Here is a 144,179-nt window from a genome sequence, read left to right as displayed (position 1 = left end):
CTTTATTCTTTATGTATCTTCTTAATAATTAAAGGTAACATCAGATCAGTCACATCAATCAAGAACTCTATTATATAAAATCTTAAAATCGCCTGATCGTCGTCGCCTAATTCCTCCATACTCAATAGTGGTTTAATTTATGGGAATGTATCATCTATACATCTGTGTACACAATAATACTGTATGTGATGAAAATCCTCTCAGTAGCATGTGTAATGTGCTTTAATATATACTTCAAATACAAACTTTACATGTGTATACATCACATTTGGTAGTCCTCATATTATGTGATTTTTTATTTTTCTTGTTTTATTTTCCAGAAAACATAATTTACACTAGTTAAAAAACAAGACTGAACAGTCAAACCTGAAATGAACGCATTCATTGTCATGGGCACCTTGAAGTATAGCAGCTCATGCTACATACATTATATTAGACTTCCCATGATGCACCTCTTTCCTCTCTCCTTCTGCAGAGACTGGATCTGTGGTTGTGGGCCACCTGCTGCCCCCGTGTTCCTGCTCGACAACTGGTACTACAGTTGTTGTTATTGGCTCTGTTACTGATGCTGACATTATTTTTCCTATAGCTGTCATTCCTATTATTACTAATTTATTAATATTACCACTACAATTACTATTCTACTATAAAAAAAATTAAATATAATAATTCTACGTGGTCTTTGCATTGTGCCTCCCTCTCCCCCCAGACCTGCTCAATAGGAAAAGTGCAATGAGATAACTTCTGTTATGAATTTGCGCTATATAAATAAAATTGAATTGAATTGAATTGAATATCCTGATACCTTATGCTGTAGCAATTCATATAGGATCCTATCCAAGATCAGTGTAGTGTTCATTTTATATCCGGGACACTTGCACACTTTAGGGAAAGATTGATTATAATGGTTGATGCCTCCTCTGTGAGAACATCATATGAGATTATGTCCTTTTTTTAAATTATTATTTCACTATGTTCTTATATACGTATAGGAAGGAAAAACATTTTTTTTCCCTACAGAACAAAATGGAACTAAATAATAACAAAATAACAAAATCTAAGCTAGTAGTTAGTAAAAGGCCAATGCTAGGTATATAGCCAATATAATATCAATAATATATGAATCACACAACAAGAATGTTAAAACTAAAATTAGCTCATTTCCCATCATCCTCGACATGTGATTTATGTATTTGTCAATTTTTCGATTCATGACTCAACATTCCCCTTGTGTACTGTATGACTTGCAGCATTTATTTATTTACTTGTCTTTTCTGTATTTGCAGCACATTTCTCTATGCTGCATATGTGTTGTCAAATTGTTAAATGTGTTTCTTAAATTGTTTGTGTTTTATTATGTTGCAGCGTGTTGAGCTCTCTCAGCCACCGTACTTTTGTCATGATAGGATGAGTACAAATCAACACCCTCCCCTCTCCCTCTCTTTTCAGGTTTTGTCAATGCCATTTCCATTTTTTTTTCTCTTCTTAGGTTTTTATTATTTTCTATTTACTATAATATGTGGTGCTTGTTCTGTGTATTTGACGTATGTATGCATTTGGATTGATTCTTGAATGTCTCAGCTTGTTTCTTTGATTTGACCTCTTTTGTGATGAGTTGTGACAACCTGTAACAATAGTACAAAGATGCTCTTGTACTGTTTGTTTATAGGGGAATCCACCGATTGTACACATCATAGAAAGAAGTGAGCTTACAAGACCTCTGTAGCCCGCTTGGGTGAGAGGCTCGGTACACCCTGGTCAAGTCGGCAGTTAATCACATAGAGAAAGACAACTATTCACGTTCACATTCACACCTATGGGCAATTTAGAGTCACCAATTAACCTAACCTGCATATCTTTGGACTGTGGGGGGAAACCGGAGCACCCAGAGAAAACTATTGAGAACATGCAGGCACATTGAGAACATACAAACTCCACACAGAAAGGCCCCAGCCGACATAGCTTATTTATTAAATTTTGTGCTCATAGTTTGAGTCTACCACTTTTTAATTAGTTATTATGATTTCAAAAATTACCTGCATGATGTTCTCATATAGTATCTTGTCTAATTTTCACCAGCCCCTGCTGTCCCTGAACGCCTCTTCTTTTAATGAGTCCTCCAAACACAATGTTGGCACAATAACAGTGTCATGCATAACAGACTGTACTAATGAGTTTGTCTGAGCATTGTTCATTACTGTATACTCTAATCCCAATCTCTCACTGTAATAAGAGACAGAAGCCCACTCTTCATCCAAAAAAAGAGAAATCCATCCAATCAACAAAATGGCCGTACACAGTATTAACTCAACTGAAGGGAGAGTGCAAAACAATTGCAGCACACCAGGAGTGACCCAGTATTTCTCAATTAAGGCATGGTCATGTCCCCCAAACCATCCCTGACATTCAACTGAGCTAAAACTGGAAGCATTAGGCTAAATCCTATTAGCTTCTGTTCAATGTTAATCCATGAAACCAATAAAAAGCTATTAAAAGTTCAAAATTCATTGGCCTGAAAAAAACGCAGCAATAACAGGATTACTGATTATAAAACATGTCCTGTCTGACATGCTCACAGACAGCCTGCAGTATAAAATATTTTTAGTCAAAATATTCATGGTCAAATGTCAGACCATACTTAAAAAAGCTGTATTGTACAGTATGAGAAAATGGAAAGAAGTATCTATTCTGGTGTTTAAGAAGGTATCGTCTTAATCTGAATCGTAGACAGTACCAAATAATTAGAACATTTATAATCATTGCATTTCATCTTTTTTGCAGGTTTTCAAAGTACTTCAGAATGCTATAAGTTCAAGTTAGAATAAGCATCTATTTAATTTCCATACGAGACAAAATGACCAAAAGGGCATTAGCACCCACAACTGCTGAAATGTCTGTCTTTTACTATTTACTTATGTAGCTTTTCTCCATTGACAAATATTTTATGTGCATTGCAGGCAACTGTATCTCAAAGAGATGTTAAAGATAGGGCCAGCAGTAGCGCTCCTGACTTTAGTCCAACTATGTTGACTAGAGCTGAAAATGCAACTTTTTCTCTCAGTTTTGGCCTTGTTTAACTTGGCATCTTTCACTCCTGAAAATAAGTTTTTCTAAAATGCTCTCCAGACTGGATGAATCTGAAAATGCTGGCCATGTGTTTTAGCATGGATGAAGAAAACTTGTTTTTGGAAAATTATCATGTTAGCCTGGTTGGGGGCTGTGTGCCAGTAAAGTTAAGAAGACAATGCCTCTAACCATCTCTGTGATTACTCATTTTAAGGGAGGGCTCTATTTTGGTCTTGGCTAGGGCACACTGAGGTTTTTTCAGTCTGCACCAGTTTGGTATTTTGGTGTTTCATTGGGGGGGGAGAAGCACAGTAGTGGGTGTGGGGATTCCAATCCAGCGGCATACTGCAATCTTGGTGCCAATACAAGTGCAGCATCCACTGCCTTAGCTGCTCAAAGCTGGTGTGTTCCATAATATTTTGGGCACTTTATTTGGTGAAATCACACAAACCCCTTTATTCCCCAGTTGACATGTAGATAACACAAAAAAGTTTTATTCCAATTGTGGCATCAATGCCAGCCAGACAGAATACAAATTAATGAGTGATTCTTACCAGCTTGGTCATCTAAGACAGTTAGTAGCTTATACTGAAGGCCTTTCCTTTACTCTGGTGACTCTCTTTACAGTCATCTGAAGGCAGCAGGTTTCTGTTCCATCTGCAGTCTCTAAGTGGAGTGATGTTGCACACTGTCAAGCCACAATTACGCACTGCAGATCCGCTGGTTAAATTATTTTGCAACCAGCATCAAAATGCTGTAAAATAACCAATGAAACCTAAAGTTGTCTGTTATCGTTGTCGATTATTTATTCTACACAGTTTCTACTGCAAATCAACAAGCGTTTTGGATACTGACACAGTTCCATGATAAATTGTGGGTCACTTAAAACTTGTGTTTCTGCTAGTAACTCCCTCAGGACCTTCCATTCCTGCCTGGTGTGTCCATCCAAAACAAATATCTATATAGCCGCTTAAATGAGTCTGGCCAAAGTGTCACCTAGAACATAGCTAGACACAAGGCTGTGATGAGCAACATGTGACAGAGATTGTTTGGGTAAAATTTTGTAGTGGTGTTCCCAGAATTTTATATTTATTATTTTGTCAGCAAAAAAAATCTAACTGAATTGAACTTAAAAAATAACATGCAAAAATCTAGACCACATTCGTGATATTTAACTGCATTTGGTTATTGTATGGATCATTTTGTTGACAAATAAAATTGTGTTACGCACGGAAAAACATGATGACCATAGGATCTCACGGAGCCCCCTAAAGGTCACGGTGAGAATTTTTTTGAGGACTACCTTTGCATTCCCTCGCAATATGTTTTGCGTGGAAAAGTTTAGAAACAAAAAAACAGTACTTGTACTCTTAGTTTGGATGTGACAAAGAGAGCAAGGCTAGCCATGCCGTGACATCAAACAGATAATCAGAAGATCAAGAGGTGTGCGTTCAGGATCTGCTGTATGCTTGTGTGATTTAAATTGCTTTGCAAACCAATTCAGGTCTTTATTGATTTCAATAAAGGTCTTTAAAAAACTGACTTTGCCTCCAAACTTTTGATTTCAACCAAAAATCACATCTACTTTACACAGTGACAGGTCAGGTGTGTGGAGGTGTGAAAGTAAGCAGGGTTCAAACTTCTCTCAAGCCGTTTTTTATTTATTAATCACATGACTACTTTTCAGCTGTAGAACCGAGTGCAACACCATGAATGCTTTCAAGGAGAGGCTGTCTGAGTGTGCTATTATCCCTATTTGTACAATTCATTGTGTTGAGACTACAAAGATATGCAAAACACACAAAAGAGTGTTTGGAGAGTGATTGGGGAGGCAATGGGATGCAGCCAGGAGACTATTACAGCAGACTTTTTGTCCCACCTTTGTGAGTGTGGACATTGGCCTTCAGATGGTACGACCTAGATATTTTGAAGCATACTGAAACATTAAGGGTGATGAAGGTGCCTCTGTAAAGTTACTGTTTACATGAGACAAAAGAACTACTGTTTAGTGATGACACCAATGCTGGAGTTTAGAGGGCTTTCAATGCCATTACGGTGCCATATAATTAGAAATTTGTTCGTTCAGAGGTCCCTCTGAGACACATGTACTTGCACCCATTTCCCAGAGGAGTCAGAGCGACCTTCTACTTACAGGACGGTCAGCATTTCCAACAGGGCGCCCTGCTACCTGCTACCCTACATACTGGAAATGTATGATAAGTCTGCACTATTTAATGTCTTTTGTGATACATCAGAGGTGAAGTGACTGTGATGTTTATCTCTAGAGGCGGCTGAATCCCTGTGTCAGAGAGAAAAGTGATAATTCACTTCTGAAGCCATTTTAGCACATACTACATTGCTAGGCTGAAAAGATTGCTATGTCCGTCTTTGGGTCCAACGCACCTAGACAATTACAAAAGTAAGCCATGCATATCAGTCATGCGCTGGCTTGAAATAAAGCCCAGCCATCACTTCTCACATAATGCACCCACATAACCTTGTTTGGGAAATTGGACACTGGCAGTTATTTATTACTCATCACCTCTAACTCATTATAGAGTGGTGTCACCTTACATTTATAAAAATCTCCATATTCTATTTCACTTAATAACACAATGATGAGTATGGGTATGGTGGTCTGTGATGGCATTCATATTCCAACCAAACAAAACAATTTTATCTCTACTTATTTTGCTTTTTTCTCACACTCGGCATGTTAACAGTAATAAAGCAAGAATACCCAGCAGAAACAAACATGTACCAACCAGCTAGCTGATGTTATTAGACATTTTTAACTCTCACAGGAGATTGTTCCTACCTGCTTCAAGAAAGCCACTATCGTACCTGTACCTAAAAAGTCTGCAGTATCTAATCTAAATGACTACCGCCCTGTGGCACTCACTCCCATTCTGATTAAGTGCTTTGAGAAACTTTCCAGCACATAAAGAACAACATTCAAAGCAGGCTGGACCCTCACCAGTTTGCTTTCAGAACCAACAGATCCACAGAGGATGCTCTCTCCACTGCCCTGCATTCAGTCTTCACACACCTTGAGAAAAACAACACCTACATCAGAATGCTGTTTATTGACTTCAGCTCCTTCAGAGACAGCTTCTTCGCTGATCCCTGTCCTACTTTCGTCCTACTTTTGGACAGCCAATATGCTGCCAACAATCCGCCCCCAAAGGCCTGATCTGTACATGATTGGCTTGTCTTACTTTTTTATAGCCAAACAGAAGGCTCCAAGTAATAGCAACATTTGATTTGCTGTTTTACTTTATTCTCGCTTTCTGATTGGCTGCCTGGCAAGCCCCCATCCCCAGCAGTGCAAGCGAGGTCATTCTGCATCTGGACACCACAGCGTTGCGAAGTACATTACGAGATACTGTGAGAGAGAAGTGAGTAACTACTAATATACCGTGTCACGTAATACTAATAGCATTAGCAACAGTTGGATTTATTAATTAGTAATAACACTTATTGGTATTGGTCATTTGTAGAGAGAATACAGGTATATAATGTTGCGAAATGTGCTATGTTTTTTGCTAACGTGAAAGTTAACGGCATGCTAGTTCCGACACCAGTAAAAGTTGATGTGAAAAGCATAACGGTGTTGTAAAAATGTTAGTAACAGTTCAAACACACCAAGTGCGATTAATTGTCAGCATATCCTGAACATTTTTTCGTGTTTTACCCTAAATTCCAAGGTTAAATTCGTATTGCCCACAGTGCCATTGATATCGGCGGGATTTTAAAGTAATTCCCGCCTGCAACACACTTTGAAAGGCTGTTCAAAAGTCAGGTTAACTGTGCTGGAGTGTTTCGACGGTCGCTACAGGCCAGTTGTCGATTTTCAGACAAAGGCCGAGATTTTTACGGTTAAATTTGTGTTCGCACTGTATGGCCCACCGTGCCGTTAATGTCGGTGGTATTTCAGTTTTTATTATGTTTTTCTTCTAAAAATGCAGCTCAGATGAATGTGTAGATCTATTTGGGTTTATCAAAGTGTTTTAAAGCATAACTTGGTTGGTTAGAACCGTAATAGGCTCAACTCATGTTTATTACAATCAGTTGGTAAACTATGCTCTTTCTGTGCAGTGAAATGTACATTTGGATTATGCAGTGGCCCTATTTTAAGCTGTGTCACATTAACACAGAAAGAAGTATGAATGAAATTATGACATTTAAATTTCTTTGTGTTTATATTCTGAGATTTACATTCATTATATTCGTCATATTCTGAAGATGTGTTTAACAATTCTTTTGGTCTCACCCAATAAGATAAAGACAACATTATGCTAGAAATAAATGTGCGTCTTGTCTGACTCTTTGCAGAATGGATTACCGGCCGAGTTTCCGCCGGGAGCCTTCGTCGTCCAAGCTCACCCTCCAGCCGTCACCTGATGCGTCGAGGCTGGCCCAAGCCTACCGCAGGCAAGGGTCAGCTGTGGTGTGTCAGGTGAAGATGTGCAGCCACCAGCTGTACGGCCTCTTCATGGCGCGGTTGTCATTCGCCATTTTTGAGTGGGACAGCGGCAACGTGGACCGCCTGACAGCCGACACCAACGGCGTCCCGCTCATCGACCGTGCCATGATGGAGAAGATTTGGAGCACGCAGCGTCGTCACCTCCACTGCACACTGCATATAGGATCCTCCAGGAGTGGAGCTGTACGCCAAGACGGGGGAGGTGACCGGGGGGGGGGGTCAGGCTCCCCGTCTTCTGCTGTGCCAGAGGCTCCACTTCCCTGGAATCATTTCACCTCCACCTGTGCCGATTCATTCCAGGTGAGCATGAAAGGCATACGTCTAATACACAAGTGTGTTCAGCTTGCGATGAGTGAGTGAGTGAGTCTCATTTTCTCCCCCTTTTTCCTGTCACAGGCACATCTGCCAATGCTCTCCACTTCCAGGTGTACCTGTTGGAGGGCCTGGTGAGGTGGAATGAAAACCGGGCCAGGGCATCAGTGGAGGGTGCCCAGAGGACGACGCTGCGTTGCTACAGTGCCCAGCTGCAGCACAGCTTCAACCAGCTCACCCAAGAGTTTATGGGTCTGACGCTGGTTGAAAATTACACCCAGCCCGGGGAGTACACAGGTAACCTGTCAGGGAAGAGCTCATATGTGTGCAGGTTGTCACAGGGCAAATGCAGTAATCACATCTGTTTTTCTACGCTTTGTTCAGGGGAGCTGATTGGGGTGGAGTACCTGTACTCCCAGACGGGCGCTGTTCTGCAGGAGGATGTCGGCTGGGATCCAGACGCTCCTGATGGGACAGATGGGGCAGAAGACGTGTGGAAGGACGAGTACGATGAGGACGAGGGGTTCCAGGAGGAGCTCGCTGACATGAGGTTCGCCGACAACCTCAGCAGTCTCCTCCGACCATCACAGCCTCAACCTCAGCCTCTGGCCCCTCCCTCGTCATCCCAGTCAGGCCCGGCCGCACCAGAGCCCATGGAGATCGAGGAGGAGGAGGAGGAGGAGGAAGACGTAAGCACGTTCAAGTCTGTTGCCATTTTTTCAGCAGCCGCCGAAGACAGCACTTGAGCCCTCCGCCGCATCTACCTCCACAAGCAGAAAACCCACCCAGATTACCATGTACAGGAGGAAGCAGAAGGAGGAGAAGGACAGGGAGGTCCTGTCCAAGTCAAAGGCAGAGGGGAGCACACACTGGGAGTGCACCACCTGCGGTGGCCTGAGACGGCTGGAAACCGGCCACGTCTATTACAAAGGGGAGTTATTCTGCTCGATGACAGCGGGGCCCAGTGGAAAGACAGCACAGCAGTGGCTGGAGGAGCGCAAGGCCAGCACGATACCACGGACAACCCTGTGGAGGATGATGAAGGAGGACAGTGAGCCACCTGAGGGCAAAAAAAAAGAGGAAAACTCACAAACTGAGAATCTGCCAGAAATGCGGCCAGCCAGCCCTAAAAGACTTTGGCCACAGCCAGCACCACAGCAAAGGCAAGAAAGACCACTTCTGTGCTCTCTACCAGGGCAAAACGGTTGAACTGTGGTTGGCAGAAAGGAGAGCCAGGGAGCAGAAGAACGAGGAGGAGGAGGAGAAGAAGAAGGAGTGAAGAGCTTTAAGATTGTACATTTAGCGTAGTTTTCAAATATTTTTTAGGTAGTTTGTATTGCATATAGATTGTTTGTAGATTTAGTTTGCGCTTGTTTTTGAAAATGTAAATAAAAAGGTCTTTTTTGACCTTTGCTCCTCTCCAGATTGCTTGTTTCTTTCTCTTTGAGAAATTATTTTCTTATGCCGTTGTTAATTACTTTGTCCCCTGCGAGTCATTACATTTCACCAAAAAACGTTTCTTTCTTTCTTTCTTTAAAAAACATAGTATATAATCTTGCTCCCCACTGGACTCGAACCGCCGATTACAGAGCGAGAGAGAGCGCGCTTGGGTCTGTGTTTACATCCGCTTACAGGCCGCATGGCTAATTAGCATAAAGGGGCCGGCGACGAACCCACATCTCGGACAGATACCGGAAGAGTTGGAACTAGGCCCTCTGTTGCGTTTCAATTTCGGGGAAGGAAAATCGGGAAAAATAGAAGGGTCACGTGAGGGGAACCGGGCGCCGGGAGGTCCGACCCGACAGGTATCGACAACCCGGGGCGGTCGCAGTATTCAACACAATCTCCTCTGTGAAAATGAAATGAAAACTTAGCACTCTGGGCTTGAGCACCAACTGGATATTGGACTAAAATTAGTCACGAACTTTGACAAATTTGACTCACCCCCACTTATTTTACTTGCTTAGTTTTGCGCAATTCTTGGATCATGATCATGTTATATGATACCACAGACACTCAACAACTTCATAACTTCTGAATACACCAACTACATAAAAATGTCTGTCCTAAGGCATGTATTAGTTTCTGACTCTAGATAGTGGAAAAAACAGTAAAATTCCCCAAAACTAACGAACTGTATCTCTGAACTATCTCTTTATCCAAAGACGGTGTAGTCCCTCATTCATCCAGGAATGTTCCATCGTAGAAAAGGTTTCAGTCGTAGTCATCTGGACACTGTTTTCAGAATCAAGACGTTTCGGCTCCCATCCGGAAGTCATTCTCAATTGTGAAAATGGTCTGAGAACTCAGAAATTTAAACTACTTGTAGTTTGTAGTTTATTCAATTCAATGCAGTGAGGAAAACTGCAAAGAATGGTACATAGGTGAGACTAAACAGCGACTTCACAAAAGACTTTATCAGCACAGACGACCTGCCGACTCGGGATTGCAGAGCGCCGTGCATTTGCATCTAAAAGCTACTAACATTTGAAGACAGTGAGGTGAAGATTCTAAGTAGAGAAAGAGTTGGTTTGAAAGAGGAGACAAAGAAGCCATTTTTGTCAAAAAAGAAAACCCCTCTTTAAACAGAAATGGTGGTCTGAGATTCAACTTGCCAACTGTTTACCACAGTGTATTAACACTATGGTCAAGCCAATCATATGCTAATCAGGTACTTAACGGTGATGAGGGAGGTGCAGCCAGAAAAAACAATAGGCCTGATTACTGGGCCATCGTGAAAACGTGGAAAAGAAGGTCAGTTTCAGGTGAAACTAGGCAGGGTAAACAGCAGACACTCAGGAAGACTCCTTCCTGAGGGCAGGGCTTAAGCAACACAGAGTAGCTTAAATTTCTGAGTTCTCAGACCATTTTCACAATTGAGAATGACTTCCGGATGGGAGCCGAAACATCTTGATTCTGAAAACAGTGTCCAGATGACTACGACTGAAACCTTCTCTTTATCCAAATCACACACATTTAGGCTTTTCTATGTGATCTCCTTTTGATAACTAATGTAATAACTAATGTAATATTTTTTCACTTCCATTCACACTTTGAAAACATGCTTTGGTCATTGACTATTTTATCATACTGTTCTGTACAGATGAGACTTTGTCTTTCATAGAATTTATTTATTTTTGTGATTTTATACTGAATGTGAAATTGCTGGAAATCTCTATATAGTTTTGAAACGGAAGAGAGAGTATCCCCACCCCTACATCTCATTCTTGTCCATGCCTTGGAAGACAGACAAAGACCTGGACACTGCTCCCCCTGTCTCCAGGTTTCAACCAGCTCAGACACGAGGACCACAGCTCAGCTCCACCTCCACATATACATCCCTCGACCTGTTCAAACTTTTCTTTCCTGTACAAACACTGTGTCAAAACACAAACAAGCAGGCTACTAAACAAATAGCACAGGAAAAAATATTCAAATGGACAGACTTGAACACGGGGGAGTACATTGGGCTGCTTCTGTACATGGCAATGGTGAAACTCGACAGCATCGCAGATTACTGGAGGCAGACTCACCTTTTTTATTTGCCACTTCCATCACAGATTATGCCATGGGACAGATACAGAGCAATATCTTGGAACCTTCATCTTAGCGACCCTGATAAGGATGTCCATAACGACAGAAAAAAAGGCACAGCCGACCATGACAAACTCTTCCGACTAAAACCCCTGATGGACACCATCAAGAATGAAAGACATTTTATCAACCCCACAGAGACGTGGCTGTGGATGAAAGAATAGTCGCCTCAAAGGCTGTTCAAACTGTTTGTCTTTGTGACTCAAGGAATGGCTACACAGTGGAACTTTCCATTTACACTGGGAAAAGCGACATTCCCTCTGGACATGGCCTGTCCTACGATGTTGTGATGTCCCTGGTACAACCATGTTACCTGGGCACAGGCTACAGACAATTTTTATTCCAGTCCCAACCTCTTCAGGGCCCTCCATGAGCAAAGATTTGCTGTGTGTGGGACCTCCAGGGAGAACTGCAAGGACTGCCCTAGGACAGAACTGAATGCCCTCACAAGGAAGTCAGAAAGAGGCTCCATAAGATGGATCTGGGATGGCCCCTCATCTATGTGAAATGGATAGACACGAGGGAAGTATCCGTCTGCTCCACACTTCACACAGCACACTGCGGTAAAACTGTGGGTTCACTGAGGGTAAAACAATGAGATGGCTCCTGGACAAAGGTATCAATCCCCTTTCCCACATCAGTTACAAAGTACAATCTACACATGGGTGGAGTTGATCAATCAGACCAGCTCATTCAGTATTACTCTGCACAACACAAAACCATGCGTTGGTACAGAAACCTGTTCTACCATTTTCTGGACATTGCCACCACCAACAGCTTCATTCTCCACAAGGAACTCTCTCTTGCCAAGAAAACAAAACCCATGACACACAAAGCTTTCATGGAGGAGCTGACTGTTGAGCTCTGTGGCAAGCCTCTCTGCAAAGCTCCTGCATGGGCACCAGCAGTTTATCTCCCTGTACCTATTGCTGATGTCCATGCAGCAGGTCCCTGCGCGAAAGCCACCATGGGTCACAGGAGAGGTAATTGTCACAGCTGAAACTGATTGACTAATTATCCTCTCCCCAAATACTCAGTAGCATGCTGGACCTGGGAGAAGAAACGCACACACCGACCAGCGCCACCTCAGCCGACAGAGCGATTGGTCTCTCTGTGCAAAGAAGCACGGACAAGGAAGCTGCTGAACCAGCACCAGAGCCAGGCAGCGAAAGAGGCGCAGTCAGGAGAAGCAGCTCGGATTATGTAAAAACATTGTTTGTGTTAAACGATAAAAATAATAATAATATAATAAGCCAGACATCTGAGTGTATTTTCAGAGCCAAGGGACTCACGGTAGCTCCAACTCACTACATGCACACTATGTAAATGTTGTTAATAGTCTGTGTGTGTCTGTGTGTGTGTGTGTGTGTGCGCGTGAAAACAACTTGTTAAAAAAGTGAAACATGAAAACATGCACATTATATAAATAGTATATTATTTCTGTGTGGATTTTTATATACATAGTAAATGTTTGTTTTGAGAAAAACTGTTGTAATGCTAATTTTTCATTTGCACACATCCCATGAAGCTTGATATGTTTTAAGAAGTCATTATTCAGTCCCATTTTATCTCAGTCCCTCTAAAATTTGGTGAAAGTAGAGTCACAGACAACACTTGTGCTGTGAAAAAACAATATTACAAAATGTCATTTTAGACGTTTATTATGCATTTATCTACTATTTTATTCATATATTCAGCTACGTTTGTGAACCTAAGACTTTGGTAAACCCATTTCAAGCACCAAAACTATTTGTCCACATGAGAAGAATTTCAACAATTTGACTTAAACCTTTCATCTTTAGGGCCAAATTGTCTCTTTACACAATGCTCCAGGACAAATGGTGCCTCATTATACAGAGAGCTGAGGTTTGTCTGCACATTTTCATATAAAACACATGGGTATCATGTTATGGAAGTGCCTTTAAAAGCTGAATTTCAGAAGATATGTAAAATCGAGAAAATTCCCTCAGACCCGAGAGGGTTAAAACTGCTCAGAAGATCATTGGTACCAACCTACCGAGCATCAGTGATATCAGTGAGGTGAAGTGCCTGCGCAGAGCCCAAAGGATACTAAAAGATAGTACCCACCCCAGCCACATCCTTCCATCTGGCAAGAGATACAGAAGTATCCGCTGCCGTACCACCAGACTACAGAGCAGCTTTTCCCCTCCGACTGAGAGACTTCTTAATTCATCCTCTGCACTCCACTATGTAAAATAGTTTTATCTCTATGTCTTATTATTATTCATTACCTACTGTGTATAATTTTTGTATTTGACATCTGTTTCTGTAGGTATGAGTAGCATAAAGGGAACTGCAACTTAAATCTCGTTTCACAACCATGTGTTTTAAAATGATAAATAAATTTTCCTTGAATAAAGAAGAAAGCTGCTGCTGATTATCACAATGTTCCTTTAAAGAAATGTACTGTATTAAAATACATGACCTTCTGCATTTGCATGGTGGTTGTTGGAAGCTGTTTTAATCACGCAAGTGCAACAACAAGTGCAAAGTGGTAGGTCTTGGTGCACGGACTGTGTGCAAGTTCAGCAGCTATTTTGGTTCATGTATGTGCAGCAGCGTAAAATGCAAAAGGGCTGGGTGAAGTGGAATATATCAGAGGGTGTGGTGATTAATAAATACACTCTGAGACAGTCACATCACTGGTCTCATTGCTCTGAAAACCACTGAGTCAATCACAGGGAAGCATGACAATGACAGCTCAACAAATTAAGAAACTCCAGGAAATCATATTGTTGTCTGGATGGTGCAGAGCGACACAACATGAACATAGTACCACAAATCTGCAGCCAGAGGCAGATAGGGTGATTTGTACAATGATGATAGAAATAAATAATTAAATTTTTTTATTGTTGAAGCCATTTATATGACCGCATTAATTGGAAGCTATTTCGGTTTTAATTCTACTGTATCTCTCATGTCATAAATGGTCACTTCATATAGTCTAAATGTGACCAGCGAACAGCGTTTGAACCGGCATTCCTGCTTCAACTACAGTTTCTCTATGCCCTATCTTTTCATGAAATTACTCCAAATTTATATTTTTCAGGGGATTTTGTGTTACAGTTAGATTAAAATATTTGTATCAAGGCAGGGTAGGGTTTTGGCCATGGTTCATATTCTTTAGGCAAGGCAAGTTTAGTTGTTTAGTACCTTTCAACAACAAAGCATTCAAAGACATAAAGGGCATTAAGAAAAGAAACAACAGGTAATTTAAAAAGATAATATAAAAAGTCCAGATTTCTTATACATTCCAGATGAAAAACATGACATTTTTTCATGCAAATAGCGACACATTTCCTGTGATGTCAGGCTGACGTGATATCAGTGTGCATGTACCATACATGATGTCAAAATTTTGCAACATATGGTATTTATAATAGAATAGTTAGACTAAATCCCCATTTGAACAGAAAAGAGCACAGTACAACAGATCACACATCTTAAATGGAACCAGCATGTCTGGTCTCATCTTGTGGGTGACGGCTCTCTCTGGACACAACTGGGCTACTCTTCACAACTCTGGAAACAGAAGGCATCCCCAAGGTACAAAGACCTCAGAACAGTCAATGAGAGCCTCAGTACAGCCTAATGAGGATTAATACCTTACACAGAGGAACCACATGGCAAAAATATCAGGCCTCGTAGGATATGGACTAAATATGACAGGCACAAAGATCACACAGAGGGATCTCAAAGGTTTGCCAATTGAGGAAGTGTGCTGGGGGAGATACATGTGAAAATATAGGAAATAACATATCACTGTTATCTAAACCAACCCATTCCCATCAGGAAAATAAATACTGTACAGTGATAAAAGAAATATGAATGATTAAATAAATGTATTGTGACTGAGTAACCAATCAATATTATGAGATATTGTTTCATAATTAAGGCACTGTTTATCATTAATACAACTACAAATATTACAAAGTCACCAAATATATTGGCTTTTTATTTAGAATTTGGCATGGTAACTTCTAACTTCTTAATGATAACTTAGCATGTCATAATTATGAGATAATATATAAAATAATCTATAAAATATTAGCTCACACCTAGATTTTCAAATATTTTCAAATTTTCAAATATTCAACATACTCAATGAACTTATATTATAGTGCATATCTCTGAAAAATATGGAAACAAAACATGCAGTTCGACTGTCTAAGTAGCTTAACCCTTTTTATAACGCCTGTACTAAGCTTGATTATGTTTTACTTTGTCTCATTCTTTTCTTGTCTTTTTCATTTTTTCTTGGTAACTTATGTATAAATTTGTTTTTTTCTGATCATATTGTGGCTTATTTGACTAAAAAACTTTTTACTTCAACAAACTCTTACAGAAAACTAAGGCATACATTTCAGATTCTGAAGATGATTCCCAAAAATACTCATTGGAAATGTTATATTCATAAATTTAAATGTTTCATCCATTTATATTTATTTATATCATTATTAATAATAATAATAATAATAATAATAACCCTTTTTTTATAAAACAACCAAGTTACAAAATGCTGCACAGAAGATACCCCAAACAAAAACATGCCAGAACAATAACATAGAACAATAAGAAAATAATTTGGAAAGTACAAAGCGGTTTGAACCATAAAAACGCAAGAAATTATTCAAAAGAATTAAAAATAGACAGGGCACAGGAATGCCACTTAAAGCAGAAATGCTTGTTTATAAAAATTTGCTTTTAGAAGTGAATTAATCAGAATCAGAAATTCTTTATTGATCCCTGAGGGGAAACTCTTTGTTACAGCTGCTCACTATGACGTCACACAGGAGAAGAAGTACTAATAGAATAGAAATAGACATAATAATAAATAAGTCTGCAACCAAATCGAAATATGATACACTATAATACACCTAATCAAAATAAGTACAAGTGGGTATGAAGTATAAAGCTAAGTAAGTGTACAGTACAATGTAATAATATAAGTAACAGTAGTGCAATTATGTGTACTGTCAAGTTGAGTTTAGCAGATTTAACCAGCTTATTAGGTGGTGGATATTGCTATAAAGGAAGTAACTAATTTCTAATTTCATAAGGGAGACGGTTCCAGGGTTTGGAACCCTAACATCAAACAAACAATAGCTAGAGTGGGGTATTAGTTTCGTTGCAGGATGTAAGGTTGTGTGTGTGTGTGGGAATGTATGGGCACAAAAGCTCACAAATGTATGCTGGAGCCTAGACCATGGAATCCATTACTAATGTCAACTGACTTCCAAGTTTCCCTCATGAGTTGCTTCTGGTCTTGCTAAAGCCTGCAGAGGTCAGGAGTCCGAGCAGCTTTTTGCTGGGTCCCCTGTCCAGCTGGCTGAGGCCAAACAGATGGCTCCAGAGGAGGCTGTTTGCAACACAACATCACACAATCGCATGGCAAAATAAACTGGCCGTGACAAAGCCTGAAAATAAATACACTGACCTCAACTGGTGGAAGGACATTACCTTTGTGTGTGATTTGGCCTGGCTGTTGGCAGTCTTGCTCTGGCGCTGATTTACACAGCTGGATGACTCTAGAGGACACCAGGACCGGTGCGTTGGTCAGCCAAAGCTTCGACCCGTGGCCCTGCCTGTGTTCCCCACAGACTCAGCTGCACTGCGCTCCCTGTGCACTGCCACTCTCTATACTTGCAGTCTAGGCAGTGATCCAAGAGATGTCGGTGTTGCAGCGGAGCGGAGCCTCTCAAACATATTGTAAATGTAGGTGTAAACAATGACAAGGCCAGATACAGCAGTACATCTCTACTGTGATTTTTTTACTTGTATTTACACAAGCTAGGTCTGCTGAGCACGAAGTTCTGCTTTTGTTCCCTCACACTCACTTTGTAGTACACAATTACACCAGGGAGCCTCTGTTTCATAGTTTCCCTACTCTGCAGTTTTCACCGCTGCAGTTTGAGGCTTATTGTCTTGTTAGAAGGGAGAACTCTTTCACTTCCCAGACTGATCCTGGGGAACCAAACCAGCAATCGTTTGATCAGATACCACCTAATCTCCAAGCTTCTGCTTTAGGAAATTAAAAATTGATGCATTATACAACACTTCTCCTGTAAGCTCTTTCTTGCTGACAAATATTACTGTAGTGCATGCAAATTGGGGTACACAGTTGGTGTGAGTGAAGAGGATGCAGAGGACAGGGTTAGATGGAGGCACATGATTCGCTGTGGCGACCCCTGAAAGGGAACAGCCGAAAGGAAAAGAAGAGTCTACCATTGGAGAATGTTCTGAGGGACAGTTTTCCAATCAGGGGCAGACAGGTGAAACAATGAGCCCTGCCAACTGATGGAAACGTGGCACTGTGACGTTAGCGCAGCTGTCATAAACACTGTTGTCTATTAATTGTGTTTCTGTCACACACAAGTTAATTACAACCATCCTGGATGAGGCTGTGGGGTCCTCTCCCCTTTCCTCTCATTGTGTCACATTTCATTTCATTTCACCAAACATTTAAATAGGTGCTGCGCTTGTTGTCTTTGCAGCTTCGGATCACTGTCACTCTGCCAAACGAGCACAACAAATGCACTCTCCTCCCAGTCCCGTCCAGCCCAAGCTGTGTTTCATATCGACACAAACTCAATTATTGTCAGTAATTACAAGTAGCTTGGGGTGTTTGAGCGGAGGCTGAATTACAAAAGCTGCAAAACGGATTAAATTGTTTCGGCTCTTGACGGGAGGAGAGGGGGCCATTAAACTGTCTCTCAGATTAAATTGGCCTAATCTCTCTAAAGCTAGAGATGTGGCCAGCAAGCAGTTTGTGGTTTATTGGGAGTGTCTTTGTGGTCAGTTTGAACAAATATCTCTTAACCTTTTCACCCACGAGGCACAACAAGAGCCAGTGTGGGTGAGTTCAGCTGCCTGCTTCATGGACATTCACATATAGGAATCCAAATGTCCACCCTTCGGTCTTACAGACTGAGCCCTCACAAACTTCAGTCATACCTTAAGTGCTCACCATCATGTAAAATCTGCAAGGGCGCCAGGCCACTATGGGAAAGCTCGTGTTCATACCAGGCTCCCATTTAATGAGCAATGATGTCTTAGAGCCCTATTTTCATTGCAGCACAACGACCAGTGCTCTGAGAATTTGGTATTTTCCTGACCTTGAAATTTGCTTTGCCCATCTGTGTGATATTTTGATGCCCAGTGCAGAACGCACGGTGCACAGGTGGGAGGAGAGGTGCAAACAAGTGGGAGGTTCATTAAAATGAGGCAGCGCAAAGTGAGGTATTTTATTGGAAAATGGTTCTTAGACTCTGAGAATAGACATCTCAGAACCACGTCTGTTTCTGGAGCAAAGTCACTCCGGTGCACTGATTTTTTTTACAAGAGCAAACAAAATACTTGGAGCATATGTGCAGCAATACCTAAATAATGCTTAAAATGTAAATAAACTATTTTGATTAAAAACTCTCCAACCAGTAGATCAAATCAGAAAACAAAAATTAACGTTTACAGTGGTTAAAGCGGGAATGCCGGTAAATCAGTCTGCATTTATCTATAAATGAATATGAGTGATTCTTACAGTATCTGTTGTCCACAGATCAGAATCAAAATCAGAATCAGAAATACTTTATTGATCCCCGAGGGGAAACTCTTTCGTTACAGCTGCTCACTATCACGTCAGTGCACACAGGAATAGAAGTTCTAATAGAATAGAAATAATAATAAAATCAGTCCGCAACAAGACAATTATTTCTAGTAAGAAATAAGAGATGTGCAAATCAAAATATAATACACTATACAGCTAAGATAAATTAAGTACAAAAGTGGATATAAAGTATAAAAGCTAAAATAAGTGTAAAGTACAAAAGTGGATTTACAGGTTGATAAGTATAGTACGGTATAATACAATGTAATAATATAAGTAATAGTAATAGTGCAATAATGAGTAGATTAACCAGATTATTAGACGGTGGATATTGCACAGCAGTAATATATGTATTAATAAATATCAATACACAGAAAACTGAACACAGAGTATATTGCACAATATTTTAAGTATTGCAGTGATGTTAATGATCCAATGTCCAGTTTAGTGACTTAGAGTCATATAGACTGACACTTGGAGGGTTTGACTGACAAGGGAGAGTTTGATGGCCACAGGCAGTAATGACTTCCTGTGGCACTCTGTGGTGCATTTTGTGGGGATGAGTCTTTCGCTGAAGGTACTCCTTTGTTTGACCATCATGTCATGGAGTGGGTGGGAAACATTGTCCAAGATGGCATGTAAGTCCAGCTCCACCCCCACAATGTCACTGGCCTTACGGATCAGTTTGTTGAGCCTGTTAGTGTCCGCTACCCTCAACCTGTTGCCCCAGCATGCAACAGCATACAGAATAGCTCTGGACACCACAGACTCATAAAACATCCTCAGCATTGTCTGGCAGATGTTGAAGGACCTCAGCCTCCTCAGAAAATAGAGGCGGCTGGCCCTTCCTGTAAAGAGCTTGAGTGTTTTTAGCCCAGTCCAGTTCATTGCCCATGTGTACTCCTAGGTACTTGTAATCCTCTACAATGTCCACACTGACCCCCTGGATGGAAACCGGGGTCACGTTGGCCCTTCGTAGATCAAGAACCAGCTCCTTTGACTTTGTCGCACTGAGCGGCAGATGGCTCTGGTCACACCATGAGACAAAGTTACCCACCACAGCCCTGTACTCAGTCTCATCACCACCGCTGATACATCTCACCACAGCAGAGTCATCAGAAAACTTCTGAAGGTGGTAGGACTCTGTGTGGTAGCTGAAGTCTGTGGTGTAAATGGTGAAGAGGAAGGGAGAGAAGACCACGCTGTCTGACAGACAGCGCTGCAGTCGCACATGCTGTGGTCTGCCAGTCAGGTAGTCAACAATCCAGGACAAGAGGGGGGCATCCACCCGCATTGCTGCCAGCTTCTCACCCAGCAGGGCTGGCCGGATGGTGTTGTAAGTACTGGAGAAGTCAAAAACATGATCCTCACCATGCTTGCTGGCTTGTCCAGGTGGGTATAGATGCGATTCAGCGGATGCTTTATACTGTATGAAAACAGTGTTCCCGCGAACCCTTAAAAAGTCTTAAAAAGGCATTGAATTCATTCATCTAAAAATAAGGCCTTAATTCGTATTAAAATTAAATCTTAAATCAATCTTTCAAAAGTCTTAAAAATGCTGAGACATGGGAAGTAGTATTTTATGAATCTTTTTTTCTGACGTTGCATTGCGTATGTCATGCAAGAGAGGCAAGAAAAAGAAATGGAATGAAAATTGTCATATTGACATTTAAGGTGTGTTGATAGATTCACATGTTATTCGCATGTTAACTCATGCATTGAGTAACATGCAAAAAAACATTCCACCTTAAAAGTTGCCAGTAGACGTCGGTAGACACCGGTAGCCTTTGAGCGGTAGTCCATAGCTAGCTAACGTTAACTAGTAGAAATGAAAAAGCAGCAAATCATCCTTTGATTCATGATGCACTCTTCTGACGGTTTCATTATTTGTGATGCATTTGCAAAGAAACATTACAAAGCAGCTTGTTAAACTTGGCCAGCTCGCACTGCATCCACCATGCCTGCAGGAAATGAAAACTAGCTTAGCTCTGTTTTCATAGTCTAGCCTATTAGATGAGCTTGACCCCTGCATGCACTGCAACTTTTCCTCAGAATGGATGTTTTGAATGCAGCTTCATTTGCTCAACACCAATAAATAAATGAAATAATTCAAAACACAAATTACTTGCGTTCATTCACCTAACGTTACATTAATTAATGCTACGCTAATTACAACCTACTACATTGATACATACTACATACTACTTAGCTAGATGTTCGGCTGACAGTTATAGTTGACTGGTGTATGTAAACTTGCCATTGTAGGAACAGTCGTTACAAAACCTTCAAAACGAGTCACAATCATAGGGCCACAATTTAGCGCCATAGGTGCGCTATGGTACTTAATCAAATTGCACTACACCTCTGGGAGTAGGATACCAAAATGTCAAATGAACAAGCTTTTTTCAAGGTAAACCAAATAGATACTTTTATGATAATATAATATGTTCATTGTTTTCCATATGTTCCACTCTAGAATGTGTTACATTTTTTTCACCATTGTGAAGCAGATCATCTAACTTTTTCACTGGACCAAAAAAGTCATGTTTTATGTTACAATAAACATTTGAACAAAATTGTCCCTAACCCTAAGTAATTGATGTTGGTTCATGTTTCTTCTCTTCAATTTTGGTTATTGTAAAATTGGCCTTAAATTTAATTCCGAGTGGCATTAAAAAAGTTTTAAATCTAACTTGCCTTAAGCTGTAGGAACCCTGGAAAAACATCTCCTTCAGTTCACTAAATCCTTGCAGCCACCTGAAGGCAGCAGGACCCATATGTTGATAAATCTGCAGCCTCTGATTTGAGAAGTGAGTGCAGTGGCATTAAGCATGACCATCCACTGTGTTTATCTTCATTAAATCTCATGCAAATGACACCAGGCTGCTGATCGATTATAACTCTGTAGTCTGCCTGTTTATGCGGGAGACGGTGGACAACCTGAGCTCATTAATCCTGTGTGTCACTGCCTCCTCCCCAACTTTCTTTTTAGCAAAAGTGGTTTCATTCGTTTTATTCTAGAAATGTATTATGGAGCAGGCATTGCTGTTTGTCTATCTGCATATTCTTTCTTTCTTTGAATGAACAGGACAAGACTGATTATTATTGATTTCATCACATTGTATGGCAGCAATGCAATTATACAATGTCAGCTCATAGATGCTCAACAAGGTAAAACCCTTGCTCACGGGGCACAACATCTTATCTTAGAGAAAAGGTCAGAACATGGTAAATGGACTGTACCCAATTAGTGCTTTTCTAGACTTCTGACCACTCAAGCGCTTCACACTACATTCCTGATTTCTTATTTTTTGCATGTTTGTCAAACTTAAATGTTTCAGATCATCAAACAAATTTAAATATTAGTCAAAGATAACACACGCTTGTTATTATTAAGGGAAAACAAAATCCAAACCTACTAAACCTAATAACTGGTTGGGCCACCCTTAGCAGCAACAACTGCAATCAAGCGTTTGCGATAACTTGCAATGAGTCTTTTACAGCGCTGTGGAGGAATTTTGGCCCACTCATCTTTGCAGAATTGTTGTAATTCAGCCACATTGGAGGGTTTTTGAGCATGAACTGCCTTTTTAAGGTCATGCCACAGCATCTCAATAGGATTCAGGTCAGGACTTTGACAAGGCCACTCCAAAGTCTTCATTTTGTTCTTCTTCCTCTGTCAGCCTCACTGGATTGCTGTATCAAATTCACATCTGAATTCATATAAGGTTAAAATAACGTCAGGATCGAGCCACCGACCTTCCGATTAGTGGACGACCCGCTCTGCCTACAAGCCAAAGCCGCCCATCCAACCAGTCTTCAAGTCACGGGGAGTTAGCACTTACCATAAACCATTTAACACCTTAAGATCTCTGCTGGAACACTCTAAAGACAGGACTTCCCCTAAGAGGAAGACTGGAAAGGTATATGACATCATCATGAAATCACATGTCACAGCTGTAGGAAACACTACATCAGGGAAACTCCAAGGACAAAAGACTGAATGAACACCAGAAACAGACATCAGCTGTCTGTGAACACCAAACCAAAATCAGTCACAGCATCCACTGAGAAGAGGTTCTAAGATCATCAACCAGGAGTCAGTGGACAGCCGCAGAAAGATCAAGGAAGACATTCATGTTTGACACCAGAGACCATCTATGGTTGTGTTGTCATATATTAGATTAATGTATTTCCAGATGGGCATATTGTTACTGTTGATAAACTAGGTATGTTTAGCCCACTAATTGTAACAGGGTTGAAAATGCTCTGTTGTTTGTATGTAAAGCCACACATTAATTTGTTATTATTTTTGCTCTTATAAACCACACACATACACACGTTTCATGTCTACCTTCATGTAATAAAGTCTATTGACCTGAGCATTCACTCTGACTGGAGTCACATCCATGCTTGCTGACCCAAATCACACACTTTTCTGAAGTACCCTAGGCTTTTTTATATTTTTTTATTAGACCACATTAAATTGCCTTTGTTATAAAACATATCACATGACACTGTTAACTGACTAACTAATAAAATGATTAATGATGATGTATGCAACTGCTAAAGCAACATGTGTATCCTCTCCTCTGAAAGGCTGGACTTCACCTGGGGATTTAAAATCTTCAAACAGATTGAAAAAGTATGATAATGAATATATATAGTGCAATATATATATATGCCTCTGGTAGAGGACCCGAGCTCGAAGGATGAGACCACCACCCGAGGAGGGTGAAGGTAAAATATATATACCAAGACTTTAAAGTGTAATACTTTCATTATATATTGAAATTTCGGTTTCTTCAGAAATATTTGCTTATCTGAATATATCAGCTTAACAGCTTTTTAGTGCTACAACTTCAAAAGTTGATAGAGGGAATGTTCAAAAAGCTCTGTGTGGAAAACAGGTTACAATTAGGTCAGTGTGCTGGAATTACAGAGATGTGAAATAAAAAACCCTGAGGGTGTGTTTTCTTTTGAGACTGCTGCACCGCACCACTTCTAAAACAGAACCTGCTCTGTTAGGAAATTGGAATAGTTAATATAATTATATATTATAATAATGGTTTAGAATCTAATTCAAAGGGGAGGTTTAGCTCTTCTAATAGATGGTTTGTAAACAAAGTTAAATTCATTAAAAATAACTGTCACAAAAAATTTACTATAATGCACTTTCAGTCAAATATGCAATCAAGCAGAACAAATAAGTGCTGCAATAAGTGTGCCCTTGAGTGTATTATATTCACATTACAAACCATTCATTCTGAGGTGGTCAGCATGTGCGTACCACATACTGTCAACCACCTCTGACTCATAAGTCTTATCATCACATCTGCCTCTCAAACCAAAACATGCATGAGTCACTTCCTCAGAAGCGGGTAAAAACACCTCAGAGCTAACATACCTCTGCCTCTTTTACAAGCTCCTGCTTCACTACTTCACAGCAGCTCCCCTCCTGCAGCAGGAAGCAGCTTCTAGAAGAAGAGGTTTTTAATGTGAGAGACACATGCAGGCTGTCCCGAGAGAGCACAGTAATCTGATTTAAATTCAGCCAGCGGGGTTATTATCACATGTTAAGCAGCCCGGGACTCCAGAGGAACTCCATGCACACAGGATGTAGATATATGACAGCACACACATACATGGTACCTCTCGTTCTCAAATTCAGACTCAAATTTACTTTACTGGTAGGACCTAATTAAGTTCAGTATCGCCAAAGCAGCTTGTACACGGTTTATAATGTAGTTTTATGACTCAAAATTTTTAAAGAAAAGAGACAACAAATAGTATGCACACTATATAGTGTACTATAATAAAAGATTTTTGAAAACAAATTATTGAAAATCCTACCTTCTTGACAGGTAGAGGAAAGATGGATTACCAACCAGGCAAAGAAGGGCAACTTCCCTGGCACCCCAGACCCTCAGGGGGTCCCAAAGGTCCCTGGCTTACTGTGTGGCAATTAGTTCAAACCTCAGTGCCTTTTTGGTAGTGATCAAATGCCTGTATCAAAAACTGCAAAGTACAGAAATCTGGCATTGAATATCTGTTTACTTATGATTGACCAGATCAGGTCATTAATCAGGTAACAAACCTACCCCCTTAAAAGCTTACTAGTTTCACATTATATCTAATTTATTCAATCTGTATTTTTTTTTTCTTTTTTCCACGGCCAGGTTAGCTTTTTCTCCCCATTTCCCGTCTTTGTGCTAAGCTAAACTAACCAACTTGTAGCTTCATATTTACCACACAGACATGAGAGTGGTATCAATCTTCATATTGCAAGAAAGCAAATAAGCATATTTGCCAAAAATATCAAACTGTTCCTTCAAAGGCAAGAGGACATATACACTATGGGGAGAGGGGACCAGAGCTCCTAGCAGGTTAATCCAGCATGGGACTCAACTTCATGGTAATTTTGGAGGATGTAGTTTGCGGTGCTGAGTTGTATTGTAATACTGAGAGGTGCTTCTAATATTTACTCTCATTGATATAAATGGGGATGGTCATTTGCAAGTGACAACTGTGCCCTACTAACCAATTAGTAGCAAGTGACATATCCATCCATCATAATTTTATTCATTCAACATGGAAGCTAGTTAGCGATTGCTAGAAGCACTTAATGTTTTTCATGACAATTGAAGAAATATGCTGATGTAAGAGTTTTTTTCTGTAGATTGATTTACAGCAACCTGATTGATTTACAGCAACCTGTACAGATTCGTCCATCTCATCCACGATTGTCGATGTTTCTGAGGCCATTTTTAGTAGCTATGACGAAAAGATGACATCCACATTCTCATTTCAACCTACAAAGCCCTGATTTGTCAACTATTTCTCTAAATGGCAGAAATAGCAGTTAATAATAGATAGTTTTATTCAATCCACTTTAATGCTATTTTCTCAGGTTTCAGAAAGTATTCTCAAACTTTTATTCGATAGTCTCTAGATTTTATTCAATATTTTTAGCTCATGATTTTTTTTCCCAAAAAGCATACTATAAATATATATATAGAAACAGCTCTGAGCCTGCTGCTGTGTCTGTCTGCAGTATCTCACAACTATCTTGCTGCAGAAGCACATCCTGCTCTACACAGATTCCAGAGGCAACAGCAGTGCTGTAGACAAACCGCAGCAGCCTCAGGAGCTACACAGAGGCCTGACCCACTTTAAGAGCTGACTAGGAGTGGAATGTTTGCTCCTCAGCTGGGTGGGAAGGAGGGGTGCTGGACGAAGGAACAAACATCTTGTGCAGCTCACCAACATCACCTCAGGTCAGAACCACACACACACATATACACATATCTCAGCGCGGCATGGAAAACGTCAGTGTATCAGGTAGTTTGACGGACGCACCACAGGGCAAGGCAGTGCGCTCTTTCGGCTATCATTGTCATAGCCCTTCTCACTATTACTGAGATAATCACTTAGCTTATCCACTGTCGCCAGTGTTGTTCATCTCATTTGCATTTTTTTCTTCTCTTCATCTTTTTCTTCCCCTTTCTTTTCTTTGCTCTTCTTTTCGCCAGGGTGTTAAGAGCTTTGTCCACAAAATAAGAATTGTGATAATTAATGGCACAACATGTTTCTCATTTAAAATCTAATCTAAAGGAGGTGGACACAAATTATCCAGCCTAATTGAAAAACTAAAAGCAATAAAACAGCTTTCCGCAAGCTTAATGTGATTCTTGAATGGGTGGGGAAAGAAGCAAGGGGCTTGGAGTTGGGTAATGTCAATGGTGGTAATGTGGCTTCAGTAACCTTCCTCTTAGTGCTGCTTGCCTACACAGTGCTCCTGAATCACCATTTGTGGACACATTGTCAGAGAGCAAAATTACGAGTGAGCATTGTGCTGTTGTTAGAATAATTATCAGTGTTGTAAAACTAGAAAATGCTATATTTTCTGAAGAACGCAGTTGAAATACAAATAGTGAAAAAAGCTGAAATAGCAGTTAAAGTGGAAGTGCTGAAAGAAGTTGAAGTTTGTGATTAATTGTTTCACTGAATGAAGTTGAAGTGTTAATTTAACTGTAAACGTAGAGTGAAGTTGAAGTATCAGTTGAAGTTCAAGCCAGGGCTGGACTGAGACAGAAAATCGGCCCTGGCCCCCACAATCGGTCGAACGGTGGTTCCCTGAAATACGCGTACTCTACTATTCCCCCAAATCACTGCAAAGCTGAGTAGTAAGTAACGTGGACAAGTCGCTCTTGGCTGACTCCCTGGTGATCAGAGGTGGCTGTGGAGTACACAATATCCATACTCAAGTCTACAGCTTCTTGTTCCTCCCTGTCTCTCTCCTCCACTGCTACCTCAACAACCTAGCTCCACTAGACAATGACATAAAGAGAGAGGGAGAGATGATTACAATTAATTGGATGGTTGGTATTAACATGATTACAAATCAGATCGAGAATTGTTAATAACCCCTGACAAAGATGTGCAAAATGCTGTACAATTTAAATAATACCATACTTGTAATGAACAAATATTTGTTTATTCAATTAATGCATGGAGCTGTTCCATCTCATTTCATTGGATACTAACTATTCAGTTTATACATATTTCCAAGTATCCATATATTGATGATGACTATTGCATAAGATGTTTACACAGTTAATAGCCTTTTTAGTTTTATATTAATGTTCAGAGAGGAGTAATAGACCTGTTTATTTGATAGGTCAATTAAATCAAGGGTGTGCTTGTTTATTTGGGGAGTTTTAACTGCAGTTGACCTCTCACATTCGCACTGGTGCTCACACACCTACCACGTGAACGAGTTGCACCAAACAGTTTGAACATACTGTAGGTGGAGAAAGGTCTGGAGTAGTCTACATGTAGGTCTACGTTACCCCACAGATAACAGTAATCCATACAACATACTGTATATCATACCTGAAAATAAACATAGGAAAACTTTGTTGCCTGTTGTTGGAAATGAAAACAATTTTTTCACTGTACTAGGCTAATACATAAGCCTGCTTATGTCAATTTTAGCACAGTAGAGTTACAGATGTAACCTATTATACAGCCTTTTCACACACCTTTATAATTTGAATAATAATATTATGATTAGTGGTGGAATGTAACTAAGTACATTTACTTAAGTACTGTTACTTAAGAACAAAATCAAGGTACTTGTACCTTACTTGAGTATTTAGATTTAATTCAACTTTCTACTCCATTATATCTCAGAGGCAAATATTGTACTTTTTACTCCACTACATTTGTCTGACAGCTTTAGTTACTTTTCATATTACAATTTTTCATACCCTTCCTGTCCACTTAAAACAATGTATCTCCAATTTTTTGATTTTGAATGTTTGTGATTAACTCAAGGATTAAGTGCCTTTATGCATTTAGAAATTCTCCTACTTAAGCTAAATAAACGATTTTAAACCCCTTGGATTAGCAGGAAAATGCATCGTCACAAAGCTGAAAACAGGGCTGTTTTTCTGAGCTCATGAAAAGTTGACTTTTTAGAGATACGTGCTTCACACAGGACAGCGACGCTTCACACACATGCTGATCTTATAGACCATGATGCATTGCTGTAGATTAAGCTACCCAACAGCATACAAAGTAGTTCAAATTAGCTCAACCTTAAACATCTACAGCAGTAAACAACATACACATTAATGCAGCAGTAATATTAATCCAAAAACATCATATATAATAGTAAAACACTAACAGGGACCATTTTTCTGAAAATTGAGATGAAAGCAGTTGTATAGTTTGTTCAAGAGTGAGAGTTGAAAGCAGTTGAAATGTCAGTTGAAGAGTAAGAGGTGGAAGCAGTTTAAATGTCAATGTACATGTAACCACTGAAAGCAGCTGAATTGTCAGTTGAAGAGTAAGAGATGAAAACAGTTGAAGTGTCAGTTGATGTGTAAGTTTTAAAAGTAATTAAAATTTAAGACAAAGGTCAAGGTTAAAAGCTCAGGTAAAAGACAGTATGTGGACCTTGAGTTGGGATAACTTTGGCAAACTACTATTTCCAATGTCAAGAATCAACTTTCATGCTTAATAGATCCATCTCTGTGGCACAGAGCAAACTTCATCCACTGACGGGGATTTTCAGTATGGTTGAAAGTGTTGATGATGATTGTTTTGCAGATATCTTTCTGTTCCTCTGGGCTGTTGAGAGGAAGATGAGAAGAAAAACTTTTTAGTGATCAATGCCTTTGATTCTGGACTGCCTTATTTCACCCAAAAGTAAACTAACATGAAAAAGTTGTACTTGTTGGCTCCCTTCAAATCAGCCTTTCTAAAACAATTGATGAAACAAAATGTTAACAGCAACAACATAACTGAGCATGGATGGTGGTTAAAGTGAATTTTGATAGAATGTGGTCTTGCTTGAACAGAGCTGCAGAGCTTGTAATCATTGCCAAGTCTCCAGGCAGACACACAAGATTCTCATGAAAAAATAGAAGAAGGGGCCACATTTTGATCTCTTGGAGAGGCCTGGAGGCTGGGACACAAGAAGCTGACCCTCACCATTCTGCCCCTCCATAATACTATTGAGACCCAGCAAATGTGTCTCCCACAGCCGACCTGTTCTCAGACGTGTTCAGACAGTAAATAGAAAGAGAAATGTGTAGTTTAATTATCCCTGACCTGGGTGGATTTGGAGGACTGCCAGACATCTTCTGATTGGTCCTCTCACCGGTTGTCAAGACCGGAGAAAAGTGAGGGAGGTGGACAAACCCCTGCAGTGAGCCAGTCAGACCTCCACCCCACCTGACAAGAGCACCAATAGGCCTCTTTATCAGGGTACAGATGGAAATGCCTGCAGAGAGGGCAGAGTGTGGTATGTGGCTACCTATTATGCTTGTCTTTTGTTGAAAGATGGCACTGGTTTGGAGAGTGAAGGGGGATTTGATATTTTTCTAAGGCAGCCTTGCATGCCTCAGACTAGAGTGTGATCTAACTCTTGCTCCAGCTGAGTGTTTGATACCATAGGCCTTCAGCAGTCCAAAATACTACCTGTGACTTATCTAGGATGGGCCTCATCCAGTTTTGGGTCTGAATGGACCCAATAGCAACTGCAGCTGAGCCTGAATAGACACAAAGGAGAAGGGATTAAGTTTTGAAAAGGTTCATGGTGCATTTCACTCCTCCAACTTGAATTTATTTTTTTAAAAGAGGGGAATCTAATGCTCTCCACACAAAAATGTTGATGAAGACTTGTTTTGAAGTAGAAACATGTTGAGATCTAATAAAAGCCTTTATTATTTTGTGGCCTCAAATGCTTCACTCTATATGGTTAAAGGTACTCCAAAACGGGCATGGAAGCAGACAGTAGATGTACACACAGATGTCTGAATTGGTGGATATGTTGACATATATGCAGCTGGCACCTACAGTCCATGTGGTCTCAAACTTTTGGCTTCACATGAAAATTATGTTAAAATGCTTCTATAATGAATTACTCAGATACTGTGATAGCGCATATTAATTGAATTTGCTTCTCTGGAACACAGTACATAGATCATATATTGTGATGTTTTAATTTTGTCTAATATTGTTTTCTTGCACTAGCTGTATCTATGTTTTGATGTCTTGTATCGACTTGCCTCCTGTAGCTGCCTCTTGACCAGGTCGTCACTGTAAATGAGCATTGGTTCTTAATTGACTTATCTGGTTAAATGAAGGTAAAATAAATGAAAAATATAAATAACAATGGACATTACAGTCACTATATGCAAGTCACTATGAGTAATTACTAACACAATATCAAGAGATGATTCCCTTCAATACAAATGAATAATGTACTTTGACAATGCAAATGAATCATGTGGTCAGTGTTACAAAGAAAATGTAATAAATCTATGGGTTCTACAGTATAAGCTTGCAAAAAAGGTACAGCCAAAGAAAAGCATCCAACCTTATGGAGATGCCACATGGCTTAGCTAAATATGCGGCCTAGCTTGCTAGCTATCTTAATTAGTGTAGTCAGAATTAACATAATGTCTACAAATGTAATACACAAATTATCTGCGATAATATTACACAATCTGAACCTGAAGTGCAATAAATGAGCTACACACCATTAATTGTGTAAGAAGTTAACAAGTAAGAACAATTGAATTCTCTCATGCACGCATACCAAGACTCAACTCAGAATTAGGCTGCTACAGTGTGCCTGCAGCACAGCTAAAGACTCAGGTAGGACCCAACAGCACTATAGGCTGCCCTAACTATGCCAGGTAATCAGAAGATGCGCACAGCTGGCATGGGAGACATGTGTGCGCCCTTCCAGGAAACTCGTGGATTGGAATCCACGCCTCAGAAGATGCCACCCTCATGCTCAAAGGCACCGAAACCCTCTCACCAGCAGGGTGGGCAACCGAGCCAGGGGGGTTAGAATGGGACCTACTCCCATCACCAGATTAAACTCCACAGCCGTTTCTATGGGGCAGCTTCAACGCCCGAAAGGGGGGAAGCAACCCCACTTCAACAGAAAGTAGGCGCATTGTAGTAGTGCCACAGGATTAGATATATACCCCAGCTCACACCATCAGCATGCACTAACTCCTAACACCACTCTCCTCAATAACACCTTGCATGCCTTAGAGAATCTGTCAGGAATCACCAAAGAAGATATCACACATATGCCACTAGCAAGAGATTTAATGCAGGACCTTACCAGAGAAGTAAGCCCCTCGGTCAACACCTTATTGAGCAGATCATTAAATCTGCTACCACCACTGTTGTACAACCTTCACAGGTACATTTGGCGTATATTATTGGCAATGAAACCCCAATTTTCATAGATCAGATCAACCTAGAGATAAGATTCATTCTTAATGTACCCATCATAGAGAGGTAACACACGTAATGTAAAAGGACATACGGAAGTTACAGGCCAAACCGGACTCACTCCTATTGTTCAGCCACTGTCCCCCATTCCAATCAGCAACCATTCCACAGAACAGCCCCAATTCTGCCCAGGAGCAAGGCTAATTAACCACTATCCACCTTTCCTTCCGCTCTCTCTCATTTCAAGTTAGTAACATCCATTAATGGGATATAAATGCACCACTATAAGCACCATGAGTGGTCCTGTTATTCGACGGTTTATTGATCGTAGGCTTCACGGTTTGCTCTCAAAGTTGGTCAGTCTGTGTTATAGATATCGTTTGACGAGGATTGGAGGTTGTCTGTTTGTATAAAAGTTAAATAGTCACCTCATGGAGCTTGCATAAAGCTTTATTTTACAGCACCAAATCATAACAGACGTCTTGTAATCTCAGGGCACTTGTCATATAGAGCAGGTCTAGACCTTACTCTTTATAATATTATTTACAGAGTAGTGATGGGAATTATGGCTCTTTGAAGGCAGCCTGATCTTATGGCTCTGTTCCTTTCTGAGAGCCAACTCTTTCGGCTCCCAAACAGCTCTTCATTTAGTATCACTTCAGCTGGTCACTGCCTAAATTACAGTATGTTCTTTTTTGTTGCAACAAATAAATATGCAAAAGTCTTCATCTGAAATACATTGAAATATTATGTCATATTGATGGTTAAAAAGTGGGATATGTCAAGAATAACTACCCTAGTTGTATAATAAAAATAACACCCTACTAATGAAATAGTATGGTTAATGAATAATCACACAACTCTACACAGATACATATAGTTTGTTGCTCCATCGTTCCCTTAAAGGAGCCGAGCAGACTTGTTCGTAACTGACACATCACTATTACAGAGACCCAACAATTCTTGGCGACAGTGGCAAGGAAAAACTCCCTTTACTTTAACAGGCAGAAACCTTGAGCAGATCCTCGGCTCTCGGTGGGCAGCCATCTGAATCGACCGGTTGGGTTGAAAGCGAAAGAGAGAGAGAGGAGAGAGAGAGAGAACAGGAGAAAAGAGAACATACAGTAGCACAATGCAAGTTCCACATAGAGATGTAAAGTAATAGTAATGGTAGTGGTAATAATAAGTGGACTAATAATAATTGTAATAGCGGGTGAACAGGCTGGTATTTTTTATTGTCTTTTAGTATCCGGATGTAGTATATTTTACAGATCAGAACACCTGATCAATTACACATTTTAGACAGTTGTTTTTGTGTTAACCAATATATCTTTCTGATATCATTTTTCATTTATAGTGAATACTAAGGTGTGTGTACATGTACATACATAAATAAACCATTATTTGCATTATTTATTTCTCTTCCATATTGTGTTTTATTTTAATTCATTCTGTCTGTAGCCTACCATGCATTTACAAAAATGTTTTTATTTTATTGATAGGGACAGCTGAAGAGAGACAGGATGACATGAAACAAAGGGCCGGGGGTTGGATTTGAACGCAGGCCATTTCAGTAGGGACTCAGCCTTGTACATGGAGCGCGCACATGGCTGTACCATTTACAGGGGTTGGGCAGAACAGATCATGCTACTATCTCCTTGTTGTAAGCTAATAAACAATCACATACTGTATGTGCATATTGTGTGGTTCAATATGTGGTACAAATGAGAGAGAGCGAGGAGCGAGTGAGAGAGAGAGCAAGCGGCAGAAAAGTGATGGTGAATAGAGCAGAGCAGAGGAAAAGGTTAGCAGTAATTTGGTAGTCTGGCAGTAAATGTACAGTGTAGGTTACAGTGTGTCAGTTAATAAATGCTGCATCTTCTCAAGACCAAGAAAAGCCTTGTCTGTTTCCCAACTGCTGGAAAAAAATTTGAATTTTTCTTTATTTATGACGCAATGTCAATTTTTAATTCAATTATTAAGGATTAATTCATTTACATAACCTTTTAGCTTAGGTTGTACAGATTTTAGGAATATGAAGCATTTGAAGAAATAACAGCACAATAAGCAAAAATACTGGTGGATCATTTTTAGTGCAGAGTTCAAAAGATTAACACAACGACAGAATTGACTGTCCATTAGTAAAGGTTTATTCTGTATAAAAGTTATTTCTTTCTGTAAAAGTGAGCTTCACTTACAAATAGTATGGATCAGAGGTTTTCAAAGTCTGAGATGCTGGGCCTCCCCTCAGAAAAAGAAAAAGGTGTCCCCTCACACCGACTTATTTTACTTGCTTAGTTTTGCGCAATTCTTGGATCATGATTATGTTATATGATACCACAGACACTCAACAACTTCATAACTTCAGAATACACCAACTACATAAAAAATGTCTGTCCTAAGGCATGTATTAGTTTCTGACTCTGGATAGTGGGAAAAACAGTAAAATTCCCCAAAACTAACGAACTGTATCTCTGAACTATCTCTTTATCCAAATCACACACATTTAGGCTATTCTATGTGATTTCCTTTTGATAACTAATGTAATGACAAATGTAATATTTTTTCACTTCCATTCACACTTTGAAAACACGCTTTGGCCATTGACTATTTTATCATACTGTTCTGTACAGATGAGACTTTGTCTTTCATAGAATTTTATTTATTTATGTTTGTGATTTGTGAATGTGAAATTGCTGTTTTGAAAAACCTTCAGGGCTCTCCATGAGCAAAGATTTGCTGCCTGTGGGACCTAGGGGGAGAACTACAAGGACCGCCCTAGGACCGAACTGAATGCCCTCAAAATGAAGTCAGAAAGAGGCTCCATAAGATGGATCCAGGATGGCCCTCTCATCTATGTGAAATGGATGGACACAAGGGAAGTGTCAGTCTGCTCCACACTTCACACAGCACACTGCGGTAAAACTGGGTGAAACAACGAGATGGCTCCTGGACAAAGTTATGAATCCCCTGTCCCACACCAGTTACAGAGTACAATCAACACATGGGTGGAGTTGATCGATCAGACCAGCTCATTCAATATTACTCTGCACAACACAAAACCATGCGTTGGTACAGAAACCTGTTCTACCATTTTCTGGACATTGCCACCACCAACAGCTGACAGTTGAAACATGCACATTATGTAAATATTGTGTCATTTCTGTGTGGATCTTTATATACATAGTAAATGTTTGGTTTGAGAAAAAAAACTGTAATGCTAATTTTTCATTTGCACACATTCCATGAAGCTTGATATATTGTATGAAGTCATTATTCAGTCCCATTTTATCTCAGTCCCTCTATCATTTGGTGAAAGTAGAGTCACAGACAACACTTGTACTCGAAGAACGATGTTACAAAATGGCATTTTAGACATGTATTATGCATTTATCTACTATTTTCAGAATCAGAAATACTTTATTGATCCCCGAGGGGAAACTCTTTATGATGAAACGGAGCAGCGGCAACAGGCAGCATGCATGTTGGCGCATGCACAAATATTTATATATTCCACTACTTTTGTGAACCTAATACTTTGGTAAACCCATTTCAAGCATCAAAACAATTTGTCCACATGAGTAATGGTATGTTTACACAAAAGATATAAATAATTTCAAAAATTGGACTTCTACTTTTCATCTTTAGTGCCAAATTATCTCTTTACACCATGCTCTAAGACAAGTGGTGCCTCATTATACAGAAAGCTGAGGTTTGTCTGCACATTTTGATATAAAACACATTGGTATCATGTTATGGAGGTGCCATTAAAAGCTGAATTTAAGAAGATATGTAAAATCGAGAAAATGCCCTCAGACCCCAGAGAGTTTTAATACATTTCTCAGCTACTATGCAGTTACAGATATATGCCGTTGTCTGAACCCCAACACTCATGCATATTAATTTTTATTTTCATTGCACATGTTCCTGTATAGATTACTTTCATGTTGACAATAAATTACTACCATCCATTCAAAGTTGCAGCTATCATGTGAGAGTCATTTCTGATAACTCGCCCTTCTTAATGGACATGAAGTTTACAAACAAGTCAACCTCCTGCCCACCTTGGAGATTGAATGCACATTTACTATCTAATGTCAATATTGTTAAATAACAAACAAATGTAATTTGTCACTGAAACCAGCACAACTTCTGAATTAAATCATAGCACACTATGGGAAACATTTAAAATATAAATGAGAGGTCAGTTAACATCCTATGTATTATATGAAACACAATAACTAGTCTCACCAATCATATTCCACGATTAAAGAATGAATATACATCGTATTGGTCTTCGACAACCTCTCTACCGCTAATGCAGAAGAAATGCTTATCAAGTCTTACATACCTACTTGGAATATGGTGACAAACCAAGTAGACTTTTGGCACGCCAACTCAGACCTTCTTCTGCATCTCAGCTAATCTTAAAAATTAACACATGCAGCGGTCTTACTTGTGACCTCTAGGACATTAATAAGGCTTTTCAAAATGTCTTTACTTTTCTCTATACCTTGGAACAAAAGCCTAGTACTGATGATCTGCACATGTTTTTTGAAAATCTTCCCATACCTAAAGCGGTTACAGATATAGCTGAAATTCTTGACAGCCAAATAACACTAGAAGAGGTGACTGAGGCAATTACAGCCATACAAAGTGGTATAATAATATTTTAAAGATTCTCAGGGAAGCTTGCACCATCACTTGAATCAGGAGTTCTTCCAAAACATTACGTGAGGCCCAAAGTTCCTTTCTCCTTAAAAAAAATAAGGACCCTCACTGTTGTGGTTCTTACCGCACAGTTTCACTAATAATGTGGATGGAAAAATTATTGCGAAGGTTCTTGCCTGCCGCCTAGAAAAAGTCTTACCAGATATTACATCCGCCGACCAGACAGGCTTTATCAAAAATAGGTTCTCATTCTTCAATGTAAGACGATTGTTTAATATCATATCACCCATCAGATTCCTCTGTTCCCGAAGTAGTCTCCATAGATGCCGAAAAGGCTTTCGAGAGGGTTGAATTTAGCTACTTGTTTTATTCCCCACTTTTGGCTTTGGTGAGAAGTTTGAATCACTATCTCGCCCTCTCTCACCCTTACACCCTTTATCACTTGCACTGACATAAAACACAAATAGAATGTATCATTAGTGAAATTTTCTAAGCTTTTCTCAGCTAACTTTCTCCCTCTTATTGATCAGACAGAGTCTTAAATGCTGAATGCCTTTACCACTCTCTGCTACAGGTTGTATAAATTCAATACGAATGAATATTCTTCCTAAATTCACTTAGCTATGCCAATGCATCCCTATATTTATCCCTAAATATTTTTTTCGCAGACTAGATACCATTCTTTCTTCTTTTATTTGGAGTTTTAAAGCTCCTCGAATAGCAAGAAACATTCTATGACATCTAAAATGTCTTGGAGGCATGGCAGCATTGGTTATATGAAGATGCAGGTGCAGATGCACCATCATGGTATATGCCTACACTCCTTTTTGTCAGCCTTAGTGTACTTCTGTCTACTTCCTCAGCAGGTTTCACCAAAAAATAAAGTTGTGAAGTCAACAATTAAGATCTGGACACAGTTACAACGCCATATTGGACGGTTGTCCTTCTCTTTAATATCCCATATTCACTCAAACCACATTTTCAAACCATCCTTATGAGATAAGACATTCATAGATTGGCAGAAAACAGGCATTCAGTATTTCATTGATCTGCACTCAAATGGTGTGTTTTCCTCATTTGAACAATCTGAAGTAAATTTAATCTCTCTAGAAGCAATTTCTTTTGTTATCAGCAAGTCCGAGACTTTGTACACAAAACATTGCCCCTACCTTCATGCAACGCATGAGCAGCCTCTATCATTCAGAGGTATAATTTCCACATAGTATTGTGACTATTTCTGCTACACGTTGTTCAAACACACTTTGCGTAGACATTCCGCATCTCAGCACTTCAGGCATTTACAGAATGTTTTATTGTGTTTGCAATCCGCCTTCACCATACAGGTAATTTTCTCCTGCACTCTTCTGCACCTGTGAAGGGCACTTCCACACGCGGTGGCTCTTTTGATGCAATCCACTCTGCGCTGTTGTAGTTATATTCTAAACACAGTCTAAATTTAAATGTAGTATATGATTTCGAAAAAAAAATTAACTATTGCAGTGTTTTTATAGGTCTTGATGATAATAATAATAATAATAATAATAATTATAATAATATAGAATAAGAATCTAAGGTGTAAATTTTACCCATTGGCGGTTCTAGTGTTAATACAGTTCTTTCTGCCCTGCAATTTCTTTTCTTTTTTTCTTTTTACAAATACATATCCGATAGACCTACTATTTTCTTATGTTGAGGAGTCCTGCTTGTTTGTTTTGGACTGGCGTGCATCCAAACAATTACGCATACAAAAATATTTATTGAAAAGTAACAATTCTAATCAATTCCAAAACTCAAAGTAGATTTTTAACCAACGAAAAAATGTGTAATGATCACTTTTGCTGAACAATAGGCCTACTCTCCACAGTTCAAAAAACACATACTGAGGGAGCCACACACCACCTGAAGGGACTGCAAAACACACTTGTGTCAGAGGGAAGGACTACTTAGACCTAGTCCATTTCATAAATGTTTATAGGCTAAATTTGATAATATTAGTTTAATATTTTTGCCTCACTTTTCACGTAGGTTCTGGACCGCTGTCAGATGATGAATCGTCAATCAACCCAGGACAAGTCGCTCAGTCCTGAAACCTCTCCTTCACTCAATGCAAAGAGCAAGTCTAATGCCTGTTTTACATTCAACTCTCTTTCTCTTATCCAAATTGAAGGTTAGCCTATGACTTGACACAGATGTATCACGTACGGTAGTAGACAAAAGGCGGCAATAGAATGTTTATCTAAATGTGCAAAAATAATAGGGCAAAAATTTTAAATCTGGCTTTATATTGACAATTTTTAACAATAGGTGGTGTTACATAACACCCTTTTTTAAGTCAAAGACTGAAGGACTTGAATATTGTATTTAAACAAAGTTACATACAATCATACAATCGAAAAACAGCCATAGCTACCTTTTTCCCCTTTGGCGGTTCTAGTGTTTATACAGTTTTCTCTGCCCTGCAATTTTTAATACATATCTGACAGACCTACTATTTTCTTATGTTGTCATTTTATTCATTTATTTTGGATTATTGGGGGTTTTTCTTTGTATGTTGTTTTATTATTATGACTATGTCCCATTTTGCTTTCTCGTCTTTTTTGTGTAAATTATATGTCACTGAATATATCATACAATATTGTACCATTTGTCAAAAAATCACAATAAACAAAGTTATTAAAAAAAGGAAGAAGTGAGCTTACCCAACCTCTGTAACCTGCTCCTCATCTCTACTTGAGGCTACATTAGCCGCTGCTAGCATTACACACTATAATCTCCGACCAACAGTCGGCGGTCAAGTTCCATTGTGGGCATTGCAGGTGCCAGGTTTTGAAAAGGAAGAAGAATGCATGGAATAAAAAAGACGATATCTCTGGTTCTGCTTCATCTTTTTTGATCTTTTTAAAAAACTGCCTATCATGAGTCCGACAATGATATAGGAGTGCAATGCAAAATCAGTGGAGTACTCTTTTAAACTCAACAAGAAACAAAAGATGAAAACTATATGTTAAGCAGTTAAAGGGTTGTGAAAAGGAAAAGTTTGATCTGATAGTGACATATGTAAAAGGTCATGGGGTCAGAAAAATCCTCAACTGCCACTACAGTATTATTGTCATTATTATTCCTATTATTAATATTACCACTACCATTACATTAATACTAGCGTTTCCCTCTCCCCCACCCCCCTTCTCTCTCTCTGCCTCTCTTTCTCTCTCGCTCTCTCTCGCTCTCTTAACCCAATACGGCAGCGGCGGATGGCCGCCCACAAATGAGTCTGTTTCTGCCTCTTAAGGGAAGTTTTTCCTTGCCACTGTCACCAAGTGCTTGCTCATGGTGGGATTTGTTGTGTCTCTGTAAATAGTATTATAAAGAGTACGGTCTAGACCTGCTCTATAGGAAAAGTGCAATGAGATAACTTCTGTTATGAATTGGCGCTATATAAATATAATTGAATTGAATTGAACTATGAATATGTATATCAAATTCCTCTGCAATCCGTCCAGTGGCTTTCATGCTCTGGACTAAAGTGTTGTATGAATGGACTGACCATCATGGTGTGCAAACTGCAAGTGAAAGAAAAATTGGAGGCAATGTGAATGCTAACAAGTCAAGGTAAAGATGCAAACAGATTTATTTGTCACAGTTATCCCAGGCCTCACAGCTTGTAATCACCCACACCTGCTCCCAATCACACTCCTGCTCCCCATCAATCCCAATCACAGCCAGTATACAACCACTCCACTCTTCTCACTCAGTGTCTGACCTCGTGTAGGACTCCATGCACCAGACAACACAAGCGTCAGTTGTGTTAGTTTCCAGTGCTTTCCCCTGTTTCCAGTGCTTTCCCCTGTTTCCAGTGCTTTCCCCTGTTTCCAGTGCTTTCCCCTGTTTCCAGTGCTTTCCCTGTTTCCAGTGTCCTCTGTGGCTTCACCAGTCCTCCGTGGCTTCACCAGTGGTTCCCCAGTCTCGGTTCACTTCAGCAACCTCCTATCATCCACGACCCATTTCCTAACACTCTCCTGGCTGTCATTAAATAAAGAGCATTCCAATCATCCTCGGTGTCTCCCCCCTGTCTGTCAACCGTAACATTATTCTTGGAGGTGTGAACTGAGACAAAGTTGCATCTGCTGAAAAACAACACCACAGTACAGGCTTCATAGCTTTTGACTCTTTAAAACAAGCATTTGAAAGTTTTGAATTCTTATCATAGCACACAGGATGGGAGGGAAGTGCCACAAGGCATCGTTTTAAATTTCGCATCGTTTTAAATTCACATCAACATGACAATACATTTGTCTGGTGTGACATTGATTAAAGTAGTCTCTAACAGAAATTCCTGACTTTGCAGGATGATAAACTGCACTCTCAGCAGAGTATGTCTTTCTTGAATGTGGAAAAACTGATTGAGACGTATCTGTCCGTTATGTACTGTAAACATATGTTTACAGCATCTACCTCTTACATCAAAATGAAATCCCTGCTGAAGCATACATGGAAAGGGATTAAAAATCATAAGAGCATATTAAACATTTCCCCCAAACTTAAATGAAAAAATAGATAATTACCAAAACTATCCAAACAATTTTTAATCTAACACCCCTATCAGCAGGATGACATTGTTTGTGAGTGACTTCCAAAACCTGTACAAATAAGCATTACAAAAATGAGTCATATTTATTTGCCTAAACTTTACCAAACCAAATATGGTTAAGTTTAGGCAACTAAAACTACTTGGTTTTACAGGATAATGGTGAATACTAAAACACAGAATAACAGTAAAAAATAAACGAGTAAGAATAATAAAGTAAAGTCAGTAAATCAGTAATAAAGTCAGTGAACTGACTCAGTAATGTCAGTTACACAACTATATCAGTCATCATATCATGCTGGCCTTACATTAGACACTATGAAGCTGTGCAGACACTGTGCATTTTTATTGATATTGTATATTGTGTTAACTCTCACTACACTTTTTGATCGGCCCATCTGCATGGCCAGCGACTTTTACACTCACACTATAGGGATCAACTGACCGGCCACAACGTGGTGCTCACATGGAATCCCTGGCCAGGTTTTGTCCAGTGAAAATTCAAATCAAGTTTATTCAAATAAAATGGGTGCGGGAAAGGCAGCATATATATATATATATATATATATATATATATATATATATATATATATATATATATATATATATATATATATATATATATATATATATATATATATAAACTTTGTCCTTCACCCTCCGCTGGTGGTCTCATCCTTCGAGCTCGGGTCTTCTACCAGAGGCCTGGGAGCTTGAGGGTTCTGCGCAGGATTTTGCTGTTCCCAGTACTGCGCTCTTCTGGACCGAGATGTCTGGCGTTCTTCCAGGGATCTGCTGTAGCCACTCCTCCAGTTTGGGGTCACTGCCCCGAGTGCTCCAATGACCACGGGCACCACTGTTGCCTTCACCTTCCAGGCCTTGTCCAGCTCTTCTCTTAGCCCTTGGTACTTCTCTAGTTTCTCATGTTCCTTTTTGCTGATGTTGCCATCGCTTGGTATCGCCACATCAACCACAACGGCTTTCCTCTGTTGTTTGTCAACCACCACGATGTCAGGCTGGTTCGCCATTACCATTCTGTCAGTCTGGATCTGGAAGTCCCACAGGATCTTGGCTCGGTCATTCTCTACCACCTTTGGAGGTGTTTCCCACTTTGACCTCGGGGTTTCCAGTCCATACTCAGTGCAGATGTTCCTGTACACTATGCCAGCTACTTGGTTATGGCGCTCCATGTATGCTTTTCCTGCCAGCATCTTACACCCTGCAGTTATGTGCTGGATTGTCTCAGGGGCCTCTTTGCACAGCCTACACCTTGGGTCTTGTCTGGTGCGGTAGATCTGGGCCTCTATTGCTCTGGTGCTCAGGGCCTGCTCCTGTCCAGCCATGATGAGTGCCTCTGTGCTGTCCTTCAATCCAGCCCGCTCTAGCCATTGGTAGGACTTCTTGATATCAGCCACTTCAGTTATGTTCGGTGGTACATCCCATGTAGGGGTTTGTCCTCCCATGATGGTCCTTCCTCCAGCACGTCTTCCTCTGTTCTCCATTGCCTGAGACATTCCCTGAGCACGTCATCTGTTGGGGCCTTATCTTGGATGTACTTGTGGATCTTGGATGTTTCATCCTGGATAGTGGCTCTCACACTCACTAGTCCACGGCCGCCTTCCTTACGGCTAGCGTACAGTCTCAGGGTGCTGGATTTGGGATGGAACCCTCCATGCATGGTGAGGAGCTTTCGCGTCTTAACATCTGTGGTCTGTATCTCCTCCTTTGGCCATCTTATTATTCCCGCAGGGTATCTGATCACTGGCAGGGCGTAGCTGTTTATTGCCTGGGCTTTGTTCTTGCCATTGAGCTGACTTCTTAGGACTTGCCTTACTCGTTAGAGGTATTTGGCCGTTGCCGTCTTCCTTGTTGCCTCTTCGAGATTGCCATTTGCCTGTGGTATTCCAAGGTACTTGAAACCATCCTCAATGTCTGCTATTGTTCCTTCTGGGAGTGAGACCCCTTCTGTGTGGACTACCTTCCCTCTCTTTGTCACCATTCGACTGCACTTCTCAAGCCCGAATGACATCCCAATGTCAGAGCTGTAGATCCTGGTGGTGTGGATCAGTGAGTCGATGTCCCGCTCGCTCTTAGCGTATAGCTTGATGTCATCCATGTAGAGGAGGTGACTGATGGTGGCCCCGTTCCTGAGTCGGTATCCATAGCCAGTCTTGTTGATTATTTGGCTGAGGGGGTTCAGCCCTATGCAGAACAGCAGTGGGGACAGAGCATCTCCTTGGTATATGCCACATTTGATGGATACTTGTGCAAGTGGCTTGCCATTGGCCTCAAGGGTGGTTTTCCACAGCCTCATGCAATGAAGTCTCTTAGAGTCCTGTTGATGTACATCTCTAAGCATTCAGTGATCCATGTGTGCGGCATTGAGTCATATGCTTTCTTGTAATCAATCCAGGCAGTGCACAGGTTGGTGTGTCGGGCTCTGCAGTCTTGGGTGACTGTTCTGTCAACCAGGAGTTGGTGTTTGGCTCCTCTGGTTCCTCTGCCAATGCCCTTCTGTGCTTTGCTCATGTATTGATCCATGTGTCCACTTATCTTAGCCGCGATGATGCCTGACATGAGCTTCCATGTTGTGGAGAGACAGGTTATTGGCCGATAGTTGGATGGGACTGTACCCTTTGCGGGATCCTTCAAAAAAAAAAAAAAAAAAAAAAAAAAATGTATATATATATATATATATATATATATATATATATATATATATATATATAAAATATAGCAGAGCGCTGTGCATTTGCATCTAAAAGCTACAAACCACACATTTGAAGACTGATATAGACTGATATCTAACCTTCCCTTTCTTTCTAAGATCCTTGAGAAAGCAGTCACCAATCCATTGTGTGACTTTCTAAATAACAGTAGTTTATTTGAGGATTTTCAGTCAGGATTTAGAGTACATCATAGCACAGAGTCATCACTGGTTAAAATTACAAACAACAAATCAGACAATGAACTTGTCTCTGTACTTGTTAGATCTTAGTGCTGCGTTCGACACCACTGACCATGACATCCTATTACAGAGACTGGAACATGTAATTAGCATTATAGGAGCCGCTCTAAGCTGGTTAAATCCTATCTATCAGATCGATCTCAGTTTGTACATGTTAACAGAGAGTCCTCCATTCAGGCCAAAGTTAGTCATTTTTATATATATATAAAAATTAGTTCCTTTAGGCAATATTATTAGGAAACACTCCATATGCAGATGATACCCAATTATATCTATCGATCAAGCCAGATGAAACTAACCAGTTAACTAAACTTCAAGCATGCCTTAAGGACATAAAGACCTGGATGACCTGCAACTTTCTGATATTAAACTCTGCCAAAACTGAAGTTATTGTACTTGGCCCCAAACACCTCTGAGACACATTATCTAAAGATATAGTTACTCTAGATGGCATTGTCCTGGCCTCTAGCAGCACCGTAAGGAACCTTGAAGTTATCTTTGATCAGGATTTTCCTTTAACTCCTTTTTTCACCTTGCAAAAATCAGGCACATCCTGTCTCAAAATGATGCCGAAACATTAGTGCATGCATTTGTTACTTCTAGGCTGGACTACTGCAATTCCTTATTATCCGGCTGCCTGAATAAGTCCCATAAGACTTTCCAGTTGATCCAGAATGCTGCGGCACATTTACTGACAAGAACTAAGAAAAAAAGATCATATTTCTCCAATATTAGCTTCTCTGCACTGGCTCCCTGTAAAATCCAGAATAGAATTTAAAATCCTTCTCCTCACCTACAAAGCTCATAATGGTCTGGCACCATCGTATCTTAAAGATCTCATAATACCTTATCCGACTACAACACTGCACTCCCAGAATGCTGGGTTACTTGTAGTTCCTAGATTCTCCAAAAGTAGAATGGGAGCCAGAGCCTTCAGTTATCATATTCGAGGAGGTAGACACCATCTCCACATTTAAGAGTAGACTGCCGGAAGACTTCCCATGATGCACCTCTTTCCTCTCTCCTTCTCTCCCTCTCCATCTGTATGCATTTTTTTTATCCCATTACTGCATGTTACTAAGAACATCTTCTCTCTCCTGTAGTTTTGTGCTTTCTCGTTTCTCTCCTCTCTCCTTCTGTCACTTTCAGCAGGTATTTCTACCTGCGGCGTTCCAGACACTGGATCTTTGGTTGTGGGCCACCTGCTGCCCCCATGTTCCTGCTCGATAACTGCTACTACAGTTGTTGTTGTTATTGGCTTTGTTACTAATACTGACATTATTTTTCCTATAGCTGTCAATCCTATTATTACTAATTTATTAATATTAACACCACAATTACTATTCTACTATTTAAAAAAAAATATATATATATTCTAGGTGGTATTTCCATTGTGTCTCCCTCTCCCCCACCCCCCTCCCGCAAAACCCCTCTCTCTTTCTCAAAACCTAACACGGCAGCGGCAGATGGCCGCCCACCATTGAGTCTGGTTCTGTCCAAGGTTTCTGCCTCTTTAAGGAAGTTTTTCCTTGCCACTGTTGCCAAATGCTTGCTCATGGTTGCATTTGTTAGGTCTCTGTAATTAATATTATAGAGTATGGTCTAGACCTGTTCTATAGGAAAAGTGCAATGAGATAACTTCTGTTATGAATTGGCGCTATATAAATAAAATTGAATTGAAACATTTTAAAATGAAAAATGCAATGCAATGTATAATAACAGGCTATACAGAAAGAATTTTAAAATGGAAAATTGCAACATATATTTTTTGTTTTAATTTTTTGTTTTTTTTAGGAATGTTTTAAAATATTCCTATAAGCGTAATGTTGAACAGGGTTGAAGCAATGTATAAACATGTAAACACAGCCACTGACGATCATTTCTTAAAACAAGTCAGTGGAATACGGTTTTTGACTAACTGAATTATGGTGAAAAAATATGAAGATGATGGTAATATTTTTGCAGTGTATCTGTCAGACACACCAGGCTCCCCTTCACTTCGCACTCCAGGCTCCCCTTCACATCGCACTCCCTCTCCTGAATACTAATGCCAATCACCTGTCACCTATCACACACCTGCACTTAATCAGTCACTCTACTCCCCTATATAACCCAGCTCCTCACCACAGTCTGTGTCCGGTCTCGTTAATGACTAAGGAGAGAACGCTAGTTCCCCTGAATCATTAAACGCCTAGGACTCCCTTTTCCTGAGCAAACTACCTCCAGTACCTAGTACCTCTTCTCCAGCTCCTTTGTGCTCCTGTTCTCCGTGTGTGTCACTCCAGCTCCAGTCCCCGTGTGTCTACAGTCCTCCGTGAGTTATCCACTCCAGCTCCTGGTCCTGTGTCTCTCGTCTTCCATGTGTACCGCTCCAGTCTCCTGGCCCGTGTGGACCGGCTCCTCTGTGCTCAGCCACTCGACTCCAGAACTCTGCCACCTCCATTCAAAGGTCAGTATACTTCCTTCCATGCCCTATCCACGTACTTGTGCTTCAATAAACTATATCATACCCTTCCTTGTGTCTCCGGCCAGTTCTGTCCGTAACAGTATCAGTCTATTTGCTTGTAATTTCAAGGATTTAGCACTTAAAATCTGGATAACGCTATACAGCCTGAGAACAAGCAGCAGCCTCCTCCCCTAAAGCTTGACCCTCTTGCCTATACATTAGTAATAATCCACCATTCTCCAAAGTATGTGGCACTACATTTAAGTGTGCCATTTCAAAAGCACAACTGGACTTTGACAGGGGCTGGCAAGGAAACTAAAACTCCACTGGAGTTTACAGACTGCTGCTTTGCAACACTGGGATATATTTCATATTTTTATTCCAATTTAATGCCATTTTTTGTTAATTCTTGAGAACTATGCAGTTAAGTCAACTAATCCAAAGTTATGTCTTAGTTTGGATGTGAGTGTTTTGTGATGTGGGATCTCCCAAGTTTAAGCCTTTGATGTTTTTGAGCCACTACATTAATCCATGTTCCATAAGGCATTTTGTATGGTCTGAGTGTTTCTTGAGCAGGAGAGTGAATAGGGCAGACAGGGGAGAAGACACTGAGAAAGAAGAATTCATGAATAATAATAGTGGGGCCCTGAACACTGGCTATGACACTTTTAATGGTGTGGGATACATCGATACCGTAAGCCACACCTGCTGGGAGACATGCTTCCCAAAGCCAGTGTCATCCCAAATAATTTATAGATGCAAAACAGAGGAAAACATTAATCAGAAATGTGCCACTGTCTGCACGCCATGCAAATGCTTTGTTTGTGAAATAAAGATGTTTTCACTCTGAAATTGATATGAAGGGCACCTGAGCATATCAGATGACAATGAGTTTCATATGCCTGTCAAGGGCCGGTGCATGTTCACATTTTTTTTTTTTTTTTTTGATATTGAAGCAAAACAGTGTTTTGAGTCATGACACCCAATGAATGTACCCAAAAAGCATATTTTCCATGCTCAAGTCAAAGAGAATCTTTGAGGATAGACCTTATTATAATGGATTTATTCCTGACTGACAGTTGAATGCCTGTGAAGCACTAGAGGCATTTGGAGTCTGACAAATGTCAGGATTTGGTGTCAGTCTTGGTGTCAAAGTTAAAAACAATCACAAGTGAAAACAATCCAAAATAATGTCATTCTGGGTTTCTTTTTTTTTTCAGATAACGGATTTAGTGTTACTTAACAGGTGGAAAGAATTATCCTACTTCTGAACAAGGCTGTTTTTCTTAGCTCATGAAAAGTTTGTTTTGGAGATACATGGTATCCACAGGACAGCAATATTGAGATATTGTGTTTTCATTGTCCATGTTTGGCTAGTTATTTGTGGAAATAAGAAAAACACACAACAAAACAATGAAATTGACCCAGTAATTAAAGGTGCATCGTTGCATTATTCGAATAGTTAAAATGACCTATGATGACACACTTGTGGTTGTGTGAGTAATATTTGTGCTCTCTTAGAGGCAAAGACGGAAGTAAAGTGATGTGGTTATAGTGCAGAAAAACCTCTTAGGGAGGAGGTCAAGGTGGAAGGTTGAGCGTGCTAACTGTGCACTGCACCAAAGTGTGCGATTTGCATTGTCCCAATTTCTTTAGAAACATGACCACAATCTTTTCCTAACTTTAACCAAGCAATTTGTGTCCCATAAACCACCAAACATTATTGGTAAGATTAGTGTAACTAGATAAACAGTGATGGTGGTTGAAAGTTGGCATTCAGATGAAGCTACCATTGAAGTCAGTGGGGCCAGCCACAAAGCATACACAATGTAGATGTAAGGCCAGGTCAAACCGGCAAGTATCTGGGGTCTCATTTATAAAACAGTGTGTATGAGCCATACTAAAAGTGTACGTGCGCACAAAAGCCAAAAATGGCGTTCTTTGCAGTGCCAGCACATCCATCATGCAGCATTACACACAAGTGTCACCGCAGTATTGTTTACAGCAATTATACTTACTTCACATACTGTCAAAATGGTCACATCAATCAGTGGTATCCATCACCCTGGGATATCATTTCATGATGGAATTTTCACAGGTGATTACATATTTTTATGTCGGTTTTGTTATGCTTGGCCTGCATTGTGATTAGGACTGATAATGAGGATATGGAGTGTAGCGATTGTGCGAGAGCTGTCACTGGCTTTATTTCCAGACTTTGCTAATTTACACAATCCATATGTACAGGTGCACAAAAACACACAAAAACTATATATTGATTTTACACACAAATATAACTAAAATCGTACTTGGTGATATATGCACAGTATTAGAAGATATTATTAAAAACTACTGATTCTATTTTGTGCAATTCATTAATGCTATCATTTTATTTTTACAACTGATGATTCATCAGTCCGGCCCTCTCTCCTGCCCTCCAGGGGTGGGGTATCTGATGGTGAGAAAGACTGATGACATATTGAGCCAACCTTAAGATTTGAGTTGGCTTATGTCTTTTACAGTTGAAAGGTGCTTATGGAATGGTAATGGCTCACACCTGCCAACACAACAGGTTTCTCCCATATTTCTCCTGTACTTCAAGGCCATCTCCCGGCACCCTCCCATTTTGTTGTTTCTCTCAGGCAACTCCCATAATTTGGATGGCCCTCAAACTTTATTATAAATAATCATCACACAGAGATCCAAGTTTTGGATGTTTGTCTGGCGTCACCCAAGTTGCCAGATCGTCTATGAAACAGAATCCACACACTACATACAATTTCAACCCATCTGTCACCGCAACCTGGCAACCCAGGCTGGCTTCATTTTACCATTTGTTTGTACGCACCTGTATGTAAACTCTGACCCATGCATACATTCTCCTGTCAAGTTTTTTTTTTTATAGATCACAACTTTTGCGTGGGAAGTGGTGTATGCCTCTACCAGGCCCTGTTTTGTGAATGCGCAACGTATATAAATGAGAGGTTAGAATTCAAGGAAGGTTTAAAGGTGCACTGGGTGAGTGAATTGTGTAGAAAAGTTTACTGATAAAACTAGTGGCTATTGATAAGACTGCTACACACACACACAACTGCCCATCAAGCCAGTAGGTTGAGCCTTTAAATTTTTTTGTTATTATAGTGTGTATAAATCATGTATGCACAGCTGTATTGTTTTTTTAATTTGTGGGTGCTTATTTAAAGACGAGGGTCAGTCAGTCAATCCGAAAAAAGTATTCACTAATGAGTAATGTGAAACATAGTTTGTTTTTGCCAGTGAGATGAGTGGCTGGAGAGGCAGATGGAAAGCAAAAGAATGGAAATACATGGATGCAATGTCTTACTATGTATTCATGATATGTTGCTTACTGTAGTTTATTCTGAATAGCACACAGCAGTCTAGATGGACACGGTGAGGAAGTCAAGTTTATTTATATAAATCATGCATGACAAAAACATACAAGATAACATAAGATAAGGAGGTACTACATATATGGAAACATAAGATAAGATGAAAAAAGATAATATGGAATAAGTAGGTGTTATCATTATTATTAAAAAAGGAATAATAATGACAAAAATACTGTTTCTATGATAAAAATGTACCCGTTAACCACACACTTTAAACCTAACTAAAAGCTTGTGAAAAAACATGGGTTTTTAGTCTGCTTTTAAAAGAAGATAGCTATAGCAGCTGTAGCAGACCTTAGTTCATGTGGTAGATAATTCCAGATAGGAGGACCATAATGACTGAAGGCACCATAAGCTGATTTAGAACTGATTATAGGTATGGTGAGGAGACCTTTACTTGATGATCTGAGACATCTGACCGGTTTGTCAAATGTTTCCTTTTGTATCCTTAGCCTGCACACTGAGCCCCCAACAGGGTTTTTAAATCGATAACTTCAGCTTGATCTGGGACCATGCTCCTTTATTCAAAAGAGACGGGATTCACCCTAAAAGGTGGGGTTGCACATGAATCTACTAACCTGGGTATCGGCTCCCCCTACTGTCCTTCCCTGCCCCCCAACACCTTCACCAGTTCATCTCCCTATTAAGACTGTTGTAAGGAACAGGGTTACTCTCCCACTTTGCACCGCTAAGCAGGTTAATAAAAACAACCTTCAGTACATAAACTGTACCACTGTCCCTCCTACAGCTAGCACTCCAGCCAAATTTGCTTTATTTAATGGTAGGTCTCTGTCAAGCTGAATGATTTGATCACAATGCATGATCTGGATTTTCTAATTTTAACTGAGATCTGGCTAAAGACTTGGGACTGCTGCCTTTTAGTCATACTCTGCCCTCCCGACTACAGTTACTTGAACTCCCTGAGGTGCACGGGCCATGGTGGAGGCCTTGCTGTAACCATTTTAACTGTAAATGTCATAGTTTAGGGTTTTGTCCTGCTTCCTGTTTTATTCTGTAGTGTTCTCCTCTCCTCATGTGTCTTGTGGATTTACTTCCTGTCTTTGTTTGTTTTCCCTCCAGTTTAGATTGTTGGCCCCACTGTCTCACCTACCTCAATGTATTTAGTCCGGGTCGTTTCCTTTGTTCATTTTGGGTCATTGTCCTTATCCTATGCATTCTTGGTTGTACTTTGTCCCCGTGTCAAGCATTCTGGGAATTCTTGCCTGTGAGTTATGTGGAATTGATTCTTTGTTCCCTTGGACCTTGCCTGGATTACAGATTTTTGAATTTTGCCTGCTCCCTGTCGGATTTGTTTGCCTTGTTGGACTTAATCCCTGGTTTTGACCACGGCCTGCCTGAAACCCGTAGTTATTCCCTGCCGGTGATTGCAGCCTCCGTGTACTCTCTGATATCTGCAAAGCTGCCTTCTTGTTCTGCCTGCCACGCTACACAAGCCAGCTGCCTTGCCAAAACAGAACCTACACCCACCGTCTCCGTCCTCTGAGCCAAGTCAGTTCTCCACGGACTGTGACTACGTCGAATGTCGAACTACTACAAAGGTCACTACTGGCTACAGCGGACTTGCCCACTCTGGAGCGGATAGTGCGTCATTAGCACTTATCAATCTGTCATTGCTTGCCATATTATAATAAAGACTGTCACTACTATCCGGTTCTCCACTTTCCTGGGTTCTGCATTTGGGTCCTTAGCTTGTGCCCCATACAGTAAACCCATTGCTGTAAATAGTTTTTTGAAATGCTTATGTTTAAAATCAACTGTTAAAACCCTGTCTACTGTATTTCAATTGAAACTCATTCAACCTAGTGCAGCATGTCTCTGGTTTGACTCATAACCAAGGCATCACCCTCAATCTTGTATTTACTTTAGGCCTGACTATAAACTCCCTCTTACTGATAGACCTTGTTTCTGATCATAAATATATTCTGTATGCCATTGCACCTATTGCGACCAGATCAGCTGCAGCAATCAAATCATCCTCGTGGATAAATTATGCTATTTGTCCCTGTAACCCTGTCCCTCACCTCAGAGTTGTGTCCTCAATCAATTAAAGTCAGCCTGCGTCCAGCCTCTTTTTAAAAAAAAAAAAAAACCTGGACTTGATCCATCCGTTCTTAACAATTTTAGACCTATATCAAAATGACCTTTAATTTCTAAAGTACTGTTAAAAACTTGTCTCTGAGCAGCTCCTTCAATTTGTTGAAGGGAATAACATTTTTAAAATTCCAAGCTGGCTATTGCCATCAACTACTGAAACTGCACTATTAAGAGTCACAAATGACATCCTTATGCAGGTTGACAGGGAGGAACAATCCATTTTAGTTTTACTCGATGTAAGCACTGCCTTTAATACCGTTGATCATTCCATCCTTATCAATAGACTAATGATCCACACCTGCTCACAATCACACTCCTGCTCCACATTAGCTCCCAATCACAGTCAGTATAAAAGCCCTGCACTCACCTCAGTATGTGTCTGACCTTGTTCAAATTTAGGACTCTCCATGCCACTCGGCATAACACTTCTATCGCCCTTCTCCAAGCGATCTCCTGTCTCCAGCATTTCTCCTGTCTCCAGTGATCTCCCTCCTACAGACTTCCGGCTGTTATTCAATAAAGAACTTCCTTTGTCCATCTCGGTGTTCCTTGCCTGTCTGTTCCGTAACACTTATCTGTCAAACAGATGCTTTTTAGTCTATGGGCAGCTATGTGTCTTCATTCGCTCCTCTGTTTCTCTGGCCCTATTCTTTTCTCTTTGTATATGCTTCCCTTCGGTCATATAATCAGTTGCATTGGTTGCATAGCCTATCATTGTTACGTGGATGACACTCAAATTTATGTTTCAGCAAATGCATTTCAGTATGTTTCAAAAAAATGATTTTAGCAACCTAGACTCTCTCCACAACTGTTGCTGCTATTAAGGTCTGGATGTCACAAAGCGTCCTTCATCTTAATTCTAACAAAACTGAGCTTCTCATCATTACAAGAAAATTACATGTCAAGTTGCCCTGGCATGTCTTTAGCTGGTACAAAATGCAGCAGCTAAGCTTTTAACTAGGACTGATCGCAAATCGCACATCACTCCTATTTTAACCTTGCTGCATTGGCTGCCAGTGAGGTTCATGGTTGATTTTAAGATTCTTTTAATCACTTATAAGGCACTATATGGCTTAGCTCCTGCCTACATTTCTGAGCTACTCGGCCCACACAGAGCGGACATTTGGATCTTCCAACCAAAACCTATACCGCGGGCCAAACATAAAACCAAAGGTGATTGTTCTTTTGCTGTCCTGGCACCCAGACTAAGAAACAATCTCCCCCCTCCCATTAATCAGCCGAGCCTATTGACTGTTTCAAAAAAATATCTAAAAACCCACTTCTTTAGGTTAGTTTTTCTATAATTTCAATGGTGTGCTCTTTCAATCCTGGATAAAGTTGCTCCTACTAAGACTAGATTGACTCCTGTGATGAATTTCTTAGTTTGATGAGATAAATGACATACCATCAAAGATCATTCCCTCATCCCAATCAATAACTCTTTGACATCTGGTCATGTTCCAGCTTATTTCAAACAAGCTGTTGTTCAATCACTTCTCAAACTCTTGACTCTTCTTTGCCCCAGAACTACAGGCCTATTTCCAAGTTACCTTTTTATAGCTTAAGTCTATAAAGTTATTTGCTTAAGTTCCTAAGCAAATAACGGCTGTCTTAGATAAGCGCAACATTCTTGACAAGTTTCAGTCTGGTTTTTGTTGGTGGCACTCAACAGAAACAGAGTCTTAGAGTCTCATCTCTCGTAATGCATTTTGATATGTGGCCCACCGTGTCTTGGTTGAGAGACTCAGGCAGTTGGTGGGTATCCCTGGATCAGCGTTGGAGTGGTTCTCCTCTTACCTTTGAGACACTTTCTCAGTTATTGTTCATAACTATGCCTCATCAACTGAATCTCTGTCTTGTGGTGTTCCTCAAGGTTCTGTCCTGGGTCCAATGCTGTTTGCATTGTACACGCTTCCTCTCAGACAGATAATAAGTAATTTTAAAAGGTATCTTCTTTATTATGCAGACGATATTCAATTATACATTTTGTTTAAACCTCAAAATGTCAAAACTGTTCTACAAAATTGCCTCAACTCTATAAAAATTGGATGGCAGATAATTTTCTACAGCTAAATGCTGACAAAACAGAAGTTTTTATTCCTGCCCCTGCTGGCTTTGTCCCCTCTTTCCTCTTATGTTAAATCTACCATCTGTAATTTAGGTGTTTCTATGGACCAACCTTTGTGTTCCTAGCTGAGATGGAGATGATTATTCACATGTTGATTTCCTCCCATCTTGACTACTGTAATTCCCTTTTCACTTGCCTTAGCAAGACATCCTTGAACCGCTTACAAGTAGTCCAAAATGCTGCTGCCAAATTTTTTAACCAAGTCCTCCAAGAGGTCTCATGTAACACCAGTTTAGATTTCTTGACACTGGCTTCCAATCAATTTCTAGTTCAAGATTCTTTTGATCACATTTAGATGCTTGCATGGTCAGGCACCTACCTACATTAAAGAGCTACTGCAGCCCTATATCACCTGTAGGAATCTGAGTACCTCTGAATAGGGTTTGTTGGTTGTTCCTCGTTCTAGGTTCAAGACAAAAGGAGACTTTTGAGGTTGTGGCTCCCATACTTTGGAGCGATCCAAAACTCTCTCCCATTGGATTTAAGATCTGTGGACATTGTAGTATTGCTTCTGTTTATTTTTTTGTGTATTATTCAATCTTTATTCTTTTTATGATTTTAGCTTGATGTTGTTACGGACAGAACAGACCGGAGACACAGTGAAGATACAGATATGATTTATTGACACACGTGGAGTATGAATAGGAGAAGGGGAAAGTGATACCGTCCTTTATTCTGAAGGTAGAGTAGTTCTGGGGTAACTGAGTTGCACACTGGAGAGTCTAGGCACACGAGACCTGGAGCTGGAGTAACTCACTCGGGAGATTGGAGACACATGGAACTGGGAGCTGGAGCGACACACTCCGGAGACACGAGCTGGGAACGAGGTTTGGGATAATCTCAGGTAAGGCGTTGGTTCGTCGAGGAGTCTGATGCGTAGTGAATGCAGGAGAACGAGTTCTGTCCTTGCTTCGAACGAGACCGGACACAGACTGTGGTGAGGAGCTGGGATTTATAGAGGAGTAGAGTGACTGATTGGATGCAGGTGTGTACTAGGTAACAGGTGAAGGGAATCAGTTCTCAGGTGAGGGAGTACGGGGTGCAGTGGAGCCTGGTGTGAACATGACAGGCTGTGACAGATGTATGCATTTCATGTCTGTTGCTGTCTTTTATTTGCTCTTTTGTCTTTTTATTGTGAAGTACTTTGTGATGTCTGCTCTTGAAAGGTGCTATATAAATAAATGTACTTACTTTTTTGTAGAGTTTTTTTTTTTTTTAGAACCTATACTCACAATTGCATCACGATTGATGTGAATATATGTGGTGCGTCAAATTCATCTTTGAAAAAGTTGTTCAGAGGAACTGACATCCATTCACTCAATATTAACCTGACTATATGAAATGTAGGCACTATATGACGCTGTGAGCATCAGTCCCATTGGAGAACCGAGGACCTGCCGCCCGGAAGTATTTTCCTCACTGTTAATTCCCATGTTAAGGTTTTCTTTCAATGATATCGTCAAAATTTTTCAAAACTAAAACATTAAAGTGTCCTTGATAATTCAACAATAAGATATGTTAATGTTACTGTGGGAGATATACCTTCAGCTGGGCTAGATAGCTTTAGGTCCTCTCACACACTGTTTAATTCTTCTTCAATAAAACCCCTGAGTCGAATAGAGTCCAATGCAATACAGATTTTACTGTAATATCAAAACAAATTACATGTAAACATAAGTGAATTCAGTATGAGTACACCACTGAGCAGTTGTGTACTCATACTGAATTCACTTATATTTTCAAAACATGCTCCTCCTGGCTGGATATTCCTTATTGGTCTATAATCAAAACACAGAAATCATTGACAGTCTCTGATTGGTTATAAATTATTGTGCCATTACACTTTTACCCGCGTGAGGGTGCCATTACACAAGGAAACTTCTGATTAAAGACATGAAAACATAATTACCTTGACTGTCCTTGAATACATTGGGTAAAGATAAGGATAAGGTTGTTTGTGAGAAACTAAAACAGGAGGATCCAAGCAGAGAGATATGACTCCTGAGAAGAGCGTCTTTTTTTTTGTCTTTATCAGACAGAAAGTTTATTACAAAACTTCCCAGGCTCTGTTTAATGGAATCATCGATTAAAATGAAGCATATCATAACTCTGCAACAAACAAGCATCCTCCAACCTTCTGCAAAACACATCAAAGCCCACAGTGTTACGGACAGATAGGCAGGAGACACCGGTACGGAAACAGATGGTGGTTTATTGGATTACAGCAGGGAGTAGACAGGTATGCACATAAGAGATGAGGTTAGGGATATGTAATAGGATGAATACTGGCTATTGCTACTGTCCTTTATTTTACTGTTCCATAGACTGTAGATGGGTAGATGATGCACAGAGATGGGGAGAACACGCTGGAGTGGCATGGGGTCTTGCGAAATTCACATGTAGCGTCCTTACAATTCAACGAGACCAGACAACTAGCTGAGGTGAGTGGTGTGCTTTTATCCTAGTAGTGATGAGGTGCTGATGGGGAGCAGGTGTGTGTGATTAGTTCTCTGGTGAGGGAGTGCACTGTGACTGGCTGATGGTGGAGCCTGGCATGTCTGTGACACACAGCTGTTGGTATTATGTGTATACAGAGAGCATGCACATTTTATTCTCACAACTCTCATGAATGTCCATCAAATGTAGACACTTTTTATAATCTACAGTATATTCTAAACTATGTAAAAATAAAGACTTTGTTACAACACTATATGTATTAATTATATATAAAACATATTACTTTTCACTTAGCAACACAACCTGAATCATTATTTAATTTGATTGTCTATATATGTCTGTCAAGGAAAATATTTTCCACATTACAGTTATCAGTTAAGATTATTTCTCCCTCGATTCTGAGAAATAGTTTTTTTTGTCAGTTTTGGATAGTGGAAGACCAGGCTACATTACCCATGATCCTTAGCCACCACTGCAAGAGGAATCCAACTCAAACCTGAAGTCATTCATGAATTCATGTTACTCTCCAGGTTGCGACCTTTCCAACAATGTATCTGGTTTAGCTCTACGCCAAAAGTTTTAATTTTCTCATTTCATGGACACAAGCCATCGCAGGCGTAGCTTTAGAAAGTACCTTGAAGGCCCAGTATATAAAATAAAGCTTTTTGTTTGTTTGTTTTTTCGTTTTTAGTGGAATTTGTGACCAAAATGAGTCACCTTCAGGGATTATTGTACTGTATTGTATTAGTACTACAGGCTTGGAGAAAGGCCTGAAGTGCTTGGGTTATGGCTGAAACCCCATTCATAGGTCATCAAATACCGAGGCATGCATAGACTACTATTTACACACCCCTGGAGATTTTATGTCAGCATGACATAGCCCATTCAATATAAAATCCAGTTTGATGATATATATGAATGTGACAAGTGCAGGGATTAAATGAGGGATGTGAAAGGTAAAGTCCAGTTTGATAACTCTTTCTTAAAGAGCAACTAAACCCCAAAAAATGAAGTGCCGCTACCCTGGAAATTCAGAAAATGCCTCTAGAACATGAAAATAGTATCAACAAGGGCAGGACTGGGAGAGGGGGCAATTGGATAGACCTACAACCAGTCAGAGCAATGAAATTTGTGACGTTACGTAGCGCTGAGCAACGGGGCAGTGCTTGGTCCGTTTTCAAGCAGGAAAAAAATGGTGGCCTGGTCACAAACTTTCTCAAATTACAGCTAAACAGTACACTAAAAAATGTCTCTGAAAACATTTGAGGCGGGATATAGGCAATGCAGTAACAGATATTTGATCAGCACTGCCTAGTTTGACAGTTTGATCTGAGTTTTGTGAGCTTGGTGCGTCGCGCTGGACTGACCTGCAGACTGAAAGCAGGCCCAGACTTACAACCAATCAGAACAGTGAAACAGTGAAAAAGTGGCCTCCAGCCAATAGCAAAATTCTATTGCAATAGCTGGGTTTCAACCTGTAGAGGGCAGTCGCTATGCATATTTATAACACAATATGGAGAATTTAAATACTAAATGTCAAGATTTTGAGTTATTCTTTAAGAAAGATGATTTCATAATTAAATATTCTCAGCCACATATTCTTGGAAGTGTCCATAGCAACCACTGTAGCAACAATCTGAAACCCGAGAGAATCTTCGTAAAAGGATCAAATACATTCACTGAACAAAGATTATATGAATATAACACACATTAAACTGCATTTTTCAATGAGAATAAAAGAAATGATCTCCATTTTGGTTTTCACAAAAGAAACTTGGCAGTCACGTGGCATGGATGCAGGCCAATAGAAAAGAATAGGACAAAAAAACTTTGTCTCAGAATTAAAGGAGAAATCATTAAAACTGATGACCATACCATTAACTTATCGTAGCCCTATTGTTGAATTATCAAGGTCACTTTCATGTTTTTGTGTTGAGAAATGTTGAGGATATCACTGAAAGAAAACCTTAACTTGGGAATTAATAGTGAGGAAAATACTTTTGCCGGGTCCTCGGTTCTTCAATGGGACTGATGCTCACAGCGTCTTATAGCACCGCTTTCAATATTGGAGTGAATGGACAGCCAGAGCAGTTCTTCTAAGCGTCTAATATTGCTGCAGATGGTTATACATTGAAGTTCATTTAAAGCCTGGTGCGTCTCCTACAGACAATAAAGGTTACCTTGTGTGTGTGTGTATGGGACACCAAGGGGTGTGACAAAACGTTGGTGTTTGACAACCTGGCAAAGAGAGGTTGGGGCACCAGAGAGGCTGTCCTCCCAAGAAGAAGGACAGAATCAGTCTTTTCAGCAAGTGCTGCCAAACAACATCTGTTTACGTTCAAGAGACAAAGCTCCCTAATGGCTGTTGGAAATATGACGGGAGCAAAGGAGGAAGTAAGGTGACATTATTATAGATGAGAGCAGGCATATGCCACTTTCCTGTCTTCAGAACAAACATGGCCCCTTTTGGGTGAAAACAAGCACTGTAAAAGTGCTAGCGGCAAATTGAAAAAAACAGTGGCACCATGCCTAAAAGCTGCTGCGTCGCATTTTGCACGTCAAACAAAATAAATAAAAACATTTACAATTTATTTTTTCCCCCAAAGAGCAAAGAACAGTAAAAGAATAGATCTGTGGCTTCAGACCATCCAGAGAGAAGATGAAAATGGTAAACTGTGGGATCCGGCCATTCAATATGTGTACCTCTGTGGCAAACACGATTGGTTCTGTAGATTGAAGCGAATCAGAAAAGAGTCTTGCTAAAGTTTTTACTCTGTTGAACCAAACTTCATTTTAAAACAATGTGTTTTATGGTCGGGCCATATTTTTTTCAGTCTGTCCACTCAAAAGACCGGTGAGCAGAGGGTATGTTAATGTTAATAATTAACATAAATTGAGCTGACCTAATTTCTATAATGAACCTTGTAGGAAGTGGGGCTAAAACCGACCTGTTTTCTACTTCTCGGCTCGTAGTAAAAGGTCACGTAATAAGCACAAACGGCAGTACCGTGATGCGCTGCTCTTATCTATAGAACAACAAAGTCTGCGTAGGGAGGAGTCAGACTTTAACATGGGAGACTGCTGTTTGTTTCCCGTTTCCAAATGACAGTCTTCTGTTGGGATTTGCAATGGTTAAAAGGGACACCAAATTGTGTAGGTGCAATTAGTTAAATTTGGCTGTCAAAATTAAAATTATCACATTTAATCATAAAAAAAAAAAAAAAATAATAATAATAATAATAATAATAGTCCTCGGGGCACCACCCTTAAACAAGTGAAAAGGATAGCTAATTAATTTATTCAGTCTCATAAAATACACTAAACTATCATTTTGGAAGTCAGATAAATAATTAAATTAACGAAATTACCATTAATAGCTAGACGGTTGAAGGATTTGGAGTTCAACATAGAAGAGGTTGGCAAATTATTCACTCTTGTGCAACATTAAAGTAATCAGCATAATTATATGCAAACATTTATCAAAAGATAATAAAAGCTACTTCAACTTCAGTTTATTTTATTTATTATATATTTATTTATAAATCACACAATATTTACATTACTAGTTTAACATTTCTCAGTAGTGTGGTGTTGCTGTTTTCTGAATCAAATAGCAGTAGCATCTACACAAGCTAACATTACATCTCCCCAAGCATTTCGAGTAAACTTGAGCATTTCTGAAGCTCAAGCAGCTGAGCTTTCTGCTGCGGTCTGGAAAAAAACAGCTAAGGATCAGTGACGCCACTGTCATACACGGACGTGCATGTGTAGCTGACAGAAGTACTTCTGTATGACGGTGACATCACGTACCAATCCTTGGGCTAATGTCTATGACGTCTCTGCTGCAGGGGAACACAGACATGCAAACTTGAGTTTACACATTCAGGTGATTCCTGAATAACTTAACACACCCATGACCAACCTACCTGACCATCACAATTCAGTGCAGTCTGCAAACACCAGCCAGCAACTTGTCAACAGCTAGCCACTAGCAAGCTACAATTTTTTTCGCTTTCTGCCTCAACATGTCTCGTGTGCACGAGCATGAACGCACGTCTTCAGAACAAAACAAACATCTGTAGCGGGGAGCTTTAAATGTTCTCTCAGCGTGTCTGTGTTTTGGGTTTTTTTTGCCTTTATTTGATAGGAACAGCTGAAGAGAGACAGGACATGTGGGAGAGAGAGCGGGGTGGATGACACGCAGCAAGGTGCTGTGGGTTGGATTCAAACCGGGCTGCTGCAGTAAGGGCTCAGCCTTGTACATGGGGCATGCGTTCTACCAGGTGAGCTACCGGGGTGCCCCCTGGTTGTGTTTTTAAGGCCAAATCGGAGTATGTGTGTGTGATCGGTGTAGGATAACATTGCCCAGTTAAAAGATAGTTAGTTAGCATGCAGAGACTCTGTCTGTGTGAAGCATAATGTTAACTAACGTCAACTTAGCATGTGGCTACCAAATCCTAACAGTGGGAAGCACATCATAACAATAAACCTCAGAAAAAAAGATCAATACATGTAACGTTACATTAGTTAAACAGTCCTGTGCTTAGCCATGTACACTGTTAGTCTATGCTATGCCTAGTTATTACGTTACCAGTCCATGAAGGAAGAAGGGCTTTGGGGTGCAACTGTTAGCTGGCCATGTGGATCAGCCAGGCAGGGAAGAATTTTGGTTCAGATTGAAGGAAAGTCCTTGCTGTGCAGTCTGTTTGTGCAGATGGAGGAACTGGTCGGCCTGTCTGTTGTTCACCTTACAGTTTCTTCTTAAAGTTAGCTGGCCGTTGGCGCTAACTAAGTATTGTTGCAGAAATCTTATGCAGGCCCTCGCGGCTCTGCGGTAAGAGAGAGAGAGTTCGGTTCGATGTGTCAGCTCGGAGCAGATTACACAGCGGTAACAGCTGTTGCTGAGCAGCAGTGCTGGAGACGAAGTCAGAAAGAAAGAGAGCATGCTTACTCTCGGTTAGCGGTGAGCTAACCAGAATTCTTTAAACAAGCGCAGGTGCTTTTGTTGTGGGCTAATCCTTTGTCCTTTGGATCTGCGCTGAACAGAACATGCTAAGGTCCAGGCATAGAGCGAGGTGAAAAGAGAGAGAACAATGGCTGCTGACCCCTCTATTGACCTGGTGACATCACAAGTCACAGTTCAGACTGACCAATGGTAGCTGGAGCATGGGTGAGTTCACAGGTGTGAATTCTGGAGGACTGTTGGAATTTGAGTTCTAAGGCTTTTTATTTTTGTCATAATAAAAAGTTCGGTTGAAGTCTTACAAATGAATGAATTTATCTGTGACGTGCCAGTGGTCCCAATACAACGTTGTTTTTTTAAAACCATGACCATGATCGTTCCCTAACCTTAACCAAGTGGTTATTATACCATAGTTTTGTCACATCATAAATCCAATTTATTTTTCATCAGTGATTTCTAACAGTTTTGGAAGACACAGACAAATTATGTCATCCTGCCGATAGTAGTGTCGTATATATGCAGGGCAAGGACAAACAATGTATTTTGTTGTTTAATTTGGAGGACTTGGTTTTGAACGGCAATAATAAATTACCTATTTTTGTGTTAAGGTATAGGGCATTTTTATTTATTTTTTCTTTAAGGAACAAAAGACTGTCTCATTGACTGCTCCAACCCAGACAGACTTACTTGCCATTTGAACTGATCACCGTCCTTCCTATAAAAACATCTGACACTGTCACTTCTATACTTGAAAATTTCTTGTACTCTGCAGATATCTGATTTGATATTTCCTACAAGAAAACATGCTTTGGCTGTTGTTTACATTCCCAGTGATACCTGCATGGTATTTCTGTCTTCACTGGAGGCGGTGCAGGCAGCATGTGCAGCGTGTGGGCCTTTACTCGAACAGAGCCTGATGGATGCTGGGGGTGATTATGATCTTCCCCACATAGTGTGTCACCAGGGCACAGCTGGGAGACTAAAAAGAGTGACGAGGCTGTTCTGGGGTCTGTCCAAGCACAAGTGACAGCTCCCACCTGCAGACCCAACACACATCTCAGTTAGCCACTAATTTCAGGCATATATCAGTACAAGCAGTGTCATTTTCAAGAGGCCTCTTTTCAAATACCTTACCATAAAACACAATTGGACATTGAAATTTGTCCCACCATATGGAATAACAGCAACAAATATGAAAACAGAGCTGGTCAGTTTTCAAAAATATTTTCTGGCATTTATTGCTGATATCCAGAACCTAAGTTGAACAAAACTCAAGACCCCTCTACCAGGAAGTTCATCCAGAGTCATCGTGTGAGGTAAAAGGGGAGGAATTCTAATATGACATCTTGTACAGGCCTGCCTTCAAAAAGCCAGTGTGTGACTCTCTTGACCTCCACAAGATCACCCACTGGCCTCTGTCAGCCAGCCACAGTGATTTATGCAGCATCAAAATAAGGTGAAGTGTGATGCCTCTGAGGGCCAGGGCTGGGCGGCGCTGCGGATGGGTGTAACACATACCCCCTTGGAAGTTTCTCCAGATCTCAGAGGGGCCATTAGTGTTTTCAACTCTTAGCCCAAACATGTTAAATTATACAGGCTTTCAGAGAGATGGGCAGTTACAGTGAAGGTAGTGACAAAACATCCTTTCCCGTGGATGGCCTGGCCTGCGTGTCTGTGCTAGCATAATCTTGACAGATGGTGAAAGGAAAAATAGTTATTATTGAACTGGTACACCAGTTGCATGAGGCTGTTGTTGGTTTGTGGATATGTCAAATTCCCCAAAGCTTGTTGTGTTACACCGCTACTTTGTGGAAAAAATAGCTTACTACTTGAAATGTTACAAATACTTATGCTACCCAAACACTACTGGCAACTGTAGCTAAACTGGTAGCGTTGCTTCACAACACACCACTGTTGATATCCTTCAAAGCTGCATTAATTATTTTTGTCTACTTAGAGGCAAAAAAACTGCTCAACATCCTTGAAAACACAGACAACATATTATCGCTCTATAAAGGTATTAAGGCTAACATGTTTGTAAACAATTGCCTCACACATCCAAGAGACGAGCAACATTAGCAGTCATTTGTAGACATGTTTGTGTCCACCTGACAAATGTAAGTCCAGTATTCACTTTCCTTTTAGCTCCAGTTTTGTCTTAAACTCTTGAGGGAAATATGAGGCTTTATGGTTACTTAGCTTTACAAGTATGGGAATGTGCAGTGACACAGTATTATTGATGTTACTGGTGGTGAAAATGGCTTAAATACATTGCAGTGAGGTATTATGGCCCTTTCCACTCAATGATAATACATTCCCTTGTCTTCATGGCAGAATGGAAAACCAACCTGAGAGATCACAGGCCCAGGTAGGCTATTGGCTCACTTCTTCAAATTCATATATATATTTGGTCATGGTTTTGTCATTGTCTATGCAACCATCTCATGGCCATGCTGTTTCAGAGGGGTCATTACAGCAGGATGCAAGTGAAGGCGGTACCACCAACTATGGCCTGTACAAGCACTGTGCAAACATGGCATCGGCCATGGACACGGGTACATTTGTGGAACATTGTGTAAAACCCTTTGACAATAACTGATATATTAAAGCAAGCCATTACTACAATCATGGCTGCTTGTTCGTATCATTCTCAGGGGATCTGTGCAGAGCCTATTCAGGACTTGGTGGTGAAGAAACCAAAGCCATCTGCCAGGAGTGTTTATAAATCAACGCTATATCAAGCATACACAGGCCATTATTATTGTAGTCATACTGTTGGCTGTGTATTGCTGATCATATTGTTATGTTACCAATTTGAACTTGCAAGATAAGTGTGGAAGGTCAATAAATTTAATACCTGTACATTTGGTTTTCTTATACTTAATTTGTTTCAGGATCCTTCCCTGACCCATCAGTGCTGTCTCTTGGGAAAGGATTTAAATGCCTCAGACCCCAACTGCTAATATCCTCGGTGCTGCATGGCTTGTCTGAGCTTTCACTGGTTGACTCAAAATTTGGACCTGTGCCGCAAGGTTCACCCTGTTGTGGCCACAACACCAAGATGCCCCAGCATTCCCCAAACTCACTGTGGATGGTGCCAAATTTTCCACTGCCATACACTTTGTCCCAAACTTCCACCGGGTCTTAAAAGAGTATGACAATCTAGTGCAATGAAAAGGGTCCTTGAGCGTGAACCTCAGGTGCTGGAACAATACTCAAAACTGTTCAATGTAAATGTCTCACCCTGTGGTTTTGTCATACATCCTGATGCTCCTCCTGCCCAGACATCTATAACATTTCTGAGGTGGGGCATGGCAAATGTGTGAATGGCCAGGCAAAACTGAAAAGAAATCATACATTATACAGGTTCAAGGTCAATTGGCAGTAAATGAACTGAGCTGGTGTGATTTCACACTGACACAACAGTTGAAAGAGTCAGGAGGGATGATGAAATTATAACAGAGATGAAAGAAAAGGTGGACCTTTACTTTTGTGGTACATATATGGATGTGTATCTCCAACAGCTGTGTATCTAGAAGCCTATAAGTTTAAATATTTCTAAATGTAATAAATTCCAGGAGACATCTTTGGGGTTTAAAGTATTTTAGTAAATGGATAATTGTCATTGGAACTGGTATTGTTAAACAATGTTAAAACAAATATTAAAACTATTTTTACCTCACGAGTGACTGTTCTTGGCAAGTTCTATACATGCACAATTATATAGTTACTGTATTTGTATTACTACAGAACTACATTAAACAAATGGGTACAATGCACTAACTAAATGCTCTTGGCCTAATGATCATTAAGCTCACTGTAGGTACATTAACTTATCATATCAATCAATTAATGATTAATTCATATTTTGTGTATCTAAAGGCAGTGGTGGAAGAAGTAAATCCTTTACTTAAGTAAAAATATAAATACCATAGCCTAAGAATACTCCATTACAAGTAAAAGTCCTGAATTCAAAATGTTACTTAAGTAAAAGTACAGAAGCATTATCAGCAAAATGTACTTTAAAGTATCAAAAGTAAACATACTCAATATGCAGAATGGCACCTTTTTAAAAGTGTTCTGTTATCATAGATTATAGTATTCTGTTTTTATCACTAAAGACTATGTAAGACTATTTTAACGTTGTAGTTTGTGAATATGGAGTCAATTTTAGATATGTTGTACACCACTGAGTAGATTAGTAGCACAGTACAGCATCATATCATATAAGCATATCATGTTTTGTTTTTTTATGAGAAAAGTAACTGTCAAATAAATGTAGTACTGATGTAAAAAATACAATATGTGCCTCTGAAATGTTGTGAGTAGAAGTATAAAGTAGCATTAAATGGAAATACACAAGTAGTACAAGTATGCAAAAATTGTACTTAAGTGCAGTACTTGAGTAAATGTACTTTGATAAAGGATAATTCATTAGTGGCCACGACATTTAACAATAACATTCACATTCTATGCAACAGGTATGTGGCCTTTCAAATCAAGTGGTCCCAGAAAGTTGGTCATCAAGCAGCTGTGTGGTATTCCACACTGTTCAGTGAGCTCTCGATCAGTCATCCTGAAAATGACATGTCACAGCCCGGCTCTTAGACTGCAACAAAAAACGGGAGATACACGGGTAAACTTAATACAACAAACAAAGAAAGTCTTTTATTTACAACAAAATAATCAAAACAGACAAAAATAAATAGATGGGAGGAATCTATAAAGTTAGTAGTGTAGGGAGTGGATGAATGAAAATGAGCTGCATGGATGTTGTGCTGTAAAAACAAAGAAAAGGGAACCATAAAACCACAACACAAAAGATATGTGGTAAGGAGATCTGCCCAGAGATCTGACTGGCTGCTGCTCTGGCTTATATGCATGAGACACACAGGGGCCAGGGGTGTCCCATGCCACTGATTACCTCCTAATAGATCTGCAGCCCTGGAGACAGAAAGCACAGCAGAGTGAACCAAGCAGAGGGGCTGTTACAATACAAACAAGCAGCCATGATTCTAGTAATGTCTTGCTTTAATATATCATCAGTTATTGTCATAGGGTTTTACACAATGTTGCACAAAGTGACCTGTGTCTGTGGCAGTTTGCAGAGTTGGTGGTACTGCCTTCACCTGCATCATACTGTGATGGGCACTCTGAAACAACATGGCCATGAGATGGATGCATAGAACTTTGCCTTCTGCACAGGTGCATGTAATTTAACTGAATAGGCTCTGTGCCTGCTTGGAAAAGAATACACAGTAAAGACAAAAATTGATTTGACTACAAGAAATTTAATCTACCATTTTTAAAATCATAATGTGCTTCTATTAAGCTGCATAACATTGCAATGTGATCACACAGAGCAAAACAAATGTTATTAACAATTGATTCCGGTAATGCACAAGCTGTACAATACTGCAGGACAAAACTGGAAAAGAAGTATATATGAATTTGAAGTGAGCCAATAGTCTACCTGGGCCTGTGATCTGCTAGATTGGTTTTCCATTCTGCCATGAAGACAAGGATTATCCTTGAGTGGAAAAGGCCATAATACCTCACATACTGAAGCCATTTTCACCACCAGTAACATCAATAATACCATGTCACTACACCTTCCCTTATAAACCTAAGTAACAATAAAGCCATACTCCCAAAGGTAATTTCGGTTGGTGGTCCAAAAATCAGCAAAAGAAAATGTGAATGAATGCTTGTTACCATCCGCTACAGTAATGCAATTATTAGGAGTTGGTTCATCGAGATAAGCAATAGGTGACACCAATTCTCCAGTTTTGTGCCATTATACCATTGCAGAATAAGAAACGATGGAAATATGACATTTGTTTGTTTCATGTAATAATGTGAGGAAGGTTACAGTCTCCTCATCGCTCCACACATTTGATGTTTTCATCTGCTGCTATTAAAATTGAAAACAGTTGGCTGGAAACCCAGACAGCTTAGCTAGCGTGTCACCTAATATGAGAAAGTGACAAATTTTCTCATGACTAATTAACTAAGCTGGCTACAGGCTGAAAAAAAACCAAAAAAAACCCCACAGCATATCACAAATATAACACAAACTAACGTTAGATCGTAGAACATAAATTGTCCTGTTAACCAATAGCTACATGGCAGCCTGGGCACGTAATGTACCTATGACAAGAAAGTGACTAGCTAATTGAGCTAAGCTAGCAGCTACAGGCTGACAAAATATTGTGTTTTTTTACCTCCTTACTGTTACGAACAGACTGGCGGGGGACACCGAGATGGATACATAATGTTCTTTATTTGAAAGACAGCCCAATAGTACAGAGGTAGGTGTGTGTGTGTGTGTGTGTGTGTGTGTGTGTGTGTGTGTGTGTGTGTGTGTGTGTGTGTGTGTGTGTGTGTGTGTGTGTGTGTGTGTGTGTGTGTGTGTGTGTGTGTGTGTGTGTGTGTGTGTGTGTGTGTGTGTGTGTGTGTGTGTGTGTGTGTGTGTGTGTGTGTGTGTGTGTGTCGAGTAGTATGGAGAGTCCTAGTCACATACGAGGTCGTACCCAGACTGAGGTGAGTGCAGGGCTTTTATGCAGGCTGAGATTGGGAGCTAATGGGGAGCAGGAGTGTGAATGGGAGCAGGTGTGGATGATTAGTGGGTTGTTGAGCCTGGCGTATCTGTGACACTTATAATATCACAGATCTTTAAACAAAAGCAATCTACATGTACCAGTTCAAACATAACATTCTTGTTATTACTAAGACGGAAGTTATATGTAAACATACCTGTGCATTGATTTTCTGTCTTCTCCGCTCCTGCTCTTCTCCATGGACTTCAAAACTCCCTCTCCGGTTTACTAACAGTGGACGTTGCCAAGCTGTCACTCCGATCGAGACTGGCCAATAGAGACGCGTCTTACATCTTTCAGCATAGGTCCCACCCATGAGATTCAGCTCGACAGCAAGCAAATCTTTTGGATTCAAAAGCAAAACTTTTGGACTGGCAAACAAAACTTTTGGATTTGCATTAATAACAAATTTATTTTACTTGCAATAAAATGTTTTGATTTCAGTGTTGATAGTTTTGCTCTCAGATCTATTTGTGCTATCAAACCTATTCTGTTTGACTGCAAAATAAAGACACAAAAGTAAACCCCATATATAGACAGCTGCTGGAAATGAGGTTGACAAAAGCAGAATTTGGAGGTCATGATACAAAAGAATAATTAACTAAAAAGCTACATAGAGCTCCAAAGAGTTGGGTGATAATTTCATGTGGATTTGTCACATGACCACACCTTTCACATTCCATGTAGTAATTTAATCCATTGTCCATATTATTAGTGGAGCTTTAAGTTCATTGTGTCAAAATATCTGATGACAAGACTAAAGTGCTTTTTTACAAAGGACAATAACTGCTGTGGATCACATGCTTTCGAGGACCTTTCCAAACCATGCAAAATTAATGAATAGCCCAGCAGAGATAACAGCGGTACATTTTTAATGCACCTTGTCACCAGTGGGGCTACCGCAGCATTCTCCAGAGACATTGATTAGCAGGAGATGGAGTGACAGATGACACCCCCAGGGAGCGCAGGAAAGAAGAGAGTGCTGTTGCGGCTGTTGTCCACTGAACACATCAATATGTCATTAAACAATGACAGCGCCTCAGGCTGTTTAATGAAGTGTTTGCAATGTGATTTGGTTCTTAATAGCAGAGGCATTAAGGAGTATCAGGTCCTCACTATAGCTTCTGTATACTAAACAGCAACCCGTGCCAAAGCCTTATAATACACAATTACCAATACTGTCAGCCTGGATAGGAAAGATGAAGCTGGTGAAAGCACTGAGTAGGCAAAGCTGAGTGCTACGCAGAGAGAAAAAGAAGACACTCTGCATAACTGCTTCACCTTCAACTGCTATGATATTAATTATAGCCAGGCAGCAGGTATTAGATTCTTACCTGTTAGAAATAGAGTAAATAAGCAAAGCAGTCCTCTGGTATTATGCTGGTCACACACAGCAGGACTTGACTTTGGGCCAAAATTTCAAGGTCTACAAAAGGGCACCATGAACAATGATATGTGTTCTGTAGGAAGGGGGATGTATCAAGATAATGTTTGTGTTCGAGGAGCTACAAGATTAGTTCCTCATGCAAAAGCCAAACACTGCTCCGTGCACCAGGTGAGAGAAGTGTTAAAGCAAAACAAAACAATGGAATAAGGTGTTTCTTTGGAGATAAGGAACTGTTTAGCTGAAATTACATATGTGGATTTCTGTGCTAATGAGTTATGTGCGGTTTTCATGCCGCTTCGTTAGTCTTTCTGTTTGAGGCAAAGCAGTTGCATGGTCCAGGAGCATCACATTAATTTAATATTATATTAATTTTATATTGGACTGGTGTATGGGTGAATATTAGATATCAGCCAGTTGTGTCTTCGTCTTCCTCTCAGATCACAGCTACATAAAATGTTTGTAAAACTAATTTAATGCATCTCAAATTTTTTATGTGCTGAGGGAAAGGCCTTCCTCATGCCAATGTTAACAGGTCTAAATACTACAGCACCCATGAGCCTCTGTCGGTGTTGCCATGGAGAAGAAGCCAGAGACATGAATCAGAGCACTGCAAATTCAAAATGCTTCGTTATTGAATTAGTGAACAAGCCATAGATTCTGAATTCATACAAAATTGACAAAGAATTGTCCAAAAGTAAATTGATTTTAGCTGCAGGTTGTATTGTCATTTTTCTCAACACCATTATTTTTAACTTTGTCCTGCCTTTATTGGCACATGTAACAAAATTTAAATTTCCGTGATTGGATGTTTCTTACCAAACTGTACCTTGGGAGTTGCAGTTAACTTCTCTCTCACAATTTTAAGTTTCATGCCAATCCAAATAAGTGCTTCAACTGTGAGTCATGTAACATTGTCTATGGGAAAAATTTATGTGAATGTGAATTTTACTTTCGGAATAAGGAGTACCTGAAATTGCTCCTCCCACTTTGCAACTCTATTAGCTGGATGAGAATCACTGTACAGCAAAACTGTGAGTGTGCACAGCTGCGGTAAGTTAAACCAGGAAGTTGTTTGCAAGATGTTTACAACAGACAGTTTGGGTAATATTCATGGATGTTCCTAATCCCTAATTAATTAGGGATGTCCTTAATTAAGTTTTTTTGGCCCCGATCCTGATCACAGTCCTTTAATAATAGCCTATAAGAGTCCGATCCAACACTTATATTTACCTAAATGTTTATTAAATATGTATTTGACACATTCAAATAACAGCTGTAGCATTCAAAATTCGGCCCACCTTTTTTTCACAAGCTACTTGATCCAAATACTGACGATCTGCTGCAAAACTATTAAGTTGATCAGCCTAAATTATTGATATGATATAAATGAAATTTTAACTAGAAGAATGTGATTACTCAAATTGACGTGGCATTCATTCATTCCCTCTGTTTGAATAAATACCGACTTACCTCATCTACTCATTGTGTTCTGCATTTGTGGGTTCTGGTTCGTACATTAAGACACAAATATGTGTATTTTCCCAACCTAGGTGACAGAACAGAGTCAATCACCAGTGCGACCAAATAATTTTTCACATTCACATAATCTACTTTTGAATCACAACCTCATATTTAAAACAAACATATAAAAACAAACAACTACAAGCCAGATTTTAATACAATTTCCAATGGATATTCATCCTAACCAAAGGATGAATCCAACAATTTGATTGACCCTCTGACCTTTCTTCTAGCGCCGCCATCAATCTGCCCTTTTACACAGGAAATGTCTAATAAATTACAATGAATTTTTCTAAGGACATTCATACTTCCAAGAGATAAACCCGTTTGGCCTTTTCCTCTAGCAACACCAACTCAATTTTTATTCCCATCGGTGGTAAAGCTGTATGAATAACAAAAATGTACATTAATGATGGCTGCTTGATAGAGAGGTATCAGTGCTTGTTTTACAGTTGTGAAGTATACTGTTTTGGTTAATGTGGTTCATGATACCACATTACTGAACCCCAGTAAAATGTTAAACTTTGGTTTAGGTGTTGGGCAATACAACAAAATGGGAAGTTAAACAAAAGTATTTCTTTGATGCACAAGAAGGAGATATTGGCTGGTCATATTTAAGCCAGTTATCCCTTAATAAGGCAAAAGGAAACATATCCAGCTGATGGAAACATTTTATCTTCTATCAATATTAAATGACTCCAAATTGACCTTTTCACAAGTGTCTTTATTATATGGTTTGGTATACATTATGCCTTATTAATTGTAAATTAGCAATAATAACAACTTGTCACAATAGGGATGATTAACTCTTGTTTTACCACAATCATTATTATCATCATCATTAATAGACCAGAGAAGATGCCACCTGAGACCAGGCACAATGGAGCATATACTGTTCTGTAAATGCTCTAAATAAAAACCTTTAAAACAATCAAATGAAATGTAATACAATCTTTTGTACTGTTGTATAAACACGTTCCCAGACCCCCATCATGAGACAATGTTCTCTTTACACACTGCCTTGCTGAACAATCATTTCCTGATAAAATACACATTCCCCACTCAGATAAAAAACTTGTCATATAATTGTATGGAAACAGAAATGCATAAGCCAAGACTGGTTATATAGCCTGCACAGCTTTGTATTAAAACAAATAAGATTGAACTGATTATGACATTTATTCCCTAATTAAACAGTTACTGCTATATATTGAAACACATTTTATATAACCAACATATATTGCAACACTTTAACAAGACCATATGAATATCAGAACATTGAATGAACAGCTGTGTTTTATCATGTATATATTAACAAGGTGATGTACTGTAGCAGAGCTTCATTTGCAGTGTCGATTTTAAGTAGTTGCTATCATTTCTCCAAACCACCAGGCTTTCTTAAGGCTTTGTCCACTCATAGTTTGTTTCATCAACCCCAAACACTTACGTATTGTTGGGGGTTATGAACATCACAGTCTCTAGTGGCCACTATAGGGGCTTAAGATGTTTTTGGTATTAATGAATGATCAAATTTTAAGACACTGAAGATTAACCTTTGTGCTATGACTGCTGTCCAGGGTGCTGATTCTAGAGCTGTCCTGGGTGACATTTGTGCCAATTCAATCAAATTCAATTAAATTTTATTTTCCTATAGAGCAGGTCTAGTCTATAATCTTTTTATAATATTATTTACAGAGACCCAACAAATCCCACCATGAGCAAGCACTTGGCAACAGTGGCAAGAAAAAGGAGGGAAGTGTACTGGAATCCTGCTGGCCAGGATTGATTGCCAATAGTTATCTTTGACTGATCAGCCTCATCATTTGCCTCCCACATTAAACTTTTATTATTATTTATTTTATTATATACACAGTAGATCCTGGTTGCCAAGCTACCTTTAGTAGAGTTTAGAGTTATTTTGTTAATTATCCCTGGACAAACAATGGGAATCGGTTGTTAGGTTTGCACATTCACAGTTCACTCACATTTCTGTCTGGCTGATGATTGGTCTACTGAACGGGAGTATTTATGTTTCCTCATGTGTTTTCTTTCAATAATCTATTGCTAAGTCCTCATTAAGATGTCTCCATGCTTGTAAAGTTCTCTGAGTAGCTGCTCAAGGAGTGTTTGCTGTCCCGAGTGTCCCCAAATTTTAAAGGAAATGAAAATATATATACTTCTTACTATGAGCAATAGTGTCCCATGAACACAAAGTTTTTTTGCCAAAGTTAGAACAGTTTTGGGTATTTAAACAGATATATCTGTATTTCGTTTTTTCTCTCTGCTCTTCTCACTGCTTGACATCTGCTGGAAAAAGCTGATGTCATATACATCTGTGCACCAATCAGGATTTAGCAACATTTGAATCAGAATCTGATGACAGCCAATTGGTTGTTTGTCACTGTAAATAAAATTGGATCAAACCACACCTACACAGTGTTTTTGAGTGTTAAACTACATACAATTTTGATTGTTGCTTATTTAGTCATGAATGTTTCAGAGAAATACTTACGATTTAAAGCCAAGTTTAAGGATGATTAAGGTTTTTGGTAAGACAGCATCCAATGTAGCACAATCACAGTTAGTATAACCACTATATTAGCTTTTATCAGAAGGAAATGTGAGTCTGTAGGCAAACAGATTGTGAACACGTCACTTGGTCAATGATTAACTGGGGCTTTATTTCTCAGCACTACAACAAGACACCATCCATTTTCTGTAGGAGAAGCTGATAGCATAATTAACCACTTCCTTTAGCTCCACAAATAGCCAATCATTACTCATGTTTGCATCTGGATGTACGTGGTGGCCAAAAATAGCATTTATTTGAAAATAACATTTTAAGAAGTTGTACAGCAATTAAACTGGACTGTTCACATGATATCAGAACTGCCAAATCCATTTTTCCATGTGGTGCCTTTGTGGAAAACCAGCCTGCTTGCTTTCACTCCAGCCACACAATTGTGCAACCATCTCAAATTCTGCCAAGTTACACAAAAGCAAAGAGTAAGCAGATTGAGTGTGGGAAGCCTGCATTCAATTTGTTCTGCGATAACTGGACATGTTATCATTTGCAGTACAAGCTTACATTTGTTTATAAATCGCTTGTCTCTATTAGCAAACACTGACAGGCTGCTCGATTCCACCTCTACAACTGAATCCTGTGGTTTTTCCTCATTTTCATAAATTACAATTAATACGCAGGTGTGAAGAATGGAGCACCTGCTGGGGATTTTTAACATGCATAGTATACACACATTTGCAGTGACCATATACTGTAAATGTGCCAGCAGCAAACTCTGTACAGATGATAGAGACATTAAATTACAAGCTGTCAGTCTATTGCTTGCATGACATTGTTCAGTTACTTCACCACGTGTACAGCAGTAATGTGATTGTGCAGTACATACTTAGTGCAATTCTGAATGTATGGTTTTATCTCACAAACTCACATTTCCAGAGCAATAGGACACTGTTTCTGTTTTTATTGCACCTTGTTGCATTTTGTTTTTATCAATACATCAACCTCAGCCAAGTGTAAACACTTTCCTGCCATGTTTAGAGCTTTTTGTTTTTTGTCGGTGTTTCCACTCAGGTTTTTTTATGCGCAGATTGAAAATGTGCATATAAACAGGTGGATGAAATGCACCTACTGTCTGGGGAAACAAAAATAGGTAATTTTCCTATAAAAAGATGTTTGGAAGATGCTAAAATTTGGAATCACGTAACGGCGGGATCTCTTCATGTCCAGTGTGGACAGGAGGAACAATTACAGAGACCAATAACTCCTTCAATGTACAAATGGGCATGAAAGTATTGTTTAAAGACACACTTGAAAAATATTCTTTAACAGATGTCTCCATTCATTCATCACAAAATTGGTTAAAAAAAAAGCAAATAAGGAATGAATTGGCTTTTGGGGTTAAATTAATTTAAAAGAATATTGATTTTTGTACAGAAATGTATTTGTCCCCACAATACAAAAGTATCAGGTGTAACTAACAACATACTGACGATTAACTGTAGCTATTCTTAGCTTAACCTGTAGTGGTGGCTAAGGTGACTGAGGGTGACACTAGAGGAAGGTGTTGAAATCATTAAAATCAACAAGGTTCATCCTGTGTCCGGAGATCTGGTCGCCGAAGCCCCTGCCTTCGACTGCCGCCCAGATCTCTCTGCACCGGCCCCTTACGGATCCTCCTGCGGGTGGTGGGTCCACGGAGGACGGCCCCACGCCGCTCCTTCGGGCTGTGCCCGGCCGGGCCCCGTGGGGAAAGGCCCAGCCACCAGGCGCCGCCGCCGGGCACCCACCCCAGGCCTGGCTCCAGGGTGGGGCCCGGTAGCGCCAATCCGGGCGACGTAACTGGCCTTGATTTTAAGTAATCCATAAGGGGCTTCTGAACCGCTCTTGGTCTGACCCGTCACCCTGGACCTGTTTGCCATGGGTGACCCTACCAGGGGCATACAGCCCCAGGCAACATAGCTCCCAGGGTCATTCGGGTACTCAAACCTAGTTTACCCCAGTGAACGAGAGGGTCGCGTCCCTCCGCCTCCGGGTGGGGGACAGGTCTCTCACTGTTGTGGCGGCCACGGGCCGAACAGCAGTGCAGAGTACCAGGCCTTCTTGGAGTCCCTGGGAGGGGTACTCAGACAGTGCACCACCCGGGACTCCGTTGTTCTACTGGGGACTTCAACGCCCACGTGGGCAACGACAGTGACACCTGGAGAGGGGTAATCGGAAGGAACGGCCCCTGATCTGAACCCGAGCGGTGTTCAGTTGTTGGACTTCTGTGCTAGTTACAGTTTGTCCATAACTAACACCATGTTCAAGCACAAGGGTGTCCATCAGTGCACGTGGCACCAGGACACCTTAGGCGGAGGTCGATGATCGACTTTGTTGTCGTATCATCTGACCTCCGCCGCCGCGTGTCTTGGACACTCGGGTGAAGAGAGGGGCGGAGCTGTCAACCGATCACCACCTGGTGGTGAGTTGGATCCTCTGGCGGGGAGGAAGCCGGACAGACTTGGCAGGCCCAAGCGTATCGTGAGGGTCTGCTGGGAACGTCTGGCGGAGCCCTCTGTCAGCAGGGTCTACAACTCACACCTCCGGGAGAGCTTCTCCCAGATCCCGGGAGGTTGGGGACATTGAGTCCGAGTGGACCATGTTTTCCACCTCCATTGTCGATGCGGCGGCTCGTAGCTGTGGTCGCAAGGTTTCTGGTGCCTGTCGCGCGGCAATCCCCGAACACGGTGGTGGACGCCGAAGTAAGGGATGCCGTCAGGCTGAAGAAGGAGTCCTATCGGGCCTTGTTGGCTCGTGGGACTCCCGAGGCAGCTGACAGGTACCGGCAGGCTAAGCGTGCTGCAGCCCGCGGCGGTCACAGAGGCAAAACTCAGGACTGGGAGAGGTTCGGAGAGGCCATGGAGGAGGACTATCGGTCGGCCTCAAAGAAATTCTGGCAAACCGTCCGACGGCTCAGGAGGGGGAAGCAGTGCTTCACCAACACCTTGTACGGTGCGGGTGGAGAGCTGTTGACCTCGACTGGGGATGTTGTCGGACGGTGGAAGGAATACTTTGAGGATCTCCTCAATCCCGCTGTCACGTCTTCCGAAGAGGAAGCGGAGGCTGGGGACCGGAGGCGGACTCATCCATCACCCTGGCCGAAGTCACTGAGGTTGTTGGCAAGCTCCTTGGTGGCAAGGCTTCGGGGGTGGATGAGATCCGCCCTGAGTATCTTAAGTCTCTGGATGTTGTGGGACTGTCTTGGCTGACACGTCTCTGCAACATCGCGTGGCGGTTCGGGGGACAGTGCCTCTGGACTGGCAGACCGGGGTGGTGGTCCCTCTGTATAAGAAGGGGACCGGAGGGTGTGTTCCAATCACAGAGGGATCACACTTCTCAGCCTCCCGGTAAGGTCTATTCCAGGGTACTGGAGAGGAGAATCCGTCCGATAGTCGAACCTCGGATTCAGGAGGAGCAGAGTGGTTTTCGTCCCGGTCGTGGAACACTGGACCAGCTCTATACTCTCCATCGGGTGCTCGAGGGTTCATGGGAGTTTGCCCAACCAGTCCACATGTGCTTTGTGGATCTGGAGAAGGCATTCGACCGTGTGCCCCGGGCGCTTTGTGGGGAGTGCTCTGGGAGTATGGGGTCCGGGGCCCTTTGCTAAGGGCTGTCCGGTCCCTGTATAACCGGAGCAGGAGCTGTGTTCGCATTGCCGGCAGTAAGTCAGACCTGTTCCCGGTACATGTTGGACTCGCCAGGGCTGCCCTTTGTCACCGGTTCTGTTCATAATTTATATGGACAGAATTTCTAGGCGCAGTCAGGGGCCGGAGGGTGTCCGGTTTGGGAACCACAGGATCTCATCTCTGCTGTTTGCAGATGATGTCGTTCTGATGGCTTCTTCAAACCGGGACCTGCAGCATGCACTGGGACGGTTTGCAGCCGAGTGTGAAGCAGCTGGGATGAGAATCAGCTCTTCCAAATCTGAGGCCATGGTTCTTGACCGGAAAAAGGTGGTTTGCTCTCTTCGCGTGGGTGGGGAGTCCTTGCCCCAAGTGGAGGAGTTTAAGTATCTTGGGGTCTTGTTCACGAGTGAGGGACGGATGGAGCGTGAGATTGACAGGCGGATCGGTGCAGCGCCTGCAGTGATGCGGGCGCTGTATCGGACCGTTGTGGTAAAGAAGGAGCTGAGTCGAAAGACAAAGCTCTCGATTTATCGGTCAATCTACGCTCCTGCCCTCACCTATGGTCATGAGCTTTGGGTAGTGACCGAAAGGACAAGATCGCGGATACAAGCGGCCGAAATGGGCTTCCTCCGCCGAGTGGCTGGGCGCCCTTAGAGATAGGGTGAGGAGCTCAGTCACACGGGGAGCTCGAGTAGAGCCGCTGCTCCTCCACGCCGAGAGGAGCCAGCTGAGGTGGCTAGGGCATCTGATCCGGATGCCTCCTGGACGCCTCCCTCGGGAGGTGTTCTGGGCATGTCCCACCGGGAGGCGGCCCCGGGAAGACCCAGGACACGCTGGAGGGACTATGTCTCTCGGCTGGCCTGGGAACGCTCGGGATCCCCGGAGGAGCTGGAGGAAGTGTCTGGGGCGAAGGAAGTCTGGGAGTCCCTGCTTAGACTGCTGCCCCGCGACCCGGCCCCGGATAAGCGGAAGAAGATGGATGGATGGATGGATGGATGGAGGGTTCATCCTCTGGGGAGCATCAATGTGCTCAGCCCATTAGATTTAGATATAATTTATTAACAATTGGAAATTTTGGCCTGGTGGTGGTGCTAGAGGAGAGGTCAGGTCACCAAATCATTAGGACTCTATGTAGCCCCAAAGTGTTCAGTACTGAATAAATAATGAGTACATTGTAAAACAAATAATCATATGAATAAATGGAGACAAAATAAACAATATAACCATAAAATTGTGATTTTATCCATCATTATTTTGAAATGTTATTGCAAGAAATAGTGTGCAAACAGGTTGCAATATTTACAACAGCATATGAAGGCAGCATTGCTAGCAACACACCTTTAGCATAACTGTCACTTGTACTCTGATGTTAGCTCCAGTATTAATAAGCTTCCCATTCTCCCACAGACATGGCAAGTCACAGTTCCACAGTCATCTGTCCTGCCAGGAAAACAGACAGTAGTCCAGATGTCAACTCTTCTGATTGTCTTCTCCCCTTTGTATTTCTAACTGATGACTGCTTGTAAATAATTTCAGTTCAATTTAATATTATTTATATACTGCCAATTTATAACAGAAGTTATCTCATTGCACTTTTCCTATAAAGCAGGTCTAGACTGTATTCTTTATAATATTATTTACAGATACCCAACAAATCTCACCATGAGCAAGCACTTGGCGACAGTAGCAAGGAAAAACTTCCTTTTACCAGGCAGAAATCTTGGACAGAACCAGACTCAATATAAGGAATCTAAGTATCGAATCATTTTGAATGGTTACACTTCAGTTGCTCTGAATGAAAGTGTCATTTAAAGGATAACAAGTCCAGTGTTGTGCAAGTTCACACTTCACAAGAGCTAGCTCAAATTTCAGTTCACACAGTTTAAAATGACCTAGTTCACGTTCATATCTTCCATTTTTTTTCCTTTACAAAATACTGTAAGTTTGATTTGGGTGGAGGAACTTTGTGGCTGTTGGCTCATGGTCTCACCCTTTAATGATTTCTTGTGATCATCATTCACTCGCAGATATTTCCCAAGACTGGTCAGATGCTTCACCTCGATGTGTCGTTTCAGAAATCTGTGACCTATCAGATTCTGTGACCCAAAACACCGGCATACCGGGTGCCGTAAACATAGTGTGTTCACGTTCATTAGTTGCAAACAGATACGTTCAGTTCACCGCTCACCAAAAATATGAGCATGTTCAATGAACGGTGCTCTTTGAGGACCACTGGCACTCCACCATTTGAATTTGTTCAATTGTGGGGCTTTTACTGAACTTTTCATTATGAGACCAAGTGCTTTTTTGTGCTATAAACAAAGGAAAGCCATAGAACTCAGTTTCCCACAATCCTCTAGACTTCACACCTATCATAGGTGTAAACTCCCCTATGGACCCAGCTTCGAGCTACCATTGGTCAGTCTGACCTGTGATGTCACCAGGTCAATAAAAGAATCAGCAGCCATTGTTCTATCACTTTTCCTCCTAGCTTCATCTACAGCACTGCTGCTCACCTGTGTGGTCTGCTTGGAGCAGACACACAGCAGAACTGATCTCTCTCTCTTACAGCAGCAACGCAAGGGCCTGCGTAAGATTTCAGCAACAATAGTTATCGCCAATGGCTTCTACACAATGTCTGCCAGCTTCCTCGATCTGCACAAACGGACTGCACAACACGGACTTTGCTCCAATCAGAACCAAAATCCTTCCCCACCTGGCTCTTCCACATGGCCAGCTAACAAAGAGAACTTCAAAGCAACCTTCTTTCCTTCACGGACTGGTAACATAAACTGGGCATAACATAGCATAGCAAAGTACACAGCTAAGCACAGGACTGTTACTTTTATGAATGTATATGTATTGATTTGGTTCATTGAGTTTTACTGTTGTGATGTGTTTTCACTGGTTATTTTGGTAGCCACATGCTAAGCTGATGTAAGTGATGTTTTACACAGACACAGGGTCTTGCATGCAACTATCATTTTTTTCTAACCTGGCACCGTTTATCCTACACAGTACACACATACATTCCAGTTTGACTTTTAACATAGCCACACTCTTATCAAACATGGCTCAGCTGCCATTTTAAATTACCTTTCTTTGTCTAACTATTTGGCTGCTGCTCAGCCGCCATTTTGAATTAGACTTCTTTTGTTAAACGCCATTTTGGATTCAAGTAGCTATTTTGGATCACCCACACTCACCTTTTGTTCTGTTGTTTTAGTGCATCTAGAGTTAGACTTCATATTGTATTGTTTTTGGCTTTGTTCATCTTTTAATAAATGCCTGTGTAATTATGCTGGTTTCTTTAATATTGCAGTGAATAATTTGCCAGCCTCTTCTATGCTGAGCTACAAATCCTTTAACCTACAATCTAGTAATGGTAATTTTGGTTATAGTTATTAATTAAATTATTAATCTGAGTTACAAATTGATAGTCTTGTGTATTTTATGAGACAGAATCAATTAATTAGCTATAATTTCACCTTGTTTAAGGGTGGTGCCCCCTGAGGACTTTTTATCTTCTGATAGCCAAATTTAACTGATTGCACCTACACAATTTGGTGCCCCTTTAACCATTGTAAATCCCAACACATATGTACATCGAGAGAATCATTGGATTCTGTAATCAATCCTACTCTCTATACTGGCTGTGACATATGCACAGTAAAAGTTCAGACAAAGACAAAATTCAAAGTCATCATTCTGTGCAAAAATGCATTCTAATGTTCAGCCAAAGTTTGAGGCTTCAGCGCTCAATTTGGAGGTTGAAATTAGTATTTTGTTTAAGCTCACAGTATGTAACAATACACATTCCAGGTGGAATTTTCCTCTGCTCAAGTGCAGGATTTAGTACTTTACTTGCTTCACTATTGATATACTTTTATTTGAGCCAACAATAAGATTCACAGCAAGTATTTCTTGGCTGTGAGCAGTAACTTCCTGGACTCTCTGCTGATTCCCTGGCAACAGCTCCTAGTCAAGAAATAATTCAGCAGTGATTTGTAAACAGTGATTTGTCATTTATACACTTTGGTTTTTATATGGATCAAACAAGTGATTCAACATGTAAATTACTGAGCTTTTAGATGTGTTGGTATAGGTGTATTTTATTATCATTGGATAGACCCAGGCTAGCTGTTTACCCCTGTTTACAGTCTTTATGCTAAACTAAGCTGACCGGCTGTAGCCTTAAAATTAACGGACAGATTAATTAGAGTGGTATCAATCTTCTCATCTAACACTTGGAAAATGAATAAGTGTATTTCCCAAAATGTTGAACTATTCCTTTTAAATTTGCATTAGTACATGTAAAGTATTTTGATGCCAATTTGCAAGCCATGAATTTTGCATATTCATGCTATTTATTCATGATGCACTCTATGAACAAAGACCTTTAGTCATATAAAGTGGATATCTTCATGCTGGCTACCGCATGTTGGTTCACAAGTGTTTAGTCCCAGCAACAAAACCTATATGCAACTACAAGGAAGTATCCCTCCACCACAGCTCAGCAAGGAAACACTCCAGGGAAACCCAAAGAGTTAATTTTTTCATTTGTACTAAAAGATTAAAATGATTCCCACCCCATGTTCTCTATGTCAGACTCATATTAGCTTTGGCTGAACTTCAGAATGTATTTTTGCTTGGAACAATGACTATGGATTTTGTTCATGTTGGACAGAAAAATTCCATTTCATCCTTTAAATGCTTCAATATGTCAGTACAGTATGTGCAGTTTCTAAGACAGCCTTCATTTCATTCAGTATAGTTCATCTGTTGCTGTTTTCTGGTGCTTTCAACTACCACAAATTCCTCTTAAAAACCACATTTCTGGTTGAGCTGAGAGGCTGCTCTTTTCATCTGTGGCTATCAGTATGACATTTTGTAGTGAACTGTTTATTTTGGGTAAATTAAGATGCTTATGCTGATACTTGGAGGAGTTACACAACTTAAATCGCCTTCTTTTGAGCATTCAGAGCGTTTTTCAGCATTCCTTTGACTTAAATGTGACCAAATGCTCTTCAACCACAACATTCCTACCCTTCAGGTTCCTTGACAAATAGCACTGATCACATTGTGAAAGGTCTCATTTGGCAATTTGGAGTATCTGGATGATTGATTATAATGATAACTAAATTGCAAAGCAAAAGTTGCTCCCCTTAATTGCAATCTTCCATATGCAATGAGTGAATTGCAATGTAACCTTTGCGCTAAATATAACTTCCTTAGAGGTTACCCACAAGAAAATAAAACGCTCTTCCATGTGTTTCCAACTTGTGAGCCTTTCAAATAAAGAGACTGGAAACAGTATGGAGTATGGCAACAGCATTTGGTGAATGCATTCTATTAACAACTCCTAAGAAAAGAGCAGAAGTTTTGGGGATTCAGTCCAGGTCACTGACTTTGCGTGCATTGTCTTCAATATAACACTCTCTGACAACTTCTGGGTTGTTTTCTCAGCCTGACCACTAACGCTTGCCTTCATTTTTTATAAGACTAATGGACACTGCCTCTTCCCTTGTCAATATTACCTTTTGTGCTTCCTGCCTTATTTATAGGCATGTGTTGCCTCCGGTAATGTCCTTTGTCTTTTCTGGAGAAGCACGCAAACAGCATAACGTGAACATCAGCTGCAGGCCAATTACCCCCCCTCTCTTCTCCAAGCACTGATTCAGCTGCATGGTTCTTGGCTCTTCCTGACAAAACACCCACAAGTGACCAAAAATCTCACGGGCTTGGCTTTCCATCAGTGGGGCTTTTAGAAGACATGAAAGCTAGATTGGGTGCAGTATTATTATCCATATATCACTACTGCTCTTAGTTCAGTGGTTTCACAGTTGTTTTTAGCACAGTTTTACAAACAACTTGTATTCCGTCCTTCAATCCAATTAATCTTTAGCACAAAATGTGCTTTGCTTTATTTATTCATACTTTGATTATTTTCCTTGTGTTCATTTTGTTTTGTTGAATTCAGAGGTATGTCTAAACACCAGCCAGGTAGCCTCACTTTCTCTTTTAAGTACTGTGAGAAAGGCCTTGCCTATTTTCAAACAAACCCAGCAGAAATGTTAAAGCAGCTCCTGTTTCATTTCTCCTCCCTTACATTCTGTCAGCCTCCTACTTCCTTTCTCCCTTTTAAACCATCCTCGAAGATTTCCTTGGACATTATCTGTCTTTTTTTGTGGCCATCTTTCTCATGGACTGTTTTGATATGTGTTTCTCTCTTCTCCTCCCAGAACCTGCAAGGGCAGAGACTGTCTGCTGCCCTCTCGGGCCTTTTCCTTTATCCTCGCTCCATACCCTGTTTCTCCTCCTCATCAAGCATGCTGTCTGCATCTTCTTCTGCCCTTGCCCTCCCTCGTTCCTTTAACCCTTCTAGCTCAGGTTCAGCAGCTATAAAAGAGGCACGCATCACCTGGGCCCGCTATCGATCCGTATCACAGAGGACACGCCACTCTCTTTGCTCAGCAGCAAAGGCTTTTAAAACAGTTTGTATTTGGCAGCAGGGTCGTCAAAGCAGAATTGTTAAGGAGGGAGCCTTGATACCTTGACTGGTGTATGTAATTGTTATATGCAACTGTGTAAAGCCTGTATGTGTGTACATTGTCTAAGTGTCTGCATATGTACACATCTTAGTATGTTTGCATGATATTGACAAAAAAATGGAGCCATGACCAGTGATGGTACACACCTTGTCTCAAAAATCGAATGACAGAAATATCCACAGCTCTGAGAACCAAAGTGTCAACATCCGTGGTTGATTATTGGAGCCAATTCTAAGGGCCTTAATCTTGAAATACCTGAGTACACAAATGAAAACTTCTGGCTTAAATATTGCAAACACATGGTACGTTGTTACATTCTTGTTGATGTAAAACACCTGAGTCTTCAAGTAGGCGATACAGCAAGAGATAACTGGAGGCACAAATCAAAGAATACAGTTTTGTCCTGTTGTTGCCTGCTTTAATGTCATTTGCTGCTATGTTTATAATTGCTGTTCATACCTACTGTGTGAGCAAAAATAACATGTAAGAGTGAGAACAAGAACGAGCGTGGACATTTCAATTGACACAATCACAGACCAGGAGAAAGTGCTGAATCATTTATTACTGCTGTCCATAGCCTGGCAGAGCATTGTGCATTCAGAGTTCTTAAAAAAGAACTGATCAGAGGCATGATTGTTGTTGGCTTGAGAGATGCAAAACCCTTATTCTCCTTGCTTTCGTGCTACCCCCCAGGCCACACGACTAACAAGAATGAGCAGCTAGTGCAGCGTCATGGACATGATCCCTCACCAGCTTCCCACTGCAAAACACTGCTGTTGTGGTTTTGGGATTTAGTTGTGTTATTTCCTGTTTTATTTTGTAAGTGTTCTGCCACATGTGTCCTGTGTAGTTTTACTTCCTGTCTTTGTTTGCAATTCCCGCCGGTTCAGATTGTTTGCCCTGCCCTGATTAGTTTCACCTGTGTCTCATTTTCTCCCTTCACCTGAGTGTATTTTAGTCAGTGTTCTTCCTTTGTTCTTTGCCAGTTCGTCTTCGTCCATGTGTTGAACATTTGTGCCCTTTCCTTGTATTTTCTTGTGTTTTGGGGTTTTCTACACCGGTATTTGGACTATGATTTTTCTGCCTGGATGAGTTTGCCTGATTTGGACTACCTTTTGGTTTTGATCTCTACCTGCCTCACCACAAAGTAAACCTTTTGATCTCTAACAAATCATTGAACTACCAGCTCTGCCTCTGTGCCTGCATTTGGGTCTGACCCCTTGTGTCCCCAGTGTTCCCTGCTTGACAACCCATGACAACTGCCAGTTGGAACCAGTGTCCCTGCACCATGCATGTGGTTCATATTTTGCTGCATTTCAAACTGTCATTTGAAAAGCCCATTTCACTTTATATGATTTTTTTCTGGTAATAATTTAAGGGCAAGATATTGACTTTATCTTCATCCCCTAGAGAGTACATCAATGGGTTTACTTGGTATTCTTGTGTCTGTTTATCCAGCATTGATGCCATTTATTTGACTGGTGGGCCCAGCTACCCACTGCTAAATTGAGTGGATGCTGCTGTTTCTGCTGATTGGCTCATCTTATGTGTATGTTCATTTATTTTACCGTTAGCTTGTTAATTTGTTTGAGACTTATCTGCAGTCTCTAAGTGTTTTGTGCATGTGATATTTTATTCAGGAGGACTCACTCTGACTTTTATAACCAATGGCAATTAGTGACAATATCTGAATTTTACTCTAACACCATGTTATATTACAAGATTAGGCAAAAAATGCAGTTACCAGTATCACACTTCACAATGATCAATGTGCAGTCACATATAAACATTAGTATATACGTAACGTGTTTGCTGATTGGCGAAGACATCTCACAATAATTAACACTTTATACAACATGGGCAGCTGTGGCTTCGTGGTAGACCGGGTCGTCCACTAATCGGAAGGTCAGCAGTTCAATCCTGGTTTCCCCCAGCCCACATGTCGACGTGTCCTTGGGCAAGACATTGAACCCCCAAATTGCTCCCGAGGGCTGTACCTTCAGTGTGTGTGTGATTAGTTTCCTTGAACTGATGAGCATCTGCCATCAATGGGTGAATGTGATGTGTAGTGTGTAAAGCGCTTTCAGTGGTCGGAAGACTTGAAAGGCGCTATACAAGTGCAGTCCATTTACCATTTAGTGGCGCGGATGGGGCACCATTGTGGAATGTGGTATCCACTTACACTTAAAGGACCAGTGTGTAACATTTAGGATTCTATTGGCAGAAATGGAATGTAATATTCATAAGTATGTTTCATTAGTGTATAATCACCTGAAAATAAGAATTGTTCTGTTTTCATTACCTTTTAGAATAAACCATTTTATCTACATAGGGAGCGGGTCCCCTTCCACGGAGGCCGCCATGTTGAATCACCATGTTTCTACAGTAGCCAAGAACAGACAAACCAGACACTGGCTCTAGATAGGGCCTTTCGTGTTTTTCGCAGCCACCAGAGTTTCTCCTACACACTTGGAAGGGGAGGATGCGGTGAGCAGTGTTCAAATGAGACAGTGTAGTCCCTCATTCGTCCAGGACAATGTTTTCAGAATCAAGACGTTTCGGCTCCCATCCGGAAGTCATTCTCAATTGTGAAAAAAATGGGACGGGAACTAGAAATTTAAGCTACTGTGTTACATAAGCCCCAGACTAGAACTAGGCAGGAAGGAATCTGCCTGAACTCAGGCAGATTCCTTCCTGAGGGCAGGGCCTAGTTCTAGTCATTCCTTCCAGATGACTAGGACTGAAACCTTTTCTACGACAGTGTTCAAATGGTTGCAAACTGCAATTTCACCACTAGATGCCCCTAAAACCTACACACTGCTCCTTTTTAATACTTCAACAGATAGAAGCTTCAAAACGCCCCCACAGAAACCTATGGGCCTATGTCAACAATATGAAACTCTTTTCTACAAACATCTACTGTGTTTTAGTCTATGCTCAGAATATGCGCAAAACATATAGTCTGTTTTACTGCCACCGTCTTATTATGCCATGTCTGTTTCATTTAATTCCGATGTCATGCTAACAACTCTTCTGCTTTTAGTTGTTTTACCAAACAATGATTCTGATTACCACCTTAAATTTCTATGAACTCTAGTTCACCTTAAAGTGTTTAGTGCTATACAAAGACATGGTGATTGAGGTCATTGACAATTACCATTTATAACAGCTGTTGCAAAAGATACAGTTTGTATGCGAGGCAAGGAATCACTTAAAGACAACTATAAAACACAATGGTAATTTCCAAACTCATGTTAACAAAACATATTTATTTTTTGTGCAGAATTGTCCTCACCGTCACACCACACTTTAAGAGCCAAGAAAAATAGCCATACACCTATAAACCCCACACATCCCAGTGCCTCTAGCTTTTGAGGACATACCAATGTTGCACTTCCTGTAACATGTGCTAAATCTTCTAAATCTTCTTCTCTTGAGTCTGGGTAAGGTAATGACAGGGTTCCACCCAAGGTGAAGGACATACTAATTCACTCTGGCACAGCATTGTTTTGATGTAGAGATAGCGGCAGGCAGAGGTGAGTGATGGAGCTGTCCGACAGGAATGAGAGGAGGCAGGGCTGGGCCCTGTCTGTCACAGCTGGACAGACAGATGGGGCATCATGGGAAACATGCCTGAGATCATAAAAGACTCAACAGGCCATAATGAGAGACTTTGTGGGAGGGAAAAAAACTCTTAGGAAGGCATCATTTAACGATTGTTAAAAAATAACTCCTGGTGAGTGATTTTCACTTCACTTGTGATCTCTCTATCTGTTCTGCTCCATTTCTGGGTTCAGATTTGCACTCACAGAGACCCTCAAACGACCAGTAAGTAAAACAAAGTCCTTTTTGTCTTTGATTTGGGTAAGTGACATCTTTACGAGGTTGCATCACAGATGGATGGTCCACCATGGCACATCCATCAGTGCCAGAGCAAAGGGGGATTGAGTTTCCAGACTCTCCCAGCGTGTCTTGCTCTCTATCTGTAACACCCTGTCTGAGTCACCTTGTCAGAGTCTCTGAAGCCTTATTTTACTGTATGCACATGTCTTTGTTTTCCATACTCACTGGAGGGGAAGATGTTCAAGGTCTAAGGTGGAAAAAAAAGAACACCTTTGAAAGAAAAGCGTCTTTGGCATTATAAGTCAGCGGAAAAGAGGGAAAAAGAAGCAAAACAACACCATAAAGTATGAACCTGAGGCCTAGAATGTGGCTTACACTTTTGACATTTTCATATTGACATCCAGCATTTATCAAGATTAACTCCAGCTCTGTGCAGAGTCCTGCGGAGAAGCTTAACTTCTCCCAATTCTGATTTCCATCTAGCTGGCCTGCTCTAAATGATAGACCCTCGCAAAGCTCAGCTGAAGAATTCAGTGGCACACTGGATTTCAGCGATGGGGACTTGTTGTAACATACTGATGTGATCATTATCAAATTAAGCACATCTCCCGTGATATATTAAAAAAGCCATTGGAGATTCATAGCACCCTAACAGGAGCAGCAGCCACAGGGTTCTGCTCACCCACTCCTAAACCCCTATCACTCTCTTCCATCTGCCTTTCACATTACTGCCACTCATGCTGAAGACTGGAAAGGTCATCCATGAAATGTTCGGTGTGGGATTATTCAGCTCGCTGATTAGACAGCTTCCCTGTCATCCGAAATTGGAATTTACATTACACACTCACTGGTCTTCATTGCATCAGTACTCAATATGGTGCTATGTTGCACGCCAAACAAACTCAGCATTTTTTTTTCAATCCAGCAACAGACATTCAAGCACAAAAACCTTGTGCAGCTTAAATAAATGAAGTTAGTGTCAGAGTTGTCAAGAGGCCACCTCACCTTACACCTTCTCTACATCGGCAGCGTAACGAAAGCAGCATGTCAGTAACAGTAGCAGATTCTTTCCTCTAGTTAGCATCTACAATAGCATTCATCTGAAGTACTTATGTGAACTCAGCTGTGCCACAGCCCAATACATAAGATGTAGTTACGTGTGTTAGTCTAAAGGAAATAGACTTTAAGCCTTAAGAGATGCTTCGGGTCACAGTTATGCACATTAAGTGTGAATGAAGCACAAGCCATTAAACTCTCAGCATGCTCCGTGTGGAGATCTGCACGCCATCACCTCTGCAGGTTTGTACACGAAGTCCACAACAATAATTGTGAATACGCTCACACAAGTCACACTCTCATCCTCAGTAGTTGCCATTGCTCTCCAACACTGTAGTGGGCACTGTGGACACATCTACAACAAGCACATGGGAAGGTCACTGTGGAAGAAGAAACCTGGAAAAGCCAAACGTGATGGTTCTTTGATAAAACTTTTCCAGTGGCTATATGTCGCCATTGTACAACACATGAGTTGTGTTTTGTCGTTTTGGTCTTGATAAATATCTTGGTTGTTTGATTTTTGTTGTGATTTTGAATAAGTCAAAAAAGCAAGTAATTGGGTTGGGGATACCACAGACCAACGAGCCAATCATTGTCAAGGAAACAAGTTTAGTCGGCGTGGCCGCAAACTGCAATGTTTCAAATTTTGAGAGCCGCATGTAGCCCGCTGCAAGAAGCAGACAGAAGACAGCATAAATGATTTTAAGCTGAAGCACATCAGGCATCCTGGTTGCCTATGGGTTTCATTTAATCAGAACGTCCCTGACTCAAGTTCAGTAGGGGACCTTCGTTGCATGTCATCCATTCCCTACCCCTCATTTCCTATCTACTCTCTACTGTCAGCGATCAAATAAAAGAAAAGCATGCCTCAAAAAATACAAACTGAAGTGCAACTGTTCCATCGAACACTAAAAACGCAGCTAATGCGTCGGGTGTAGACAAGTTGATAAATTGGAAGAAAATACACTTGAAGCCTAAAAAGACGTGTAATGCGTGTAAAATGCAAGTGAAGTGGAAGCCATTACTCACGTAGACAGCACATTGATTAAAACTGAAATTGATTACATGAACACTGTTCATGTAAAGTTGGATTTATAGTCGACACACTGTGTTCACATTGTTTAATTTACTTTGTGATACAGAGCGACTGTGGGCTACACACATACTTATTATTTCGCCATGTTTCATTACAGAATAGGAGACTACTGACATGTAATCGCTGTGTTTACGTTCTTTCATGGCATAACCTTGAATCCTATGCACATAGCAGCCATCAGTACAGCGTAGTCCCTTAATGCAGTATAAATCCAGCTTAAGACCATATAAGGGAATCTGCTGCATCAAACTAAACATTGACAACTAAAAAATGCGGCTGATATGTATGGCATATGTATGGTGTTACAGAACTTGAACCCAGACAGCATAAAGGAAAGTGTACTACCACAAGGCCCTGTCACATTTTCATGTTAACAAATTAAATGTTAACTGAATTATTCTTGCTTTACTCGCAGGAATTTGACCACTAGACTGTGCGGTCTGTGTTTATTCATGACAAACTGTCAATGTACTATACCTAGTCTGTGTGTGTGCAGAGTGAATCTCAGACTCTGACTGACCTTACCAGGAACCTTGTTCTTTTTGTTGCTTTTACTTTTTCTTAAAGCCTCAGCTAAATTACAAATTTTTAAGTTGAAACATTTTCAAATTCGCCTTGATTCACGTTGCTTAGAGCAAATTCACATTATTTCCACTGACTTTATAGTTCCACCTCTTTAATTTACAGGAAGTTCAGTCAGAACACAACCTAAGAGTAAATCTTATTTCTTGATCACAGGCATTTCAATGGAATATAAATGACGCAAACACCCTATGGGTCAGTAATAGAAATGCATCATCCCTCTAAGCTTCATTAAAATCATTTCTGTGATGTGACAGTTAATGTGTTTGCAAGTTGGACATTTAATTAACCTTTAATTGTAGTACCCTCATCAGGCAAATCATTGTCATTTTAATGGCTAGAATGTGTGTGTAGCACTTTTCACAGGACATACATATAGAAGTTTCAGAGTTTAAAATGTACACCTTTGTTCTGCAATTTTCCTCATGTAGCTTGCCATACTTTAATCGGCAGCTCTCATGGCAGCATATAATTAATTATATGATATTGCAGCCAATACACATAATTCCTAAAATACTCAAAACAGCTTCACTACTCATACATAAGATGGCAGTGTAGACTATAAACATGGGATGTACCCTAACTCACTGCAGGGTTGCCAGTGTTGGAGGCCCTCTGGAGCTCCATAATGGAAAAAGTGCTGCTGGATGGCAAAATAAATATTGGGTTGGTGTAGGATAATTACATACATACATACAGTATACTGCACTATAAGCATGATTTTACTGAATTCCTAAATATTGCTACTGAATTAAAGGGGAGGACACTGTCACCAATCTAGCAGCTCTAGTGCAAGCTAACGTGTAGTGCAACATCAATAAATGTGGATCGATTACCAGTCAAACAAATGCACAAACCAGATGGAGAGAAAGAAGACAGTGTAGCAAGTGAGAAAAATGAAGAGTCAGAGAGTGTAGCAACCGAAAATCAAAAAGACGCTGCAGAGGGGTCTAAGAATGCATACAGAAGGTGGTCAAAAGTGGCTTTCCTATTGACTGTGTCCTGCCAGTGTGTACCGTAAAAAATAGTAAAAACCACTGCATTATGGAAAATATTTTAAAAATTGACCCATGCTTATGTACTACTAATCAGGATTTCTCATCCCCTTGATGTATCACTGTATTTCCATTCTCTTTTTAATCTGTCTCATGGGAGACAACTTTATGGAATTCATAGGAGTCCAAGCCATTTCACAGAGGGTACAAGGGTCAAAGCTGTAAGACCCTGACAACATTCCTGTTACTCTAAAATGAGAAGTGCTAGAAGAAGAGATAAGAGAAATGAGAGTAAAGACGTGAGGTAAGGATGTTTTTTTATATCTAGATAACAGCATATTGGATTGATTAGAGGAAGAAGGTATAGGCGAGGTGATGTAATTTAGAGGGGAGAGGACAATAAAAACCACTGGAGCAGTTTAGGGATTCTGGGCCTCGCTCAGTTGCACTCTGGGAAGTTGTCATGACAGCAATGATCAGGAACTGTTAAGACATCTCATCTTGGTTATTACAGTGAACTTCTCAGCAGCACATCACTGAGTTGTAGCATTTTCTCTGCAGAGAATCCAGCAAACATTACATAAAAAATCATGTAATGTTGCTACTTAAAGCTGTTACAGTTAATCTGTGAAAATCTGTGCAGGAATGCACTGCAGCTACAGGGGGTGGGACAAATGTAATCTGTTCTAAGTAAGAGTTTCTTAAGGTACATTAATCTGTTCACACGTTTGAGGCTCATAACATACACATAACATACAAGTTTCAACTGGAAAATAAATTTGAGCAGTTTAAGATAAAATAAACAAACAATAATCAATAATTAATCACTTTTTTCTTTTATACATTTAGGATTAGACAAAACCTTCAACATTCATTAACAGCTGAAATGAAGATAAGATCAAGTAAAAACATGCGGAAGACCCAACCATCATAAAAGTGAAGTTAACTCCAGATAGATCACAAAGTAATTAAAGATAAGCAGTATTTTTAAGATTTAGTGAAATCACAGTGCTTCCACTATTGACACTGTTGTTTTGATTGATGTTTAAAATGTCTGGGAAAAGAGGGGGATTTTTCTTTTTTCCTAACAAAGTATTATGACTACTGCTATGCACATTGGTGACATTTGTTTTGCAACAAAAGTTGTTTGCTTTTACCAAATATAATTTGATTTCCAGACATCTACACCCACATCTACCGAAACACTGTTTAAAGCTGCACTAGTTGATTTTTTGGCCACTTAGGGGCAGCAAAACAGTCTGAAAACACCTCATAAAGTTATTATGGCGTACGTGTTAGCAAACACACATTCAGCACACAACATTAGCATGAGTAGTGTTTCTGGTCACCAGATGAAAGTCCAAAATTGTGTGTGTGTGTGTGTGTGTGTGTGTGTCAGAAGGCAAAAAAAAAATCCTAGTCTCCTTTTTATCTGTCTGTCCAATGCATGACAGTAGAGTTTGTGACCAATTGTACAATAGTTTTTATATCGCCTTGTGGGACAATTTGAGTTCACTATGTAGCTGTAGGGTATAATACTTCTGACCAGACTACCAAAGGGCAAATGCACTAAATTATACACTGAATAAGGTCCAGTGTGTAGGATTTAGTGGCATCTAGTGGTGAAATTGCAGATTGCAACCATTTGAATACCGCTTGCACCCCCCTCCCCTCCCAAGCTACGGTGGACCGCGAGAAACTACGGTGGCCGCGAAACTCGATAGGGAATGGGACCTATCTAGAGCCAGTGTTTGGTTTGTCTGTTCTGGGCTACTGTAGAAACAGTATCGCTCTATTGACTGATACTGATAATGGAACTCACTGGGTAGATGGAGGGTCTAATGTAGGAGCTCAATACACAACCGCCTAGACCTTCCACTGTCCAGGCACTGATACACACACACACACACACACCCACACACACACACACCCACCACCACCACCACCACCACCAACATTAATTTCAACCTTTTCAGTGGCACTAGTCTGAACTTGCAGAAGAAAATTAACTTAGAATTTACATAGAATGGAGAGAATATCCTCAAATACTGGCTTGAGTTCACTCTAATGTCAATAAACGTGTGTTCCTCTCCCTTTAAAGTCATTGAATAGGTAAGAAAAACAATTCAAGACATAATGTGTGCTATGACTATTTGTCTTTTGTTTGACCACCTTTTGTTCTTTGTAACTGAAAATCTCTCTACTGGGGGATATTAACTGAACCAGTACCTTTTTACCTGCACTGGATTTGACGGTGGTAGATCATAAGAGCGGCCAGGACAGCCTTGCTGATCTCCTCTGATGCAGCCATAATTGTATTAGTATGTCTCTGCAAAGGAGTGATGGAGAGAGATTATTGACATATCACACATCTCATAGGCTGGCAAAGGATAATAATCAAGCAGATCCTCATGCCTCACACAAACAAACAGCTCTTGGGGTGTCCCTAATACGCAATAGACCCCAGTGTCCCTCAACCTCATGATTTTCCTAAGATGAAGGACACAGAGCCATGGTGAACAATGACTAGCTCTATCTTGCCAACCTCCAATTCTTCTTCAGTTTTCCCCAAAATATATATGCCTTTTTTGTATGAAGTGTCCTCCACTGTCACCACATGAGATGCTACTGTACCTTTTAAATTCCAAATTCAAACCAACAACAGCCTCTCAGATTTTGTGGCTGTAGTTCTTTAAATAGAATGCTGTGCCCTTATTAAATAGTACACTCGGCTGGAAGAGCTGGTGTTCCTCTGCAACTGTCTTGCAGATGTTTTTGAAATTGTGTAACTTTCTAGGACATCTCTTGAAGAAACAGTGCTTACTCTCAAACCCGAGAGTCCAAAGGTGAATTAGGGGGCCAAAGTGGATAATGATCTATGCACAAGCTTCAACCTGGAAGTGCCAAAAACTGCAGTTCATCGAATGGCCACTTCAGACTGGCTCCAAAAGGGAGTCAATCCCCATAGACCCCTTATGTTAAAATGCCCAACTTTACAGCAGAAAAAAACATGTTTACGGCCTGGAACAAAAAACGGTTTTGGTCTCTATAGTTAATTTCTCCCTTCATGACAACTGTGAGGGGGATGAATTTTTTTTATAAGTCACCTGTTTAAACTATATTAAGTCTTAAAGTTCTGCATAATTCTTGGGGTGGCTGCTTTGAGTGACAGGTGGGGTATGCCGGTGCCCTCACCGCTGCCTGTTGTCTGCTTGTTGCCCTTCACCAAAGCTCAGCGAGTCACAGAATTTGACCTCTCGGCCATGTTTGTGCCTTTTGGACTTTTTCATGAAAATATCTGAAGAATAATATGGCTTGCTGTGTGGTTAAATGCACCAACAGACCGCCCAAGAAGTCTGTGCTCTAGTTTTTTTGGGGAGTGAAATTTTAGTATTTTATTTATATGTTAGCAATAATTAGCAGGTATTGGTGTGTGTGCTCACCATACATGCTTTTTAAAAAAAACTTTTTTATTGATTTATACATATTATAGCGCACGGGCATGAAAGAAAAAAGCTCAGACTAACTTAAAATAAATAAATATAAACCCAAAAATAAAAGATGAGGTTGATGAGTCACTTTGGTGTCGCTTGTACAACCAAAGACAGGGAGACAAACCCCGGAGCTGCCCCATTCCAGTCCGCCTCTGTGTCCTCCATGCATTTTTCTGTTCGATCAGCTAGTGTCCCAATATTCAATAAGTTGTTCGTTCTGCATGACCACACAGCGAGCACAGAGAGTGCAGCTCAATTAAAAGTCCAAAACAGCAGTCCAATATCCAGTTGTTGAGTCCCAGAGGGGACTGTGGCATTCCGGAAACATATATAAGGGTCACAAACCTGTTCTTATATGCATATATAAAAATGTATATACATACATAACTACATAGACAACAAATACTTTTTGCCAGAATTAATTGTGGATGAGATATATTGTACAGAAATCATGTTTAATTTCAAAACCCATTATTGAGTTAATCTTTTCTATTTTTCCAACCAGTAGGGTCGAATAGTTGGGCAGTCCCAGAAGATGTGGAAATGGTCTGTCTGGGAGTTTTCACACTCTCTCCAGCACTGTCCGCATCTTGGCAAACCCCTCTTTATTTTTAGAGTGATGAAAAATCTAATCATATTTTTCCATATAAATTCCCTCCACTGACCTGAACTCAAAGTGTTCAGATGGGTTTCACAAATGTTCAGCCAATCCTCTTCTGAGATGGTTATTTTAGCTTCTTTCTCCCACTTAGATTTAATATAAAGTGTGGAAATCCCATTGTGTGACTGTAAACATGAATAGATTCTAGCGATCAGTTTTCTGTTGAGCTTAGATTTATATGTGTCAATCAAAATGTTAATTACGTCTGAGTTGCATTCTTCTGTTGTTTTTATGTTACTATTATAGTGGGCTCTAACTTGAAGGTATCTGAAGAAGTCTTGTTTTTCTAAGTAATATTTGTCTTTTAGTTATTGGAAGCTAAATAATCCCCTTTTATCAGAAATGAGACAGTATGTTGTAATGCCTTTAAAGGACCAGTGTTTATACCGCCCATCCATCTGGGCAGGTTTAAAATCTTTATCGAGTGCCACCCATCATAACAATTTTATTAGATTTTCCAATTTTAATTTGCAACATTCACCAAACCAAATGTTTAAGGGTGTTTTTGTCGAGAAATTTAGGTTTTCTTTGTGCGATGAGTATAGATTCCTGTCTCCAAGAAATGCCTGGAGGGGTATATCCAATTGGTTTAGATCAAAATTTTTCCATTTAGCATTGTAGTATGGGTTGCACCTATAAATCCATCCATCCATCCAACCGCTTGGTCCCCGCTAGGGGGTCGCGGTGACTGATTTATAATCCCAGTTTGGGCCATATTCAGCACAGAAATCAGGGCCTTTTATTTGGACAGACAACCACTCACACATTGCAATACGGGTATTTTACCTAACCCTAGGTTTTAGGCCTGGGAGGAAGCCATATGAACCCAGCAGAAATGTTGGTTCTTATTGGGGAGGCTCCACTGAATATCTCAATTGATTTATAATAGTTTTCCATATTGCAGAGGTATTTATTTGGGCAGTTGCAATGGTATAGATTAGGCCTTTCCAAAAGAGAAAACATTCTTCTCCACTGAATAAATTGTTTTGTGGGTATTTCTATGGGTATAGATTGAAAAAGAAAAAATAGTCGTGGTAAAATGTTCATTTTAATTATATTTATTTGATTATGTAGGCCCAATGGTAATAAGGTCCATCTATTTAAATTTGCTTTTATTTCTTTAGTAATTGGTAAGTTATTCATAGCATAAATATTGGATAAATCTTTTGGAATTTTGATCCCCAAGTATTTAATAATGTCATTGTCCCAATTGAAGTTACAAGGGTTAAGTATTTATGCTGCGGGTGTATAATTATATGAGATGATTTGTGTATATTTAATTTATAACCCGAGTAATAACCAAATGTTTTCAAACAGGAAAATAATTTAGGCAAACTCAAATCGGGCTGGGAAAGAGTGATCAGTACATCATCTGTGTAAAGGCAGGTCTTAAATTCAGTGTCTTTAATCCGAATTCCTCTTATTTCCTGATCTTCCCTGATTGCTTGTGCAAGTGGCTCTATAAACAAAGTGAACAAGGCCGGACTTAAGGGAAACCCTTGTCTGCAACCCCTTTCAAGTGGCACAGAGTTAGTTGAACTGCCATTTATTTTTATTCTGGCTGTGGGGGAGTGACATATATTTTTTTAAATTAGAATTACTGAACTATTCAAGCCACATCTTTGCAGTGTTAAATATAAATATTTCCAGATAACGGAATCAAATGTCTTTTTGGCTGAGAACAATAGATTTATCTTTATTTTTGCTTATATGCTTCATTAAGTGTAAAGCCCATCTTACATTAGCTTGTGTCTGTTCTTGAGGAACCCTGTTTGGTCGTCATCTATAATGTCAGGAATTATGTTTTCCAATCTTTCTGCAATTATTGAAGCGTATAGTCTGTAGTCTAAATTTAGAATCGATATAGGTCTGTACGAAGTACACCAGATTTATCTTTAACCATCTTTGGGATTACGGAAATTATTGCTTGTCTCCAAGATACTGGTGTTTCTCCGCACCTGGCATATCCATCAGCACCTGGCATTTTATTTGTTTGAGTCTCAAAATGGCATTATTTAATTCTTATTTCATTATCTCAAACATCATTACTTTATTCTGTGCCGTTCCAATGGACGGCAGATCCAGTGGGTTCAAAAAATGTAAAATTGCTTGGAGATTCTGCGCTATCTGGTTGTGTGTACAAGCCCTTATAGTCATTTTCAAAGCAGTTCTTTTAACTTATGACACATTTTACCGGATTGTGTCTTTTGTCTTTACTTTTATGAATGGATCTTTCATCTTGTTGTCTTCTTATCCTCCAAGCTAATAGTGTGTTAGATCTTGGCTCGTTGTCATAATATCTTTGTTCAAGTTTTGTTTAGTCACTTTTATCTGATCTAATAATTGGGGGTCATTAAGTTCCATATGCTTGAATTGTAGGATTTTTAGTTTATGTAATAAGTCATTTAATTGTTTCTGCTTTTCCTTTTTTTCAATAGAAGACCACATTATGAGTTTTCCCCTGATTACTGCTTTGGCTGCGTCCCATACGTTACTTGGAGATAGTTCACCATTGTCATTGTGTTTTAAGTAATCTTTAAATTCCTTTTCAATATATTTTTTACACAAGGGGTCATTTAATACGCTAGCGTTAAGCCTCCATGTTGTATTTTTAACTTCTGTGTCCAGATGTAGGGATAGATATACACCTGCATGGTCTGATATGTTTTTAACTCCTATTTCACATTTTATAACGTGAAAAAATAGTAAATTCTTGAATGTACACTATGAGTATGGGAGTAAAATGTAAACTGTCTTTCTGTCTGGTGAGTTTCCTTTCAAATATCAGTCATACCTGCTTCGCAAAGGAGTTTTTTGACGGTGATTGTCTCAGGATTTATTCTCTTCAAGGGAGGGTTGTAATCGTATATTCCAGTCCCCACCACAAATGAGAACCCTCAAGGTCTCTTCAACAATTATATCACATATTTTTGATATAACTATATATACTATCTATAAACATTTAATAGTGTCACCGGTGTGGTCAATATTTCCTTTTACTAAAGTATATTGTCCCTCTGTATCTGTTAACTCTTTAGAGAATTGGAATATTACTTTATTTGAAATTAATATTGCTACCCCTCTTGTTTGTCCATGTTTGTAGATGAATAATAGGTATTTTTAAAGCCCAAGAGTTTTGTGTTCCTTATCGAAAAGATGAGTCTCCTGCCAAAAAATATCACCCTAGTATAATATACACATTATGCTCCTCCATTGACTTGAACATTTAAACGTCTGTAAAAAACGTCTGTGCAAACACAATAAAACAACCAAACCAAAGTAGAAGTATGACGATAATTTCTGAACGGGGGGGGCTCCTGGTGGAGGGCCCCTCAAGGTGCACGCTGACATCCTCATATGAGTGTTATCAGAACACACAATTGGCAGCTTTAGTGCATTTTCTATCCCCCAGATTATGCGGCCCCGAAAATATTTTCAATACTTTGAGCTAAGAACACTTATTCTTATTACCATGTTACAAATACACATGAAGGAACAGGATTAATATTCAAGCAATATTCAACCATAAAACATCCTGTTAAAACCTCCTGCTAGAAGGGCTGCTTGATTGTATCTCCAATTCACTGCTTTTCCATGCTGCCGAGATACTGCTACAGTGCAACTTGGAGGCTGAATCTAAATGTCTCCAGAAAGGGGTGGACTGAGACAATAATTCAGGCCGAGAATTTGACTCCATCCCAGGCCACCCTGTTCACGCAAACCACCAGACCATTAATTTTGTAGGCTAACCCTATTTGTCTTTTTTTAGAACCTGATCCCATATAATAAAATCGGAATTTCTGATCAAAATTGGCACTAGAAAAACATTCTCTTGAGTAACAGTATTTTTTTCATTACATGTAAATTATCCTCTAAATTTGCCATAGGATATTCTAATATTGTACCCTGCCTAAGGCCCAAAGTCACTGGGATAGGCTCCAGTCACCCGCGACCCCTAACGGGACCAAGCGGTAGAAAATGGATGGATGGATGGATGGATGGATATTCTAATATTGTGCAACAAGCTTTCTTTATGAATATCCTATATTATTGTAGTAACTTGTAATGTTATAGTGTACCTGCAGATCGCAATAATGGCCTACAATAATGACTTCATTATTGTAGCCTATATCGCTGTTACAGTGTATGTGCTGTCTACTAGTTTTACTAGATGAAACATATTATTATTATATCATATTATTGCTATATTGAACTCATTGCTTTATCATACAATTCCTCCACCAAGACACAAGACGTGCAAACTGTAGCATACTACCGGGCCGTTGTCTAATTAGCTAGCCATGCTGGGTATGTTTGAGTTTTAGCTAGCTAGTGTGTAGTGTAGTGAACATGTTGCTTATTTTGCAGCATTTAGCTACACCTGTGCCAGGTCTTTCTCTTCTTTAATCTCTCCCTCTCTGCTCCACACTTTCTTCTCTTTTAACCATCCATCTTGGCATCTAAAATGTTTGTGGTAGAAACAGTTGGACGCTGCTATGTGCAGGAACCAATCACGTCTCGTGATGGGCAGACAGATCATACTAAATCTAGACAGAGAGAAGGGGTGGGCTGTTATGCTTTATTAAAATGTAACATTAAAATGCAAAAAACACAATTCAAATTCATGTGTCACAAGTTTTAAACTATGTATTCCCATCAGTAACATACCCAAACAGGCCATCAAGTATATAGTATTTAACTGTGCGTCTAGAGCCGTGCCGGGCTCAGGTGTAATTCTACTTTGTTAGAGTAGTAGCTTGATATACAGTACAATATTTAGCGCAGTAAAAGGGACATGTTCATAGAAAATCAAACTGACATGTTGACTTCCTCTCCAGGACCTCAGAGACCAGTGGCCTTTTATTCTTTACATCTGCTACAGTAATACTGCGCACATGAAGTCACCCTGATCTCATGTTGACAGTTCTCGAGACTGCACAACTCCATCAAGGTGCACAGCAGGGAAGCACTGCGATCAACCAGGCATGATGCAAGCATAGCATACAACATGTAATATGGGTGAAATACAAGTCAAGATTTCAGTGACAAAAATACAAGCTCAAAATTCTAAAGAATCAACTCGGCATAGATAAAGTAATTGATCCATATTTGAAACAACCATAATTGTTTTGTTCATGTTAATCGGCACTAATTGATTGTGAGATTTTTTTTTCACATGTGATATTAAATCATCAATCAAAATATTGTTGAAATTGTTATTGTATATTTAAATGTCTACCCTTTCTAAAGATAGTTTTGCACTAACACCAGTGAGCACATCACTACTTTGATTGGCTTACATTGTTTTGTCCATGTGATTTAGAAGAGCAGTTATATTTGGCCAATCCAGTTCCATTCGACCGACGAGGCAAATTTAAGTGAATTTTATGACTCAAAATGAATGCTAATGGTGCTCTGTGTCTGCTGGATGTGTAAATAAGCAACTGTGTCACATGTTGACCTTAACAACTTTACAAGGTAATACTATAGATATTATGGATAGATAATGTATAATGTATAGATATTGTATAAACTTGATATTACAATACAATACTAAATACAAGTGGCTAACAATCACATTATACAGCTTAAATTAATATTAGTCAATTTCAGTTTATTTAATTTATATAAATGTTTTAAAAAGCAAAGTGCTGCACCAAAGTGCTTCACAAAGACAGACATACAGTATATGTATACACATACAAACATAAAGGCATATATGTGATTAATAACAGATCACAGGTTTGGCCTTCAGTTCATAGACTTGACTCTTTTGCCAAGCAACAAATTGAAATTAGCATGTACTTGTTCAGCCAGTTAGTCATTCTGTGCCCGATCCTGTATAAAGAAAACAAATTGTTTTATCATAGCTAAAATGTAGAGGTACTCACAGGACAGTAGTAGATACTCATGGAGTGTGGAAATTGGATCTAAAATCTCAAGAATCTGTTTCAGCTTTTCAAAAACTCCTGAGTGACAGATGCTAGTGGACCAAGGGCTAGCTAGGAAAGGAGGAGGTATTATGGCTTTGTATAAGAGCCATGCTGTTCTTTGTAGGTCTAATGACAGCACTTCCCCTGAGACTCTTACTTGTGAAAACCACACAGAGGTGGTTTACACACCTGGACTAGCACATAAAACTGTTTTGCTAGCTGTCAGCCAAGCACTGGAGAGACCTTCAAGTAAACACTGCCCATGAGATCCTCCAATTTATTTGTGGTTACGAAAAGGAGTGTCCTGAACATGTCGCTGAATGTATGACCAAAGTCTGCAAGGGCCTCAATCTGTCGAGAGGGTTTAAAGTCCAGAGGGTGAACGTTTAGATTCAGCATTAGAGTGCGAAGCCTGGGATCACTGAACTGAGGTTACAATGCATAACCGTCGCTATCTACTGTCTCAGCTGGTGCTGTATCAGGCATCAAAAGCCCTTAAGGAATAGTAAAGAAACCTATATAAACACATGTACCTCATGCTGCTCTGCAGCACAGTCTGTACCCACTGTACTGTGAGTTTCATTCAGCTGCTGCTGTAACCTCCTGTCGACCCCACTCTCTCTCCACCTACTCTCCCATTGCACTATATGCTCTGACTGCTTGCATCCTAATCTCTCAGAATGATTCAAGGATGATGGATCATTTTCCTGCCAAAAACTTGTTCAGTCTCCACACAAATGGAAGGAGATGCACCTTCACTTCTGTGGGTGGAGAAGGAGAGAGAGAAACAGAAACCCTGGCAAGGAAATCACTTACTTTATTTAAAAAGATCACTCTTGACAGACATTTCAGTTCAAGTAATTCATATTACACTTGTCTGTCAATGTAAATATATAATAAATAAATGAATATAAGAAATTAGATTTGCATTCTTGGGATAAAATACATGCACAGTTTTGATTTTGTCACTGGACTCTGGATTGACTTCATGAATCTGCAATTTTGTTCAAACTCAAATATGAATAGTTTGGGCAAGATATGAAGCAGTAAACATTTGAAGCATAACACACTGTTTCACCTCTCACTGTAAGTATTAATTTATTCTCCATGGACTAGACTACTACACTATTATTCACACTGTAAAGGTTGTCCTTATTATGACATCAGAGATTGTATTTATTTGTAGGAAATTTGGACAATTATTTTATTATTGAGAGTCATAGCCTTAGTAAATCATAGCCTTTGAAGTTTGTATTTTTTTAGACATTTGTCTCTGAAGGATTTCAGCATGACAGATAAAACACCAAGAGATCAAGTGCTAATGGCTTGTCTGGACAAGGGCCAATATCTACAGTTGTATGCAAAAGTTTAGGAACCCCTGACAATTTCCATGATTTTCATTTATAAATATTTGGGTGTTTGGATCAGCAATTTCATTTTGATCTATCAAATAACTGAAGGACACAGTAATATTTCAGTAGTGAAATGAGATTTATTGGATTAACAGAAAATGTGCAATATGCATCAAAACGAAATTAGACAGGTGCATAAATTTGGGCACCCTTGTCATTTTGTTGATTTGAATACCTGTAACTACTTAGCACTGATTAATTGGAACACACAGTTGGTTTGGTGAGCTCATTAAGCCTTGAACTTCATAGACAGGTGCATCCAATCATGAGAAAAGGTATTTAAGGTGGCCAATTGAAAGTTGTTGTTCTCTTTGACTCTCCTCTGAAGAGTGGCAACATGGGGGCCTCAAAACAACTCTCAAATGACCTGAAAAAAAAGATTGTTCTAAATTATGGTTTAGGGGGAGGCTACAAAAAGTTATCGCAGAAATATAAGCTGTCAGTGTCCACTGTGAGGAACATAGTGAGGAAATGGAGGACCACAGGCACAGTTCTTGTTAAGGCCAGAAGTGGCAGGCCACATAAAATATTGGAGAGGCAAAGGCGAAGGATGGTGAGAACGGTCAAAAACAGCCCACAGACCACCTCCAAAGACCTACAACATCAACTTGCTGCAGATGGTGTCACTGTGCATCGTTCAACAATTCAGCGCACTTTGCACAAGGAGAAGCTGTATGGGAGAGTGATGCGAAAGAAGCCTTTTCTGCACACACGCCACAAACGGAGTCACTTGAGGTATGCAAACACACATTTGGACAAGCCAGCTTCATTTTGGAATAAGGTGCTGTGGACTGATGAAACAAAGATTGAGTTATTTGGTCATAACAAGGGGCGTTATGCATGGCGGCAAAAGAACACAACGTTCCAAGAAAAACACTTGCTACCCACAGTAAAATTTGGTGGAGGTTCCATCATGCTGTGGGGTTGTGTGGCCAGTGCCGGTACTGGGAATCTGGTTAAAGTTGAGGGTCGCATGGATTCCACTCAATATCAGCAGATTCTTGAGAATAATGTTGAGGAATCAGTCACAAAGTTGAAGTTACGCCGGGGCTGGATATTTCAACAAGACAACGACCCAAAACACTGCTCAAAATCTACTCTGGCCTTTATGCAGAGGAACAAGTACAATGTTCTGGAATGGCCATCCCAGTCCCCAGACCTGAATATCATTGAACATCTGTGGGGTGATTTGAAGCGGGCTGTCCATGCTCGGCAACCATCAAACCTAACTGAACTGGAGATGTTTTGTAAGGAGGAATGGTCCAAAATACATTCATCCAGAATCCAGACACTCATTACAGGCTATAGGAAGCGTCTAGAGGCTGTTATTTCCGCTAAAGGAGGCTCTACTAAATATTGATGTGATTTTTCTGTTGGGGTGCCCAAATTTATGCACCTGTCTAATTTCGTTTTGATGCATATTGCACATTTTCTGTTAATCCAATAAATCTCATTTCACTACTGAAATATTACTGTGTCCTTCAGTTATTTGATAGATCAAAATGAAATTGCTGATCCAAACACCCAAATATTTATAGATGAAAATCATGGAAATTGTCAGGGGTTCCTAAACTTTTGCATACAACTGTAATTGCATGCATTTCTAATGTGCCAAATATGGCTCACCTTCCCTTACTGTGTGCTTCTCACATAAAGGATGGTATGATGAGCTTAATGAAGTATGTTTTTTGTCAGAATTAATTTAAAGTTCCCCTCCAGACATGTTTCAAAGTATGTAAAAATACTTTGTTATGATTAATATTTAGTTTAACATGGTTATCCTATATAAAAAGTAAAAAATTTAAAAAAAATTAAAAACCTCTGCTGGAAGCACATCTACTCTTTCCTTCCTGGATCTCTGAATGCCCCGCCCACCACTGCTGCGGTTAGGTTGATCGGTGCTGATGAGAGAATGGATGTGGGTGAGAGACATACAGTGCATTCAGAAAATATTCACAGCGCTTCACTTTTTCCACATTTTGTTATGTTACAGCCTTATTCCAAAATGGATTAAATTCAATATTTTCCTCAAAATTCTACAAACAATACCCTATAATGACAACGTGAAAGAAGTTTGTTTGAAACCTTTGCAAATTTATTAAAAATAAAAAATGAAAAAATCACATGTACATAAGTATTCACAGCCTTTGCCATGACACTCAAAATTGAGCTCAGGTGCATCTTGTTTCCACTGATCATGTTTGAGATTTTTCTACAACTTGATTGGAGGCCACCTGTGGTAAATTCAGTTGATTGGACATGATTTGGAAAGGCACACATCTGTCTATATAAGCTCCCACAGTTAACAGTGCATGTCACAGCACAAACTGCGTGTTACTAACTCAACATCTTCTCTCTTCTGTAGTTTTGTGCTTTCTTGTTTCTCTCCTCTCTCCTTCTGTCGCTTTCCCTCCCCCCAAAACCTCTCTCTCTCTCTCGCCCACCATTGAGTCTGGTTCTGTCGCCAAATGCTTGCTCATGGCGGGGTTTGTTGGGTCTATGTAATTAATATTATAAAGAGTACGGTCCAGACCTGCTCTGTAGGAAAAGTACAAGCTGAAAAGCTTGAGAGGTCCTGCAAAGAAAGGGAGAAACTGCCCAAAATAGGTGTGCCAAGCTTGTAACATCATACTCAAAATGACCTGAGGCTGTGATTGGTGCCAAAGATGCTTCAACAAAGTATTGAGCAAAGACTGTGAATACTTATGTACATGTGATTTTTTTCTTTTTAATTTTTAATACATTTGCAAAGATTTCAAACAAACTTCTTTCACTTCTTGTTGTCATTATGGGGTATTGTTTGTAGAATTTTGAGTAAATAATGAATTTAATAAATTTTGGAATGAAGCTGTAACATAACAAAATGTGGAAAGTGAAGCGTTGTGAATAATTTCCGGATGCACTGTACATCCTTGGTGAGTGAGCGGTGCGCATAAAGATGGCTAGAGTTAGAGGTTTCTGCCTCTTAAAGGAAGTTTTTCCTTGCCACTGTCGCCAAGTGCTTGCTCATGATAGGATTTGTTGGGTCTCTGTAAATAATACTATAAAGAGTAAGGTCTAGACCTGCTCTATAGGAAAAGTGCAATGAGATAACTTCTATTAAGAATTGGCGCTATATAAAGAAAATTGAATTTAATTGAAAATTGAATACAATAATATCTGCTACAATGTTACAGTGTGTTCACAATGTTATTACATAACATTAGTAGATAGTGGAAGGAAGCTCCAAAAACTGCACACTCTACCATGTTTGCTGTCAAAACTTTCACTATACTAACTTAGTGCAAACTCTCGCTCTCCACAAGAGACAAGTCCACTCTGTGCTGGAGGTTTCAGATTTCTTTGTCGGTGGCATTGCGATTGGCTTTCAAATTTGTGACGTCCCAAGTCTAGCTTGCCTAGAGTATGTCTGAATCTCAGATTTAGGGAAGTGTACAGTGGCATTACAAAACATTTTTTTCAGTAGAGAAAAACACCTCTCCAGTGACAAACTTTGCACAGATACAAGTCATTAAAGTCAAGGTCTGACATTTTAGGGGACATGAACATAAGAAAAACACATTTTTGAGTGGAGCACTTTAAAGGAAAAGGCTGTCATTCTATATTTTCCTATTATCAACAAATCTCATGAAAAGACCAAAACCAACCAATGTGGTTGGTCACTCAAAACTTTCCGATGTCCCTACCCTTAGCCATTTTATTTACACCACTTTATTTGGAGGTAAAACAGAAAGTGAGCACACCAAAAATGTCATAAAGTTATAATTCCTCAAGTACACCAAGTTCTCACCCCATCAGACTTCTTTTTAGCGATGTCACCATGTTACCAGATTTCAGCAGTTCACTTGATGAGTGCCATGTTATTATTGCCAATAGAATTGAAAAAAACTATGAAAATAAGACCCATGTTTTAAAACAATGATTTATCCTTTAAGTACCCCATGGCATTTAATTTATTTTCCTTACACCTATAGTGATTATCATTACAAAACATTTTTTGTGTAAGTGAATAATTATGTTATTGAAGGGTATCATATTCATTCTCTATGGACCTCTGTGTATCATACTGTATTTCTCCAAGCAATATGCTGCTATTAAATGCCAATTTGTTTGGAAATAATTAAGAGTCCATCCGTCTCTTGGACTTTTTGGAACAGTGTGCTCCTTTCAACTCTAAACATGAGAGAGTCATCTCAACTTTGTTTGTATGAAATTATTTCAGGCACATTGCTGCTTGGTTTCTTTCATTACTTTCCACTAGTCTGGCTGTGTCCTCAGGGGTAGAAGCTGGCAGCAAGAGCCCATTCTAGATTATGTTTGTGCTTTAAAATTGATAAGTGAATCAGAAGAGTATTACATATTAATTATTCATTTCACAATGTGAGGCAGAAAAAAAAGAATCACTGAATCAAACTTGCTTAAATGAACCAGAATGGCTGTGTTCAGCAAAGTTACAGCAGTGCACCTCCTGCATGCCAATAGACTGTTTTAAGACCAGTAGGTGAGTTGAGGGGAGATGCCATTGTAGGTACCAATGGACTCCATAGATTCATTTGTTCATTGAGTGACTCAAACTGAACCCTTATTTTGAAACATAAGCCATTATGTTTACACACCTCTCCTCCAGTCATTTCCTGTAACTGGATATCCCCTGGACTATCCCCCAACCGAGCACACTTTCCGCTCTCAACGTCTCACCTCACGGACCTGGGGAAAGAGGTCTCCTCCGCAATGTAGTCAGGCTAGGAGTGGACACACCGAACCAAACTATTTTCCCTATAGCAGCGACACGAGAGCCTGTCTAAGATCCCAAGCAACAGGAACAACTAAGCATGTTTCGGCCAAGCCGCTAACTCTGCAAGGAGAACAAAGGAGCGGGGGGTTTCCTCCAACCTGCACAAGTGAAACACGGCACAACAAAGACTGCATCATTCGTCAGCACACCAAAGCAACCCTTCTCCCTCCATGGACTGGTAACATTAACCTAACTGGGCATAGCATAGCGTAACAGTGTACAAGGCTAAGCACAGAACTCCTTAACTTTTGTCAATGTAGATGTATTGATTTGGTTCATTGAGCTTTATTGCTGTGATCTTTTTCATCGTTAGGTTACTTGGTAGCCACATGCTAAGTTGATTTTTAATTATGCTTTGCACACGTACTCATAGAACTTGTTATATCCAGTAACTACTATAGTTTTGTGATTTCTCGTCTCTCTCCTCTCCTTCTGTCACTTTAAGCAGGTATATCTGCCTCCGGAGCTGCAGAGTCTGGATCTGTGGTTGTGGGCCTGCTGCCCCTGTGTTCCTGCTTGACAACTGCTACAACAATTGTTATTATTAGTCTTATTACTATTATTCCTATCACTATCATTCCTATTATTATTATTATTATTATTACTTTATTAATATTACCACTACCATTACATCATTTTTATTTTAAAATTCTAGATGGAATTTTCATTGTGCTTGGCCCTCCCTCTCCCACCCCTTCTCTCTCTCCGCCCACCCGCCCACCTCCCTCTCTTGCTCAATCTCAACCCAACCGGCAGCGGCGGATGGCCAGTTGAGTCTGGTTCTGCCCAAGGTTTCTGCCTCTTAATACTATAAAGAGTACGGTCTAGACCTGCTTTATAGGAAAAGTGCAATAAGATAACTTCTGTTATGAATTGATATAGAAATAAAATTTAATTGAACTGAATAGTATAATCCAATAATATATATCATTCTGAAACGGGCCCTTTTGCACGATGAGTGATTTTGCTTTTGATACTTTGGGTATATTTTCATGCTGGTACTTTTGCTTGGGTGAGTTTTGAATGCGGGACTTTTATTTGTAACATATACGCCGTGGTGTTGGTACTTTGGTGAAGTATCTGAGTACTTCTTCCACCTCTGACTACAAGGGTAACAGGCATTTATTTGAAGGCATATAGATTAGAGAAGGACTGTATTCAAATTCCTCTATCTGATAAGGGTATTTTCTCATATCCAGCATGAAACCAATTGTTTTACATCTTCTCCCGTTTGTCTGGTAAGTTCTTGTACCATGTGATATATAAATTCTACACTTCTTGTATCAGTTTCTATTTAACTGAAATAGGTCTATAGAATTTAGATGAGTAATCCAGACCTGCTGAATAGCGTTTATCATATTGTCAAATATATTGATTAAGGGATGGAAGTAACTTGTGCCAGATTGGCAAATACATTTATGACTTGCAACAGGAGTTTATCCGCAACTATTTTCCTCCAGACACACACCTAAAGCCCTAGGTATCTCACTCAAGTCCTTCTAAGTGGAAGGGTTCCTCCTAGCTATCTGTGTCATAACAAAGTCCTCTCCTCTGCTGGAAACATCACAAAAAAAAAATCATCAACCAGTCAAGGTCATTGTGGACCTCTTCAAGCTAGTCATGGTCATTTGACCTCATTCAGCAGTTCCAGGTCATTGCGACCTCATTACGAAACATCAGAAATCACAGCAATAGTTGGCATAATTTTCCTATGATGAGCCGGTGTATTCTTCTGCCACAAGTTCTCACGGATGCATCCATCGGTGGGTTTTGGGGGAACTACAGCATTTCTCCCTAGTCACTACATTCTATGTCTAGCATCTATATGTGAAGGTGTAAATGTAAATGTGGCTTGGACAGATTCTCTGATACATAATGCATATAATGGTGGCGGTGTTTTAGTTTCACGGCTTCTGCTGTTCACTGTCGCCTTCTGATTTTATTTTCCTGTATTTTCAGTCATTAGCTGACCTTGGCATTTCATTCACGGTATCTGATCAAATAAATTCAGATCATAGCCAGCAATATTACATGCTTCTGGTCATTGCAGGCCCTAGGTACCCTAAATAAATGTTCAGTCATTCTGACAAGTGGCAGATTCTGTTCTGCTAATTGCTACATCATTATTGCATTCTGCTTTTACCACATCGTCATTGCATTCTGCTATTGTTACATCGTGCGTTTGCATTTGGCTAATGGCTACATGTTTATTGCTTTGGCAAGTGCTGTCATATTCTTTGCTTTCTGGTAGGTGTTGTCATGTTCATTGCTTCTGGCAAGTGCTACATCTTCCTGCTGTTGGTGACTTCATTGAGCAGTTCCGAGTTATTGCTGACCTTTTCAAGTGTTCCTAGTCTGATGAAAAGACCTCTGTAACCCTAATTCCCGGTAAGTCATGCATACAACTGGTAGTGGTGTTCTTGTTTTATGGTTGACTCATATGCTATTTTCACCATTGCTGGTCATGGCTGACCTTAGCAATTATTCGCACCATCACACACTTGACCTGCATGGTCTTTGTGACCACATGCATCACCCACAGTATTTTAAGTTTGGTCGTCGTACCCTAATTTCTGTTTGGTCTTATGACCTTTTATTTCAGTTTGGTCCTTGCTGACCTTTTACTATGTTTGTACATGGTACACCCATGGTCAACATGACCTCATCACCCATGTTTTTTCAGTTTGGTCATAAGACCCTAATTTCTGTTTGTCATTGCTGACTTTAATTTCTATTTGGTCATCGGACCTTATTTTCTGTTTTCCATTTCATTTAAGTTGGTCTTTGCTGACCTTATTTTCTGGTTGGTCTTATGACCTTATATTTCAGTTTGGTCCTGGCTGACCTTTTATTAGGTTGTATGTTGTACATGCTGACCTTAATTATTATTTGGTGTGTAGGATTATGAAAATGATGATGATGATGATAAACAATTGAAATATTCCCCAGAGAATTGATGCCCTCTCCTAAACAACCTGCATGTGGCCTCTGACTCATAAAACAAGCTCTGTGACAATTCAAAGATAAACATCCTGCCTTACTCTTCTTTCGGGTCATAAAACAACAGCTGTGTGATGTTAGAAACTAAGCTAATGCAAATGTGGAATAAACCAAAATTTTGACTTGGCTCAATGTTTGATGGCTGTAATGACTGCTGTGTCACAGGTGAAACGTTAGCTAGCCCTGAAACTCGCAGCTCCGGCCACGAGCTTTAATCGTTAACGTCACATTACAGCACCACTTGCCCACTCGCTAGCTGGTTAGCATGCTAACTTAAGTAACTGCAAATAACTGCTACACAATGTATATAGATGTCTTTGACATAACGTCCAAACTGTTATTTCATCACATTCTGTTGATTACTTAATTTCTAAAATGTTTACATATAATCTAGCTCCTAACGTAGCTGTCTAGCTTAAATTACCATTAGCCAAGTCATGTTGTTCAGACAGAAAGCCATAACGACAACGTGACTTCATAATAATACATTGGTTGTGTTAGTAAGCTGGCGAAATAACTATGATAGCTAGTTAGCTAGTTAGCTAGTTAGTGAAAATATATAAGATGTTACATCTGTAACAACTAGCTTAGCCTATGGCAAAGTCACCATGAAATATTAAAGCCTATAGAGATTATTATTGACCTATCTTTGCAAATTGAAGCCAGGTGGGGTAATGTTGACATGAATAATTTTGTTGAAGTATGTTCTGGTTTTGGCCAGTTCTGCTCATGAGCATGTTGGCGCCATTTTGTGGATTACATTACTCTTCTAAGGCAATAACTTAACAATTTTTGGTATGGAACAATGATTTTCCAAGTTATTGGATATGATTATTAGTGGGAAATATACTTTGAGTCAGTGTTCATTTCACAAAATGTGAAAAATCTTTATTTTGTTTATAAATTATTTCACCATCAAACATCTGATGTAGAATAAGTGAAATTAACAATGTTTGGGTGGACTTCTTTTTTTTGTTGATTTTGTCCATAGTTTTTTCCTTTATGTATCTACCCGCCGGTCCTGACAACCTAGAGGGAGAGGGAGAGAGAAAAAGAGAGCATAAATGGTTTGAGTCTCAGTACATGCTTTATTTAAAAACAATAATTAAAAAGTAATTTATACATTCACCTCATTTATTAATTTAATGGCCTTGGCAAGTATTTTATTTCATCTTACTTTTTCCAACTTTTAGCTTTCCTTTTTCTTCAAAACTTGAGTAACTTGTCTGTAAGTATAATTTAAACTACGCTCTTTACGTTTTCTCTACGCTTTTTAGAAATTGTTTTGGGTTTTTTTTTTTTTGCTGTGAAACTTCTTCTCCTGCTACTCAGTCAGGGTACCGCTGCAGATCAGCTGTTTGGCTGCATTGTTTACACCAGGGAACAGCTGATCACGCTGAAGCCGAGCAGCATGGCACCCAGGACAACCGATATCCCCACTGAGATCAGGAGGAGGACACACCTAGGATGCAGAGGTGGAACGAAGTGGCAAGGGAAGAGAGAGGGGTCCAGACCAAAGAGACTTAAGAACAATAGATTTAAGCCGTGTCTGCCTTCTCTCGTCATGGGCAACGTGAGATCACTGCGAATAAAATGGACAAGCTAACGGTGTTAGCCCGGAGTCAGACAGAGTTCCGTGAGTGTAGTTTGATGTGCTTCTCAGAGACATGGCTACACCAGGATATCCCGGTTCATAACGTTTCCATCGACAGCTTTCAGACTGTTCAGGCCAACGGGGATCACACCAGGAGCGCTAAGCGGTGGCGGGCTTACTGTGCTGGTCAACAAGAGATGGTGTAACCCTGGTCACGTTACTATCAAGCAGAGTATCTGTAGCCCGGACATTAAACTGTTAGCTGTGGGACTCCGGCCATATTATCTGCCACGTGAATTCTCACATGCCATTGTTGTGACTGTTTACATCCCCCCCTCTGCTAACCCGGCATCGGCGTGCAACGCCATTCACACCGCCATAGCACAACTCCAGACTCAACACCCGAATGCACTCATATTAATCTCGGGTGACTTCAACCATGTCAGTGTTGCAACAACACTGACTAATTTCACCCAGTATGTGAGTTGTCCCACTAGAGAGGAGAGGACACTAGACCTGCTGTATGCTAACGTTAAGGATGCATACAGCTCTTCCCCCCATCCACCTCTTGGGTAGGTCAGGCCACAACCTGGTTCACCTCAAACCCTGCTATGTGCCTCTAGTTAAAAGGCAGCCTGTGACCACAAGGACTCTGTGAGCCCGATGGAGAGGACACTGACAGGCTTACTGAGTGCATCACTGGCTACATTAACTTCTGTGTGGACTGCACTGTCCCAACTAAGATGGTCCGTTGTTATGCAAATAACAAACCGTGGGTAACAAAGGACATCAAAGACATCCTGAATGCCAAGAGGAGGGCCTTTACTGATGGTAATAGGGAGGAGGTGAGGGCAATCCAGGCTGACCTGAAGGTGAAGATCAGGGAGGCCAAGGCAAAGTACAGGAGGAAGCTGGAGTGGAAACAACATGAGAGAGGTCTGGAGTGGCATTAAGAGTATCACTGGCAGCAGAGGAGTTAAAGGCAGCTTGGACAGGAACTTAATCTGTTCTTTAACAGATTTGACACAACGGCTCCTGCTCATCCACCCTCTAACTCAACTGCTGTCGGCCCTCAGACTCCTCTGAGTCCACTGCTCCTCCATCTTCCTGGGAGAGTCCTGCTCCTCCCTCAACTGGCTCTCAGGCTAACGGCCCTCTCAAGACTGATGACTCACAACAACCTCTGCCGTGTGCCTGACTGCTGACTAGGTGAGAGGACAGCTGATGAAATTCCACTCTAACAAGGCTGCAGGCCCCGATGGCGTTTGCCCCGGGGTGCTAAAAGCCTGTGCCCCCCAGCTATGTGGAGTTCTTCACCATGTCTTCAACCTGAGCCTGAGTTATCAAAGGGTCCCTGTTCTGTGGAAGACATCTTGCCTTGTTCCTGTGCCAAAGACGCCATGTCCCAGTGGCTCCAAGGACTACAGATCAGTGGCACTGACCTCCCACATAATGAAGACCCTTGAGAGACTAGTGCTGGAACAGCTGCGGCCCATGGTAAGACCCCTCCTAGACCCCCTTCAGTTCGCCTACCAGCCCCGGCTGGGAGTTAAGGACACCATCATCTCCCTGCTGAACCACATCCACACCCACCCGGACAAGCCGGCAAGTACGGTGAGGATCATGTTTTTTGACTTCTCCAGTGCTTTCAACACCATCCGGCCCGCCCTGCTGGGTGAGAAGCTGGCAGCGATGCAGGTGGAAGCCCCCCTTGTGTCCTGGATTGTGGACTACCTAACTGGCAGACCACAGCACGTGCACCTGCAGCACTGTGTGTCGGACAGCATGCTCAGCAACACTGGGGCCCCTCAGGGGACTGTCCTCTCTCCCTTCCTCTTCACCATTTACACCACTGACTTCAGCTACCACACAGAGTCCTGCCACCTTCAGAAGTTTTCTGATGACTCTGCTGTGGTGGGATGTATCAGCGGTGGTGATGAGACTGAGTACAGGGCTGTGGTGGGGAACTTTGTCTCATGGTGTGAGCAGAACCATCTGCAGCTCAATGCGACAAAGTCTAAGGAGCTGGTTGTGGATCTACGGAGGGCCAAGGCACCAGCGACCCCGGTTTCCATCCAGGGGGTCAATGTGGACACTGTAGAGGACTACAAGTACCTGGGAGTACACTTAGACACTAAACTGGACTGGGCTAAGCACACTCAGGCTGTTTACAGGAAGGGCCAGAGCCGCCTCTATTTTCTGAGGAGGCTGAGGTCCTTCAACATCTGCCGGACAATGCTGAGGATGTTTTATGAGTCTGTGGTGGCCAGTGCTATCCTGTATGATGTTGCATGCTGGGGCAGCAGGCTGAGGGTAGCGGACACCAACAGACTCAACAAACTGATAAGGCCAGTGACATTGTGGGGGTGGAGCCTGACTCTCTGGCGGTGGTGTCAGAGAGGAGGATGCTCGCCAAACTTCATGCCATCTTGGACAGTGTCTCCCACCCACTCCATGACGTGCTGGTCAAGCAAAGGAGCACCTTCAGCTGAAGACTCATCCCCCCAAAAAGCACCACAAAGTGCCACAGGAAGTCATTCCTGCCTGGGGCCATCAAACTCTTTAACTCCTCCCTCTAAGGGTTAGTCTGTATGACCCTAGGTCACTAAACTGGACATTGATCATTACATCTCTGCTATACTTGAATAATTGTGCAATATCCGTGTAATACTCATGTGCAATATTTAGCTTTTTCCTATTTATTATTCAGACCTCCATTACTGCTGTTGCCATACTACTTATTACTTATATTATTACATTGCATTATTATACTGGTAAACCCACTTGGTACTTCACACTTATTTTATTTTATACTTATACCCACTTGGTACTTAATTTATTTTCTGACCTGTTTTTATAGTTTTTATAGTGTATTGTATTATATTTTTTTGCTAGTACTTCTCCTGTGTACACTGACGTAAAGGCGAGCTGCTGTAACAAAGAGTTTCCCTTCGGGGATCAATAAAGTATTTCTGATTCTGATTCTGAGATGAGGATACTAGTGTAGAGACTGACTTGTCTTCATCTAAATCCAAAGCTCATGTACAAAGTAGCTATGCTGCTATATTTGTCTATGTACTCTACTTCAAAAACAACTTTTAAGTGTTGTACAAAGGAGTGTAACTAGTACTAAAGAACTAGTGAACAGGACAGTAGATAGCCTTCAAGCATCTACAGTGGTGTGCAAAAGTGTTTGCCCCCTTCTTGATTTTTTTTTTAAACTTAAATGTTTCAGATCATCAAACAAATTTAAATATTAGTCAAAGATAAGTAAACACGAAATGCAGTTTTTAAATGAAGGTTGTTATTAAGGGAAAACAAAATCCAAACCTACATGGCCCTGTGTGAAATGGTGATTGCCCCCTAAACGTAAAAACTGGTTGGGCCACCCTTAGCAGCAACAACTGCCATCAAGCGTTTGCGATAACTTACAATGAGTCTTTTACAGCGCTGTGGAGGAATTTTGGCCCACTCATCTTTGCAAAATTGTTGTAATTCAGCCACATTGGAGGGTTTTCGATCATGAACTACCTTTTTAAGGTCATGCCACAGCATCTCAATAGGATTCAGGTCAGGACTTTGACTAGACCACTCCAAAGTCTTCATTTTGTTCTTCTTCGTCTGTCAACCTCACTAGAATGCTGTATCAAATTCACATCTGAATCCATATATGGTTCGGCTATTATGCAACAGATGTTGAATAAACATTCGCAAACAGTTTGCTCAACTTACCTCAACTAGACCACTCCAAAGTCTTAATTTTGTTCTTCAGCCAATCACTTTTTCACACAGGGCCATGTAGGTTTGGATTTTGTTTTCTCTTAATAACAACCTTCATTTAAAAACTGCATTTTGTGTTTTACTTGTTATCTTTGACTAATATTTAAATTTGTTTGATCTGAAACATTTAAGTGTGACAAACATGCAAAAAAAAAAGAAATCAGGCAGGGGGCAAACACTTTTGCACACCACTGTACCACTTCATTGCTGAGAACTTTGTCAGTACCACAAGACAATGAGGAGTTGTTTCATTAATGAAAGACTTTAATGAAAGCTCGGAATTTATGCCTATAAAATATTTTGAAGATAAATATTCTCTTGGGAAGCGAACAGAAATGTTCCTAGGATATAGAGCTGACACCACAAGAAGTGGATTAGTCAGTCACTAACTGCTAATACTTTTCAGCATATTTCCATACTTGAGACACTGAAATTTATATTCTGTAATGAGAAAATGTCCTTATATTTGCAATCTCACAAGTACAGATGGAAAGATGTGTGATTACTGTGACTCACTTTGCCAGGTATGACTTGTACAAAAGACATCCAAATGCCCTACAGATTCAGCTATACTTTGATGATTTGGAAATCACGAATCCTCTGGGGTCGAAAACAAAGATTCATAAAATGGAGACTGTGTATTTCTCCTTAAGAAACCTGCCATCAGAGTACAATTCATGCCTGGCAAATATCCATCTCTGCCTTCTGTTCAATTCCATTGACAGAGAAACTTGTGGTTTTCGGAAGATATTTAAACCACTCTTGGATGACCTTAGATTCTGGGATATCATGGTATTGAGATGAAAGGAGAATCACACTTACTGTATGGAACAGTATGCCTGTTTGCAGATGACAACATAGCATGTCAATGAGTAATTATTTGGAAAGCTTGTCTGCCATCATTACCTTGCCTTGATAAGAATACTTAACAAATGGTGTTTGATGAAGACGAACTTGAAAGGCTAAACAGAGACAATTACCAGCAGCATGTTGCTTTAAATAATAGAACTATGACAGGAATCAAAGACAATTCATTTTTGAATACTTTGGAATACTTTCATACAGTACAGCATATAAGGGTGTGGGTGTTGACATAATGCATAATGTCCTTGAGGGTGTTGCACCTTTTAGAGGTAAAACTACTACTTCGACACAACATTTCTGAGGAAAAAATGTTGGAACAGTTAAATAAAAGAATAGTCATTTTTGATTATGGGTATTCAAATCAGAAAAACAAACCCAGTGTCGTCCTCAATTTGAGGACATCAGAGACTGCTATTAGACAGACTGCAACACAAATGTGGTGTCTAAAGCAAACCTTACCTTTCCTTCTTGGAGACTTGGTCAATCCAGTGGGCCTCCACTGGCAATTATTTCTATTGTTTGTGAAATATGTAGCATAATTTTGCATCTGTTATAACCAAAGGACATGCTGTGTATTTGAATCAGCTCATTATAGACCATCATAGACTGTTCAAAGAACTCTATCCAGAGAAAAACATCATCCCTAAACACCATTTTATGATACATTATCTTAGCATGATGGTCTTATTTGGACTGCTGTCCAAACTATGGTGTATGAGATTTGAAGCCAAGCACAACCCTCTCAAAAGACAAGCACATGTTGTTGCAATTTTAAGAATATATCAAAGACATTGGCCTACAAAAACCAGGTTCAGCAGATACATTGTTGGCAGTTCGGTCAACCTGGGTAACAAAATGCGTGTTCCTATACTACTCACGGCTTCACCACTCCCTTAAACTGTGATGACGTCACTATGGGGTCTAATCGTCAAAGACTATCACATTGCTCATACTGTTCACTCAGAATGAAGTCTCCCCTGAATGAAATTGATCCTTTATCTGACTGAGGTTTGTGCAAGTTAGAATCTATGGCTCTGACCATGGCTCTGGAATATCATTATCTTAACTGTGCTGTATAATGACATTTATTATAATGACGTTTATTCTAGCCTCTGTGATTAGTACAAATTAAACTTATATTAACCTACATTTGCTAGACTTGTGCTCACTCTACTCATCCATCATAGTGATAGGAATTACGGCTCTTTGAAGGGAGCTGGATCTTATGGCTCATTTTCTTTCCGAGAGCCGGCTCTTTTGGCTCCCAAACAGCTCTTCATTTAGTACCACTTCTGCTGGTCACTGCCTAAGTTACATTCTTATTTGTTGCAAGAAATACATATGCAAGATTCTTCATCTGCAATATATAGAAATATTCTGTCATACTGATGGTTAAAAAGTGGGATATAACAAAAATAACACCCTAATGAAATAGCCGATGGTTAATAAATAATTACACAACTCTATACAGACACATACAGTATATTTCAATTTAATTTGTATGATATAGGCCTAATATGAAACAAAGTATTTCTGCCCCCCTATTTTTCTCTTTGTCATTTCTTGCTTTTTCTTCTGTTCTTATTTCACTATGGCCAAGCTCCACCAATATAATACACAAACCACAGTAATTTTTCCTTGTACCCCACATTAGAAATTGATGCAATTTTTACAATACACTTTACAACAATGCACTGTATTATGTTTCAATGTAAATGACAATGCATGATGGGAAATTTAGCAAACGCTGTGTTAGCTTCTCACTCTCTCTCCCCTCTCTTCTTGTGAAAGAGACAGCATAGGGTTAGCATAAATTACTAAACTATCCATCTGCTCTGGTTTTGTTTTTTCATTTTTACGTGCAGTTTTAGAACCCTTTCTGACCACCACGTGGTGGGATCTCTGCTAGGTAGCCAGAGATGTGCACAGGCTTTGCAAAAGGACAGTGTAGATCCACCTTTTCTCTTTCATCTCTCTTTTCTGAAGGTTTCATTGTAAGTTTAGCACATGTGGAAATGTGTTTGATACAGTGCATCAGTTTAATCAGCACATTAAGCTGTACAGTAATAGCGCTAATTATATATTACTGGTGTGCCAGAATGCCCAAGAACTTATTTTAAATGTACTGCTCTTAAAGCGCACATGTACTAAGACCACAAAGCAGATGTGCCTTTGAAGAGTAGTCAGCTACCATTATGTGATACTCCTCCTACAATGTGACTTTTGTGTTGTAAGGTGTGAAACATCATCTTTAGTTTGTCACATGAGGTCACACTTGCAGGAAGGATTAAATGTTCAATGTCCATTTTAAAGGATGTGATAGCAAGTTTACCATTGTGTCAAGTTTTGCATCCCATATTTCTAGGAAACACAAAAATGAGTGTTCTACATGTAGATCCCTTATGTAGAAAGACGCATTGCCAATGAATCCTTGAGTCAGTGTGCACCATGTGATCATTCTGAAGAGACTCTTGCCATTGACGAATCCCTCTTCCTGCAAAATATCACACTTTTCTATCTTAAACTTCAAGCTAAACTACTGTTGCCTGTTACTACAAACTATTATTGAGGGATATCAAGATGTCCATATCAGTCTGACAAATTTGCTTAATAACTTGAGTCAAAGTAATTGTCCTTGGAATCCCACAAGGCCACAATCAGTAACATTATGGATGATGTGAGAAAAGACCTCCTCAGACTGTACAGTGGGCCTTTGAGCACGAACCAGAAGAGACCTCTTCTAATTTTTTTTAAAATTATGTTGTGCATGTGTTCTTAGATAATGAAGGTAAGGAATCATTTGCAGAGTATGTCCCTATTCAAGAAACATTAGCTGCACTTTTTAAAAATAAGTCTATTTAAGGACAGTATGCAGCAACTCGTTCCCAACCATCATTAGAGAGTCTTTTCCACGATGTTAATGATGGGAAGGGAGCCCAGCGCAACCCTTAAAATGGAACCATCCTCACTTGGTCTGATACACTCAGGATGCGTTCGAAGTTGTCAATCCAATTAACTCTTCAAAAAAGAAGCAGTTTATCTATCTGACAGATATTTTGCCTCAACAGATCCACCACAGATCAAATCCAACTTGTTCTCTTCAGAACTTCAAATATTTTGGGATAAACAAGGTATTTGAGCCTCTCATAAAAGACCTGAAAGCTCTTGACGAGGGAAAATAGTCAAAGGTCGACTTAGGGTCACAGTATTGGTGGTTTCATTGAGAACTTCAGTAAGAGCCATTACTTTTGCATGTACTGTGATAGAAACAGCTACTTTTCAGCAGTCCAAAACTGGTGCTTCTGCCTGATTTAAAAAAACAAAACAAAAATTTCTTTAGTTCCGAGTCATTGGATGTCACTTGATTATAACGTTACTTTTAATAAGTTAAAGTTAATTAGCTAACGTTAAGTTACCTACATGGGATTGCATAGTTATAATTATTCTTATTGCCGCTTTTTTAACCTATTAAGTATTTATACCAGGGAAGAGAGCGAGCCATGCTGGAAGCTGGGACTTTTATATCCTGTAGAGAACTGTGCCTAGGTGCTCCAGATCTGGTTACCGCAATCAGCTCTCTGGCACCTCAAAAAACAACATGGGTAGACACAGTTACTGACAAAGCGCACACAAGCGATTAAGCAGGAGCCATCACATGTCCTAATACTACTAATCAAACCTTAACTAACTCAGGAACCTTGCCCTACAGCTCAGCTACCTGTCTTCACTTCCGGCAGCTCTAACCAGCATGCGAACGGTACCCACCCCAAGCAACGAGTGCTCTGCTAGGCTTGGCTGTCCGCACAGGGTTCCACTCCCCAGAACAGCATACCCACCTCAATTCTCTTTTACAAAATTCGTAGTCTGTCCCTCCAGTCCTCATCAGGCACAAGTGCAGACACTTATTCTAATCAGAGTCCGCAGCAGCTCCCCTCCCTGACCAGTAACAGTACCTAGCCAAATCTAGCATTAACGTTATGTTAATGTTACATTGCCCATATGGTAAGTTTAACGTTAACATTGCATAATGTTGGCTAACTAACAAGGTGGACCTTTATTTTCCAACATCACACAGACGCCATTTGTATTATCACCCTAAATTCACTTCTCTATTGCGTTTGTCTTCAGTGCATGGCTTCACTGTGGCTAACGTACACTCCCGTTAAGTTAGCACAGCTGAGCATCTTGCTTGAAGGCTAACCAAAGGCTAATTCATTAGCTGGCTAATTAGCTAACAAGCCACGTATGGTGGGACATCTGGGAATGGTGGTGAGACAAGCAGTAGCATAATCTGTGAGCTCCCAGCAAGGTCCGATATTTTCCCCATTTTAGAGTACTCTACATGCCTATTTTATTACAAATTGCATGGGGAAATAATAAATGAAGGAAGGCTAAGACCACAGTAAATCAAAACAGAATGGAAAAACGAGGAAATGGCAACAGGAAATGCTGATGTAGTTGTTGGCACAGGTGAAGCTAACAAACACGTGGACATGGACGCCCTACACGCCAGCATCAGTGCTATTCATGCCGAAATATAGGACACAAGGACATGAAGAAGGAACTAAACGGTTTTTGCAAGACAATAAACGCGACATGAAGGCAGAACACCTAAATCAGACCACACAAATTGGAAGGTTGTGTACTCTGCATAACATACAGTATATTTTAATCCATATTTGTGCTATTTTTTTTCTATAGGCTACAGCACGGGAGTAACAGGTCCAAGTCAAGAAGTCACCAATAAAATCCCCTGAATCTGTCACAAAGAGGTTGTCAAAATATATGACATTCTACATTGCATCTGGCAAGCACAGTGATGGCCAGGTAATGGAACGCCACTTCTATATATAGGCTCCATTAGTACATATTTTTTGACCTTATACATTACAGGTGGTCTGGTGTTAGTTTGTCAATCAGGCAAGTTTGTTTGTTGCTTGACCCAACATCAGAATCATGGATTGTGTCTTTAAGGATTTGTTTCCCTGTCAGGTATTATCACTGACTTAGTCTTATCTGTAATCAGGATCAAAATTGTCTTATGGAATTATCAAGTGGTCAATGAAATCAAATTAGCCTCCAAGGTGTAAGAGAGATTTATCCTCTCTTTACATGTGGAAATTTTCATGTGACAGTGGCGCTACAGGAAAGAACATATTTGGTAGACTATGAGGATCTAAAGCTAATTAATTAAAAGTTGGCTATGACACAACAATCAACAGACAGAACATTGATATTGAACAATTCTGAAAAACTCAGGATTACAGTACATTAAGTCACAATATTTAACGTCCAATGGCAACTATGGTATGGTTAAGGTTAGGGAACGACTATAGTTATGGTAAAAAAAAAAAAATCTAATCAAACCTTAACTATTGGATTGTGTCACAGTCTGTCTCTTTGTCCCTCCTCTCCAGCCACATTCCTAATTACCCAGGCTCCTTCATTGCCATTTTCCATCCATCCCCCAAATGCCCTTGGACTTTCCCTCCTTTCCCAGTTACCAGACTGCCCCACCTATCTTCACACATGTTTCCACTTCCCTCATATGCTGTGCAGTTGCCTGGCCTTCCCTGCCATCTTTCTCACCTGCATCTTAGTCCCTCAGCAGTCATTCACTACATATACCGGTCCACTGCCATGGCTCCTTTCTCAGATCGCCCAAGTTGCAATATTGCTTTCTTACCTTATGTTTTTGCTTTCGAGCTTCTGTCTAGTCTGAATTGTAACTGGGACCTGAAGCTGCCTGCCTACCTGTCTGCCTGCTTAGCACTACCTGCATGTAAGCCTTTCTTCATCCATAAATCACTAAATCATCCTGTCTGCCTCGACTATCTGCAATTGGGTCCTTCCCCTGTTGCCACTCTCCCTGACCATTGTGACAGATGGGACACAAAATCCAGTCTGCAGCATCAAAGAGAGATGCACTAGGTTTTTTTCTTTCTTTTCTACATAAAGCACATACTATGTCCTTCATTATGTTGCAATGAATGTTAGCACTGGATGTTAATCATGTGCTGCGGAGTCATCTAATATGAACTTAATTCCTAGGGATTCTGCACTGTATGGTTGGGTTCCTATAGATGGTTACATTTTGGAATTCATTCCAGGTTGATAAAATATGTAGAAATGCTAAGCTCCAAGGCTAATGAATCTTTTACCAAATATTTTGTCTGACTTTTTTTTTTTTTAGCAATGTGCAAAACATTCAGGTTAGTGGGCTTCTCATTTGTAGCGAGAAGTTGATTTTATCAGCTGGAGCTAATTAATGATAAAGCTGTGAAAGAAGCATCACTCACTTTACGATCGTGAGTGGACAGTGTGTTTTTGTAGTTCAATAAGGCCAACAGAGTGAGTAGTCTTATCTATAGAAATTATCTAGTCGTGTTATCTCCCGGTTCAACTTTCGTGTATATCACGTTAATAATTTAAGCTCATCAATCAACCTAGAATCGGGATCTTCAGTATTTGGATCATGTAGCTCTTGAAAATTATGTTGTCCAAAAGTGCATACTGTAAGCTACACCTGCGATTCTAATGTGCCAGACACACATTTAATCAGCATTTCATATGTTATGCTGCTCATCTCATTTTCAGGTTGACTCTGGGTAATGAACATTAATTAGCATCACTCAAAACTGTAGTGTTTATGCCTTCTCAGCCAACTGAAAGTACAGATCTCAAGTGAATCTTTTTAGTTATTTTTAACATTGGTTACAAATGTTGAAAGCTGAAGACAAATGGATTTGATAAGGGAACAATACTAGATTCCGATTTGAAAATGCTAACGAACCTCAACCCTAATTAAGTTTCCATGTCAACAACCTAGGTAAAATTTTGACCTGATGGTGGCGCTAGAGGAAAGGGGACACAAAAATCGTTAGTAATCATCATCTGTGGACCGTGAATATCCATGGCATGGAGTTTGACCAAAGGGCCCACAGACCAAAATTGCCATTCATAGGCCCTGCTACTGGAATAATTATTACTTTTGCTACCAGGCAATCTGCTGTAATCATCCACAGCCTTCATCAGGGCAGAACTGTGAAGAGAGATCTATTTTTGGTAAAGGGAACTTCTAGGCAAGGGCAGAAGCCTTCACTAATAGAAAGGTATCAAAGAAGTAAATCTATTTGTCATCCAATACTGCACTTTTTCATTTGAGGCTGCTCGTTAAATCAGTGTCATCCTGAGATGGGGCCAGTAGGTCTTTCATCAGTAGCTGTAGCACAGGTCTGCCTGAGGAAGCAGTGACAGGTTTACCTGGAGACCGTATATCTGTAAAGACGGAGACTGGCTTTGCTGGAATGTACTGCTGACGACTCGAGCACAGCTATTGTAAGTGCTGCCAGCTCAACTGAGGTACCGATGGAGTCGCTCATCCAAAACTCTTTACATAACTCAGGCATGTTCTAAAAGTTGCTCTCAAGTGGCTGGCAAGTTGATCCTGGCAATGACGAATGAAGGCTAAAAACAATCAAGGGCTTATATAATGTACCAAACAAAACAAATATGACTGATTTATGACTATTCAAGGAGCACATAACCTCTTATATCTAAAATAATTTGTTGCATTTAAAAAAAAAAAAAACTTAACAACCACTCTAAGTTGTGTTGTGGAAGTTGAATGCTCAGGTTGTCTGGTTCTGCTATTGCATTTGTGACTGCCAAATGCAGATTATGACCTAATCAATTCAAGCATGGCCAGCCTTACTGCCTCACTGCCTCTATACAGCGTTCTCCCCATTGCCTGTTGTGATGCACAGAATTTTCTTCCCATCCTGTTGCCACACTTCAACTGCAAATCCAGGAGGCTCAGACAAATTATCTGCACGGTGACTTTGGCAAGAAGAAACAGTCAGACTTGTGATGACAGAAACAAATTTTCATTGTGACAGTTATTGGAAGTTCATGTAAAGTGTCATATTTATGCTTGGCCACATACTGTATGTATTCCACCACTTTTTTACTATTTTCATTACCAAATTTGGCTGTGGCCTAGTAACTATTTGCTAAGTGAGTGAGTAAGGCAAGAAAGAGGACCATCATTGCAGAGAGACAATTCATATTGTACCCAGTTCAACTTTCTTGAACTTTCTTAACATATTGAATGTTAATTTGCAGGTATTTTCAATGTGAAGAACACATGATTTTTTTTTCAAAACTTTTACCACCTTTCAGCTCACTTTTTGGTTTTCCCGACCTACAACTTTACTGTTTTGTTCGGTCTCACCACTCTCATCAACCTCATTTCCACCAGCAGCAGGCAGCTGTTTTCAGTGAGAAAGGTCTGATTAGACACACAAAGTATTTGTTAACTTTGTGTGTCTGCTGTTTGGTGGAACAATGTAGTGAAACAATTAGCAGCCAAAGGGACAGAGATTTTTCTCAGGAGTTGGTGGAGACCAAACCAGAGCTAAAAGGAGAGTGAATATTCGACATTTGTCAGGTAGTCAAAAACACTACTCCAAATGAATGCTAATCTTGCTTCTTGTGTGCTGGATATGTAAATAGGCAATAGTTTGCTCACACGTCATAGCCATATCAACTTTATAAGGCTATAAAATGCCAATGCATTTCAGTTTGTTGTGCAGCTCTGCCCTTAAAAGGCCAAATAAAACAGATTGAATGCAGCTTTAAGCTTCAGTTACAAACAAGTTGAATTGATGTGTGTACAGAAGAATTCATTTACTTTAAAAAAACATCCAATTTTGCTGTCATTATCAAATTGAAAAGACAGATCAAGGAACAAAGCCTATTTAAATGAGGCCACACGTGAAGCTTGCTATTTACCTGGCAAACATGTTGGAGAGCTGTGTTTACAATAATAAACTGATTTGACACTGGTGCAGAGCAGCTGTTTGGTCAAACATGAGAACAATCAATAGGGATGCTTTGTTTTGCTCTGCAAACTGAGTCCCAGAGAGGCCCAGTAAATTTTGGTACAATATTTGACGTGCTAATACTGTTTTGAGTGATCATCATTTCCCACTAGGACCACATAAGTGGGTAAACAAATATGAATTATGTGTGCGGTATAAACACTTTGGAGAGTCCTCAGGAGATTCTGACAATTTATGCATGTACATGCTGCAGCTCAGCATCACAATCTCTTCAGTTGCATTTTAGACTGACCTTTCTGAAAGCTGGGACTCTAGGCATGTTAAACAAGACCTGACATGGTATCATTACATTATAAAGTACTGTGATGTCCTTTTAACCTGAGTGCATATTCATGTTGTTACTGTTTTTTTGTACTTTTTAACATCCATACCAATGCAAAATTTTAATGCATTTTAGTCTTTTATGGGTGTGGTGGTGGAATGCCATTTATATTTAGTGGTGGCTCATTTAAAGTTTCACCTGCATGCTGTCTTCTTTCTGCTGTTATCTTACAAACTTGAAACACCAGTTCAGTATTGTAGTTCCAAAGGGTGTTGAAATGTTCAGCCCAATAGAGAATGTTTGAATTTGAACATTCTCAGTTCAAGAACATAGCAGATCTCAAATTTGGTGGTTCCCATTTAAGATCAGGGTTTTAGTTTTGGGCCTGTACAGAACTCTATCCTAGGGTGGTAGAGGGAAAGACCATGTGGACATTACAATCCAAAAGCTTTCTCCCCTCAGCAGTATGAATGTGTTTGTTAAATTTCATGGCAATCTGTCCATGAGATACAGACAGGGGACAAATTAATAGGATATATATCAATCTTAATATTGTGTTAATGTTCATATTACTGTTATTGTGTGATGTCCAAATGATGGACAACTTATATTTTGATGCTTTGGCAACATTGTTCTTGAAACTTTCATGCCAATAAAGCTCATACTGTGCAAAGCATATTAAGATCGTAATTTATGTACAACAACTTCCTTACTTACTATCAATAAGCAGTAATTAGGAGGTTATTGAGGGAAAACTCTTAGTTGATGGCCTAGTAGTTGTAGAATATGGTCATGCACAATAAGGCATTAGTAAGTGCTTTATAATGACTAATAAAGAGCCCCCCCCATTCCTTTTGAATCTAGTTCTGCCCGAGGTTTCTGCCTCTTAAAGGAAGTTTTTCCTTGCCACTGTCGCCAAGTGCTTGCTCATGGTGGGATTTGTTGGGTCTCTGTAAATAATATTATAAAGAGTACGGTCTGCTCTGTAGGAAAATTGCAGTGAGATAACTTCTGTTATGAATTTAAGCTATATAAATAAAATCGAATTGAAATGAATAACCATGACAAATTTCATGGAACTCAGGCCATTTTCAAGATAACTTGACCTGGTATTTGAAGAAAGGTCTTGCCACAATAATACCAAAATCACAAGAAGTCATCTTCCAGGGAATACCATGAATATTCATACCAAATTAAATTGCATTCTGGCCAGTAGTTGACAAGATATCTTGCTGTGAGCAAAAGTGTTTGTTTGGACAGAAGGACTGACCAACATTGCCATCCTTAGTCCTTGCAGGTTAAAAATGAAATATACTGTAGATTGTAATAAATATATAATATAAATATAATAGATTTGTTATGTGGGTCTGTTTAGGGAGGAGCCACATTGCATGATTCAGTGTTTAATAAAAGGCCAGTATTGTCAAATTATCTTAACAGCAGTATGTGTCTAGAGCTGCTCTGGTGCAATGGAAAATCAGTATTTGATGAGTGGACTGCAGAGTCCAGTTGCCAGAGGGTTGGAAAGCTTGGGCTAGTGGCAGACATCAAACCCTGGCCCTGTCTCTGTGTGGATATCACAGTGATGAAAGCTGAAGCAGACTCAGTCATGTAGAACTAATGGACAGGTGGGGCTGAGAGCAAGGAGCTGCCGATCCCACCCCGTAAAAACAAAGTTCATCACATATGCGCTGACACTACACAAATACATATACACACACAGACAAAAAAAATTGGAATAAGAGGTGAGCGAATAATCAGAGAACACTTCAGCAGCTTAATTACCATCGCTTGTCTGATGAGGAAGAACACTTCTGGTTTTTGTGGGCAGGAGCCTTCATTAATCATCCTCAAAAGAAACACCACTCCATCACAACTTGAGTTGAGGACCCTCTTTTTTGATGCTTTCTATGTAGAGCAGAGCTGAGAAAAAAATTTGCAATAAGAAAGGGGGGGAAAAAAGCAATTCATGCTCTTTTCCAATCAGTCCAATCAGCTTTGGTCAGCTTCAGTGTCCAGAGGTTTAATGTTTCCAATGACATGTGGTGGTTTGATTGTTTTGTGCACATTCCCATGCCATATTTCTGAAGAAAGGACTTTCCATTACAATGTTGTCAGTTACAGATGCATTTTAGACCCTCAGGCTGTTCTTTTTCTTGAGATAAACTTATAACTAACAATACGTACCATGGCAGGATATCATTACCTATCACGCCACCGGGGGTCAAAACTCGTAATTCATTTTGCTTTTTCATGTGAATGAGATTTCAAAACAAATTACATCCTCTATGACATGACATGAAGTGACCTTTAGAGAATAAACACACTCAGATGACTCAGGGTGGAAGTTTGGCAGTTCATCCGTGACCCTGCACTCTGAGAAGCATTATATTTCCAGGACACACACACTCACAAAGAGATGCAATAATCTGATTCAACCAGGGAGTAGGATATAATTAATATCACAGTGTTATTTAATTAAAACCTGTGCATGAGTAAAATTAAGCCACTGATGATGATTATTTGCAAATGATCACACAGCCCTATTTCAATACAGCCCTTTGAGATTGATTGTCTCCAAGAATCGAATATAATATTGATTCTAAAAATAACTCTAATATTACAGAAATGGATTGTGTCAGTCATTTCCTCATGTTCATTTAATATTTTAGCCATTTAGTTAACATACTGTACATTTTCTTGAAGCTACAGTATTTTAACCTTCTAAGTGGATGGCAGTCTGGTGGGGGAAGTGATTGAACCAGTCTGTCCTCTCTCTGTAAGGCACATCAAGGTGCCTTTGAGCAAATCAATCCTGCAGTGGAGCTGCTCATTAGCCAACATTAGAAGAATTACTTAAACAAACATACATGCTCAGCAAGTTGTCCTTATATTGTTAAAAATTAAGAGGGAACACATCAGATTGCAAGTTCTTGAAACCAAAATTTATTTTCATTACATTAGCAGATATAAAAGTAACACTGAAGTCAATTAAGTGTCAGCCATTCTTTTTTTAATCTGTCTTTTGTGAGACCCCAACTTTATGGAAGTGAAATACTACATTGCTGGACTGCCCTTTTAAGAGGAGTGTTGAATTATGGGTTGTTTGCTACCATAATGATGCTAAGCTAGCAAGTTTCTTCATGTCTCTTTATGGTGTTCCTTTTAGAATTAGATAGCCATTAAATGCTTCATTAGCCCAATTTAACTAGTGGAATTTCTGTCAGTTTGTGGTTTTTAAAGAAAAATCATGCAGTATTGTCCACTGTAATTCGGAATTGTATTTCCCACTGTAATACCCCCCATTTCCCATTTTTATTTTTGTATTATTCAAAGCAGTGTAAATGAACAGTTACACATCTTTTATTTAGACTAAGTTTAGACTTACTTTTTAAATTTAGGTAGAAATACGTTATGTTATGTTTATTTTTCGAGCAGCTAAACTCATACATATGTGAAGACTATAAATGGCAGTAAACAGAATTTAACATAAATTGCGGCAGTTTGGACAATTTCCAACAACTTCCACTGTAGGCCCCACCCACTTCTAGTGTAAATCTAAAGTAATTTTTGTGAAATAAACAAGCACATATAGTAGCTTTGTGTCACACCCTTACAAGATACAGTGTAAATATCTATTTCACAGTAATATCACATTTGTGTACTTTAAAAAGACAGTCTAATGATTCCTCACAGCTCAGGGAGGAGGTCACTGTGTTGTTGATGATGACAGTGGGATCAATAGCAGGGCATAATTTTCACGGGGGAAGACTTGTCAAGACATGTACATCAGACACACATCCATACAAGATTGAATAATGATTTTGTCTTTGTCAAGTACATCAGATGCATGTCTAAGCCTCATGTATTAGCTTCTTTTACATGTTGCTGATGACACAGTCTGACGTGATGTGCGGCATGTTTATGTGCCGTGATATAGCTTGTCTACATTATGTAACACAATCCATACTCTGACTGAAAGTAATGTCCTTTTCTATTGATTGCATTGTGTCCTACTAGTTACAATGGTAATCATCAGTTAAGCAGAGGCTTGAGGGCCCCTGAATAAAATACAGCCTTCAGCTACACTTTTCTCAACTTGTGGACAGCACAGGGGACCCGCAAATATTGATCCACAAAATACCCTCACGTCAACTAATCTGGCCCTTGTGTTCATTTGAAACACTGCAACACAGATCTAAAATGTATGTTTATTTCTTTATCCATAGATGCTTAGCTATATTCCGGAGAGATTTTCAGTGGGGCACAATTTTGTAAAATATGATTAAAATTGTGCCTCAACATATCTTATAAATGGAGAAGCAACACAACCATATTGATGCCCTATAAAAGAGTTTGCCCTGTCATGTAGGGAAGTCAAGTCTGAGAAGCCTTCGAGGAACATCTTGTGGCTGCGGTCGAGTCATTCAGGTACTCCTTGCTCTCTTCATTTAGGCCTTTTTTTGTTTCATCAGAGGGATGTCTGCAGAATTCTGGGGCAATCAGCAAGCCACCACTGACCTTGAGTTCAGCTATTACTACATCCTCCCAGCCCCATATAACCCACATTTATCAGGCTATAGCTGCTTTATATTCATGGCACAGAGCAATCCTCAGCACATAAATAAGGCATTCCTATAAAACACTGCAATAACTGACTTGCATTTGGGCCAAACCTCAACCCATGTGACCTCTCTAAAGGGCTCAGCTTGTTTGTGTGTGGTTTTCATGCTTAAACAGGACTACAATTCTACTGCCAGCTAGTGCCTCCTAGAGATTGCAATTTTCATGACACACAACAATACAAGTGTTTGATAGTGTTTGATAAAATGAACAAAGAACTCATGATTTGCTATTAAAATGTTATAGTGGTTAAAACCATATTGTGTCTGCCGTTAGGGTTGGGCTAAAGTCTACAGCCCACAACAGTATGTGGGCATAACCGACTTCAAGTTGATACATATTATGTACAAGCACTTCCTTATTCAATTCAATTTTATTTATAAAGCGCCAATTCATAACAGAAGTTATCTTATTGCACTCTGCACCTATAGAGCAGGTCTAGACCGTACTCTTTAAAATATTATTTACAGAGACCCAACCAATGCTACCATGAGCAAGCATTTGGTGACAGAGGCAAGAAAAAAAACTATATTTTAAGAGAAGCTAATATTGTAGAAATATGATCTCTTTTCCTAGTTCATGTCAGTACACATGCCGCAGCATTCTGGATCAATTGGAGAGTCTGAAGGGATTTATTTGGGCAGCCTGAAAATAAGGAATTGCAATAGTCCAACCTAGAAGTAACAAATGCATGCACTAGTTTTTCGACATCATTTTGAGACAGGATGTGCCTGATTTTTGCAATGTTACATAGGTGAAAGAAGACAGTCCTTGTTTCATGTGGGAGTTAAAGGATAAATCCTGATTAAAGCTAACTCAGAGTGGTTACTTTCATCAGGTTTGATCGATAGATATAATTGGGTATCATCTGCATAACAATGAAAGTTTATTGGTTTCCCAATAATATTGCCTAGAGGAAGCATATATAAGGTGAATAGAATCGGTCCAAGCACAGAACTTTGTGGAACTCCATGACTAACTTTGGCGTGCACGGAGGACTCACTGTTAACATGTACAAACTGAGATTGATCTGATGGGATTTAAACCAGCTTAGTGTGGCTGCTGTAATGTCAATTACATGTTCCAGTCTCTGTAATAGGATGTGATGCTCAATGGTGTCGAATGCAGCACTAAGATCTAACAAGACAGGTACAGAGACAAGTCCATTGTCTGATGCAATTAAAAGGTCATTTGTAATTTTCACCAGTGCTGTCTCTGTGCTATAATGCACTCTAAATCCTCAAATAAGCTATTGTTATTTAGAAAGTCACACAACTGATTGGTGACTGCTTTCTCAAGGATCTTAGAAAGAAAGGGGAGGTTAGATATAGGTCTATAGTTGGCTAAAACCCCAGGATCAAAAGTGAGCTTTTTAAGAAGCGGTTTAATTACAGCTACTTTAAAGGATTGTGGTACATAGCCTGTTAATAAAGACAGATTGATCATATCCAGTAACGAAGTGCTAACTAAGGGTAAAACGTCTTTAAGCAGCATAGTTGGAATGGGGTCTAAGATGGTAAGAGACAGGTTGATGGCTTAGATGAATTAATCGTCAAAGTTAGTTGAAGAAGGTCAATAGGAGCAAAGCAGTCAAAATATATATCAGGATTTACAGTTGTTTCTAAGGTCCCTGTGTTTGAAGACAAATCGGCATCGGTTGATGGCAGGACATGATGAATTTTTTCTCTAATAGTTAAAATTTTATTATTAAAGAAACTCATGAAGTCATTACTACTGAGGGCTATAGGAATACATGGTTCAATAGAGCTATGACTTTCTGTCAGCTTGGCTACAGTGCTGAAAAGAAACCTGAGGTTGTTTTTATTTTCCTCTATTAATGATGAGTAGTAAGCTGCTCTGGCATTAAGGAGGGCCTTCCTATATATTTTAAGACTATCTTGGCAGACTAAACGAGATTCTTCCAGGTTGTTGGAACGCCATTTCCTTTCAAGTTTTTGTGATGTTTGCTTTAATTTGCGGGTTTGGGGGTTATACCATGGAGCTAAGCTTCTTTGTTTTATTATCTTCTTTTTTAATTTAAGTGTTCGGGGAGCAGACACCATCACTAAGGAGTTTTGGGTGGGTAACTGCTCTGGAAGCGCAGAGAAATTACTCACCCAAGACTCCTCAGTGACTGTGTCTGCCCCCAACCACTTAAATTAATAAAATCAAAAGTTAACAGAAGCAGTTATACATAAAAACCTAAACAAAATGACCACCGCTGAAATAGCACAACAAACTAGGGGAAATCAATGTGGACTCAGATCTCTGATATATTCTATTATATCTTTCTGATATATTGCATTGAAATTGAACATTTAATAGTCTTTCCACAGAATCCTTCTTTATCGGATCGTTATTTAATAACTTTTGAACTCCTATTACTAGACTATACACGATTAGGCAAAAACACTAGATGTCTAATTTTAAGGAAGTGATTCCATCTGCATTTAATTCAATGCTCAATATAACAGAGGACTCCCATGCTAATTTCAGTCCCTCCCAAATTGATCATCTTGTTGATAGTGCTGCAGGCTCATCGACACTCAACTCTATTGCCCCTCTAAAAAAGAAGATAATAAAACGAAGAAGGTTAGTTCCATTGTATAACCCCCAAACCCGCAAATTAAAGCAAACATCGCAAAAGCTTGGCGTTCCATTGTTGGGTCTCACCACATGTGAAGAACAAAGACAGCAGCCTTCTTGGAAAAGGTAAAGCATTGACTAAGAAGCTTCTGTGGAAAACAAAGGCCAAACAGTAAAATAGTGCCAAACCCCCTCAGGTCTGTTAAGTCACACTTGTGTGCAAGCTCTCAGTTGAATCCGAACAGTGGATTTCTACTGGACGAGCCGCCAAATAGAGCGCAGGAAGTCCCGGCTCCCTGGCCATGACGTCATCACCTCCATAAAAGCAGAGCACACCAGACTGCTTGCTGTCCTCCAACCTTGAACTTTATTTTCCTAGGAAGGTCTTATCGCAAACAATAGACTCTTTTGTGTTTGCTGAAACACTTTTTGGATCCTGATCGTTATTCTCTCTATAACGATCTTTGCCTGCAGAAGAAAGATACCGATTTACAGATTTCTTCACGGAGAGAAGGATAACCGTTCAGCCCTGCCCTCTCCCCACTAAAAGTCGACTGCTGCTTCCCTCTCCTGCTGGCCGAAGGAACAGTTTCACCATTGAACCTGCCGACAGCACAGACATAAGCCACATCAACATCCGAGCCTCAGAGGACTCCGCCGGATAATCCAAAAGGACTGACGCATTAAATCACTATCAAGAGCGATCTCAAGTAAGAGTCTTCTGTCTGGGCAGAGATAGATTTTATAACCGTGTGTTATTTTATCTAAGCTTAATTGTTGTGAATTGTGCTTTACATTATTGTGGAAAGTAACAGCTCGCCATGTCCTGTTTCTGCTGTGTGTTTTCATGCTTAGCACGTTCCATTGTATATCGGTACCACGCTGCTGGGTCGTTTAACTGTGCTAGTTTAGCCACTGTGGAAGACCAAAGTCCAGTAACAAAGCTGTTGAATGAAAGTTTGCTGCCAGGTTCCTGTGTGATAAAGGGACAGCTATCGTGTTTCACCATGGCATTTGAGATCCTTTGTGCCTTACTGTGTGTGCTTTACTTTCTCTTTCCTCTCCACTTACCCACACACCTTTCACGTACATATACACATCTACACACACATCTCGAATATAAATTACACATCTTCATATAAATTAAATATAAATCAAATTTTGGCACCCTGGGGAAAACTAAGCGTGAGTTGCCCCCCTCCGCAAAAGAGCAAGCAGAGCTGTTCAGCACAAAGGTACTGAAAACTGCAGATGCAATACTCACCATCCACCAGCGAAAACCAAGGAAGAATGTGTGCATTCTGAGCTCTGTGCACACAAGCGTGGGTATTACCGATGGGCCGAAGGCAAAGCTGGAGTCTGTAACATACTATAATAACACCAAATATGGCATGGACGTCCTAGATCAGGTGGCAAGGGCATACTCAGTGAAAGGCGATACGCGTAGATGGCCAGCACCTGTATTCTACAACATCCTCGACCTGGCTGGAATCAATGCCCACATCCTCTTCAAGGAGTGCACCAGCAGCAAAATAGCCCGGAGGAAGTTCATGCAGCAACTGGCAGAGGAGCTGAGAGTGGAGTTCATGGAGATAAAAGGGGCAGCATGGCAGTTGGCATAAGGTCCCAGTCAGCAGCAGAAGCAACCACCACAGCAGACACCAAAACGGAGGCAGTGCCAGGTTCGAGGAAGCTGCAAACAAAATAAAACACACGATACCTGCTGCAAATGCCGCAAACCCGTGTGTGGAAATTGTGCAAGGAGAACAGAGGTCACTTGCGTTTACTGTGAAGCTTAAATAGCCAAACACGCTATTGATGTAATTAGTTAATTTAAAATTAGTTTTTAATTTATTAACTTTAGATCAGCTTGTTTTCACCTTTTTAGATTATTTTCTGTGTTATAAATGTTAAAACAATTTTTTTAACAATCAAAGAGACCCTTTTAATTGTCATTTTCTTGTTCTGAGTTATGCTGAATAAATACGGAAAAATGAATGAAGCTTATAAAATAACTACGATTTACTATATGTGATGATGTGAATATTGATAAATGTATAATTAAACTTTTTTAAATGTACATTTTGGTGTTATTTGGTTTTTTAAAAGATATCCTAACACATTAAATGCATTAATCTCCCATTTAGGTATTTATCACTAGAGAAAATAGAGTGTGGAATCTAGCGGTCAAAATTTTGACCGCGTACGGCAATTCTAGTAGTTATGGAATTCTGGCACTTCTAGTGTTAAGAGCAGTTGCCTGTGGTTATTTTGTGTATGTGTTGTAATAACAGCTGGTTGTGACGGTCAGTGCTTGGATTCACCCTTCACTCAGGGTCAGATAGTACTTTATATATCGACATTTTTGAGTGGACAGCCACTTATGAGACAGTTTTCCACATTTGGTTGTTGTTACCTGATCCCAGGTTGGTGCCCCGTAATTATTAATCCACATTAATAATTAATAAAGTCATCTCATTTAAGCACCCTGCAAAGTAGGTTGAGGAAGAATAGTTGCAAGCCAGGTTGAAGCTGCTCACCTGTGCACTTGCATTAGCACACTAACAGAGTGGTGAAATGAGTCACCAAGACCTCCGTGAGCCAGGAGCTGAAGCTCCCCAAGTGTTGGCCAACCCAGCCCTGCAGGATGCGGACGCTGGTCTCATACACCTTTCCGTAAGGAAAAGAGTGTAGCTGAATGGTCATTTGTGAAGATAAGTTACAAGAGATTGTATCTTATATTGATCACCCATCCAGAGAGCCCCAATGCACCATCCCAGATGTGCTTGGACAAATTCTTCTTCCAATAAAAACCTTGAACTGACAAGATTCAGATTGTAACCACGTCAGGATGGTGGTCATGTCAGTCCACATAGGAGTATGTTTAATGGGTAGAGTAGGCTCTTCGTTCAGGAGGCTGGTGAGCTGGGCTTCCGTCAGTGCTGCACAGAGCTCCAAGCTTGGAATTGATAGTTGACGCTTCTGGGCCACTCTGGATTGCTGCATGACAAAGGCAGTATGAATGATGTCATTGTGTTTCACCACATGGTAGGCCACTGACCCATAGGCTATTTCCGAGGCATCACAGAAGATGTGAAGCTCTGCCTCTTCAGTGTCCATCTCCATGGGAATATAACACCGGGGAAAGTGGATCACACTGGGTAGCTAGGACCCTATACATGTTCCTCATTTTTGGGATGTGCTGCTCTTGAGGTATTTGCTTGTAGCCCAGCACATTTGTGCCACCTTAGATCTAGAGCCTGCTCCTGTGGGTTTGTGTGATCCTGAGTGAGCCACAACTCGATGTTCGCAGAATGTGCAGCTGTCGAGAGATGCTCCACAACCGAGGGCTGATTACAGTTTTCACATCTTTTCTATGAGATGTTGGGCAGACTGAGCTGATGTCAGGCTCTGCAAGCAATTGTCCATGTAAAGGCACTGCTCCACTGGCTGCAGTATGTCCTTGTTCCCAGCTTGGTTGCCATTCATAGATGTCTGGCGGGTTCTCTCCTCATGTTCCTCCATATAAATCGCAGTAAGGGATTATCATCCAGCAACAGCCTGACCTGGTGGAACATGGCCTTAATGTCACTACTGATGGCAACCACATGCTGCCGGAACCACAGGAGCACTCCCAGTAGAGATGGGCCAAGGGTAAGTCCTGTGAGTAGCTGCTGGTTCAGAGAGGTACCCTGGTGTATGACGGAACAATTAAACACCAGATGATCTTTGTCATTGTGGCTGATGAGGTGATGTGGCAAGTACCATGTTTCACCTGCACTCCTTGCAACCCCATTGTCAATCTTTGTCATATGCTCTGCCTTGATGAGTTTGTGAATTTCAGCTTCATATACCTTGGCATTCCCTACTCAGCCGCCTTTCAGAACTTCGGTTCGGCATGACTGCCTCCTTTGAAGCCTTTAAGGGTGGTGCATCTCAGATCCGAAGGAGGGGGGTGGCATACCGTGAGACATCCCCGGGTCTCAAGCTTTCTTGTTTTGGTTTTCACTGCTTCTTGGTCTTGGCGGGATCTCGGGGCCTCGATATGGCAGTACATCCAACTGCCATAGGTGTTCCACATGCTGGTAGATGTCGTCACTGGTTGTTGGACAAACTGAAGCCCAGAGACACTGCTGTGCTTGCACCTGATGCTGCAGGAGCCAAGCTGAGTGTGCACTGCTGCTGGTCAACCAGCTAGGCCTAGACAGACAGGCTCTGTGGCTGTAATCAGACCCTGGCTGAGGAAGCCCTGTAGTTGGCAGCTGGTATGGCGTCTGTACTGACAGGGGCTGGTACATAGAAGGGGCAGGCGTAGACTGATACGACAGCCGAACAGATGCTGGTGGATGGTAAATGGTAAATGGACTGTACTTGAATAGCACCTTTCTAGTCTTCCAACCACTCAAAGCGCTTTATGCTACATGTCACATTCACCCCAGTCACACACATTCATACACTGGCAGGGGCTACCATGCAAGATGCCAACTGCTCATCAGACACTCACACCGATGGCACAGCCTTCAGTAGCAATTTGGGGCTCAGTATCTTGTCCAAGGACACTTCAACATGCATCCAGCTGGAAGTAGCATATAATGAATTGCTTAGAGCAGGTGCTGGTCTAATGTATGCCTATTTCATCCTGGGGGCTCAGATGAGAAGCAATGATGACATGGACGCAGAGATGCCATTCAACTGTTTACTAAGGTTGAGATTATCATATGGTTTCTGCAAAACAAGCATAACAATAGAATAGAAATTAAATATACAGCCAATAGCGTGATAGCGCATATCAGTGACGCTGTCAATGAACATTAGAGTCACTATTAGGTGATTCCCTTCAATACAAATAATGTACTTTGACAATGCAAATTAATTGTGTGGTCAATGTTACAAAGAAAACGTAATAAATCTATGGGTTCTATAAGCTCGTAAGAAAGGTACAGTCAAAGAAAAGAATCCAACCTTATGAAGATGCCGCATGTGGCCTAGCTTGCTAGCTAGCTTAATTAATGTAGTCAGAATCAGCATAATATCTACAAAGTTAATATACAAATTATCTGCGATTTTACAAAATCTGAACTTGAAGTGCAATATATGAGCTACACACTAATTCTGTAAGATGTTAAATAGTAAGAACAATTAGCAACACTTACTTCTCTCATGCACTTATATCATGACTCAACTTAGAATGAGGCTGCGACAATGTGCCTGTAGCACAGCTAAGGACCCAGATAGGACCCAACAACACAATAGGCTGCCCTAACTATGCCTGACTGGGGAATTTGGTACAGCTTCATTAATTTTAATGCAGGCTTACTGTAGCCTAAGTATGAACTGTGCAGCTGTATTAGGGAAAATGAATAAAAATGTATTTAAAATCTATATTAGATCAGCAGATACTCAAATATTAAAGGATCATGGTAAACAAAAAAGAAAAAAAGAAATTTGGACTTCCTCATCCTGTGACTTTCCAATGAAGAAAGCTTGTAACAGTCTTTAAACAGAGGCTCCAGCTTAGGGCCCCCCAACTCTTTGGTCCTCTGAGCCTGTGCTCAGCAGGCCCATTTAGTAATCTAACTGTGGTCTGAATGAACGAGTTTCTTGGTCCAACTGACTTTGTTGTAGTGATGTCACCATGTTTCTAGATCTCAGAAATTACTTTAGTAAATACAGTTTACATACCAGATAGAAGTGGTGGACAGAACTACAAAAATGAGACCCAAATTGTAATAAACTGGACTTTTCCTTTAATCTCTTTGGTTGTCATCATGCTTCAAGTCAGTAATTTGTAATTTAAAATTTGTAATTTGAATTGAACAGTTTGTTTACTGGCTGATTAAAACTGGAGCCCAAGTTGTTTTTAGGTCCTTTCGGGTTGAATGAAAAAGTATGTTTGTATTTATACAAACCTGAGACAATTAAAAAGGAACCTTTTGGACTAGATAAACTAAACTGATAAACTAAACTATTGCCATATCTTCAGCACTTTTATGACCTCCTAAGTACTATGTGAGTGCGGCCTACCAACAGCACAAGCCTGTACTACAGTGACTGGATACTTAGCTAAAGCTAATTAGCAGCAAGATGCCTCCTTTCTCCAAGTACAACTTCCACAAACTTCTAAGTAAAATTGTTCATCTCTAACCTATTTTACTTCTTGCGTCACCCATTTGTTCCCTCTGCCAAGGACAAGATACAAGAGGAATCAAAACAGGAGGAAGAAATAACACAGTTCAGCAGAAACCTTGAAGGAGAGCTACCCCAGCCCCTGCCTGAAGAGAGCTTTAATCATCAGAAACATCAGAGCCGAGAGGAAGAGTCTCCGCCCCCCTCACCAACAACCATCGGTGAGGATTCACCTTCTTCACCCCCCCAAACCTCATCCAGGTCACCCTCATCTCCAGTCTCCCTTCCCCTCCCTTGAAGTTCACTGACCAGATGAAAGAGCTGGTCACTGCTGGAACCAAACTTACCCCCTGCCCCTTTCCTCGCCCTACTCCTATGTTCTCTTTCTTCAAATTTAGCAAATTTAGCATTCATTCCTTGTCAGCCACAGCCTGTCACAAAAAAAAATGGCAGATGCTTTTAACGCTGAATTTAGCGTTATTAAACGTCAGGTCTTTGGCAGGAAAAATGTTTTTAATCAATCATTTTATTATTGAGGACAATCTTAATTTTATGTTTTTAACTGAAACTTGGTTAGACCAAGATAACAGTGTAGACTCTTTCAACTTCAGTTTTATGAGCAAAGCTAGAGTGCATAAGAAAGGAGGTGGAGTTGCCATTTTGTTTAATGATTCCCTCCAATGCAAGAAGATGTCTTACAGAAAGTTTGCGTCTTTTGAATATGTGGCTCTTCAGTTGAATTCCTCTTCTCGAGGTATATCTCTAAATATCTACAGGCCACTTAAATACTGTGCAAACTTTTTTGATGACTTTCCTGAACTCCTGTCTATAATCTGTATTGACTTTGACTGTGTAGTCATTGTTGGTGATTTTAACATTCATGTTGACAACCTCCATGAGGGACTAAAAAACCGTGTTGTGTTCTTGGTAACTATGGACTGACTCAGCATGTGATGGTGTCCACACACAACAAGGGGCACACTCTGGCATCGATAAAGAAAGACTTTGCATTTATAATATAGAACTGAGAAATGCAAGGCAGTCCTTCTTTGACATCAGCGCCAAACAATAATAATGCACGTGCCTTGTCTGCTACTGTTGACAGGCTAACAAACCGTCCTGTGTCAGTAGCCTCTGAACTTCTATCCACCAAATTAGACAGGCAGTCAGTGCCTCCATATCAGGTACAGGATATGTGTTGTCCCTGTGTCCACTTAAAATCAATTCAAATAGCATGACACAATTTGATCCTATTAACCATATAAACTTGGAGGACATTATACAACATCTGAAATCCTGTTCCTGCTGCCTTGATATTCTGCCAACAGGCTTTTTCAAAAATGTTTCTAATTGCATGGCCTCAGATCTTCTACAAATTATCAACATGTCTCTTCTCTCCCACAGGCCCTAAAAGAACAATCTAGACACGTCACTAATGAACAATTACAGGTCCATATCAAACCCCCCATTTTTCTTCAGCTGAACAACTTCTTGGCATTAAACAACTGTTTTGATGACTTCCAGTCAGGTTTTTGAGCACACCACAACACTGAGACTGCTCTTTTTAAAGTGCATGTAAAGCAATAATAAATGTGTTCTGAGTTTGTCACACCACAGAAAAATGTGTTATTAACCACCCAGCCAAATTTGAATGATTAAGAAAATCACCAGGTAAGTAAAACAAGTTATCAAAATCTTGAAAAAATAAGTAGTATTCTCTGCTCTCAAATGCCACACTGCCTACACTCCTCGTGGCTACCGTAGATTGAGAACCTGGAAAATATATATGCAAATAAAGATAGTATTAAGAGTTCTTTATGAATAGTGTTTATATGTGTAAGAGAGGTGGATCTATGTAAATCAAACAGACTTATTAAAAAAATATCTGTACTTCAACCATTAAAGTTGCAAGATTTCATACAGAATGCATGACATTCTTTCTTACACTATCAGAATGTTGGCGTACTGAAAGTCTAAATTTAACGATAACCTTACTGTGTTCAATGACTAATGAAAGGGTTTAGGTTCTTTCCACAACACTAACATCAGTGTGAGGTGCATTCCACCGTGACAGGAATGTTGTCTTTCAACAACTATATTGTGCATACTTAGAATCTGTCTTTTAACATCACAGACATTCACAAAGACAAACTAAGAACTTGACCTCTCAACATACCTGTATTTCTTCTGTTGCTTAGTGTTCTTTTAGACAATTGTGTGGCCAGTCCTTTTCTCCACAAAGCGGTCCATCTGACATCCAACTTCCCTGGTGACTTTCTGCATGTTGTCACACTGGCACTCTGTCTCTCTTAAGGTTGGAAGGGACAGCTTTGTGAATAGAGAACGTCTGGAATTACTTGTCTAATGATTCAAACATACTGATATATATAAACAAAAGACAACCTGGTAAAACTGGATACCAGTTTTCTAATTACTCATAACCCACCTCCCTTTTCCATTGTGGCGGATAATAGCTGAGGAGTAGCTTTAGTTTTGAAGTGACTAAAACATGTATGCTGCATGCATGCATGCATAAAATTACATGACAACTCAAATGTTGAACCTGCTTTGGGCAAGTTAATTCAAACTCTCTCTCTCTCCATGTCTTTCTCTCTCTCTCTCAATGTATTTAATATTTTCACTTTGCGGCTGATGCTCCAGTGCAGTCTTTTTTTATATATCTTGCCCTATTAAAAACTAACATTACCAATGTGGCTGGAAGGTTCATAATTCTACATTCCAAAGCAAAATAATCACCTGCTTTTGGTTAGCTAATTTTACACCCTCCCGGGAAGGCACGTCTGCCTTGGTCAATTTTTTCCAATTTTTGCCATCCCGATCTATATATACTTCCCTGCCAAAGCTATATTGATGCACATAAAATACTAGCCATCTTTTGTGGTTAATCCGATGGATTAACATTACATGCAGTAAAGTTAGCTATTTTACATGAAAATTATGTTAGGCTAACGTTACACTAAAATCACGTTATGGGGTTACGAAATTTAGTAGAGTTACTGTGGACTACTTACTATAATTATAACATAAGCACTCAAGACAACTTACACTTATTGGTGAGCACGTACTGCTGACGATGGCACCAGATGTCGGCAGGACAGGAGATAGTCAGTTCAGCCCCATTCACCAGTAACAGCGGATTATCAGTGAATCCCAGTTGTCTCCAATGAAAGTTTGTACTATGGTCCAATACAAGCGCTGAGTAAGTGCATTGAAAAAAATCAATGATTGGATGTGCCAGAATTTTCTTCAGTTAAACAAAGAAATAGTTTTTGGAGCCAAGGAGGAACGATTAATAGTCAGTGCTCAGCTTCAATCAGTAATGTTAGAAACCACAAACCAAGCCAGAAATCTTGTAATCATGGACTCAGACCTGACTTTCAACAGCCACATTAAAACAATTACAAAGTCAGCCTACTACCACCTTAAGAATATATCCACAATTAAAGGACTTATGTCTCAGCAGGATTTGGAAAAACTTGTTCATGCATTTGCATGGACAAGTTCAGTGCATCTTCAGTTGACTCGACCACTATAACGATGTCTTTACGTACCATATATCTGGAACAAACTCCCAGAAAACTGCAGGTTTGCTGCAGCTCTTAGTTATTTTAAATCAAAGCTGAAGACGTTTCTGTTTGCCGTTGCCTTTTATTAAATCAAATAATGATACATTTCTTACACTGCACAGTAACTTTTACTTTCCTGTTTCATCTTGTTTTTATTTTCTATTTAACTCGCCCTATGTTTTATGTTTCATGTAAAGCACTGCCTTGTTGTTGAAATGTGCTATACAAATAAACTTGCCTTGCATGTACACATAGGTATTGGCCAGCCTCCATTAGTAGACGTCCCGTCCCAGTCTACAGAGCTCCTCAGAGACCCAACAGGGTAATGAGCGCAGCCCTCAGAGTAGCAGGTTAATGTGTTTTTATTGCCGTGGTGAAGCTAATAGAGTTGTGATGACTCAACATCTGCCACAGGCAGACATGGGGGAAAGGAAAAAAAAGTCACCGTGAAGTCTCCCACAAGGCCGAGGGCTGTCTATGGGTAAGAGTGCAGCTGACAGATAAAGCATTTGACAGTGACACATTGCTATGGGATGACAACAAAAATGACTAGAATTTTAAAACACACATTGTCTCTTCCCACTACTCTCTCCTCCCTGCTAGCTTCTTCCAGTCATTTCTGCTCTTGCTTGAATTTTACATAAATAAGTGGAGAAGAGAGGAAATTACATAGAGACACAGGCATTAAGGGTCTATCTGTGTGAATTATTCCATCCTTATTTCCTCTCACAGACATAATTTGGCTGATTTTCTTTCACGGATGACTACTTTTCACTCATCCACCCTCCATAAATTCTCCAATTATTGAACATTACATTACCCTAAAATGGTCTTCATTAAGGTTATATCCTATTGTTAAAAATAATCTTAACACTACTGGCAACAAAGTAATACCACAAATTAAAAGACCCACATTACTTATATGGCTTCATTCTATTCCATCAGTCACAGTAAGGGTTAGGAAGGTTACTTTTACAGTGTCATCTGCTACACAACACTGAACACCTGCTTCATGATACTTAGTAATGGAATGGACTAATGAACTAAGCCTCCAGTGTAATCTCATTACTTTCTGCTTCTGTTGGATCACTTTTGTTCAAAATCCATAGATATGCAGTTAAAGCAACATTTAATTCTAATTTACAGCCCT

The sequence above is a fragment of the Siniperca chuatsi genome, linkage group LG16 (assembly GCF_020085105.1).
Source record: "Siniperca chuatsi isolate FFG_IHB_CAS linkage group LG16, ASM2008510v1, whole genome shotgun sequence".
In the NCBI taxonomy this organism is placed as follows: Eukaryota; Metazoa; Chordata; class Actinopteri; order Centrarchiformes; family Sinipercidae; genus Siniperca; species Siniperca chuatsi.
Note: the sequence above shows the minus strand (reverse complement) of the source record.